General features: G+C 43.2%; 2 protein-coding genes across 3 annotated transcripts in view; both read left to right on the plus strand.

The window, feature by feature from the left end:
- The first annotated feature begins 1,864 nt into the window (after window positions 1–1,864).
- LOC129861159 (vinculin) lies at window positions 1,865–73,484 on the plus strand. The gene is made up of 22 exons (XM_055932330.1): window positions 1,865–2,248; window positions 32,788–32,858; window positions 35,893–36,043; window positions 37,461–37,569; window positions 37,937–38,059; window positions 45,823–45,983; window positions 54,444–54,534; window positions 56,583–56,730; window positions 60,249–60,402; window positions 60,562–60,737; window positions 61,095–61,285; window positions 61,712–61,911; window positions 62,720–62,848; window positions 63,705–63,854; window positions 66,683–66,791; window positions 66,894–67,072; window positions 67,286–67,409; window positions 67,704–67,828; window positions 68,075–68,260; window positions 68,491–68,694; window positions 69,126–69,230; window positions 69,694–73,484. The coding sequence occupies exons 1-22, from the start codon at window positions 2,081–2,083 to the stop codon at window positions 69,838–69,840; spliced, it is 3,201 nt and encodes a 1,066-aa protein (XP_055788305.1). The 5' UTR covers window positions 1,865–2,080; the 3' UTR covers window positions 69,841–73,484.
- Window positions 73,485–86,242: 12,758 nt separating this feature from the next.
- The window catches only part of LOC129861164 (adenosine kinase-like), a 256,964-nt gene continuing 231,873 nt past the window's right edge, over window positions 86,243–111,333 (plus strand). Inside the window, exons 1-3 of one of the 2 annotated variants that reach the window (XM_055932348.1) lie at window positions 86,243–86,481; window positions 88,396–88,470; window positions 88,559–88,612. In XM_055932348.1, coding sequence (XP_055788323.1) covers window positions 86,447–86,481; window positions 88,396–88,470; window positions 88,559–88,612 — 164 coding nt within the window. In that variant the 5' untranslated portion in view covers window positions 86,243–86,446. Of the gene's footprint in view, window positions 86,482–87,049; window positions 87,193–88,395; window positions 88,471–88,558; window positions 88,613–111,333 lie in introns of those variants that run through there. The other variant, XM_055932343.1, reaches the window with a different exon arrangement.

Here is a 111,333-nt window from a genome sequence, read left to right on the forward strand (position 1 = left end):
CATTTTGAATGCTAAGAAGGACAGGAAAATGATCAAATTCATGCACTTATCAAGAGAACATCCCTGGCCATCTTTACTGCCACTGATCTGATGGACTCACTAAACACAAATGCTTCGTTTGTAAATGATGCCTGAGTGTTGGAGTATGCCCCTGGCTATCCATAAATAAGAAGAAAAAAATGAGAAATGCTGCCTTTTGCTTTGCTTAATATCAGGAATTTGAAATGGTTTATACTTTTACATTTGATACTTAAGTATATTTTAGCAATTACATTTACTTTTGATACTTAAGTATATTTAAAACCAAATACTTGTAGATTTTTACTCAAGTAATATTTTACTGGGTGACTTTCACTTTTACTTGAGTCATTTTCTATTAAGGTATCTGTACTTTTACTCAAGTATGACAATTGGGTACTTTTTCCACCACTGATAGGCACCAAAACACTGCAAGATAGAAACAGAACCAGAGCATGAGAGCAGCAGCTGCAGGTTCATCAATCCCTTGAATGTTTACATGATGTCTCAAACAGAGCAACTTCCTTGATTCTTTATTTTTAAGACTCTTCCTTTTTAGGAAGTAGGCTGCTGCCTTGCAGTCTCCTCTTGGGAATCTGTGTGAATTCCTTTGCTGGTGTGGTTGGCAGTTGATTTTCAACCCTCCAATATTGTTATTTAAAGTTGTAAAGGGGAGATGGAATTTGAAAAATGTGTTATGCTACACTCAAGTTGCCAGAACGAGAATAAATCCTTTTGACCTGAGTTCGAAGCTTATACAAAAGTGCACATGGTTGACAGTATACTTCAGTAGGGAAATTGTTTTCCTACATTTACATAATTTAGCAGATGCTCTTATCCAGAGCAATTAGGATTAAGTGCCTTGGCCAACCAACAGATTGTTCACCTAGTTGGCTCGGGGATCCAAACTGGCAACCTTTCGGTTACTGGCCCAACGGTCATAACCGCTAGGCTACCTGCCACCTTTTTTCCTCTTAGTGGTTCAAGTGTGTTGTCTGCTAAAGTCTGAAAGTGAAAACAATGTGATAAACTTGTTAGAGGCTGATCCCAATTTCACAGGATACAGAACTTGAAAGACTCATAGGATCAACAGTGATTGTGTGGATGTAGGAAGAAAAGTTCTGAATACACTATGGTCAATGGTTGCTGGCAGTAGATAGGACCTATACTTGAATTTGGGCTCATAAAATCAAACCTTGGGATGGATTTAGCCTATTCAGTTTAGGTCTTATGACTGTTCTGTTAGACAAACATGTTACCCATTAGGATTCAAATTAGTTGTAGGTTACCGGTATGCTTAAATATGATTTCAATTACTTAATCACTGTAGACTTTGAGCTAATGTGTTATGATAACTATGCAGAAGGCTAATGGAATATTTATCGAATCAATATCAATATCAGGGAATTTTATTCACCTGATCAACCTCATTTTTATTTGGGATATTCTAACTTTCTATTCTATGCTAAAGTTATATTATATTTTACAATTGTTCATTCTACCTTTATATAGAAACTGCACAGAGCAGGTATAGCCTACATCCCAAAGCAACTAGACTATATTTCAGTCCCTTCTGCCAGCAATTTGTCACTAGAATTTACACTGTCTATGTCCTTACTGGTTGGAATTTGCTCCTCTCAACAGAAGACGCACATTTCCCTTTTTAGGGCATGATAATGTATTACGTAATTTTGGGAGAACTCGAGCAAACGCGAATGTGTGGAATAGGCGGAGCATATCGGGAAAGATTGGCATCTACTTGTGCCAATCGCGTTGGCGGTGACATTATGCTATTTATCTTATTGGTCGGAGGGTGGACATTACGTTCATTATGGTAAAGGTTGCAATTACTTTTCGCGAGGTGCGGTTGGGGATTCTCACGTTGATGGTTGCAAGGGGAGTAGTTCGTGTTCCTAGAGAGTGAAACTGTTCTAGGGAAGGAAAGTGTTGGAGTAACCAACCGTAGACTTCATAAAGGCGCAAACAAGAGAGGGTAGTTTTGAAACACAGAACGGGTCTGATTTTTTTCTCTTGGATAGGAGAGCGGACTTAAGTTTTCATCATGCCGGTTTTTCACACTAAAACGATAGAAAGTATCCTAGAGCCGGTGGCTCAGCAGATATCCCATCTGGTGATAATGCACGAAGAAGGTGAGGTGGACGGGAAAGCTATCCCGGATCTCACCGCACCCGTAGCTGCCGTGCAGGCGGCTGTCAGCAACCTGGTTCGGGTAAGTGAACAGTCCACACAATACGCTGGTGTAGGGTTGGTTACCTGTTGCTTGCTGTCTGTGTAGTGCTACATTGTGCCAGCCCGCCGTGATTCCAGTCAGTTGTCATTTTATGTGAGAAGTTACGGCGGTGGTTATTTTGTTTCATTTCATCGCTATATCGGTTGGCAACGTAATGCTTTTAGAACTCGAGAGTTGTAGCTACAATGTATATATTACATTTTGTTGAAGTTCTCTTTCACTTGGGCCGTAGGGCAGTGACGCCCTTTTCCCCTTGAGAATATGCTCTGGGCATGTCCCCCGGAGCCATGTATAAGTCCCCCTGTTGATGTATACGCTATTCTTATGCCACAGTATTTCAATCAAAGATCCTTTGTAACAAACAATTGAAAAACAATTGTTAATTGTCAGCAACTCAAGTGTTCTCTAAACAATTATTGATAACTTCAGCAGTATTTGTATTGAAGCCTTTTGTAAATGCCAACATTTAATTGCATGGATCCACATTGTTTCCTCCTCAACTTTGTGACAGTAGATGTTTTTTATGAGAATGAATGGAAGTGATGCCGTTATAGTGTAGGCTATTTGACTGTTAAGGGCAACCCCAGTGTATGACAGAGTAATAAGCATTTCTTCACCATATGATCTGCTAATGACAGACAAATATGTTAGTTAAATCTTCTTCACGTTTGGCTTTGAATATAGCCTATGTATACTGTACGTTTGCATTTTACTATCAGACACTGGGCATACTGTTGTAAAAATAGCCCACTTTTTTTCACACAGTCTAAATGTTCTTAACAGTTTTGAATGTAATTAACGACAGTCTGAGCTGTGACTTAGTTGGACAAGTGTAAATCGAATCAAAAGCAGTTAAAACCCCAGTGGGAGTGGAAGTTGTGCTCCACACAACAACTTCATACTGTGGATGACTGACTGAACTCCATGGCAGCCAGCAAGCAAGCTAGGCCCACAGTCTATGCCCTTATTTGTTAAATGGCAGTTTAGTACAGAATGCAATAGCAATCCAATGGTTTCCTCCCTAATACCGATATTATGAAGTAGTTGTCTTCTGCAGTCTAAACGTGACCATATTACACAGGACATGACCAATGGGCAAATTACCCATAATGGCATTTCCTCTTATTTACAAAGAGCATAGCTGAGATGATCACTTTCTAAGTGAGGAAGCAAAAAAAAAAAAGGTTATCCGTGTCAGTGTCCTCACAGAAATTGTGGTTTCCAAAAAAAGGGAATAAATTAATATTTCATCCAAGTACTGTAGCATCTTAGCAACTCAAAGGTGCTCGTATAAGTATGATAATCCAGGGACGCTGTATTCAATTTCAGTATTAGACTCAGTCTTTATTATCAGATTGCTAAACAACCAGAAGTTGTCAAACGTAAGAATGTTTCACAATACATTTCTCACACTAATACTAGGCTGTATGACATTTACTGTAAGTTAGGCCTATTTCTGCATCACTCTGCGAGGTGAAGCTAGGAGTCATTGGCAGTTGTCTGGAGGATACATTTGGACAATTAGACTGGCATCTCCTAGCCTCTCCTCCCAGCAAAGTGATACTCAGTGTAGGAGTATGGGGGGAGAGTGTTGTTTACTTGTAGGACTTACCCTAGACTGGCCAGGCCAGGCTGGCAGTTAAAGGGAAACTTCACCTCTTGACATTATTTGTGGTGTTTTTCCAGTCTCCCTACATAATTATGAGTGATGAGAGGGTATTTCAGACATAATTATTCACTATAGCTGTATTTTATTTTATTTTGTTGCACTGGGAGAGCTCAACCAATGATATCATTGTCATGTTTGCTCCCGCTCTTCCCTTCCCCTGGCGCTTGAGGGCGCCAGATTACCCTGCATCACACGCTCCTGCCATCCATCACCCACACCTGCCTTCCCTCGTCACTCGCATCAGCGTTAATGGACTCACCTGGACTCACTTATTACATGTTAATTTCCTCCCCTATATTTGTCTGTTCCCTTGCTCTGTTCCCTGCTGCTGCATTGATTGTTTTCTGTTTGCTAACGCTGTTTATGTCTCGTTCCATGTCCGTTATTTATTAAATGTTACTCCCCGTACCTGCTTCGTCTCTCCAGCGTCATCCTTGTGATAGATCGTGACAATCATTGCTTTATTTGAGCCTGCTGTCTGATCGAAAAAATAAATGGAGTCATGTTTTGTAGCAATTATTGTGTTCTTTGGGTTTGCGCAGTCACGCTAGCAGCAAGTAGATATGGTTGTCATTGTTCAATTAGAGCCATTGGACTTGTCTCTACGATGTTGCTATCTGCCAGGACATTGCAGGATATTTAGGTTGACAAATTTTCCCTGGCTTTGTAAAAATTACAGCCTGACGGGAGCCCTACTTCCTTGTTCAGACCCTCGAAGGCAGGCTTTTCAAAACAGGGGCGGTACTGGTTTACAGGTTCATGGAAGCCATGTTGCCATGCACTGTCCAGCTGAGATTGCTAAATAATTAGCTACAATGGCTGTTTCTGATTCCTCTTTCCAAGAAGAGCTGGACGACAATTTTTTTCCCATCAAATCAAATCAAATTTGATTGGTCACATACACATGGTTAGCAGATGTTAATGCGAGTGTAGCGAAATGCTTGTGCTTCTAGTTCTGATAGTGCTGTAATATCAAACAAGTAATCTAACAATTCCACAACAACTACCTAATACACACAAATCTAAAGGGATGGAATAAGAATATGTACAGACAAATATATGGATGAGCGATGGCCGAGCTGCATAGGCAAGATGCAATAGATGGTATAAGGTACAGTATTAGAGGTCGACCGATTAATTGGAATGGCCGATTAATTAGGGCCGATTTCAAGTTTTCATAACAATCGGTAATCGTCATTTTTGGACACCGATCTGGACCGATTACATTGCACTCCACGAGGAGACTGCGCGGCAGGCTGACTACCTGTTATGCGAGTGCAGCAAGGAGCCAAGGTAAGGTGCTAGCTAGCATTAAACGTATCTTATAAAAAACAATCAATTTTAACATAATCACTAGTTAACTACACATGGTGTGATGATATTACTAGTTTATCAAGCTTGTCCTGCATTGCATATAATCGATGCGGTGCCTGTTAAGTTATCATTGAATCATAGCCTACTTCGCCAAATAGGTGATTTAACAAGCGCATTCGCGAAAAAGCACTGTCATTGCACCAATGTGTACCTAACCATAAACATCAACTCCTTTCTTAAAATCAATACTCAAGTGTATATTTTTAAACCTGCATATTTAGTTAATATTGCCTGCTAACATGAATTTCTTTTAACTAGGGAAATTGTGTCACTTCTCTTGCGTTCTGTGCAACAGAGTCAGGGTATATGCAGCAGTTTGGGCCGCCTGGCTCGTTGCGAACTATGTGAAGACTATTTCTTCCTAACAAAGACAACCAACTTCGCCAAACGGGGGATGATTTAACAAAAGTGCATTTGCAAAAAAAAGCACAATCGTTGCATGAATGTACCTAACCATAAACATCAACGCCTTTCTTAAAATCAATACACAGTAGTATTTTTTTTTAAACCTGCATATTTATTTAAAAGAAATCCAGGTTAGCAGGCAATATTAAACTAGGGAAATTGTGTCACTTCATTGCACGCAGAGTCAGGGTATATGCAACAGTTTGGGCCACCTGGCTCGTTGCAAACTAATTTGCCAGAATCTTACGTAATTATAACATAACATTTACGTAATTATGACATACATTGTGCAATGTAACAAGAATATTTAGACTTATGGATGCCACCGTTAGATAAAATACCTAACGGTTCCGTATTTCACTGAAAGAATAAATATTTTGTTTTCGAAATGATAGTTTCCGGATTTTATCATATTAATGACATAAGGCTCGTATATTTCTGTGTGTTATTATATTATAATTAAGTCTATGATTTGATAGAGGAGTCTGACTGAGCGGTGGTAGGCAGCAGTATGCTCGTAAGCATTCATTCAAACAGCACTTTACTGCGCTTGCCAGCAGCTCTTCTGCACTGTTTTTGACTTCAAGCCTATCAACTTCCGAGATTAGGCTGTCAATACTAAAGTACCTATTAGAACATCCAATAGTCAAAGGTATATGAAATACAAATGGTATAGAGAGAAATAAAAATTGTCCGATTAATCGGTATTGGCTGTTTTTGGTCCTCCAATACAACCTAAAACTTCTTACCTGGGTGTCAGGCGTGTGAGTACTTGTGGTGAAGTCAGGTGCAGGAGAGCAGAGAATTGTGAACAGGTGCACACTTTATTTAGTCAGGAAAAAGATTACAGACGAACGCAGCTGCGTCAAAAACCTCCAGCCAACAAGGTAAAGTGTAAAGCGCGCAAAAACAGTCACAAAACATGACTGGGTAACAATTCAAACAAGCTTCGTGAAATAACACGGGAATAACGACCTCCAGCCTGGCACGTTACAAAAACACACAAACAATATCACACAAAGACATGAGGGGGAACAGAGGAATAAATACATGCAGTGTAATTGGGGAATGTAAACCAGGTATGCAAAACAAGACAATACAAATGGATAAATGAAAAATGGAGCGGCGATGGCTAGAAAGCCGATGACGTCGACCGCCGAACGCCGCCCGAACAAGGAGAGGAGCCGACTTCGGCGGAAGTCGTGGCACTGGGAATATTGAAGACTCATGTTAAAAGGAACCACCAGCTTTCATATGTTCTCATGTTCTGAGCAAGGAACTGAAACGTTAGCTTTTTTACATGGCACATATTGCACTTTTACTTTCTTCTCCAACACTTTATTTTTGCATTATTTAAACCAAATTGAACATGTTTCATTATTTATTTGAGACTAAATAGCTTTTATTGATTTATTATATTTAAGTTAACATAAAAGTGTTCATTGCTCATTCAGTATTGTTGTAATTGTCATTATTACAAATATATATAAAAATTGTCCGATTAATCGGTATTGGCTGTTTTTGGTCCTCCAATAATCGGTATCGGTATCGGCGTTGAAAAATCATAATCAGTCGACCTCTATACAGTATATACTCTACCGTTCAAAAGTTTTGGTGTCACTTAGAATGTCCTTGTTTTTTAAAGAAAAGCAACAAAAAAAGGGTCTATTAAAATAACAACAAATTGATCAGAAATACAGTGTAGACATTGTTAAAATTGTAAATGACTATTGTAGCTGGAAGCTGCAGATTTTCTTATTTTATGGAATATCTACAAAGGTGTACAGAGGCCCACTATCAGCAACCATCACTCCTGTGTTCCAATGGAACGTTGTGTTAGCTTACCCAAGTTTATCATTTTAAAAGGCTAATTGATCATTAGAAACCCCTTTTGCAATTATGTTAGCACAGCTGAAAACTGTTGTTCTGATTAAAGAAGCAATACATCTGGCCTTCTTTAGACGAGTTGAATATCTGGAGCATCAGCATTTGTGGGTTTGATTACAGGCTCAAAATGGCCAGAAACAAAGAACTTTCTTCTGAAACTCGTCAGTCTATTCTTGTTCTGAGAAATGAAGGCTATTCCATGCAGGAAATTGCCAAGAATCTGAAGGTCTTGTACAACGCTTTGTACTACTTCCTTCACAGAACAGAGTAAACTGTCTCTAACCAGAATAGAAAGAGGAGTTGGAGGCCCCGGTGCACAACTGAGCAAGAGGACAAGTATATTAGAGTGTCTAGTTTGAGAAACAGACGCCTCACAAGTCCTCAACTGGCAGTTTCATTAAATAGTACCCGCAAAACACCAGTCTCAATGTCAACAGTGAAGAGGAGACTCCGGGATGCTGGCCTTCTAGGCAGAGTTGCAAAGAAAAAGCCATATCTCAGACTGGCCAATAAAAATAAAATATTAAGATGGGCAAAAGAACACAGACACTGGACAGAGGAACCTTGCCGAGAAGGCCAGCATCCTGGAGTCACCTCTTCACTGATCACCTTGTTTTTTGAGTGCTCTATCTTCTTAGCTCTTTATTCCATGATCTTCTTTGTGTGTCAGAAACAGAAATGTTGAATTTTAAGCACAATTTTGGCCATATTCCTTGGGTGGTTGTGTAGAAGAAATCAGCCATGATGGCTTGAATGCATCCATAAAGAAAGACACGTCCCACTATAAATAAGAGTAAGTAGCCTGGCATTTGAGCCTTGGCTTGTGCATGCCGGGATGACTCATTTCCCACTATAGCAAGTGTTATTTAGGCAGGCATACTAGTCAGCAGGCATAGTTTTGAGATGACTAAAAGGGTGATTTTCAAACGAGGCCTGCTGTACTTAATCATTTCTGCAGTTCCTTTTTATGGTCTTTTGAGAAGTGCCATTGACGTTCTACTCAGTCACAGGGTCTTGGCACAGACTGGGAACTGAATGTTTGTCGGCCTGCTTCTACAGCCAAGTCTCTCCAAGGCAAGGTCTGGTCTGAAGACTGGAGACTTCATGCACAATTAAACAAACCTTCAGCACTGTAGTGTAGATGGTGCGTAACTGTACTTTGATTGGCCTTGCTAAGTCCTGGGCTAAGGGAAGGGAGCACTGCTGCTACTTTTCTCTTTTTGGATTTGCATTATGACACAGCTTTGATGCGTAGCTACACATCTTTACTCAACAAATAACTACATAATAAAGTATTTTAAGTTAAGATATGGATTTAGCCTCTTTTGCCATCTAACTAATTGATTCAGAGGAACCGCCGCATCCCAAATAGCACCCTATTCCTTATATAGTGCACTACTCTTGACCGGAGGCCTATTGGGGATAGGGAATAGAGTGCCATTTGGGCCTCTGTTTTTCTCATCGATCACATGAAGTTGGGCTTTTGAGGATAGGTGGAAGGAGAGGTGAGATGGGAGGCAGGGTGAGGTAGAGTGAGAATGGAAGTGCAGTTAGTCAAGTCAGGAAGCCTTGGATAAAGGCTGTGGATCTGAATCCACCAGCAGTAGTAGACCAGTGCTGCAACAACAGCTGTTTAGTACAACATAGGAAGGGAAATAAATCAACTACAACTCTGCTGAGCACTGATGAGCTATCCTCCCTCCCTTCCCTCCTCCCCAGCGATGATACATTGCTGGCCCTAAGGACCACAACAGCCATGGGGAAATAGTGTGTAGTCAGATGTGTCAGGAAACCACCAGATGATTTGTGTTCAATCGAGCCACCTCAGCTGCTGTGGTTGTGTGGTGTAAGCTGCATCTCAAATGGCACCAAATACAGTGTATTTGGAAAGTTCTGACCCCTTGACATTTTCCACATTTTGTTACGTTACAGTCTTATTCTAAAAGGTATTTAAAAAAAATCCTCATCAATATACACAATAGCCCATAATTCATTAAAAATAAACTGAAATATCACATTTACATAAGTATTCAGACCCTAAACTCAGTATTTTGTTGAAGCACAGTTGGCAGTGATTACAGCTGAGTCTTCTAGGGTATGACACTACAAGCTTGGCACACCTGTATTTGGGGAGTTTCTCCCATTCTTCTCTGCAGATCCTCTCAAGTTTTGTCAGGTTGGATGGGGAGCCTCGCTATTGTAAGGTCTCTCCAGAGATGTTTGATCGGGTTCAAGTCCGGGCTCTGGCTGGACCACTCAAGGACATTCAGAGACTGGTCCTGAAGCCACTCCTGCATTGTCTTGGCTTTGTGCTTAGGTTTGTTGTCCTGTTGGAAGGTGAACCTTCATCCCACTCTGAGGCCCTGGGCACTCTGGAGCAGGTTTTCATCAAGGACCTCTCTGTACTTTGCTCCGTTACTCGTTCCTGACTAGTCTCCAAGTCCCTACCTCTGAAAAACATCCCCACAGCATGATGCTGCCACCACCATGCTTCACCGTAGGGATGGTGTCAGGTTTCCTCCAGACGGGTCGCTTGTCATTCAGGCCAAAGAGTTCAATCTTGGTTTCATCAGACCAGAAAATCTTGTTTCTCATGGTCTGAGAGTCCTTTTGGTGCCTTTTGGCAAACTCCAAGCGGGCTGTCATGTACATTTTACTGAGGATTGGCTTCCGTCTTGTCACTCTACCATAAATGCCTGACTAGTGGAGTGCTGCAGAGATGTTTGTCCTTCTGAAAGGTTCTCCCATCTCCATAGAGGAACTCTGGAGCTCTGCCAGAGTGAGCATTGGGTTCTTGGTCACCTCCTTGACCAAGGCCCTTCTCCCCGATTGCTCAGTTTGGCCAGGCGGCCAGCTCTAGGAAGAGTCTTGGTGATTCCAACCTTCTTCCATTTAAGAATGATGGAGGCCACTGTGTTCGTGGGGGACCTTCAATGCTGCAGATATTTGTTGTTACTCTTCACCGGATCTGCTCTTCGAGCTTCTGTCTCGGAGCTCTACGGACAATTCCTTCGACCTCATGGCTTGGTTTTTGCTCTGACATGCACTGTCAACTGTGGGACCTTATATAGACAGGTGTGTGCCTTTCCAAATCATGTCCAATCAATTGAATTTACCACAGGTGGATTCTAATCAGGTTGTAGAAACATCTCAAGGATGATCAATGGAAACAGGATGCACCTTAGCATCATTTTGAGTCTCATAGCAAAGTGTCTGAATACTCATGTAAATACGTTTTATTTTTAATTTTGTATAAATTAGCAAACATTTCTAAACCTGTTTTCGCTTTGTCATTATGGGGTATTGTGTGTCGATTGTTGAGGATTTTAACGTAACCAAATGTGGAAAAAGAGAAGTGGTCTGAATACTTTCCGAATGCACTTTTGTGCACTACTTTTGACCAGGGCCCATAGGGCTCTGCTCAAAGGTAGTGCTCTATGTAGGGAATAGGGTGCCATTTGCGACGCAAACGTGGTGTACGGTGTGGCTGTCAGTGTCACCTCAGCTGTGTGAAAAGAAAAAGATTGAAAAGATTACTCTTAAGACTCGGATGGTAAATTCATGCTAGAAATAGTATGCTTATGTTGGCCGGAAGTTGTTCTCAATGAATTATGACCAAATATATCTGCTCATAGAATCTTGTGAAAGCTTATGAATAGGAATATTGTCATGAGAAAGTTGAATGATAGACTACTACTCTGTATCATGAGAGATGGCCAAGAAGTGTGTGTGATGCATGCTTCCTTGCTGTATGGTTTCTTTGGCGCACAGGCCTAGTGAGGCATTTGATTTGTGTCTGTCACCACCTTGGCTACACTCTGTGCACTTCCTGAACTATATTAATAACCCCTGCTTGACGTGACTAGACAGTTGCAGGATAAACCTACACTATATATAAAAAGGTGTGTGTACAACCCTTTCAAATGTGTGGATTCGGCTATTTCAGCCACACCCGTTGCTGACAGGTGTATAAAATCGAGCACACAGCCATGCAATCTTCATAGACAAACATTGGCAGTAGGATGGCCTTACGGAAGAGCTCAGTGACTTTCAACGTGACACTGTCATAGGATGCCACGTTTCCAACAAGTTAGTTGGTCAAATTTCCGCCCCGCTAGAGCTACCCCAGTCAACTGTAAATGCAGTTATTGAAAAGTGGAAATGTCTAGGAGCAACAACAACACAGCCGCGAAGTGGTAGGCCACGTTTTTACTGAAACGTTGATCAATGTGCACTGTCCCTGTAAAAATAAACTCAAACCTCACAGAACAGGAATGCTGAAGCGCGTTGCGCGTGAAAATTGTCTGTCCTCGGTTGCAACACTCACTACCATGTTTCAAACTGCCTCTGGAAGCAACGTCAACACAATAACTGTTCGTCTGTTGGAGTGGTGTAAGGCTCGCCCTCATTGGACTGGAGCAGTGGAAATGCGTTCTGTGGAGTGCTGAATCACACTTCACCATCTGGCAGTCCGACCGATGAATCTGCGCTTAGCGGATGCCAGGAGAACGCTACCTGCCCCAAAACATAGTGCCAACTGTAAAGTTTGGTGGGGCCAGGCCTCATTGCCCGACCTCAACAATGCTCTTGTGGCTGAATGGAAGCAATTCCCCGTAGCAATGTTCTAACATCTTTTTATTTATTTATTTTCATTTAACTAAGCAAGTCAGTTAAGTACAAATTCTTATTTATAATGACAGCCTACCAGAAGGCAAAAGGTCTCCTGTGGGGACGGGGGGCTGGGATTAAAAATAAAATACAAATATTGGACAAAACACACATCACGACAAGAAAGACAACACGACACTATATAGAGACCTAAGACCACAACATAGCATGGCAGCAACACATGAAAACACAGCATGGTAGCAGCACAACATGACAACAACATGGTACTGTAGCAACACATGGCAGCAGCACAACAGGGTAGCAGCACAAAACATGGTACAAACATTATTGGGCACAGACAACAGCACAACAGGCAAGAAGGCAGAGACAACAATACATCATGCGAAGCAGCCACAACAGATTGAGATAAAACTGTCCAGTTTGAGTGTTTGTTGCAGCTCGTTCCAGTCGCTAGCTGCAGCGAACTTAAAAGACGAGCGACCCAGGGATGTGTGTGTGCTTTGGGGACCTTTATCAGAATGTGACTGGCAGAACGGGTGCTGTATGTGGAGGATGAGGGCTGCAGTAGATATCTCAGATAAGGGGGAGTTAGGCCTTAGAGGGTTTTTATAAATAAGCATCAACCAGTGGAACTTGCGACGGGTATACAGAGATGACCAGTTTACAGAGGAGTATAGAGTGCAGTAATGTGTCCTATAAGGAGCATTGGTGGAAAATCTGATGTTCGAATGGTAAAGAACATCTAGCTGCTCGAGAGCACACTTACCTGCCGATCTATAGATTACGTATCCGTAATCTAGCATGGGTAGGATGGTCATCTGAATCAGGATTAGTTTGGCAGCTGTGGTGAAAGAGGAGCGATTATGACAGAGGAAACCAATTCTATTTAACCTTAGCCTGCAGCTTTGATATGTGCTGAGAGGACAGTGTACCGTCTAACCATACTCCCAAGTATTTGTATGAGGTGACTACATCAAGCTCTAAACCCTCAGAGGTAGTAATCACACCGGTGGGGAGAGGGGTATTCTTCTTACCAAACTACATGACCTTTGTTTTGGAGGTGTTGAAGACAAGGTTAAGGGCAGAGAAAGCTTGTTGGGACACTAAGAAAGATTTGTTGGGGCCTCCCGGGTGGCGCAGTTAGCACTGCGATGCAGTGCCCTAGACCACTGCGCCACCCGGGAGGCCCCAACAAATCTTTCTTAGTGTCCCAACAAGCTTTCTCTGCCCTTAACCTTGTCTTCAACACCTCCAAAACAAAGGTCATGTAGTTTGGTAAGAAGAATACCCCTCAGAGTCTCTGGGTTCGCGCCCAGGCTCTGTCGCAGCCGGCCGCGACCGGGAGGTCCGTGGGGCGACGCACAATTGGCATAGCGTCGTCCGGGGTAGGGAGGGTTTGGCCGGTAGGGATATCCTTGTCTCATCGCGCTCCAGCGACTCCTGTGGCGGGCCGGGCGCAGTGCGCGCCAGCCAAGGGGGCCAGGTACACGGTGTTTCCTCCGACACATTGGTGCGGCTGGCTTCCGGGTTGGAGGCGCGCTGTGTTAAGAAGCAGTACGGCTGGTTGGGTTGTGCTTCGGAGGACGCATGGCTTTCGACCTTCGTCTCTCCCGAGCCCGTACGGGAGTTGTAGCGATGAGACAAGGTAGTAATTACTAGCGATTGGATACCACGAAAATTGGGGAGAAAATGGGATAAAATAAAAAATAAAAAAAATAAAAAAAAAGATTTGTTGTAAAATCGCAGCAGAACATTGCTTAGAATCAAGGGCATTTTTTTGTGTGTTTTAATTGTGTTTTATTTTCTCCACAATTTCATGGTATCCAATTGGGAGTTAGTCTTGTCCCATCGCTGCAACTCCCGTACAAACTCGGGAGAGGCAAAGGTCAAGAGGAGTGCATCCTCCGAAACACGACCCAGCTAAACCACACTGCTTCTTACCACAATGCCTGCTTAACCAATGTGTCAGAGGTGCCCGGCCAGCCACATGAGTCACTAGAGCGCAATGGGACAAGGTCATTCCAGCCGGCCAAACCATCCCCTAACCCGAACGATGCTGGGCCAATTGTGCCTGGACTCAAACCAGGACTCAAACCAGGACTCAAACCAGGATCTCTAGTGGCACAACTAGCACTGCAATGCAGTGCAGTGCCTTAGACCACTGTGCCACTCAGGAGGCCATTGAGGACCTTTAAGGTTGTAGTGACACATCCATAACCTGAGTGGAAACCAGATTGCATACCAGAGAGAATACTATGGACATCAAGAAAGCCAGTCAGTTGATTATTGACAAGTTTTTCCAACACTTTTGATAAAGAGGGCAACATATAATTTGGCCTATAACAGTTAGGATCAGCTTGATCTCTCCCTTTTAAATAAAGGATGCACCGTGGCTGCCTTCCAAACAATGGGAACCTCCCCAGAGAGGAGAGACAGGCTTGGCGATGATAGGGGCAACAACCTAATAGAAGAAAGGGTCTAAACCATCTGACCCAGATGTTTTTTGGGGGTCAAGTTTAAAGAGCTCCTTTAGCACCTCGGACTCAGTGTCCGCCTGCAGAGAGAAACTTTATAGCAGGGCAGGGGAAAAAGAGGGAGGAGCATTGGGAATAGTCACATTAGAAGGGGTGGGAAATTAGGAAATGTTGGACGGGCAAGGATGCATGGCAGAGTCAAATAGGAATCCTGACTTAATGAAGTGATGATTAAAGAGCTCAGTCGTGCTTATTGTCAGAAACGACCACATCAACATTAAGGGACATGGGCAGGTCTTTAAATGTTTTACAGAACTTCTTGTGGTTAAACCCACAGAGAAAGAGCTGCTCCTTAACTTCTTTCGGATCATTGCCCACCTCGACAACATCCGGGGTTATTGCAGAGCTCGAAATTCAAAAAACAAATGTAGTAATAATAAACATTCATGTGTTATACACCATTCTTTAGCTTAGAATCTTGGTAATCGAACCACTTTGTCCGATTTACAATCGGCTTTACGGTAAAAGCATAGCATTTGATCGTCTGAGGACAATGCCTCACCCACTTCCTGCATTAACTTGAATTCATAACCTGCACAGGTGTCACAAAACTCAAAAATAGCGATAAAATAAATCACTTACCTATGAAGATCTTCATCTTTTTGCAATCCAAACGGTCCCAGTTACACAATGAATGGTTGTTTTGTTCGATAAAGTCCTTCTTTACATCCCCAAAAAGTCAGTTAAGTTGGCTCGCTTCATTCAATAATCCACCGGTTCCCCTCGTTCAAAATGCATACAAAATTAATCCCAAACGTTACCAATATACTTCGTCCAAACAAGTCAAACAACGTTCCTAATCAATCCTCAGGTACCCTAATATGTAAATAAATGATCAAATTTAAGATGGAAATAGTCTGTTCATTCCCGGAGATAAATAACCAAGCGCGCGCCCTCACCGGAGTGCGCCACAAACATTTTCCAGCAGAGGCATAACGAAAGTCAGAAATAGCGATAAAATAAATTACTTACCTTCGAAGATCTTCATCTTTTTTGCAATCCAAAGGGTTCCAGTTACACAATGAATGGTTGTTTTGTTCGATAAAGTCTTTATATCCCAAAAATGTCTGTTTATTTGGCGCGTTTGATTCAGAAATACACCTGTTCCAACATGCTTACAAAGGAATCTAAAACGTTACCTGTAAACTTGGTCCAAACAGTTCAAACAACGTTTCTAATCCGACCTCAGGTACCTTAATATGTAAATAATCAATAAAATTTAAGATGGTACTGTGTTCAATACCGGAGAAAAAGAACAAGGAGCGCATACTCATTCACGCACGCCAAAAGACTAGAGTCCTTCTGAGGGATACTTCAAAAGAATACGAATACTTCTTAATTTTTGAAAAAACAAGCGTGAAACAATTTCTAAAGATTGTTGACATCTAGTGGAAGACATAGGAACTGCAATCTGGGTCCTAATTATTCGATTTTCCCATAGAAAAGCATTGAAAAGTCCAATGACCTCAACAACAACAAAAAATCCTGGATGGATTGTCCTTGGTGTTTCGCCTGCCAAATCAGTTCTGTTATTCTCACAGACATTATTTTAACAGTTTCAGAAACTTTTGTGTTTTCTATCCAATTCTACCATGCATATGTTAATCCTAGCTTCTGGGCCTGAGTAACAGGCAGTTTACTTTGGACACCTCAGTCATCCAAACTTCCGAATACTGCCCCCTAGCCTTAAAAAGTTAAAGTAACTAACTTTGGTCTTCCGGATAGCCTGAGTGCACTTATTTCTAATTTGCCTGAACGAGAGCCAGTCAGCCTGAGTGTGCGTTTGCCAAGTGATTTGCCAAATGGAATTCTTCAGATGGAGTAACTTTGCTAGATCACGGTCGAACCATGGTCTGAACCTGTTTTTTAATTCTCATTTTCTTTATGGACGCGTATTTGTTAACGATGCCACTGAAAATATCAAAAAAGAAGGTCCAAGCGTCTTTAACAGATTGGGATCAAGATTCTGATTCTATACCAATTTACAGAGGCCAGATCATGAAGGGCTTGCTCATTAAAAGTTTTTTTGCAAGCGTCTATGACAAGTCAGGACAGGTTGTTTCACTGAGCAGCCGTTACGAACACAGGCTGTAAAACAGTGATCACTAAAGTCATTATAGAAAACACCATACTGATACCTATCAGGATTATTTGTAAGGATAACATCAAGGAGAGTAGCCTTTTCTGAGTGTTTGGAGTAGGGATGCACGATATATCGGTAAGCATATCAGAATCGGCCGACATTAGCTAAAAATGACAACATCGGCAACGGCCCGATGTCTAGTTTAACACCAATGTCAAAGCTTACGTGCGTATCTACAGTTGAAGTCGGAAATTTACATTGGAGTCATTAAAACTTGTTTTTCAACCACTCCACAAATTTCTTGTTAACAAACTATAGTTTTGGCAAGTCGGTTGGGACATCTACTTTGTGCATGACACAGCCGTACATAGTCCATCTGTAAATAGCCCACCCAATCTACCTATCTCATCCCCATACTGTTTTTATTTACTTTTCTGCTCTTTTGCACATCAGTATCTCTACTTGCACATCATCATCTGCTCATTTATCACTCCAGTGTTAATCTGCTAAATTGTAATTCTTCGCTACTATGGCCTATTTATTGCCTACCTCCTCATGCCTTTTGCACACACTGTATATAGAATTTCTTTTTTTCTACTGTGTCATTGACTTGTTTATTGTGTTATTGGCTTGTTTATTCCATGTGTAACTCTGTGGTGTTGTCTGTGTCACACTGCTTTGCTTTATCTTGGCCAGGTCGCAGTTGTCAATGAGAACTTGTTCTCAACTAGCCTACCTGGTTAAATAAAGGTGAAATAAAAAAATACAAAATAAAGAGGGGACCAGGTCCATATTAATGCCCATGATTTTGGAATGAGATTTTCGACGAGCAGGTGTCTGTCACGTTCCTGACCTGTTTTTCCTTTTTCTTGTATTTATTTGGTTGGTCAGGGCTTGAGTTGGGGTGGGTTGTCCATGTGTTATTTTTCTATGTCGGGTTGTTTGTGTTCGGCCGGGTATGATTCTCAATCAGAGGCAGCTGTAAATCGTTGTCCCTGATTTGAGAATCATACTTAGGCAGCCGGGGTTCACGTGTGTGTTTGTGGGTGGTTGTATCTCGTGTCTGTATTCGTGCCACACGGGACTGTTTGTCGGTTAGTTTCTCTTTTTGTCATTTTGTTTCGTTAGTGTTCCGTTTATTTTGTTAATAAATAATCATGGACACAAACCACTCTGCATATTGGTCTGATCCTTCTCGCCTCTCCTCCTCGTCCGAGGAGGAGGATTACGACGACCGTTACAGAACCACCCACCAATCTAGGACCAATCGGAGTGTAAACGGGCAGCGACAGCAGCAACAGAGGACACAGGACTCGTGGACTTGGGAAGAGATCCTGGACGGCAAAGGACCCTGGGTCCAGCCAGGAGAATATCGCCGTCCCAAGGCGGAGTTGGAGGCAGCGAAGGCAGAGAGGCGCTGGTATGAGGAGGCAGCGCGGCGACACGGTTGGGAGCCCGAGTGTCAGCCCCAAAAATTTCTTGGGGGGGAGCACACGCGGAGTGTGGCAAAGCCGGGTAGGAAACCTGAGCCAACTCCCCGTGCTTACCGTGGAGTGAGAGAGCGTCGTACTGGTCAGACACCGTGTTATGCGGTAAAGCGCACGGTGTCCCCAGTACGCGTGCTTAGACCAGTGCGGGCTATTCCACCTTGCCACACTGGCCGGGCTAGGTTGGGCATCGAGCCGGGTGTCATGAAGCCGGCCCAACGCATCTGGCCTCCAGTGCGTCTCCTCGGGCCGGCGTACATGGCACCAGCCTTACAGATGGTGTCCCCGGTTCGCCAGCATAGCCCAGTGCGGGCTATTCCACCTCGCCGCACTGGCAGGGCTACGGGGACCATTCAACCTGGTAGGGTTGGGGAGCCTCGGTGCTCAAGAGCGCGTGTCCTCCTTCACGGTCCAGTATACCCGGTGCCACCTCCACGTACCAGTCCTCCGGTGGCAGCCCCCCGCACCAGGCTGTCTCTCCGGGTTCTCTCTCCAGCTGCTCCCACCTGTCCAGCGCTGTCAGAGCCTTCCTCCTTTCCAGCGCAGCCAGTGTCTGAGCTGGCTTAACCCTGGAGAAAAACGCGCAAGACAATCTCCAGAAAACCGTGGCTGAACAAAAATACATAATTACAGGCTTAGTAAAGATTAAACGGGACGGAGGACTTCAGTCGTCGATCAAATCTTCATTTCGTAGGTTTCCCCGAATGCTGTGGAACAACTGGAATGGAAGAATTACTGGAAACGGTAGAACTTCACAAGGGCTCCCACAATCGAACGAGCACATCGAACAGGCAGCCCGTGAGGGGACACGAGCAGCAAACCAAGGGGCATCATCGCAAAGTTCCTTAGCTACAGGGACAAAGATAAAGTTCTATGACTGGCCATCAAAGCCCCCCAAAAAAGTCGGACCTTTGATGTATGAGGGCCATCGGATCTAGCTACATCAACACCGATATGAGCAGAAACCTCCACATGAAACAGAGAGAACCCCGCACAACTATGGGTCAAATGGAAGGAAAGAGACATCACACTGAAATCAGCAAAAGAAGCTACCCGATTCCTGGATAACCTGGACAAGGAGAACAGTGGAAATGGCATTGAATGAACTGTGTAGACTACAGGACAGCCTTCCAACCGACGATGTACAACAGATGGGGCACGGGCCTATTGAACTGTTTAGGCTACTGAATTTAGGTGAACGATGGACTATTACAGTAAACCCCACCACATCAAAATAAACAAAAGAGGAAGGTATGTGCTGTTAATGGCTTCTCCTGGGGCGGCAGGTCGCCCTGCAATTAAGAGCATTGAGCCATTAACCGACAGTTTCCCCGAGCCGACTAGGTGAAAAATCTGTCTGTGCCCTTGAGCAAGGCACCTAACCCTAATCACTCCTGTAAGTTTCTTTGGATAAGAGCATCTGCCAAATGACTAAAATGTTCAAATCACACGCCTATTGAAAAGACAATTACAGCACCACTCAGGTGATCTGTCCAAATGAATAACACTTTAATGACTATTGGACATGCAGCCTAAAACAACTCATTAATTGGCAGGCTATAGCCATGATCTGTTTGTTTAAGAAACGAACTGAGAAGGGAAGCTTGCTATGATCTGGACAATTATTTTTGAATGCTCCTCAGCCAACAGGCTATAAAGGCCTGAGTAAACGGGGAGAATTTAAATGTCCCACGTAAAAAAAAGACTGGGAGAGATCAAATGTTTTACAGCCTAAGACGCTGAAATTGTAAACACACTGTACTTTTATTTCCGTTGCTGGCTCTCTCTCACTTTATTCTTATTATATTTACTTTTGCCCAATTAAGGCATGATAAAGGAGAAATGGATATATGAATAAAAAAATGTGTGTTACCACCTTGGCCAACATGATAGAGGGGGCACATGACCAGGGCCGTCAGCCAGCCATGACCAGCCAGAGCCGCCAGCCAGCCATGACCAGCCAGGGCCGTCAGCCAGCCATGACCAGCCAGGGCCGTCAGCCACGGTTTTCTGGAGATTGTCTGGCGCGTTTTTCTCCAGGGTTAAGCCATTTTCGGCCTCCTCCAAGTGTTTGCCTAGTTCAGTCATATCAGCGATTCCCACCTTGATTTCTTTATTTTCTTTACATCATCGAATATTTTCTTAATCTGCTTAGACAGTTTCTCATTGCCAGTGCAAATTTCTGTTAGTAGTGTCTCTAAACTCACTTCAGTCGAATCGCCAGCTACAGTACTTGGTCCATGGTCGCATTGTTTGTCTCTATTTCTCGATTTAGTATTTGCCATAATGTGCAGTTGCCAACATAACGTTTCAGTTATTTCTTAACTTTAGAGTCGAGTGCTTTCCCATTTAAGAGGCATATTTTAGTAAAGAAAGGAAAAGCCAAACGGATCACCTTCACCTGACTACCTCATGCCTCGGACCTAATGAGGAGCTGTTAGTACTGAAGCCTCTGCAGATTGTTACAGAAAATGAATCTCTTCGCTTCATGTGTCACACATGCTTCCTGTGATTAGGAACATGTTTGGATACTACATCCTTTTGCTATTACACAGTTATTGGCAAATACTTTCCTTCTATAACATGTTCAGAGCGAGCGATTTGTTAGATGTCGATGAGGACACTTACTTAGGCCTAATAGAATGTTACCATATAAAGAACCAGCCTAGCATTTGGTGCTAGTGCCCCCTCTGAAAACCAGGCTGTATCTTTCTCTCTGTGTCACTGCCTCAGTCCTCTAGGCTTTGAGAGTGGCATTTATTCTCTCTGTCTTCTCTGTGAGTGCATGTCAACAAGGCCTTGTCTGTTCCCTCGGCCCGGCCACTTTATCTAGCTCATTCACAATGCAAGGGTTTAGTCCTCACATCACTGCACTGGTCTGTTCTGTTCTGTTCTGTTGGCAGCTGGAAATAGGGCCTTGGCTGGCTAGTAGGCCTGCTTGACATCAGGTTGTTTGGTGTGACATCATACTGCCACAATGACCGTCTGGGTCAGTCGAATGACTTAGTCTGAATATCATTTATTTTGCAGTGTACGAGCAGAACCCCTCTCTTGAAATGAAGAATTGACAACCATTACTTAACCACCACTGCTCTTTTTGCACTTTAGCAAAGTTCTATTCAAAGAGTAGCCTGCCTCGGACCTGAAGGCCTGTGTGTGTTGTGGTTCAGGAAACAGGTATGTAGCCTATTCCCTCCTTGGCTTGGTATTGAAGTCATTGTACCCAGAGGAGGATGGGGCTAGCTGTCCTCCGGCTACACTATGGTGCTACCTTAGAGTGCTGTTGAGGCTACTGTAAGACCTTTGCAAAATAGTATGTTTTAATCAATTTAATCAAGTGCAGTCAGGGTTTAGTTGACTCCTGCTGAATCAAGTGCAGTCAGTGTTTGTTTGAATCATGCTGAATAAGGTGTAGTTCAGGTTAGTCCCTCCCGTTTCGGCCTGTTTGCTTCCGTTTTGGATTCTAGTGAATACACCGCAGAACTTAGTTTGGAAAATGACTTGACAACAACCGTTATAAAGTTGGTGTCAGCAACAGACAGCGTTTTTATGGAGAGTAGTTTGGATCAGGGCCGGGGCCTGTTGTTGGTCTTCAGGCAACATAAAGAGAACGGGGGGAAGAAGTGACTTGCTTGGAGCTTTGGATGTTATTATTATTGCTACGAAGCCATTCTAGTGCAAAGTCTGTTTTGATAGTTTACTCAGTGTTTTTCCTCCTCTTGCGGCTGCTTCCCACACCAGTGAATGCTGGTGACATGAATAATTGAGGAGGATGGGAGACCCACAGTATAGGCGCGGAATGCACGGAGACGACAAAGTGTGTTTCAAAAATCGTCAAAGACTATTTTAACCTAAAACATTTAATAAAGACATTTATAGTACAATATTTTTGGGGAATGGGAATGAGAGGGCTACTTACAGTGTTGTAAAGGGATCACAGCAGTGATGGTATGAGGCATGAGTTGAGGTGTTCAGAGGCTTAACCAGTGCAGGACAGGATTTGACCGAGAAGACAAAAAACAAGAACACAACACCCTACACAGTTAGACAAAAGAGCTAAGAATGAGTTAGTCCAAGTAAGGAGTAAAATCATTGATGTGTAATAATGTGATTGTGTATGTGATTGACTCTACATTAGTGGCCAAAAGTTTAGAAATATTAATTTCCACAGAGTTTGCTGCTTCAGTGTCTTTAGATATTTTTGTCAGATGTTACTACGGAATACTGACGTATAATTACAATTACAAGGCTTTTAATGACAATTACATGAAGTTGATGCAATGAGTCAATATTTGCAGTGTTGACCCTTCTTTTTCAAGACCTCTGCAATCCGCCCTGGCATGCTGTCAATTAACTGCGCCACATCCTGGCTGATGGCAGTCCATTCTTGCATAATCAATGCTTGGAGTTTGTTAGAATTTGTGGGTTTTTGTTTGTCCACCCGCCTCTTGAGGATTGACCACACGTTCTCAATAGGATTAAGGTCTGGGGAGTTTCCTGGCCATGGACCCAAAATATCAATGTTTTGTTCCCCGAGCCAGTTAGTTATCACTTTTTCCTTATGGCAAGGTGCTCCATCATGCTGGAAAAGGCATTGTTCATCACCAAACTGTTCCTGGATGGTTGGGAGAAGTTGCTCTCGGAGGATGTGTTGGTACCGTTCTTTATTCATGGCTGTGTTCTTAGGCAAAATTGTGAGAGCCCACTCCCTTGGCTGAGAAGCAACCCCACACATGAATGGTCTCAGGATGCTTTACTGTTGGCATGACACAGGACTGATGGTTGCGCTCACCTTGTCTTCTCCGGACAAGCTTTGTTCCAGATGCACCAAACAATCGGAAAGGGGATTCATCAGAGAAAATGACTTTACCCCAGTCCTCAGCAGTCCAATCCCTGTACCTTTTGCAGAATATCAGTCTGTTCCTGATGTTTTTCCTGGAGAGAAGTGGCTTCTTTACTGCCCTTCTTGACACCAGGCAATCCTCCAAAAGTCTTCCCCTTCACTGTGCGTGCAGACCTGCCTGCCATTCCTGAGCAAGCTCTGTACTGGTGGTGCCCCGATCCCGCAGCTGAATCAACTTTAGGAGACGGTCCTGGCGCTTGCTGGACTTTCTTGGGCGCCCTGAAGCCTTCTTCACAACAATTGAACCGCTCTCCTTGAAGTTCTTGATGATCCGATAACTGGTTGATTTAGGTACAATCTTACTGGCAGCAATATCCTTGGCTGTGGAACCCTTTTTGTGCAAAGCAATGATGACGGCATGTGTTTCCTTGCAGGTAACCATGGTTGACAGAGGAAGAACAATGATTCCAAGCACCACCCTCCTTTTGAAGCTTCCAGTCTGTTATTCGAACTCAATCAGCATGACAGAGTGATCTCCAGCCTTGTCCTCGTCAACACTCACACCTGTGTTAACGAGAGAATAACTGACATGATGTCAGCTGGTCCTTTTGTGGCAGGGCTGAAATGCTGTGGAAATGTTTTTGGGGGTTTCAGGTCATTTGCATGGAAAAGAGGGATTTGCAATTAATTGCAATTCATCTGATCACTCTTCATAACATTCTGGAATATTTGCAAATTGCCATCATACAAACTGAGGCAGCAGACTTTGTGAAAATTAATATTTGTGTCATTCTCAAAATTTTGGCCACGACTGTACATACAGTAATGAGAGAAAATTAATAGGGGTACTGACAGTGCTTGGAGGGGAAACATTAGACGTGGCTTCAGTTAATTTCAGGAGAAAGTTGACAATGGTAGTGGAGTAGTCATCACCTCTTAATCAGGGAACAGGGAGGACTTAGCTGTAAATACAAATTGCAGCTACATTCCATTACAGCTAGAGATGCACGATTTACCGGTACGCATATCGGAATCGGACGATATTAGCTGAAAATACCATCATCGGCATTGGCCCGATGTCTAGTTTAACGCCGATGTGCAAAACCGATGTCAAAGCTGTCAAATATAACATAGGTAGATGACGTAACGACGCCACTTAAAATTTTGCGCTACACGTGCAACACAGCATTCCTAACCTAGCCCACAATGTCTGCTGTGTGAATCGAGCAGTCAACAAGTCGAGCAGTCATTTGAAAGAGTAAGAACATTTCAGCGAGACAACTCAAAGGCGAAATCCATTAAAACCTCTTTGGGCTAGGGGGCAGTATTTTGACGTCTGGATGAAAAGCGTGCCCAAAGTAAACTGCGTGTTACTCAGGCACAGAAGCTAGGATATGCATATAATTGGTAGATTTGGATGGAAAACACTCTAAAGTTTGTACAACTGTTAAAATAATGTCTGTGAGTATAACAGAACTGATATGGCAGGCGAAAACCCAAGGACAAACCACCCCAAAAAATTAATAATTCAGCCTACTACTGTTTCCATTGGCTGTCATGTTTAATATGAGGCAAAAACCTCCCAGATTGCAGTTCCTAGGGCTTCCACTTGATGTCAACAGTCTTTAGAAATAGTTTCAGGCTTGTTTTTGGAAAAATGAGCTAGAATTTGTAATTTGTAGTGGCTCCCATTTTGGCTGTAGTGTTTTCATGCGTGTGGATGACAGCGCGTTCTTTGTTGTTTATCTCTGGTAAAGACAATAACGATTCTCCGTCTTAAATGTTATCGTTGTTTACGTATAAGGGTACTTGAGGTTTGATTATAAATGTTGTTTGACTTGTTTGGAGGAATTTATTAGTAACATTTGGGATTCATTTTGTATGCATTTTGAAGGAGGGAAACCGTTGGATTATTGGATTATATTATATGGATTATATGGATTATTATTATGGATTATATTATTCTTATTCAACAAACAGATTACCGACCATTTCGAATCCCACCATACCTTCTCCGCTATGCAATCTGGTTTCAGAGCTGGTCATGGGTGCACCTCAGCCACGCTCAAGGTCATAAACGATATCTTAACCGCCATCGATAGGAAACAGTACTGTGCAGCCATATTCATTGACCTGGCCAAGGCTTTTGACTCTGTCAATCACCACATCCTCATCGGCAGACTCGACAGCCTTGGTTTCTCTAATGATTGCCTCGCCTGGTTCACCAACTACTTCTCTGATCGAGTTCAGTGTGTCAAATCGGAGGGTCTGTTGTCCGGACCTCTGGCAGTCTCTATGGGGGTGCCACAGGGTTCAATTCTTGGACCGACTCTCTTCTCTGTATACATCAATGATGTCGCTCTTGCTGCTGGTGAGTCTCTGATCCACCTCTACGCAGACGACACTATTCTGTATACTTCTGGCCCTTCTTTTGACACTGTGTTAACAACCCTCCAGGCGAGCTTCAATGCCATACAACTCTCCTTCCGTGGCCTCCAATTGCTCTTAAATACAAGTAAAACTAAATGCATGCTCTTCAACCGATCGCTGCCTGCACCTGCCCGCCTGTCCAACATCACTACTCTTGACGGCTCTGACTTAGAATATGTGGACAACTACAAATACCTAGGTGTCTGGTTAGACTGTAAACTCTCCTTCCAGACTCACATCAAACATCTCCAATCCAAAGTTAAATCTCGAATTGGCTTCCTATTCCGCAACAAAGCATCCTTCACTCATGCTGCCAAACATACCCTTGTAAAACTGACCATCCTACCAATCCTCGACTTTGGTGATGTAATTTACAAAATAGCCTCCAAAACCCTACTCAATAAATTGGATGCAGTCTATCACAGTGCCATCCGTTTTGTCACCAAAGCCCCATATACTACCCACCACTGCGACCTGTACACTCTCGTTGGCTGGCCCTCGCTTCATACTCGTCGCCAAACCCACTGGCTCCAGGTCATCTACAAAACCCTGCTAGGTAAAGTCCCCCTTATCTCAGCTCGCTGATCACCATAGCAGCACCTACCTGTAGCACGCGCTCCAGCAGGTATATCTCTCTGGTCACCCCCAAAACCAATTCTTCCTTTGGCCGCCTCTCCTTCCAGTTCTCTGCTGCCAATGACTGGAACGAACTACAAAAATCTCTGAAACTGGAAACACTTATCTCCCTCACTAGCTTTAAGCACCAGCTGTCAGAGCAGCTCATAGATTACTGCACCTGTACATAGCCCATCTATAATTTAGCCCAAACAACTACCTCTTTACCTACTGTATTTATTTATTTTGTTCCTTTGCACCCCATTATTTCTATCTCTACTTTGCACCTTCTTCCACTGCAAACCAACCATTCCAGTGTTTTTTTTTACTTGCTATATTGTATTTACTTCGCCACCATGGCCTTTTTTTATATTTTTATTTATATATATATTTTATTTGCCTTCACCTCCCTTATCTCACCTCACTTGCTCACATTGTATATAGACTTATTTTTCACTGTATTATTGACTGTATGTTTGTTTTACTCCATGTGTAACTATGTGTTGTTGTATGTGTCGAACTGCTTTGCTTTATCTTGGCCAGGTCGCAATTGTAAATGAGAACGTGTTCTCAATTTGCCTACCTGGTTAAATAAAGGTGAAATAAATAAATTGAATGAAGCGCGCCAGCTAAACTGGGTTTTTGGGGATATAAAGTCAGACTTTATCGAACAAACGGACCATTTGTGATGTAGCTGGGACCTTTTGGAGTGCCAACAGATGAAGATCTTCAAAGGTAAGGCATTTATTTTATCGCTATTTCTGACTTTCGTGGCGCACCTGCCTGGTTGAAAAATGTGTTTAATGCTTTTGTGTGTGGTGCGCTGTCCTCAGATAATCGCATGGTGTGCTTTTTGAAATCTGACACGGGGCTGGATTAACAAGAAGTTAAGCTTTATATTGACGTATGACACTTGTATTTTCATGAATGTTAAATATGACTACTTCAGTAATTAGAATTTCGTGCTCTGCAATTTCACCGGATGTTGTCGAGGTGGGTCGCTAGCGGAACGCCTGCGCCAGAAAGGTTAACGCCAAGATAATGGAATTCATTGCGCTTGCCAATCAACCGTTCTCTGTCATGGATGATGTTGGCTTTCACCGACTGGTTGAGCACCGGTACACACTACCAAGTAGGTGCTTTTTTTCAGATGTTGCCCTACCGGAGTTACACAGTATTGTTAATGCACATCTATGAGCTACTTGCTATGGGCATCACTGCTATTAGCTTCACGACTGACATTTGGACCATCAATGTCAGCCCCATGAGCCTGCCGAGTCTGACAGCACAGTGGGTCGACGAGGATTTTGTACTGAGGAAAGCCGTATTGCTCAAGAATGTGCTGGTTCTCATACCGCTGCTGCCGTTTCAATGGCATTTGAGAACATGTTTGAAACTTGGAAACATGAACACTCCTAGCTCCATTCAAACATCTGACTCGAGAAATAAGCTCAACTGCGTCTGCAGCATACGTGATACCCTGTCATGGCATTGAAACGCCTGCTCAACAAAAATGCAAACATACCGTAGGAGTAAATTGGAAAAGTACTCTACTAGAGGCTGGGAGAACAAGCGATTTGGTGGCATTCTCTCTGAGCCTCTACTGTGTCGCCACCATGCTCAATGCTAGGTACAAGGACCGCTACTTCGATGCAGATAAGATACAGGTTTTACGTGAAATGTTAGACACAGCTGGACAAGATGGAAACAGACACAGTCACAGTGCGCACCGTGGAAGAGAGGCCATGGACAGACAGAGCTAAAATTTCACTGCTTGACATGTATGATGAAATTCTGGTTGAGACTGAACAAATGAACACCGAAACAGCACAGCAAGTAAGTGAAAGAAATAGGTTTTGATTGTTTCACTGGTAATGGGGACATATTTTGGTGTGTGTGTGTTTCAACTATTTAACTGTACTAGAATGCTTAAAAGGCCGCAAAAATGTTAAATATCGGTATGTCATATCGGCGCATCCCTAATTACAGCTGCGTCATCATAGTGTTGGACAACAAGTTGCTCTATGAAGTTGAACTCAGACATCTCAAAATTCATGAAGTCAACCACAGACCTCGCATCTCGCCCACTTGACACATCAAAGTAGCCCAAGAAACGTTCCTGAATAAAGCCCTGATCATCCACATACCTGATGATAACAGACAATTGCAAGCAAACTGGTCACACCATAGGTCCCGGAGCGGGGGGGCAATTTTTACCCCCTAGGGTCCGGAATTTTTCCTTATATGTTATCCTAATTAGGAAAACTCTGGACCTTTTTATAAGGTATGACAGTGATTAATCAGTTGTTAAAAGGTTTTATATGGTCTATGATGGGACCAGTTTTTCCCTAATCAGGTCACATGGTTTAAAAAAAATCCTGGGAAAAAAACTTCTGGCCCTGGGTTGGATGAAAACCCTGTTAAACTGCAGATACATTATTTGTTCATATAAATGATATTTAGACTAGATTAGGAGGGGTATTTCCTCTACCCAGACACATAGACAACAACTGATAGAGAACAGCTGTAGCAACTGTAGGCCTTATAAAAAATGTACTCACATCTGTCATCACTATTATGTTGATGAATTGTTTCCAGTTAATCATTTTGGACCCAGCCAGCCCAATTTTGAATATATACAAAATTTGATCACATTCACATTTTCTCCTGACACACAAATTTACTATAAATACATAACGTTACCAATTAGTTTATCCTGACCAGATGGACAGTGTCACGACTTCCGCCGAAGTTGGCTCCCCTGCCTGTTCGGGCGGTGCTCGGAGGTCGTTGTCACCGTCCTACTAGCCGCCACCGATCCCTTTTTCGTTTGTCTGTTTGTTTTGTCTTATTAGTTTCACCTGTGTTTCTGTTGTTTTCGGTAAATGAGCTTCCCTATATTTAGTAGGTAGACCTGCCCTTGTTTTGTGCGGGATTGTCTTTATGTTACGTGTGTGTGTTTTTAGGTAGAGGTGTATTATTTTACTATTTACTTGGCACCCTGTGTTTTGGGTGATCAAGTTGTTCTCTGCACCCTGTATGTTTGGGCTTATCATTTTTTGTGTGCAAGAGTAAAAGGAGCACTTTTCCCAAGTGGAACTCTCTGCATCTGATTCCTTCACCCACCTAGTCCCGCGTGACAGACAGGGTGCATAGGCTGTATGCAGCTGCTCTTATTAGTAGCCTACAGTTGATCAGACTGAAAAATAGTCTTGTTTTCATCCCATACAGCATGTCAGATTTCTAATGTTTAGGTGTAGTCTAGGCTCCTGCAACATTTATGTCATGGGTTTTTGCTTGTCTGTCCGGACTAATTATGTGTTATCATCTTTGCTAAATTAACACCGGAGGAAAGTGGAAAGTATACTTGAACGCCCAAGAGAAAATGTGCTGTGTTAACCTCTATCTTTAATCAAACTTTTAATGGATGATGCGATGGAAGCTATAAAATCATTCTGAATTATTTTCATCATCCCAGAAAAGACAGTAGAAATGTTCATTTGTTCAGCAAGTAAAGCATTGTAACGTGCAATTACCTCTGCAAGCTCCTTGTAGTTACCCTTGTTAGCGGAACTTTCCCTCTCGTCGTGTCCTCTAAAAGCAAATTATTGCATGGCCAAAAACGCAGTGGTGTTGATAAGCAGCTTGATAACATCCCTGTTTCTTCTTACTTTCTCATTGTGTTGCGTAGTTTGAATACGCAGACCTTCGTCATAATCGATGTAGCTTTTTCCCAGAATCTTGAATCTGATGTGGGCATTTGTATGCTCCCTGCTTTTGTTTTGCCATTTAGCTAAACTATCGATGTTCTTCAGATCACTGTACCCACCTTTCGACCAAGGCTCAGACTTTCCAAAAATCAGGCAATGCCAGCAATACAGGCGGCTTGATGAATGGCTCCCTGTTAACCAGCTAATATTTTGATACCAGGTGGTATTGAACGCCCTCACCTTTTCATCCTTCTTCGTGAAACTGATCTCAGGCAGAGGTCGACCCTGAAGGTTGTGCAATGTAACAGGAATATTTAGACTGATTGATGCCACCCGTTAGATAAAATACGGAACGGTTCCGTATTTCACTGAAAGAATAAATGTTTTGTTTTTGAGATGATAGTTTCCGGATTCGACCATATTAATGACTTAAGGCTCGTATTTCTGTGTGTTATTATGTTATAATTAAGTCTATGATTTGATAGAGCAGTCTGACTGAGCGATGGTGGACACCAGCAGGCTCGTAAGCATTCATTCAAACAGCACTTTCGTGCGTTTTGCCAGGAGCTCTGCTGTTTATGAATTCAAGCCTATCAACTCCCGAGATTAGGCTGGTGTAACCGTTGTGAAATGGCTAGCTAGTTAGCGGGGTGCGCACTAATAGCGTTTCAAACGTCACTCGCTCTGAGACTTGGGAGTAGTTGTCCCCCCCCTTTTTTAAAGGGGTGGATCAGCTTAATATTGCGGAAAGAATGTTGCTTCCAATGTAATTGTCTGCATCATTTCCAATCCCCAATATTTTTGGGGTAAATATATCCACGCATGCATACATATACACATATATACATACACATACCTATATAGACATACATAATTTTTTAAAGAATATACCTTTATTATTATTCCCTGCAAACCCTACCACCGATCCCCCAATTGGAGTAAACTAATAAACACTTCTGCTTTTACCGTCAATCTATACATCTTATACACATTTTACAGACACAGTCTACTTTACAATAGTTCTCTCTTGTTTGTTCTTAGTCCTTCCTCTATTTCTGATGTCCATCCAGTTTGATTTCTATTTGTAACTGTGCTATTTCACAAAAGTTCCAAACCTATATACATTAAGCCAAAAACAACTATCCAGTGTTCCAGGGTAGTTAGAGGGCCGTTCAACTAAAGGTTAGGGGAACAGGGGAGAGTCCTTTTTAGATGTAGGACACACAAACCAACTGAGTGGATTTGAACTAAAGGGCATGAGAGAGTCCTGTACAGTAACTTACTTCCAATGGACCGATGAAACCAATGTGCTTTGGTCCAACTCGGACCACTCTATAGTATGTCAGCTTTCTGGAATGGCTGTGCTGCTCACGGTCTCGAGCTGAGCTGGTTACTGTTGAAGCATCCTTGAGCTTTCACCTCACATTCCTAATAACTACTAGGGTCAGGAGTGTTTTGTTTGTAACTTTATGACATGACCTGGAAGAGTCCTGCGGCCCATTCTCTCTCAGCCTCTCTTCACTTTTAGCCTGGCATCAACCTTTGTGTTTAATTGACAAACGGTGGTGGTGGACACTCTACTTCCACAGTCCCACTGGACCAATGAGAAGACAGTAATGGGGTTGAGGGATGTGCTTCTGGCTCTGCCCCATGCAGACTCAATGATGTCAGATTTCTGGAATGAATGGCTGTGCCACTGACTGTGATGAACTGGTGGAGCAGTTAAGAGTCTAGAGTCTCACCACCTCACAACTAATGTCCCATTCCTAATAACCAGGTTCAGGATTTTTTGGGAGGACTTTGTGACCTGACCTGAAACAACCCTACTAGTTGTAGCCCCATAGGCTATTGATGTGGTCAGGAAATACTCATTAACATACTACAAATTGTAGAACTTATCATTTTGTTAAGTTTATTATGCAACTTCATTATAATTTCCCTTTGTATCAAAGTTCCCCAAATTCCTATGTCGATATAAATCCTTGCTTTTAGATACACCAGTGTAGCTGATGAAGTTGTAGTCGTAGTATCAAGTTGAAGTCGTGGTGCTTGTTAACCGGAGTTGTAGTGGGCATGTTAACATTTTGTTGAATATGATCCTGTGTATAAAGAGGTGTGTGTGTGTGTGTGTGTGTGTGTGTGTGTGTGTGTGTGTGTGTGTGTGTGTGTGTGTGTGTGTGTGTGTGTGTGTGTGTGTGTGTGTGTGTGTGTGTGTGTGTGTGTGTGTGTGTGTGTGTGTGTGTGTGTGTGTGTGTGTGATGGGATCAGTCAGCCAACAAGCCCCATCTGAATCAGACATTAACAGCCTCGCTTGCAGAGCGAGCTCGAAGCTCAGGGCTCAATTGTCTGTCGGGTCGGGGAGAGACTACTAGACAATAACTGACACCGAGGGATTCCCTCCCTGTCCGTGGGTTTGAACATCTGCAATAAGAAACTACTCCTCTCTGTAATTGACAAATAGACTTTTCCTCTATCTTCTATGAATGGTTTTGATCATTCCTTGTGTGTGAGTGTGAGGTCATACTGGGAGAAATGAGTCATAGTAGCCGTGTGTGAGAGTGAAGAGGCATTCAGCTGTTTTACACATTACTTTGTGTGTGTGTGTTGCCCTGGCTCTCCTCGTGTGACCTGCTGGTTGAGACAATTGTTTATATCATTGTTGACTAACAAGATGTGACAATACATGATTAAAGACAACAAGAAAGATCAAAGGTTCTGGGTTCATCGGACCCAGATGCTCAATGAAGACTCTCCATTAACTAATATAAAAGTGATTACTTAGTCTATAGGAGTGTCCAGGAAACTGTCCCTACAGCATGTGGTAATGTGCTCTCCCTGTGTTTCTGTTCTAGGTGGGGAAAGACACTGTCCAGACTACGGAGGACCAGATAATGAAGAGAGATATGCCTCCAGCTTTCATCAAGTAAGTACACAAAGAACAACTCTCCTCGATTCTCAGCCCTCAAACTTTTTCACCTAATTTATTATTTACCATTCTATCCAATTTAATCATTAGTTAACGATGATGAGTTTGAACTTCTGTACTCTCTCTTTGTCCTGTTCTCTCCCTCTCTGCTATCTGCTGCAGACAGTAATGGCTGCTTGCACCCAGGCCAGCACGCAAAGGTCAGAGATGGCATGTTAAGTGCCTCAGAGTCACAGCCCTGCCCTCCCTGGTCTATTATAAATACTGCCCTAGATTGTGTCCCAAATGGCACCCTACTCCCTCTATAGTGCACTTTTGACCAGGGCCCTTAGGGTTAGGGGGCTGGTAGTGGCGCCTCAGTCAGTCAGTCCTGTGCTTCCATGGTGTATTATAAACACTGTGCTGGGGTGCTGCCTGCTACTGCTAGTAAGTTGCTGGCTGCCTCATAGGCTACTATTTGCCCATGGAGGAACTCTATGGAGGGGTTCTTCACTAACGGAGAAAGCAGGAAGGAACACTGTTAGGTTTCTATATGGTCTTCCTTCCTGGACAGCTGCTCTTGCACAACCTCGACCAAAGCTAAGCCCCTAGTGAAGACTTGCTTTTAAAATGTATTTTCAGACAATTTGTTTTCTTTGGACGTATTGATTCAATCTACACTCAGTGGTCAGTTTATTAGGTCCACCCCCCTGTTCACGAAAATGGTTCACTCCTATAGACGTGTCCGTGGCTTGCTATATAAAGCAGGCAGACGGGCATCAATGCGTTCGATTGAATGGTAGAATGGGCAAAACGAGTGACCTAAGCGACTTTGAGGGTGGTATGACCGTCGGTGCCAGGCGCACCAGTTCCAGTATCTCACAAATGGCCTGCCTCCTGGGCTTTACATGCACGACAGTGTCTAGAGTTTACTGAGAATAGTGCAACAAACAAAATACATCCAGTCAGTGGCAGTCCTATGTGTGAAAACAGCTCGTTAATGAGAGGTTGAAGGAGAATGGTAACAGGCGGGCCACAAACGGACAAATATCGACACAGTACAACAGTGGTGTTGTAACGATCGTATAAGGGAGGAGACCAAAACGCAGCATGGTAAGTGTTCATTTTAATTGAATAAATAAACTGAACACTGAAACAACAAAAACCAACAAAGAGAGTGAACGAAACGAAACAGTCCTGTCTGGTGCAGACACAAAACAGAAAACAACTACCCACAACACACAGGTGGAAAAAGGCTACCTAAGTATGATTCTCAATCAGAGACAACGATAGACAGCTGCCTCTGATTGAGAACCACACACGGTCAAACACAAAGAAATAGAAAGCATAGAAAAATGAACATAGAATGCAAGACATAGAATGCCCACCCCAACTCACGCCCTGACCAAACCAAAATAGAGACATAAAAAGGATCTCTAAGGTCAGGGCGTGACAGGTATGCAGAATGTTGGCTGGGTGTTTTGGGTGGTTCGACCTGGTACCTATAAAACTGGCCACTGAGTCTATATTACCCTACTATCATTTTGAACAGTGGTCTAACGATAAGTCACTCCCTGAATAAATTAATCTTTAGCGATATACATTTTTCCTCCTCCAGTATCTCCCTCCTGAGGTCTATTCCTACTCCACTCGATCTAGCAATAATCTGTAGCCCAGCTGCTTTGCTGTGACTCTGCGATCCCTTCTTAGCCTTTACACCCTTGTCCCGGTCACCTCCGTCTATAACTCAGTAATACAATAGGGGCTGACGGGGTCACGACGGGGTCACGGGACGCCCAACAAGTTCACGGATGAAAAGCAATTGGCAGGCGTAGGTCATAGAGGTCACGGAGGTGCGAACCCATTTGGCACCTTGATGTCACATCGTCACCCTGTCTTCATCCATCAGATACACATGCTGGAATGTGTCTCCTTAACGATATATATATATCCTTCACTATAATTAGCGTGTGCATAGATCCTGGTCTGGTCCAATAATGTAGCATAGCATGGGGCTGGCTGCTGAACGACAGTGCTGGCTGCACTAACATAACATACATAATATTATACTGAAAAAATATAAACGCAACATGTAAAGTGTTAGTCCCATCATTCATGAGCTGAAATAAAAGATCACAGAAATGTTCCATACACACAAAAAGCTTATTTCTCTCAAATTTTGTGCACAAATTTTGAGCAATTTTTCCTTTGCCAAGATAATCCATCCACCTGACAGGTGTGGAATATCAAGAAGCTGATTAAACAGCATGATCATTACACAGGTGCACCTTGTGCTGTGGACAATAAAAGGCTGCTCTTAAATGTGCTTTTATGTTACACAACACAATGCTAAGTTTTAAGGGAGCGTGCAATTGGCATGCTGACTGCAGGAATGTCCACGAGAGCTGTTGCCAGAGAACCGCCAGCATTCAAATGCACCGCCAGCATTCAAAAGTGACCAAAACATCAGCCAGGAAGCATAGGAACTGAGAAGTGGTCTGTGGTCACCACCTGCAGAATCACTCCTTTTTTAGGGGTGTCTTGCTAATTGCCTATAATTTCCACCTTTTGTCTATTCCATTTGCACAACGGCATGTGAAATTTATTGTTAATCAGTGTTGCTTCCTAAGTGGACAGTTTGATTTCACAGAAGTGTGATTGACTTGGAGTTACATTGTGTTGTTTAAGTGTTCCCTTTATTTTTTTGAGCAGTGTATATTATGAGACTAATAGAAGCTCTTCATATCGACAATGGGCTTCATCTGCTTGCCTTGCAGTATATGACTGGAGGCAGTATACTGATTTAGAACGTGAGAAAGTAGTTGTGTTTAAAACATGAAAGAGCGTTTTGTTTTTCTTTGTCGTCAGGTCAGCAATTCCACCTAGACACACTGCTGCTATTTATAGACACTTTTATCCATGATCACTTTTAACAACAGGAGATTGGCCCTACTGGCCTGGTGCCCTACTGGCTTTTGGAGACCCTACATTATCTATGTTACATTATTGTTTAGTGGTATTGTTTTCCACTGTTCCTCTTTCCCTCTCTCAGGGTGGAGACTGCATGCACCAAGCTGGTGCAGGCAGCATCTATGTTGAAAGCAGACCCTTACTCCGTCCCCGCTCGAGATTACCTCATCGACGGCTCCCGGGGCATCCTCTCTGGCACATCGGACCTGCTGCTGACCTTCGACGAGGCTGAGGTACAGTCAAGTACAGCACCATTGGTTCTTGGAGCAGTTTAATCTCACCCTCAAACTGAACGTCTTCTAAACCCCATTAATTACACACAGACATAACCTGCCGTCCATCCTTGGCCATGCTCAAAATGTATTCCGGGACGAATGTGTGTTATTACAACACAGCACAGCTCAGCTCAGAAGGCTAGAGCTAGTGTCTTAAACCAGGTAGCCGTACCATCCATCCAACCCCATCCATCCTCTCTCCCCGGGGGTGAAAATCACCAGCCATCAGCTCTTATCAGGCTGTAGCAGCAGCCAGGGAGACTCGGCAGTCAGCACAGACATGCTGTTTTATCTGTTCATGCAGCTGGACTCAGGGACAGTAGCACAGTACAGTGTAGAGACATAGAATAGGGTGCATTTTGAGACTGAGCCAGGTAAGGTGTTCATAAAGCAGCACTGGGACTAGGTGAGGAGAGGCGTACAGTAACCACACACACACACACATACACACACACACACACACACACACACACACACACACACACACACACACACACACACACACACACACACACACACACACACACACACACACACACACACACACACACACAGTACACAACACATGCAGCTGGTCTGGAGCTGAAAGAGCAGGACAAAGAGACAGGAATGACAGTAGCACAGCATTAATATCCAGTCTAAATAGCTAGACAAAATACTGTAACAACAATTAATTAGGATTTACTTTATTGGCCTGAGGGGAAATTTGTTTTGGACATTTAAGTCCAAGATAGCGTTTATGTAATATGACGTTAGCATAATCACTCTGAAAGAATCACCTTCAGCTGTGATTCACACATCATAATAATGTAACGACCCTGGGTTTATAAGCGCAGAAATCGACTCTGCGGCACGAGCATGCTTTTGCGGCACAGTCGATAGCGCGCCGGACCTCGGGCAAGATGCTCCCTGCCTGTTTCATTACACTGGTGTCGGAAGTGATCGGACCTCGCATCCAAGACAGTGCGTGTGCTTGGCCGGTGAGCGCGTTCCTGTAAGACGTAAAGTCGCAAGCTAGCGCGAGGACGCGCTCTTTGAAAGGAGGGAGTAGTGTAACGACCCTGGTTTTATAAGCGCGGAAATCGACTCTACCGCTTGAGCATGCTTTTGCGGCACAGTCGATAGCGCGCCGGACCTCGGGCTAGAAGGTCGAGGGTTCGAGACCTGCTCCCTGCTGTTTCATTACAATAAGAAGTCTTTAGCCAATGAAGATGGAGTTTAGAGTCCAAGAATGAAAGGTCTCGCATGAAACACTAGTCTAAAAAGTTGAATCTGACTTCAAATCGGATTTCCAAATCTAATTTCCACACCGAGCTGGGTGACAAAGACAATGTAGATTAATGATCCTGTTTCGTGTTGTTCTGATCAATTGCAGGTTCGTAAAATCATTCGCGTCTGCAAAGGTATCCTGGAGTACCTAACCGTGGCAGAGGTAGTGGAATCTATGGAGGACCTGATTACATACACAAAGAACCTGGGTCCAGGTCAGTCCCTTCATAGTTACATTTGCATAGGTGTTACAACCACATGTCAAAACCACATACTTTAGTTACCAATACCTGGCTACTGAGATGATATAATGCATAATAACAATAATATATGCTTTATCCATAAATGTTTGACATTACTTTTTAAATGTTATTTTGCATTTTAAAATGTATACAGACAAACAGGTAGAGGGCAAAACACAAGCTGATCCTGCATCAATCCCACCTCAACACCCTATGCTCCTGACATGATGACCTGATGTTGACTTGATGTTCTCTGCATGGATGGCATGTTGACAGGAGGTGGAAATTACGTGAGAGAAACACGTTATATAACCGATCCTTTGTTGTTGTTCCTGTCCAGGGATGACAAAGATGGCAAAGATGATTGACGAGCGACAGCAGGAGCTGACCCACCAGGAACACCGCGTGATGCTGGTCAACTCCATGAACACAGTCAAAGAGCTGCTCCCTGTACTCATCTCAGGTGAGCTTCTATTCTACTCTTCTATTGAACACAGTCAAATAGCTGCTCCCTGTACTCATCTAAGGTGAGCTTCTACTCTATTATATTGAACACAAAGAGCTGCTCCCTGTACTCCTCTCAGGTGAGCTTCTATTCTACTCTATTCTATTGAACATTTTCAAAGAGCTGCTGCTTGTACTCATCTTAGGTGAGTTTCTATTCTACTCTATTCCATTGAACACAAGGAGCTGCTGCCTGTGCTCCTCTCAGGTCAGCTTCTATTCTACTATTTTCTATTGAACAGTCAACGAGCTGCTCCGTGTACTCATCTCAGGTGAGCTTCTATTCTACTCTATTCTATTGAACACAGTCAAAGAGCTGCTCCCTGTACTTATCTCAGGTGAGCTTCTACTCTATTCTATTGAACACAAAGAGCTGCTGCCTGTACTCCTCTCAGGTGAGCTTCTATTCAACTATTTTCTATTGAAAACAGTCAAAGAGCTTCTATTCGATTGAACACAGATTTCTGCTCCCTGTACTCATCTCAGGTGAGCTTCTATTCTACTCTAATCTGTTGAACACATTCAAAGAGCTTCTCCCTGTACTCATCTCAGGTGAGCTTCTATTGTTCTCTATTTTAGTGAACACAAAGATCTGCTGCCTGAATTCCTCTCAGTTGAATTTCTATTCTACTCTATTCTATTGAACACATTCAAAGAGCTGATCCCTGTACTCCTTTCAGGTGAGCTTCTATTCTACTCTTTTTTATTTAACACATTCAAAGAGCTTCTACCTGTACTCATCTTAGGTGAGCTTCCATTCTACTCGATTCTATTGAACACAGTCAAAGAGCTGCTCTGTGTACTCATCTCAGGTGAGCTTCTATTATATTCTATTGAACACAGTCAAAGAGCTGCTCCCTGTACTGATCTCAGGTGAGCTTCTATTCTATTCTATTAAAGACAGTCAAAGAGCTGCTCCCTGTACTCATCTCAGGTGAGCTACTATTCTATTCTATTGAACACAGTCAACGAGCTGCTCTCTCTTTTCTCTCCTAACTGTCTTTTTTTTTTAAAGATCATTCATATTGGTATTCTTTATGACAGTACAGAGTGAATGTAGATTGGAAGATGAACATTAGAAGGGCATAGACAGTAAAGGTTGAGATGGGGCTGGAACCCTCGTCGCCAGTGGGTATGCAGAGTCCAGAGTCGACCTTTATTCCACTAGACCAGACTCTAACACACAACTGTTTCTCTAACAGAGTAATACTGGATGTTCACAGTGGAGGTCTTCACAGGTCCGTAAAGTTGGACCCGTTCCTAAATGGAACCGGGTCTTTCCCACCCGACCCAATATGCATAATTATTTAAAAAAATAAACAGCGAACCGCTTCAAATGGACCCGAGGGACAGTCAGTCCCGTTCAAAAAGGCGCGTGGAAAAACAGGCCCATGCCAGTTAGGATCCGAGAGTAGAAAAAGAAAGGGAGAGAAAGAAACGTCAAACCGGACGCTTGGCCAAATGAGCCACGGTTGCGTGTCCTTAAACAGCCTATAACAAATTACACCAAAAAAGCATTTGTTCCGTTTTGATGTGTAGCATATTCATAACTTTATAGCCTATTGTTTTATTGGTTTTTACTTTCCTAAAACAAAATTTGTCCACCTCAGGGTTCAGCTGTCAGATATTTGAGCGCTAAATGTATCAGGGCATTGCATGCATATAGGCCTATATCCCTAGGTGTCCACTGTATGATATTAATACACAAATCTATACTGTGTGTGTGTGTATATATACAGTTGAAGTCGGAAGTTTACATACACTTAGGTTGGAGTCATTAAAACTAGTTTTTCAACCACTCAACTTGTTTTGGCAAGTCGGTTAGGACATCTACTTTGTGCATGGCACAAGTAATATTTCCATCAATTGTTAGCAGACAGATAATTTCACTTATAATTCACTGTATCACATTTCAAGTGGGTCAGAAGTTTACATACACTGAGTTGACTGCTTTTAAACAGCTTAGAAAGTTCCCGAAAATAATGTGGGAATTAGAAGCTTTAGAAGCTTCTGATAGGCTAATTGACATAATTGGAGTTAATTGGAGATGTACCTGTGGATGTGTTTCAAGGCCTACCTTCAAACTCAGTGCCTCTTTGCTTGACATCATGGGAAAATGAAAAGACATCAGCCAATACCTTAGAATTTTTTTTGTAGACCTACACAAGTCTGGTTCATCCTTCGGAGCAATTTCCAAACGCCTGAAGGTACCATGTACAGGGATCAGCTGTCCTTTGGTCTGATGAAACAAAAATAGAACTGTTTTGTCACGTTCCTGACCTGTTTTCTGTTATTTTTGTATGTGTTTAGTTGGTCAGGGCGTGAGTTGGGGTGGGCATTCTATGTTTTGTGTTTCTATGTTTAGGTCATTGGAAATTAGCCTTATATGGTTCTCAATCAGGGACAGGTGTTTGACGTTTCCTCTGATTGAGAACCATATAAAGGTAGGCTGTTCACACTGTTTGTTTGTGGGTGGTTGTCTTCCGTGTCTGTGTATGTTGCACCACACGGGACTGTTTCGGTTTGTTCGTTCGTTTGTTGTAGTCTGTACCTGTTCGTGCGTTCTTCGTGTTTTATGTAAGTTCTCATAGTTCAGGTCTGTCTACGTTCGTTTGTTATTTTGTAGTTTGTTGAAGTGTTTTCGGTTTTCGTCTTTCCTTTAATAAACTTCATTATGTCAAACTATCACGCTGCGCTTTGGTCCAATCCCTACTCCTCCTCTTCCTAATTCGGACGAAGAGGAGGAGGACAACCGTTACAGAACCACCCACCAACCATGGATCAAGCAGCGTGAGAGGAACCAGAAACAGCGGCCAAAAAAACAGGACTCGTGGACTTGGGAGGAAACATTGGACGGAAAGGGACCCTGGGCTCAACCAGGAGAATATCGCCGCCCCAAAGCTGAGCTGGAGGCAGCGAAAGCAGAGAGGGGGCGATATGAGGAGGCAGCACGGAAACAAGGCTGGAAGCCCGTAAGTCAAACCCAAAAATTTCTTGGGTGGGGGGGGCTCTCGGGTAGTTTAGTTGGGTCAGTCAGGAGACGTGAGCCAACTCCTCCTGCTTACCGTAAGGAGCCGGTGAGGGCGGATTTGGAGGTGAGTGACGCAGAGACAGTAAAGGAGTTAATGAAGAAATTGGAGGAGAGAGTTATGAGGGATGTACTGGTTTGGTGCATGAGGCACGGCATCCGTCCGAATGAACGTGTTGGTGAGTTAATGTCACCGGGAACAGCTCTCCATACTCGTCCTGAGGTGCGTGCTAGCCGTCTGGTTAAGACAGTGCCTACACCACGCACAAAGCCTCATGTGCGTCTCCAGAGTCCTGTGCGTCCTGTTACTGCTCCTCGCACTAGCCCTGTGGTGCGTGTCCCCAGCCCAGTACCACCAGTGCTGACACCACGCACTAAGCCTCCTGTGCGTCTCCAGAGCCCTGTTCCTCCTCCACGCACTCTCCCTGTGGTGCGTGTATCCAGCCCAGTGCCTCCAGTTCCGGCACCACGCACCAAGCCTCATGTGCGTCTCCAGAGCCCTGTACGCACTGATCTTTCTCCCCGCACTAGTCCTGAGGTGCGTGCCCTCAGCCCGGTACCACCAGTCCCGGTACCACGCACCAGTCCTATAGTGCGCCTTGAGAACTCAGTGTGCCCTGTTCTTGCTCCCCGCACTAGCCCTGTGGTGCGTGTATCCAGCCCAGTGCCTCCAGTTCCGGCACCACGCACCAAGCCTCATGTGCGTCTCCAGAGCCCTGTACGCACTGATCTTTCTCCCCGCACTAGTCCTGAGGTGCGTGCCCTCAGCCTGGTACCACCAGTCCCGGTACCACGCACCAGGCCTATAGTACGCTTTGAGAGTCCAGTGTGCCCTGTTGTTGTTCCCCGCACTAGCCTGAAGGTGCGTATCTTTAGCCCGGTACCTCCAGTTCCGGCACCACGCACCAGGCCTACAGTGCGTCTCAGCCGGCCAGAGTCTGCCGTCTGCCCAGCGGCACCTGAACTGCCCGTCTGCCCAACGGCGCCTGAACTGCCCATCTGCCCAACGGCGCCTGAACTGCCCGTCTGCCCATCGGCGCCTGAACTGCTCGTCTGCCAAACGCCGTCTGAACTGTCCGTCTGCCAAGCGCCGCATGAACTGCCCGTCTGTACTGAGCCTTCAAAGCCGCCCGTCTGTACTGAGCCTGCAAAGCCGCCTGTCTGCCATGAGCCTTCAGAGCCGTCCGCCAGACAGGAGCCGCTAGAGCCTTCCGCCAGACAGGAGCCGCTAGAGCCTTCCTCCAGACAGGAGCAGCCAAAGCCGTCAGCGAGCCATGACCAGGCAGAGCCGTCAGCGAGCCATGACCAGCCAGAGCCGTCATCCAGCCATGACCAGCCAGAGCCGTCATCCAGCCATGACCAGCCAGAGCCGCCATCCAGCCATGACCAGCCAGAGCCGTCATCCAGCCAGGATCCACCAGAGCCAGCCAGCCAGGATCCGCCAGTCAATCCGGTGTTGCCCCTCATTCTGGTGTAGCCCCTCATTCTGGTGTTGCCCCTCATTCTGGTGTTGCCCCTCATTCTGGTGTTGCCCCTCATTCTGGTGTTGCCCCTCATTCCGGTGCTGCCCCTTAGTCCGGTGCTGCCCCTTAGTCCGGTGCTGCCCCTTAGTCCGGTGCTGCCCCTTAATCCAGTGAGGTTAATTTGGAGGGTGGTCATTGGGAGTTTTACTTTTTTTTACAAAAAAAACGGGGATTTATTATGGTTGGATGGGGACCACGCCCAGAGCCTGAGCCGCCACCGTGGACAGATGCCCACCCATACCCTCCCCTAGACTTTTGGTGGTGCGTCCGGAGTTCGCACCTTGAGGGGGGGGGGGAGGGGTTCTGTCACGTTCCTGACCTGTTTTCTGTTATTTTTGTATGTGTTTAGTTGGTCAGGGCGTGAGTTGGGGTGGGCATTCTATGTTTTGTGTTTCTATGTTTAGGTCATTGGTAATTAGCCTTATATTGTTCTCAATCAGGGACAGGTGTTTGACGTTTCCTCTGATTGAGAACCATATTAAGGTAGGCTGTTCACACTGTTCGTTTGTGGGTGGTTGTCTTCCGTGTCTGTGTATGTTGCACCACATGGGACTGTTTCGGTTTGTTCGTTCGTTTGTTGTAGTCTGTACCTGTTCGTGCGTTCTTCGTGTTTTATGTAAGTTCTCATAGTTCAGGTCTGTCTACGTTCGTTTGTTATTTTGTAGTTTGTTGAAGTGTTTTCGGTTTTCGTCTTTTCTTTAATAAACTTCATTATGTCAAACTATCACGCTGCGCTTTGGTCCAATCCCTACTCCTCCTCTTCTTCTTCCGAAGAGGAGGAGGACGACCGTTACATGTTTGGCCATGATTACCATCATTATGTTTGGAGGAAAAAGAGGGAGGCTTGCAAGCCGATGAACACCATCCCAACTGTGAAGCACGGGGGTGGCAGCATCATGTTGTGTGGGTGCTTTGCTGCAGGAGGGACTGGTGCACTTCACAAAATAGATGGCATCATGAGGGAGGGAAATTATATGGATATATTGAAGCAACATCTCGACATCAGTCAGGAAGTTAAAGCTTGGTCGCAAATGGGTCTTCCAAATGGAGAATGACCCCATGCATACTTCCAAAGTTGTGGCAAAATGGCTTAAGGACAACAAAGTCAAGTTATTGGAGTGGCCATCACAAAGCCCTGACCTCAATCCTATAGAACATTTGTGGGCGGAACTGAAAAAGCATGTGCGAGCAAGGAGGCCTACAAACCTGACTCAGTTACACCAGCTCTTTCAGGAGGAATGGGCCAAAATTCACCCAACTTATTGCGGGAAGCTTGCTGAAGGCTATCCAAAACGTTTCACCCAAGTTAAACAGTTTAATGGCAATGCTACCAAATACTAATTGAGTGTATGTAAACTTCTGACCCACTGGGAATGTGATGAAAGAAATTAAAGCTGAAATAAATCATTCTCTCTACTATTATTCTGACATTTCACATTCTTAAAATAAAGTGGTGATCCTAACTGACATTAGACATGGAATTTTTACTTGGATTAAATGTCAGGAATTGTGACAGACTGAGTTTAAATGTATTTGGCTAAGGTGTATGTAATCTTCCGACTTCAACTGTATATATAAGGACGAGAAGCTTAGGCCTATCCTATAGAGACAGAGAGAGATATCCTGGTGGCATGTTTCCAACACCGAGATGCATTTCTTTATCCTTGTCAGATAGGCTACTATTGCTATACAGAGTTAGGCTAATTTGTTAATTTCGAACATATAAAGAGGGTTATATTGTTAGATTAAAGGAATAATTCTGGTAGGCCTAAAACTTTCTTCCTCACCTCAAGTTCAATTGTCGGAGGCCGTTGGAGCGCCAATGCGCACTGCCTTCATAGGCCTGCAGTAGCTAAAGCGTATAATAGCCACAACACACCAAACCTTCACAACATTTTCTACACTTTATTAGGGTAATGTCAAAAGTAAAACAAGCCATTGCTTATAGGGAAAATACAAACAGGTTATTATATTGCGGCATTACAATAAGTTTATTTTTGCATCTCGGCCTGATTTTGTTTTTTAATAGTTTGAATGTAACATAGTAATTATATTATATTGCGGCAAACATGCAGTTTGTAACTTAATTTGGCCAATGAAAATGTCTCAACAGAATGAAACGAAATACTTTTTACAAACACTACATGACCAAAAGTATGTGGACACTCATCGAACAACTCGAACATCGTCTAACATCTTGTTCCAAAATCATGGAACGAATCCACTAATTTGAACGGTTGTCCACATACTTTTGGTGATGTAGTGTATTTAAAGAGCTTGTTTAAACCCACAAGTTTTGAACAGGCTATATTGAAGCAATTAGGCCTCTCAACAAATGTTAGTCCCTATACCATACGCTACTGAACAAATGACACCAATAAGCTAATGATCTTTATTTTACAACAGGCCTACTTATAACCTATCTTAAACGAAATACCGAGCAAAACATTTTAAAGACAGTTCGAACTTAATTTAGCCATTCGAAAAGGTCTCAACAGAATGAAACCAAAACACTTTTTGTATATGTAGAGAACTGGTTTGGATTCATATTAAAGCCTAAAATAATGATACATCTAATTATAATAAATATGAAAAATAAATAAAATATAAGTTAGAAAATTGCGTCAAACCTGAAGAGTTGGCCGCGCAATTGTTCTTATCATCTTTGCCTATTACAATATTAACACTTTCCCCATGGAAATTCCACTTCTCGACTTCTTTTCATTATACTCTTTCTCTAACTTTCATTTTACTTCAATGAAAAATGCCTCCATCTTCACAATCAACAGTAGACTAGGCCAAGGCTCCTCTCACTCACTCTCTCGCTCTCCTTAGCAGCAGGTGCATGTTAGATGAGAGGCCAGAACCAGTTTCAGCTGGCTGACACAGATAACAAGCTCGCAGAGTTCTCATCAACCACCTTTAAATTTACAGAGGAGGTCATGTGGGTACATCAATTTCAATTGCACATACCCAAGACCCATGGCAATTATATCAGCTCGAACCCGATCCGAGACAAAATTTAGGACCCGGACCCGCTCGGGTCGGATCTCGGAATTTCAAGGTCTGTTGGACCCGTGAAGACCTCAAGTTCAGTTACCTATACTTACGACTATACTGCAAGTAACTAAGTGCTTGTTACTGATGGTCATTGTTGTGGTGTTACTATAGGTATCAAGATCTTTGTGACGACCAAGACGTCCGGCAGCCAGGGAGTAGAGGAGTCTCTGAAGAACAGGAACTTCACCTTTGAAAAGATGAGCGCTGAGATCAACGAGATCATTAGGGTGCTGCAGCTCACTTCCTGGGACGAAGACTCCTGGGCCAATAAGGTACATAGCTAGCTAGAACCACACCCTCAGGTTTGTCTTGGCCACTAGTGGGTGAAGTTGCTCCTAGGCACTGATCTTGGGTCAGTTGTGCATTTTCCCCACTAACGGTTAATGTTAGAATTGGGGGAAAGATGCTGTACCTGGGAGAAACTTCACCCCAGAGCTTGTTTTTGGCCCGGTCTCTCCCACACGCACACACCTTGACCCTCGAGAGCTGCTTGTCTTAGGCAGTGAAATCGCTTTGCCCAGTCACTCGCTCATTGCACCAGCTAAACAAAGCTATGTTTTTTTGTCCAGTATGAGTTCGTATGAATCTGGACTCAAATTAAAGGCTAAAAGCAAAGCAGTGACTGTCTGGGCCAAAGCTTGGTCTGCTAAACACCCACGTGCGCTCACATGCACTATACACTGTGCGCTCGCGTACATGTACAGACTCCCAGAATGCTGTGGGAGTAGAGCGCACCGCAGCCTGGACAGGTTTAAGTGTGATGCCCATTTACTGTTCATTGTTAGTACAATTATTTTTGTTAATTTTAGATAAGCCTATTTTTACATTGCTATTTTAAGATTGCTTGAGGCCACAGGCACGGGGTCCTAATTTCCATTTAAGCAGGTATGCATAGGCTCTCTCTCTCTATCTATATCTCTTTCTATCTCTCTCTCTTTCTATTTATGTCTCTCTCTTATATATATATATATATATATATAGTCCACACAACTTTTGGGGGGGATTTCAAAGTTTTGAAAATCTTACCCCAAACAGCAAATCACTTTCTCATCCTCGTTGTGTAGTATGGGGGCCCCGAAAAAACATGAAAAAAGGCTCCAAAAACATATTTTTAGAAACGTCAAAGCTCTCTGTATAGTGATGCAGGTCTTTAGATATTGTACACATGAAATTGTGTGATTCTGAAGCAATGTCATATTCTGTTTTGCGCGACTCTTGCCGTTTCCCCTATCCAGCTGGTTCATTCTCTGTGTAGCCTGCTGCTACAGGTAACTGCCAAAATAAAGGAAACACCAGCATAAGATTAAGGCAGCCCCCCGCACCTCTCTGATTCAGAGGGGTTGGGTTAAATGCGGAAGACACGTTTCAGTTGAAGGCATTCAGTTATACAACTGACTAAGTATCCCCCAAAGTGTCTTACTAGGGCGTTTGTCCACCAGAACAGCTTCATTGCTCCTTGGCATAGATTCTACAAGTGTCTGGAACTTCCTGTGTGGAAGCACCCCATGCTTTCAATATACTTTGTATTCCTCATTTATTCAAGCGTTTCCTTTATTTTGGCAGTTACCATTAGAATGGACAGAGAGGTGCGAATACATTTCAGAATGACACGATTTCATCTAAAGACCTGCATCACTATCCTGAGAGCATTTCTGTTTCTGAAAGGAAGTATTTGGGTGTTTTTGGAGCCTTTGTTCTTGTTTTTTCAGGGCCCCAAAAACAAGTGAAATTACAAAAATGTGTCTAAACCCTTCAACAATAAAAAATAGAGATTTGGTTGTAAAAATATAACTTCTCCTTTAACTCTTTCTGACCACCACTCTGCCTGCTTAGCATGCCCAGTCAGTCTCAACCGGCTGTATTTCTTTCCCATGTCACCCCACTCTCCACTCTGAATGACTTCTTCTTTACTAAGCTTCTTACTATTTTTACGTTGCCTCTTTTTCCCCGTTGGTCTTGGTTGGTATGTCTGGTTAAACATTTGTATTTGTTTTGTTCTTCCTTTCTTTTTACCCCCCCCCCCCCCTGTAGAAGGTAAGCCTACCTTTTTCGCCCCCTACCTACCTTGTTGTGCATTCGGACGCAGCATGTTTGATAGCTAGAGTTGCAAGATTCCTGGAACTTTCACGAAATTCCCTGGTTTTCCCGAAATCGCAGTTGGAGGATTCCCGGAATCAGGAGGGAAACAGCGGGAAAGCCGAAATCTTCCAACCATGGTTTCCTAAAAACCAAGGAATTTATTGAACTGTCCAGGAATTTTGCAACCTTACTGATAGATCTCTGTCTGTGTGCTGACATGAGGATGATGACGATGACAGTTTGTGCCATGTGGTTGTCCATGTGTGCTTTTGTGTAGTAGATCAGTGCTAAGGCAAAACTATGAGTGCTACTGTAGTAGATACGCTATCTAGGTGAGTGTGAGAGATGTTGCCTTATGCTAGATGCAGCATAAGCAATGCTAATGGAATGGAATTACACATTTGGGGAAAATGTGCAGCAAGTTCTAAAAATGTTCGCAGTTGTTTTACTTTACTTTAAAGGGATACTTCAGGATTTTGGCAATGAGGCCCTTCGTCTACTTTCCCAGAGTCAGGTGAACTCGTGGATATCATTTTTATGTCTTTGAATGCGGTTTGAAGGAAGTGGCTAGCTAGCTCTAGCACAATTGCTGACTAGCATGCTAGCAGATACCTATAGACTTCCAGTCATTGTGCTAATGCTAGTTAGCATTGGCTCGCGAAACTACCTTGCATCTTCCTTCATACTGGACACAGAAACAAAATTGGTATCCACAAGTTCATCTGACTCTGGGGATAGATAAACTAGATAAAGGGCCTCATTGCAAAAATCCCTAAAATATCCCTTTAACAAGCAATGTTTTTCTTGATTTTCTTGGGGGGGGGGGGGGTGTTTTGTTTTTGCAAGTTTGACATAACACATAAACAGCTGACCTGAGTGCCCTTCTCCTATAGATGCCAGTAGTAGGATGTCCTTTAGGTGTCTTATTGATCCATAGCACTATGGAGTCATGTCAAATGGATCTTTTATTCAACGTTCCAGTAAGATTAGGGGCCAGTTTCTGGAACACAGGTTAAGCCTATTCCTGGACTTAAAAGTACTTTCAAATGAGATTCTTCATTGAACATGCTTTTTAGTCCAGGTTTATTCTGGGCTTAGTCAGGCTATGGGAAACTGTCCTTAGGCAGTGCAAATTAATGCTGATCTGTGTAGTAATAGTGTACATATCTTGCACTATATTTTTACCCATGGGAGAATGGCACTCAAATCATCAAGTGGTCAAAAGAATTGACTGATTCCAGGACTGCACTAGTGTCAGTGTGTAAAAACAGTGGTTCTTTGCTCACATATCTAGTTAGCTAGGTTCCTTAAATTATCTAATGTCCTCTCACCTTACATGATCCCCAATACTAATTATCCCCAACGCAAGGGCCTCTCACTGGATGGATGGAGTGTACTGTTAGAGAGTGTGTGTTTACTTGTGTTGTGAAAGGATTGGTTTGTCAAACCACCTGTCCACTTCTCAGGCTGGCTTCACCACTTGGTAAAGTAAACCTTGGATGCATTCCAAATTGCACACTATTCACTATATAGTGCACTACTTTTGACCTGGGCATATAGGGAAGCTAGGGTGCCATTTGCGACATAGTCGTAGTGACATCAATCCTCACCTTATTGTTTTACTTCATGTTTCTTTTATCTATTTATTTTTATTTCACCATTAAAGGTAGACTCAGCAAAATGACTTCGCCACTAGCAGCACCAGAGATATTGAGATGCAACACTTCGCTCTCACGTAGTCACACACAATCCCGGCGCATGTGCACGGGTTCACTTCAGACTGTATACAGCGTGGTAGCCAGGGCACCAAACCAGCAGAGAAGTTGAGCCTCGTGCACTCAGGGAGCAGTTGTTGTTCTTGTTCAATGGCAGAATGGACAATTTTTTTATTTTTTTTATTCAACTCACCAGCTCTTGCATTAGAACCATCGATCTTTCAGTTACTAGCCCAACTCTCTAAACCGCTAGGCTAATATTGGTTCAGTGATGCAGTAGAGACTAGACAGTAGACGTACAGTATTAATATAGCATAGATCTGTATTGTCCCTGAAGGACAAATGCCAAGGATTTAATCTCATGGGTGGTGGGACCAGAGAGAACATCCACTTGTGGATGTCCTTTATGGAGTAAAAAGTAATAAACTGCATAAGGCCATTCAAAGGACATACAAGAACACTAGCCTATCACTCAACCCTCAACCAAGGTCCTGTGTGGCTTAGTTGATAGAGCATGGTGCTTGTAATGCCAGGGTTGTGGGTTCGATTCTCATGGGAGAGCAGTACGAAAATATATGTACTCACCCCTGTAAGTCACTCTGGATAAGCACACACAAAGAAAAATGTAACCATCACTCTGCCACATGTTGTGTATAACTTAGCTTTGTTTCGACACCATTCAAGCCATCTCTTGACTTGGACAAATTGTTATATTTACTCCGATTGAGGTACAATGTCACAGTCGATTGGCTTTTTATGATGTGAAACAACACCCCACACCCATATTGACGGTTGTGTCCCATATGACACCCTAGTCACTATACACTGAATGTACTAAACATTAAGAACGCCTGCTCTTTCCATGAATCCAGCTGAAAGCTGTGATCCCTTATTGATGTCACCTGTTAAATCCACTTCAGTCAGTGTAGATGAAGGGGAGGAGACAGGTTAAAGAAGGATTTTCAAACCTTGAGACAATTGAGACATGGATTGTGTGTGTGTGTGTACCATTCAGAGGGTGATTGGGCAAGACAAAATGTTTAAGTGCCTTTGAACGTGTTATGGTAGTAGGTGCCAGGCATTTGTGTCAAGAACTGCAACGCTGATGGGTTTTTAATGTTCAACAGTTTCACGTGTGTATCAAGAATGGTCCACCACCCAAAGGACATCCTGCCAACTTGACACAACTGGGGGAAGTATTGGAGTCATGGGCCAGCATCCCTGTGGAACGCTTTCGACACCTTGTAGAGTCCATGTCCCGAGGAATTGAGGCTGTTCTGAGGGGAAAAGAGGGTGAAACTCAATATTAGAAAGGTATTCTTAATGTTTTGTACACACAGTATAACGTGTAGTACTTTTCACCATGGCCCATAGTGGTGAAGAGGAGAAGTCTACCGTGTCTGGACGTGATTTCACTATTAACTTTATGGATTCAGGTTCACTCAAGCACAGTGGCACAACTTTGGTTTTAGAAGTGGGGGGTCTTCACATTTTTATCCAGTCGGATAAACACTATAAACAGCCTACCTGACCACTCGGAGGTGTCTGCATGGTCCTAAAGCACACCGTTGCCTCGTTTTGTATCACATTTCAATGATAAAACTGGGTGGGACAAAATGCAATTTCAGACATGCCCCCCCATGTCCCCAGTGACAGTTGTGCCCCTGCTCAAACATATTTTTAAGCTTTGTTTTACTTTTGACAGTTACAGCTGATTTCGGGATTGTATACCGATTCGCTTCAGTCTCTGAATTGTTTAATCTAACTTTTTGCCACCAACTCCTGATATCAGGGCATAAAAACTAAAATTTGTGGGCCTCCCGGGTGGCGCAGTGATCTAGGGCACTGCATCGCAGCGCTAGCTGTGCCACCAGAGACTCTGGGTTCGCGCCCAGGCTCTGTTGCAGCCGGCCGCGACCGGGAGGTCCGTGGGGCGAAGCACAATTGGCCTAGAGTCGTCCGGGTTAGGGAGGGTTTGGCCGGTAGGGATAAACTTGTCTCATCGTGCTCCAGCGACTCCTGTGGCAGGCCGGGCGCAGTGCGCGCTAACCAAGGGGGCCAGGTGCACAGTGTTTCCTCCGACACATTGGTGCGGCTGGCTTCCAGGTTGGAGGTGCGCTGTGTTAAGAAGCAGTGCGGCTTGGTTGGGTTGTGTTTCGGAGGGCGCATGGCTTTCGACCTTCGTCTCTCCCGAGCCCGTACGGGAGTTGTAGCGATGAGACAAGATAGTAATTACTAACAATTGGATACCATGAAATTGGGGAGAAAAGGGGGTAAAAGAAAAATATATAAATAAAAATAATCATTTGTGAACTGCATTAGCCTAGTTAGTGCGCATGTGCGCCCAGCTATGTCCTGTCCCGAGCTTGTCCTGGCTAAACTATCTGGCTAGCTGAACAACTGCAAGGTTTTGTTGTCATTGCCAGGCTTCATAAATACTGCAACCTTATCTTCAAAACTCCTTTGCTAGTTATACAAGCATGTAACTAAGAAATTAGCTTGAAAGAAACTTGAAAATGATATATTGTTTTGTTGAATAGTCATGACTGGTTTGAGCTATCTGTCGTGTCGTAAGACAAAGGTGGCGATGGATATCATTGTTACTTAACGCAGATCCAAGTTCATTTTTGAGATCCACCGACGACATTGGCATAGGTGAACGTTTCTGACTGGTCTTGGAACTGTGATAACAGGCAGCCTTTCCCCGCTTGGCTCAATGAGATATGTAGTGATTTTGCCAACACAGCCAGATATGTAAACAGTCTTGTACCCTTAACCTTTTTTTAAACTGACTATAGTACTTGTTGACAGAATCTGACTTTGTTAGTTTAATGAGTAATCCAGGACTGTCACGAGTTAATTGACACAAGAAAACTATACAGAGTGCCAGTGGCTACAATGAATGGCTAAATGACTTCCGGGCAGGAAGGGTCCAAGGAGCTCCTCCTCAACACTGTATAGGGCTCTGGTCAAAAGTAGTGCACTATGTAGGGATAGGGTGCCATTTGGGACTCGACAAAAGAATGGAAAGTGATTTGATTTGAACAGCATGTGCACTTTTACAGTTGTGTCTTGCTGTCAGAGCTTAACCTTGCATTTGAGGTACAGATGTGTGACAGCTTTTTGCAGGTTTGTTGTGTGTACTGTAATGGTAGTAATCATGGAGATGACATGTCTTTTCCCTATGTAACTATGTAACGTCATGATCCGTGTGTTCATCTGTGTGAATGCCGAGCCCATCAGTCATCATCACATTAATGAATTCCCCAAGCAGTTACTGTATGCGATCACTATTCCAACCCTGTTCAAACTCCAAACACATGCTGGAATATCTGGCTCATTGACAGATAGACCATTAGCTGACTCCGAAGACATACAGTAAACTACAGAAGGGTTACGCTAAAAAGGAATGATCATTAGGGACATTACCTAATTTTAGACATTGCACAAATTATTTGAACAAATCTTTGTGTATGTCAAATTGTGACCTTGGAACTATAAGTTTCTGTCTGACATTTTGGTCAAAAATGTGTTATTCACAGAGTTGCTCTTTAGATGGTCCTTTTAAATGTATTTATTTTTGTAAATTTACTATAAGAAAAATTACATCTGAAAGTTCTATCTGCGCAAACACCTTTTAACTTGGTGCTGTAAGGTTCTATCTGCAATCCAATCACACAATGCTGAGCTGTCAATCACAAATAATTGTATGTAAGATTATATAGTTATTAAGTCATGAAAGAGGAAGACCTCAAAAAGCAGTTCTGAGATCTGGGACTTCAAAAATATTAATTATCTCAAAACTATACATTTTGCATATAGAACCTTATAGTCCAAAGTTCTTGATTATTCATATCATAAGTTCTGGTCTTCTTTTTCAATTACTTAGATTTTTTTCACCACTTTTTCAGAAGAATGGCCATAATGTAACCTCTTTATGGTAAAAATAATTAAATACAGGTGCCTTAAAACAGGGTTTCCCAAATGCAGTTCTGGGGCCACCCTGAGTGCACATAATGTTTTTTTCCCTAGCACTACACAACTGATTCAAATAATCAATGGTTGATGATGAGTTGGTTATTTGAATCAGCTGTGTAGGGCTAGGACAAAAAACAAAACATAGACCTGGGGGGGACTGAGTTTAGGAAACCCGGTCTTAGAGCATGTTTAAGGCCCTTAGTGTAGACATTGCTGTTTTTGTCTTTTCATCTTGTTCTATATAAATATGAAAACCTCCATGGAAAGGGTATTTCACAAAAAGTACAAACTTACCACATTTTATCGATTAATACAAAGTAGTTTACGGACTTTGGGTGTCAGATACCAGAAAATTATATCAGTTTACTCATTGAGTGCTAAGCTTTAGCAATGTTGCTAGTTCTCCATAGAATATGGCGCATTTGCCATTTGACAGAACTATCGCTTTAACAAATGTGTGATGACCATAAGAAAGAAGGAAGGGTACTTTTATTTATTTAATCATTAAATGTTTATACTTTTCTATTGAAATTGAAATAATTTTAACATTCTCTGCCAGATAGAATCTTATGGCTGATCCCATATTGACATTTCAGAGCCATAAGGTTCTACCTGCGATTGCACTCTCCTAAAATAACTGATTTATAAATGTCTTAGGATTTTGATACTCTGTACTTTATGTACCTTTAAGCTGAGTGTCTTAATGGTTTATGGAAGAATAATTCACTACAAGACAGTTCTGAGATCTGGGATATGAAAACTTTGATGTTCAATATCTCAGAACTATGCTTTGCACAGATAGAACCTTTTAGTCCCAAGGTCTCAAAATGCTGTAATACAAAGTCTTAATTGTAGTCAATCAATCTTTTTCAAATGTGTATTTTTGGGGAGGTTCTAGACTGGGAGGTTCTTTGTTATTCATCCGTGTTATCTCTTTTAACCCTGTTGTTGACACTAAAGGATACAGAGGCCATGAAGAGAGCTCTGGCACTCATCAACTCTAAGATGACCCAGGCCAAGAGCTGGCTGGGGGATCCCAAAGCCCAACAAGGTAACAGAGACTGGTCTTCCCAGTGGCTTAATATACCAGGGCCGTGTTCATTAGGGAAGTGGTTTTCAAACCTCTTCTTGAGGAACCCCAGACATTAAACTATTTTGTTGTAGTCTGAACTAGCTCACCATATTCATGTAATCAAGAGCTTGATTATTAATTAACAAGTAGAATTAGGTGTGCTAGTTCTGGAATAGTTCATATATACAGTTGAAGTCAGAAGTTTACATACACTTAGGTTGGCGTCATTAAAACTCGTTTTTCAACCACTCCACAAATTTCTTGTTAACAAACTATAGTTTTGGCAAGTTCGGTTAGGACATCTACTTTGTGCATGACCCAAGTCATTTTTCCAACAATTGTTTACAGACAGATTATTTCACTTATAATTCACTGTATCATAATTCCAGTGGGTCAGAAGTTTACATACACTAAGTTGACTGTGGCTTTTAAACAGCTTGGAAAATTCCAGAAAATGATGTCATGGCTTTAGAAGCTTCTGATAGGCTAATTGACATCATTTGAGTCAATTGGAGGTGTATCTGTGGATGTATTTCAAGGCCTACCTTCAAACTCAGTGCCTCTTTGCTTGACATCATGGGAAAATCAAAAGACATCAGCCAAGACCTTAGAAAAAAATCTGGTTCATCCTTGAGAGCAATTTCCAAACGCCTGAAGGTACCACGTTCATCTGTACAAACAATAGTACGCAAGTATAAACACAATGGGACCACGCAGCCATCATACCTCTCAGGAAGGAGACGCGTTCTGTCTCCTAGAGATGAACGTACTTTGGTGCGAAAAGTGCAAATCAATCCCAGAACAACAGCAAAGGACCTTGTGAAGATGCTGGAGGAAACAGGTACAAAAGTATCTATATCCACAGTAAAACGAGTGCTATATTGACATAACCTGAAAGGCCGCTCAGCAAGGAAGAAGCCACTGCTCCAAAACCGCCATAAAAAGCCAGACTATGGTTTGCAACTGCACATGGGGACAAAGATCGTACATTTTGGAGAAATTTCCCCTGGTCTGATGAAACAAAAATATAATTGTTTGGCCATAAGGACCATTGTTATGTTTGGAGGGAAAAGGGGGAGGCTTGCAAGCCGTGGAACACCATCCCAACCGTGAAGCACGGGGGTGGCAGCATCATGTTGTGTGGGTGCTTTGCTGCAGGAGGGACTGGTGCACTTCAAAATAGATGGCGTCATGAGGAAAGAAAATTGTGGATATATCGAAGCTACATCTCACGACATCAGTCAGGAAGTTAAAGCTTGGTCCCAAATGGGTCTTCCAAATGGAGAATGACCCCAAGCATACTTCCAAAGTTGTGGCAAAATGGCTTAAGGACAACAAAGTCAAGGTATTGGAATGACCATCACAAAGCCCTGACCTCAATCCTATAGAACATTTGTGGGCGTGTGCGAGCAAGGAGGCCTACAAACCTGACTCAGTTACACCAGCTCTGTCAGGAGGAATGGGCCAAAATTCACCCAACTTATTGTGGGAAGCTTGTGGAAGGCTACCAGAAACATTTGACCCAAGTTAAACAATTTAAAGGCAATGCTTCCAAATACTAATTGAGTGAATGTAAACCTCTGACCCACAAGGAATGTGGTGAAAGAAATAAAAGCTGAAATAAATCACATTCTCTCTACATTCTCTCTATTTCACATTCTTAAAAAAAGTGGTGATCCCAACTGACCTAAGAAAGGGCATTTTTACTGGGATTAAATGTCATGAATTGCGAAAAACTGAGTTTAAATGTATTTGGTATGGTGTATGTAAACTTCCGACTTTAACTGTATATGGAATGGCTGGGGGTACCTGAGGAGAGGTTAGAAAACCTCTGCATTTGGGCAATCTGTAGCGCATTGTTTTTCAATTAAAAACGAAAACAATCTGTTTTATTGGAGTGTAAGTAGTTTCTCCCTGTATCAATCTGTTTCCTTCTGATTGGCGCCAATTGAACAATGCAGTTGTCCTTTTTCTCTAGGTTGTAAGTAACATTTGTCTTGCCGTGGTCTCTGTCTCCTGGTGATCAGGGGATGCAGGAGAACAGGCCATCCGTCAGATCCTGGATGAGGCTGGGAAGGTGGGAGAGCTGTGTGCTGGGAAGGAGCGGAGGGATATCCTGGGCACTGCCAAAACCCTGGGCCAGATCACTGACCAGGTGTCTGAGATGAGGGCCAGGTACAGTACATGTACAGTAATAATATATGCCGTTTATCAGATGCTTTTATCCAAAGCGGCTTACAGTCATACGTGCATACATTTTATGTATGGGTGGCCCCGGGAATCAAACCCACAATCCTAGCATTGCAAGTGCCAATTAATTAATTACCAATTAACCATACATACAGTCGCTAGTGAAAGTCTACACATCCCTTGCACATTCTTCACATTTTGCTGCCTGAAAGTTCATTCAAAAAAATAATTAATTTTGATATTTTCCTATCCACAAGTTACTCCACATTTCCAAAATGAAAGAAAAACTATAGGGAAAAAATGACGAAAAAATACAAAATGAGGATGCATCGATTGTGTATGACTTCACACCCAAGAGTTAATACTTGGTGGAAGCACTTTTAGCAGCCATTACAGTTATGAATAATTTTTAATACGATTTCACCAACCTTGCACAACTCTTAGGGCAACTTATCCATTGTTTTTGTAAACATTTCTCAAGCTCATGTAACTGGTGTGAAATGGCTAGCTATTTAGCAGTGCATGCTAGTTACGTTTCAATCGGTAATGTCACTGGCTCTGAGACCTTGATGTAGTTGTTTCCCTTGCTCTGCAAGGGCTGTGGCTTGGTTGCTGAAGAGAATGAGGTCAAAGGGGGTGAGTGTAACTGGTGTGAAATGGCTAGCTAGTTAGTGGTGTGTGCTAATCCACCCAGTGACAACAAAGCTACAGGCGTCCTTCCTGACTCAGTTGCCGGAGAGGAAGGAAACCGCTCAGGGATTTCACCGTGAAGCCAATGATGACTTTAAAACAGTTAGAGTTTAATGGCTGTGATAGGAGAAACTGAGGATGGATCAACAACATTTGTAGTCACTCCACAATCCTAACCTAAATGACAGAGCGAAAAGAAGGAAGCCTGTACAGAATAAAAAATATTCCAAAACATGCATCCTGTTTCCAATAAGGCACTAAAGTAAATCTGCAAAAGTATATATATAGGGAATGGGATACCATTTGAAACACAGCCTGTGATCAATCAGTGGGAGAAAGTAACCTACAAAGTGGTAAGCTTATTACAGGGGATTATAGTGTGTTAGACTGTAACTGATTCCCCTCCGATCAGATCTCACAGTGGCTGGGGACACGCACTGAGTCATGCTGCCAGATTAAAAGAAGCTTTCCTCACTTAATGCATAATCTAGTTAAACCCCCGACCTGAATGAGTTACTGTCTGCTGTTACCTGGAAAGGCCTCTGGAAGTGGAGACACTAAGATCAGGAAAAAATGATATTATTGTTCAAGTATTTCATCCCATATGAGACAGTGAACAGGAAGTTAAACAGCAGGAGGGCAAGAGGTACAGAACATGTTAGTCAATGAAATATATCCTCAGTCAGTTTTGAGTTTTCTGTCTTTCCATCAGAATGACTAACACTATGAACAAGATTTCCTTTTCCACACGCAGGTATTGTTCCCTAAGTTGATGTTTATTGTCATCAATCATGCCCTGAGCGATTTCCACTGGATGGGCCAGCTGCAAAGTCAAAATGTGCTTTATTGTAAAAAATTCCTGAAAAAACTAAAATTAGCTTTTTGGTCTTAATTTAAGGTTAGGCATTAGGGTTAGCAGTATGGTTAAGGCTAGGATTAAGAATAGTAAAACAACACATTTCACTGCACTTATTTGGATTGTATGACTTTGTGGCTGTGCTAGCTAGTGACCACTGCAGAGCTGACTCCAGTTCCAGATTCATGACGATGAATGCCAACCTGCTTTCCACACATTAACCCAGTTATTCCAGGAATAAGCAGGGATTCCAACCATGCTGGGATTCCTGAAAAACCCGTGTCGTGTCTTTACTATCATTAAATGTGAAGACTGTTATTTTATCAAATCAATTCTCTCTAATTATTATCGTTAAGTGATTAAACTAATCATGTAAACTTAATTAACTAGGAAGTCGGGGCACCACAGAAAATGTCAATTTATAGAGCTGTAATTTTCCGAACAGAACCCCTCAGACATTTTCATATCTGATCGATTAGTCATTCTCATTAATAAATTATTATTACCTTGTTAGTCTCATTCCAAATGTCGTAAAATTCTTGGTTATCTGCACAAACCCTAGCATAAATTATGAATCAGCAAAATACAAATTGGCTTAATTATTTTTTTATTAACTAAATACTCACAGAAATACATAACAAACAAACAGTAGATATTGGTTACTAACAATGATAGAAAGGTCCCTAGTGGGCTAAGCCGATATGACAGCTTGGTAAACAAGAGGAAAGGTGTGTGACTGAGAAAGTGTGGGAAAGACTAAATGGATTCATTACACACAGTCTATAATTATATTAATTGAAATGCTAATCCTTTGCAGATGAACGGCCGCTCATTCAAGAATAATTGCAATGTATATATATTTACTCCCGTATGTCGTTGTTGTTTTCTCTGTTGGAATCCTCAATCATCCTGTAGGGTTCATCATCGTCTCTGGTTAACTTTCATTGAAGTCACAAAGTCTTTCGTGGTTGTAGGTGGTTAGAATGGATACTTCAGAGGAGTACCATTCAGAAATGTTCTCATAGACTAGATGCTTCGGCGGTTGTCGGTATGCTCGTTCTAGGCTTATGTAATTTCTTGCTGCAGACTAGTAATTATACGTCTAAGATTTGCTCTTATTCTGTAGGGATCGATAGTCTCAGAGTTGAACCATTTCCAGCCGTCTAGCCAATGCTCCACGTGGTATGGTCTTGTCCTTTGGGAGAGTTGTAGTTTAAACCACTTCACACACCAGCATCACCCGGAAATGTTTTGGTCTCAGAAATTCAACCATTTGCAACCTTAGCTTACACCGGGGTTTGCGTGGTCTGGTGTGAATTTCATCAGGAGTGGGTTTTATACGTTTCAGTAGAAAAGGGCAGTCCATGACGCCTAATGTGATGTCTGGGCTCACGGGGGTGTGGCCACTGACTAGTTAATCTTTATATGAAAATCCATACTCTCATTTAGAAGGTTAATATCACATGACATCTTTTCACAAATAGTTTCATGTTTAATCACATACTTTTAACAATATTTAGATGTAAACCTGACAGCTGGGAAATGTACACTTTAAGAGATATCTTTGTTTATGTTTCCTGTCATCATGAGCTCACCAAATGAAACACACCCGCCATAACTGTCCCTTAAGTGTCCACGGACCATTCCCACGTTCTCAAAAATATAAATATAGTTTAGTTCTCCCATTTTGGGGATTAGGAGTTTGGCCAAGTGAAGGCCTTTGTTCTCTCTCTGTGCTCTCTTTCTCTCTTTCTGCATGACCAGGGGGAGAGAGTCTCTTCCAGGAATTTATGACCTGAGATAACAAAACCTGGGTTTAGGAGAGAGAGTGAGGGGGGGGGGGGGGGGGGGGGAATGATCTACCCCCAGAAAGGGCCACGTCATGACACCTGTGAACTTTGTGAACGTTTCTAGAATTTCACAACCAACTGATGTTCTGTGTTGTCATTCTCTCCAGGGGTCAGGGGGCATCTCCTGCAGCCATGCAGAAGGCCCAACAGGTCTCCCAGGGCCTGGACATTCTCACGGGAAAGGTGGAAAATGCAGCCCGGAAATTGGAGGCCATGACCAACTCCAAACAGGTCATCGCCAAGAAGATCGACGCTGCTCAGGTAGGATATCTGATTGATTCGATAATTGATTGATGATAGGATACAAGTAAAACACAAATCCCAGAGGATAGCACACAAAAGCATTAAACAACAGTAATTTGTGTTCCATGGTGTTGTGCCGATTGTCTTATGTTGACCACTAACCCTGTTCTCCCGCAGAACTGGCTCGCAGACCCCAACGGTGGTCCTGAGGGAGAAGAGAACATCCGAGCCCTCCTGACTGAGGCCAAGAAGATCGCTGACATGTGTGAAGACCCCAAGGAGAGAGATGACATCCTGAGGTCCATCGGAGAGATGGCTGCTCTCACCGCCAAGCTCTCTGAGCTCCGGAGACAGTAAGTCGCACATTGGATATGCTATGGAAATAGTTGTTGGTTGCATTCCTTAAAAAATTAACAATGCAGAATAAAGAAGACTTCAAAGAAGAATGTTCAAAACACTCCCAAGGTAAAATATTGAGTTCCGCAGGGTTCGGTTCTTGGGCCATTATTGTTCTCACTATACATGTATGCCTTGGGGATGTAATTCTTTAGAGGTTGAATCACATTTTGTTTTTTTGCTAGATAGAAGTCCACAAATCGTAATCAACGTCCTTTCATTTTTATTTAACCTTCCCTAAAATAACTATCATGCTTTAGAGAGACTATGAGAAAGGCCCTTTCCAGTATGTCATTATTCTCTCCCTTTCACAGGGGTAGAGGAGATACTCCGGAGGCCAGGGCATTGGCCAAACAGATAGCCACGGCTCTGCAGAACCTGCAGTCGAAGACCAACAAGGCTGTAGCCAACAGCAGGCCCGCTAAGGCAGCAGTCCACCTGGAAGGGAAGATAGAACAGGCCCAGAGCTGGATGGAGAACCCTACCATTGATGACGGTGGAGTGGGTGAGTCTCAATAGCCTGGTCTCTCTCATAGCTCCCAGTCTCTCTCTCGCTCGCTCTCTCTCTTTCTATCTCTGGTTCACTCTCTCTCTCTCTCTCTCTCTCTTGCTCTCTCCATCCCTGCTTCTTGATTTGTTCTCTCTTTCTTCCAATCTATCTCTCTCTGGCTCCCTCCCTCGCTTGCTGTGTTGTTTTTCCTCTGTGCACTACATTCCACTACTCACCCAACCTCATAATGCTCTCTTTGGCTTGTCGGCTCAGAAGCCTGGATACACTCTCACATGTCATGCATTGTTTACACTGGCTCTGGACTGTATGACACCGTCTACTAGAGAATGTTCAGAGTAAGCATAACCACAACAATATATGGAATAATAAGCCGCCTAGACTGCTGCTTCTGTGTCTGACTCCATCTATGTCTCTCCACAGGCCAGGCAGCTATCCGGGGTCTGGTGGCAGAGGGTCGTCGTCTGGCTAACGCCCTGCCAGGTCCCTATAGACAGGAGCTGCTGGGGAAGTGTGAGCAGGTGGAACAGTTGATGGCCCAGCTAGCCAACCTGGCTGCCAGGGGCGAGGGAGAGTCGCCACAAGCACGTGCCGTGGCTCAGCAGCTCCAGGAGACCCTGAAGGTGAGACGGCTCACATTCACTCTCACAAGTCATTAGCCACACAAGCTGGAGTTCACTCTGACACAGGCATGGTGAAGGGCTCCCCCTCCTGGCAGGATACACCAGCTGCAGTCAATGACAGATCCACTATTTTATTTATTTAACCTTTATTTAACTAGGCAAGTCAGTTAAGAACAAATTCTTATTTACAATGACGGCCAAACCCTAACACGGACGATTCTGGGCCAATTGTGCGCCACCCTATGGGACTTCCAATCACGGCTGGTTGTGATACAGCCTGGAATCGAACCAGGGTCTGAAGTGACACCTCTAGCACTGAGATGCAGTGCCTTAGACCGCTGCGCTACTCAGGAGCCCTATGACTATGTTAGTAAAAATAAATGTGGGTAACACTTTATTTGGATAGTCTATCTGTATTTGCTAACCATAAACTAACACTAGCTTTATCTCTTATCCTTAACCCTTACCCAAACCCTTATCGTAAACCTAACCGTAACCTGAGCAAGCAGTTGCCTATCAACAGATAGTTTGTTGATAGTATGACCATCGTTAGAGTGTCTACAGATAGAAAATCCCGACTATCCAAAGAAAGTGTGACCTAAATGTGTTTTAGTTTATTAAGTAAGAATTCCCCTTTGAAATCAACTGTTGAACGATGTCACACACATGTAGTAGTATTTCCATAGATCAGAGCTGCAATGTAAAGCACTTGACAAAAGAGTTCTAAGAGCCTATTGTTAACATGTAATACTTCTAAAAGCTGGTCTAATTCTCACTAACTCATGTGTGTGTGGACTTGTCTTCTCAGGACCTCAAAGAAAAAATGCAGGAAGCTATGACTCACGAAGTGTCGGACATCTTCAGCGACACGACCACTCCCATCAAACTACTCGCTGTGGCCTCCACCGCCCCGTCCGATGCCCCTAACAGGGACGAGGTGGGAGGCTTATCTTTCTCTCTCCCCCTTCCTCTCTTACTCCCTCTCCCTCTGTTCGTCTCTCTGTCTCCCTACAGTAACTCCATCATGGCTCATTCATTCACTCAACCTATGAACAGAGCAGTATAAAGAGCTCTAAAGTGTGTATGGCGGCAGGTAGCCTAGTTGGGCCAGTAACTGAAAGGTCGCTGGTTCTAATCCCGAGCCGACTAGGTGAAAAATCTGTCTGTGCCCTTGAGCCAGGCACTTAACCCTAATTGCTCCTGTAAGACACTCTGGATAAGAGCATCTACTAAAATGTGAAATGTAAGTGTACCGTGTATGCATATAATATGGCTCTGCAATATGGTGACTTATTTGGCAGATTCATATCATGATACACATATGGATGACTTATTGATTCGTTTCCAATCATTTATGTACTTGCCACTCAATAATACTTAGACTACATTTCCAGAGGGAAGTCTTACCATAAGTAATCATGCAAGATTAATATTTAATAATATGTTTTATCGTTCTAATGTTTTGTCGCTGTAAGCATTTGCTAAGTGGCATATAGTATACTATATTTAAGCAATAAGTCCCGAGGGGGTGTGGTATATGGCCAATATATGCACTACACAATGCGAAGTACCTGTGTACAGCCCTTAGCCATGGTATATTGGCCATTTACCACAAATCCCTGAGTTGCCTTATTGCTATTATAAACTGGTTACAAACCTAATAAATGTTTTCATACCCGTAGTATACGGTTTCATTTGCAACGGCTTTCAGCCAATTAGCAGTCAGTGCTCGAACCACCCAGTGTATATTGTGTTATGTTTCATGATTCTATGATTTGTCACTGTTATGTTAGGTGTTTGACGAAAGGGCGGCCAACTTTGAGAACCATGCCAACAAGCTGGGTGCCACGGCAGAAAAGGCTGCCGCTGTAGGAACAGCTAACAAGAGCACTGTGGAGGGGATCCAAGCTGCCGTCAAGTCTACAAGGGACCTGACACCACAGGTATGGGACAGTGTGTTTGTGTGAGTGTGTGTAAGTGTGCGAGTGTGTCACTGGTGTAGCGTAAATCCCTGTAGCCCGCGAAAGGCGAAAGGCACCACATGCTCTGGGGGCCCATGCGTCTGTCATCTCACGGCTATGTCTAAATTGTATTCATTTTTGTAATAAATAATTTGGACAGTAACCCTCCTTTTTAATTTACAAATGTAGCAAGCAAAGTGTTTGTTGTTCAATCAACATGGGTAGTAGGTGTAACAGACAGTCAATGTAGTTTTCATGCAGCTAATTAGCCTATTTCGGCCTCCTCACCTAATTGGCTATCTAGTTTTTTTTAAAGTTAAGTGAATCAGGTGGGACTCGGATGGAGAGTGAGTCGGTGATTCAGGTGGGACTCGGATGGAGAGTGAGTGGGTGAATCAGGTGGGACTCGGATGGAGAGTGAGTGGGTGAATCAGGTGGGACTCGGATGGAGAGTGAGTGGGTTGTTCAAGATGGATAAACATAAAGGAAGACCAATCAGTGCACAAAAACAAGTTTTATCTGATCAAGCTCGTGCCAAATTACCGAAGATAACTACATCAGCCAAGCTACCACCTTGTGAGTCTCTCCTCCTCCTCCTCTCCAGAATAGTGTCAGTTCCTCTAGTGATAGTCTCTCCGCCTCCTCTCCGGAATAGTGTCAGTTCCTCTAGTGAGAGTCTCTCCTCCTCCTCTCCAGAATAGTGTCAGTTCCTTTAGTGAGAGTCTCTCCGCCTCCTCTCCGGAATAGTGTCAGTTCCTCTAGTGAGAGTCTCTCCTCCTCCTTCTCTCCAGAATAGTGTCAGTTCCTTTAGTGAGAGTCTCTCCGCCTCCTCTCCGGAATAGTGTCAGTTGCTCTAGTGAGAGTCCCTCCTTCTCTCCAGAATAGTATCAGTTCCTTTAGGGAGAGTCTCTCCTCCTCCTCTCCAGAATAGTGTCAGTTCCTCTAGTGAGAGTCTCTCCTCCTCCTCTCCAGAATAGTGTCAGTTCCTTTAGTGAGAGTCTCTCCTCCTCCTTCTCTCCAGAATAGTGTCAGTTCCTCTAGTGAGAGTCTCTCCCTCCTTCTCTCCAGAATAGTGTCAGTTCCTCTCGTGAGAGTCTCTCCTCCTCCTTCTCTCCAGAATAGTGTCAGTTCCTCTAGTGAGAGTCCCTCCTCCTCCTTCTCTCCAGAATAGTGGCAGTTCCTTTAGTGAGAGTCCCTCCTCCTCCTCTCCAGAATAGTGTCAGTTCCTCTAGTGAGAGTCTCTCCTCCTCCTCTCCAGAATAGTGTCAGTTCCTCTAGTGAGAGTCTCTCCTCCTCCTTCTCTCCAGAATAGTGTCAGTTCCTTTAGTGAGAGTCTCTCCTCCTCCTTCTCTCCAGAATAGTGTCAGTTCCTCTGGTGAGAGTCTCTCCTCCTCCTTCTCTCCAGAATAGTGTCAGTTCCTCTAGTGAGAGTCTCTCCTCCTTCTCTCCAGAATAGTGTCAGTTCCTTTAGTGAGAGTCTCTCCTCCTCCTTCTCTCCAGAATAGTGTCAGTTCCTTTAGTGAGAGTCTCTCCTCCTCCTTCTCTCCAGAATAGTGGCAGTTCCTTTAGTGAGAGTCCCTCCTCCTCCTCTCCAGAATAGTGTCAGTTCCTCTAGTGAGAGTCTCTCCTCCTCCTCTCCAGAATAGTGTCAGTTCCTCTAGTGAGAGTCTCTCCTCCTCCTTCTCTCCAGAATAGTGTCAGTTCCTTTAGTGAGAGTCTCTCCTCCTCCTTCTCTCCAGAATAGTGTCAGTTCCTCTGGTGAGAGTCTCTCCTCCTCCTTCTCTCCAGAATAGTGTCAGTTCCTCTAGTGAGAGTCTCTCCTCCTTCTCTCCAGAATAGTGTCAGTTCCTTTAGTGAGAGTCTCTCCTCCTCCTTCTCTCCAGAATAGTGTCAGTTCCTTTAGTGAGAGTCTCTCCTCCTCCTTCTCTCCAGAATAGTGTCAGTTCCTTTAGTGAGAGTCTCTCCTCCTCCTTCTCTCCAGAATAGTGTCAGTTCCTTTAGTGAGAGTCTCTCCTCCTCCTTCTCTCCAGAATAGTGTCAGTTCCTTTAGTGAGAGTCTCTCCTCCTCCTTCTCTTCAGAATAGTGGCAGTTCCTCTGGTGAGAGTCTCTCATCCTCCTTCTCTCCAGAATAGTGGCAGTTCCTCTGGTGAGAGTCTCTCCTCCTCCTTCTCTCCAGAATAGTGGCAGTTCCTCTCTAGTGAGACTGTCGGCCATCCTTCTCCTCTTCCAGAAAGGCCTACTGGACAATTGTATATTCAAAAAAATATATTTTGGTTACTGATTAGTATGCTGTTGCATCGTAAATTCATTTTACAATCTGCAATGTTTGAAATTCCCACTTTAATTACATTATTGCCTCCAGCCAGCATTCTAAATAGCAGCATTGTGACACTGTAGGCCTATAGCTTCATGAAACATAAACGTTAGGCTTAACGTGAGAAAATTACGAGCAAATACAAATGAACATGTATCCATAAAAGCAAAGCTATAGCCAAGCATTAGCGCCACATCATCTGATAGCCTATCGATAGGCAGCAGCGTAAACGTTGCAATTTCAGAACCACAGATAGCGATTGGTAGTCTATACATTGTTTGTTTTTTAGGAATGGCTGGGGCCAAAACTCTGACTTTGCAGGGGTCCAGAGAAACTGTGCTACACCAGTGGAGTAGGTGTGTTTGTGTTTTGTGCAACATGATCAACATTTGTGTGGTGCTTATGCTGTCGTGACATAGGGACGATTAATTTGGCCTTGGTCAGTTGACCCCTATTTCCTATATTTTTTTTCCTGATGGGAACGTTCTTTTCTAGGTAGTCTCTGCAGCCCGTATCCTTCTGAGAAACCCAGGCAACCAGGCTGCATACGAGCACTTTGAGACCATGAAGAACCAGTGGATTGACAATGTGGAGAAAATGACAGGTAGTGCCAGACCATCTTGTGTCATTTGTCATTGATTACAAAAAGTGGGCGTTGTGGTCACTTCGTTATAAGCACTAAGAATGATGTCTTCTCGGTCTCTAGGTTTGGTGGACGAGGCCATAGACACCAAGTCTCTGTTGAATGCCTCTGAGGAGGCCATTAAGAAAGACCTGGATAAGTGTCGTGTGGCCATGGCTAACCACCAGCCCCAGATGTTAGTGGCAGGGGCAACTAGCATCGCCCGGCGGGCCAACCGGATCCTCCTGGTGGCGAAACGGGAGGTATAGATCATTTTTATTTACAATCTAATTTATTTTAAAGCCCTTTTTACATCAGCAGTTGTCACAAAGTGATTTACAGATACCCAGCCTAAAACTCCAAAGAGCAAGCAATGCAGATGCGCAAGCATAGAATACAGACAACTGAATTGCAGTTCAGCTTAAAAGAGATACTATGAAAAGAATAGAAATTTATGAATAGACTTTCTTTCCTAGGTGGAGAACTCTGAGGATCCTAAGTTCAGAGAGATAGTGAAGGCTGCATCTGATGAGCTCAGCCGGACTATCTCTCCCATGGTGATGGACGCCAAGGCTGTGGCTGGGAACATCACAGATCCAAGTATGTTCCAAGGCAGTTACCAGACATTTAGGATGTGTTTGATCATTATACTGTATAATCTGCTGTTATAGCTACCCGTGTACAGCTTTCCAACATGACCTAATACTAAATATAAAGATTCATTCTATCAATCTCTGAATCTGTGATTGTCAAAAGTTAAGGTTCAGTCGATGGTGTTATGGTTTTGGGGTCTGTCAATGTGTTACTGCTGCCACACAGCAGCTTTTGCGGGCTTTGTCTAATATCCTGTTTCTAAGGCCTATATGTATCTCCTTCTTCCTCCGTGGTGTCCAGGTCTGCAGAAGGGCTTCCTGGACTCAGGCTATCGAATCCTGGGTGCCGTTGCCATTGTGAGAGATGCGTTCCAGCCACAGGAACCAGACTTCCCACCACCACCTCCTGATCTGCATCAGCTGCACGTAAAGTCGATCAATCAAATTCATTTATAAAGCTCCTTTCACATCAGCATCTGTCACAAAATACTTTACAGTCCTGTACTGTCAACACCAGGGTTTTGTTCAGTGGCGTACAAATGGGGTTTCAGAACGTTCATATCAAAAAATATATATTTGATAGAACGGATATGATTATCTGCCATGTAGAGTAGAGGGATTCATTTCTATCTGCAACATTCTGAACGTTTCACCTATCTGAATACACGCCAGGTCAGCGACGAGCCCGCCCCACCCAAACCCCCTCTCCCCGAGGGTGAGGTTCCTCCCCCCAGACCCCCTCCCCCAGAGGAGAAGGACGAGGACTTCCCAGAGCAGGTGTTGGGAGAGATGGTGAGCGAGCCCATGATGATGGCCGCCAGGCAGCTCCACGAGGAGGCCCGCAAGTGGTCTAGCAAGGTGAGCTAACAGCACATACAGTTAGTTACATGTTGATGTTCAAAGTTAAGTTTATTGCGACCAGAAAACCATAGCAGAGCAGATTCAGACTAGCCATAATTCGGTGCCATTTAGGAAGTGTGACATGTACATATACATGTACACTGCACAATTACACTGGACACGGAATCCACCCCAGCTGTGTTGTCATATGTCCAATTTAATGCCTTGGTTTTTGTCATCTTTTTCAGGGTAACGATATCATCGGTGCAGCCAAGAGAATGGCCCTGCTCATGGCTGAGATGTCCCGTCTGGTGCGCGGTGGCAGCGGGAACAAGCGTGCCCTCATCCAGTGTGCCAAAGACATCGCCAAGGCCTCAGACGAGGTCACGAGGCTGGCCAAGGAGGTGGCCAAGCAGTGCACAGACAAACGCATCCGGACCAACCTGCTCCAGGTCAGCTGACCGACTGGTTCCTGGTCCAGTCTTCTTAGGAAACAAAATGCTAACTCTCATGGTTACGATGCAATAAATACCTAAGTTTCGATAGCTATGCTGCCTTAATCAGGGTTTCATCTGGTCCAATATTCTGCTAATGTGTCTTTGGATGAATTGAGCAAACGAGGACGGAAGAAGCAAGACTTTCAAACTGCTCTCTTCAGGTTTTTCTTGAGGAGCAGCAGCTGCTCTGGAAAGACCATAGAAAGGACAACATTATATTCATGTTGGAGTTGTAGGACTAAAGATAATTGAATTTCCACCCTGTCCTCGTGATTTGATTTAGGGTAGATCATTGAAATAAATTACACTGTTTTCTGTTTTTTTATCTTCATGTCTCTGACTGGTTTCTCGGAACTTGAACTTAAATAAACTTCTCTGTGTTCCAGGTGTGTGAGCGGATCCCCACCATTAGCACACAGCTCAAGATCCTCTCCACAGTCAAGGCCACCATGTTGGGTCGTACCAACATCAGCGAGGAGGAGTCAGAGCAGGTCAGTACACTGGAGATCATTGGATAACACACATCAACCAAAGTTACCTTTTTGCTTTTGGAATAACATTGTAATGGAGTTAAGTGGTTCCTGTTATTATACAAGTGGAATAAGGAACACTATTCCACTTGTGTAATTACAGAAAAACACTTGAACATTTCAACTTGAAATTTACTACGAAATGTACTAAAGTGCAATGTAACAGTAATGTTACAATGTACAGTGCTTCCCCTAGGATTTCTTAAAAGTGTATATCAGCAGAAATATATGTATTTTTTTTTAAATTACATTTTTTGCAGTGTTGGCAACAATTTATCATCGGTGGGCCGTTGCTGCTAAATGAATATAGGGGAAACACTGATATAAATAGCATGTTGTTACTAGTGTAATTACAGTGTTACTACACAAGAGCAACTTCATGTAAAATGTGACCAACATTTTTCTTTCCTTCCCCCTCTCCCAGGCCACAGAGATGTTGGTTCACAATGCCCAGAACCTGATGCAGTCTGTGAAGGAGACGGTAAGAGAGGCTGAGGCTGCCTCCATCAAGATCCGGACAGATGCAGGCTTGACTCTCCACTGGATCCGTAAGACACCCTGGTACCAATAAGAAGAGACGGGCCAACTGTCTGTTCAACTACGTCCCAAATGGCACTCTATTCCCTATGTAGGGCACTACTTTTGACTTTGGCTTATGTCTGGTTAAAAGTAGTGTACTAAATAGGGAATACAGTAGGTTGCCATTTGGGACACGGATTATTCTGTTCCTCTGCTCAAGGCCCAGCTTGTTAAGAAGAAAAAAACATCCAGACCCTTTGAGCAATAGATTTGATGGACACATACATACTAATTCCAAGCTACAATGAATGAAAACCCTGCCTGGTTGGGGTAAAAAGAGTGAGTTAATACTGAATACACTATTTATCAGTCAATGTCAATCCCATACCTGCCTGTAAATGGTGTTTTTAGACTTCCTAGGTTTGTGTGTGTGTGTGTTAGAGGTTTGCTTTTCTTATCCAGTAAGATTAAAGGAGTACTATTACCAGTCTCATTTAAACATACAGTAGCCCCAAATCTAAGTAAAAATTTGAACATTATTAAGATTTGTCTTGGAAAACGTTTGTATGTCTTTATACTGGTTCTTTATTTCACTATCTGCATTGTGCAGTCGTTCACTGTTGCTAGGACAAAGCACATCCAACTCAATGGGAGTTGGTTCGAGCATATCGTTATGCTGAGCTCTACACGCAAATATATATGATTCTGTGGTTATTATGTCTGTTTACACTATGTTCTAGAAACTGAAAAATAAACACTATTCCCTGTTCCATATTTGTATTACAGTTGAAGTCGGAAGTTTACATACGCCTAGGTTTGAGTCATTAAAACTTGTTTTTTAACCACTCCTCAAATTTCTTGTTAACAAACTATAGTTTTGGCAAGTCGGTTAGGACATCTACTTTGTGCATGACACAAGTCATTTTTCCAACAATTGTTTACAGACAGATAAATTCACTTAAGTCACTTTATCACAATTCCAGTGGGTCAGAAGTTTACATACAGTGAGTTGACTGCGCCTTTTAAACAGCTTGGAAAATTCCAGAAAATTATGTCATGGCTTCTGATAGGCTAATTGACACCCATTTGTGTCAAATGCATGTATACCTGTGGATGTATTTCAAGGCCTCCCTTCAAATTCAGTGCCTCTTTGCTTGACATCATGGGAAAATCGGCCAAGACCTCAGCAAATAAATTGTACACCTCCACAAGTCTGGTTCATCCTTGGGAGCAATTTCCAAATGCCTGAAGGTACCACGTCTGTACAAACTATAGTACGCAAGTATAAACACCATGGGACCATGCAGCCGTCATATCGCTCAGGAAGGAGACGCATTCTGTCTCCTAGAGATGAACGTACTTTGGTGCGAAAAGTGCAAATCAATCCCAGAACAACAGCAAAGGACCTTGTGAAGATGCTTGAGGAAACCGGTACAAAAGTATCTATATCCACAGTAAAACGAGTGCTATAATGACATAACCTGAAAGGCCGCTCAGCAAGGAAGAAGCCACTGCTCCAAAACCGCCATAAAAAGTCAGACTATGGTTTGCAACTGCACATGGGGACACATGATACTTTTTGCCTATTCCCTTTGGATTTATTAAACATCTTAAACTCCAACCATCTGCCTCCTGTGTCTGCATTTGGGTCTTGCCTAGTGTCATGATAGTACAAACTGGCCATGACAGACCCAGCAGACTTGGGCCATGTCTGCAGCAGACGTGGGCCATGTCTGCCACACTGTCTCCCTACAGGGAGCCACCATTGGGACACATCAGGAGTTACTTTTTGGAGAAATGTCCTCTGGTCTGATGAAACAAAAATAGAAGTGCTTGGCCATAATGACCATTGTTATGTTTGGAGGAAAAGCGGGGAGGCTTGCAAGCCGAAGAACATCATCCCAACCGTGAAGCACAGGGGTGGCAGCATCATGTTGTGGAGGTGCTTTGCTGCAGGAGGGACTGGTGCACTTCACAAAATAGATGGCTGAATGAGGGAGGATGTTATGTGGATATACAAATTATGTGGATATATTGAAGCAAATTCTCAAGACATCAGTCAGGAAGTTAAAGCTTGGTTGCAAATGGGTCTTCCAAATGGACAATGACCCCAAGCATACTTCCAAAGTTGTGGCAAAATGGCTTAAGGACAACAAAGTCAAGGTATTGGAGTGTCCATCACAAAGCCCTGACCTCAATCAAATAGAAGATTTGTGGGCAGAACTGAAAAAGCATGTGCGAGCAAGGAGGCTTACAAACCTGACTCAGTTACACCAACTCTGTCAGGAGAAATGGGCCAAAATTCACCCAACTTATTGTGGGAAGCTTGTGGAAGGCTACCCAAGTTAAACAATTGAAAGGCAATGCTACCAAATACTAATTGAGTGTATATAAACTTCTAACCCACTGGGAATGTGATGAATGAAACAAAAGCTGAAATAAATCATTCTCTCTACCATTATTCTGACATTTCACATTCTTAAAATAAAGTGGTGTTCCTAACTGACCTAAGACAGGGATTTTTTACTCTGATAAAATGTCAGGAATTGTGAAAGACTGAGTTTAAATGTATTTGGCTAAGGTGTATGTAAACGTCCGACTTCAACTGTAGATAGTGAGTTGGGTTTTGTAGCAATGTTTTATTTTTTTTTGTATTGTCAAGACTGTCAGAGTTTATGCTAGCCTGGTCCCAAATCTGTTTGTGCTCTTTGCACCGGAGTTGGCGTGATAACACTAAACAGACTAGCACTCAGGCTAAGTTTGTTCCACCATTAACTTTTTAAATATATTTTTTTTATGTTTTGAGGTTTATTATATCTGCGCTGTTGGAAAACATAAGGGCTAGATCTTCAGACACATTGCATAGAGAATGTCTTATTAACTTATAATGTTTACAACCATTTAGCGTACAAAAGAGTTGACGATTGAAATTAAATATCCATTAAGATGACATGCATTCAACTCTGTCAGTTTCTGGACTAGCTTGATTTTTCACCACGTTGCATTGAGATTACATGTAGACCTTAGGTCTCCCTCTGGTCTGGCCCTCTATACTTTGCACTTCTCAGAGAAACTATAGCAAGCCAGTCTCCATGTTTTAGCTTGACTAGAGGCCAACTGTACTGTAATGTTTAAACTGTGTCTTGACATAACGTGGTGTGTAGTTTGTGGGCTAGCTTCTGATTACTGTATTAAGCCGAGTACTTGACTAAGCTGACACTATGTCCAAGTAGTCTCTCGTCCGTGAGACTACCAGTGTGTTTAAGTTCAATGCATCACATGAAACTGGTGTTGAAATATCAGCCTTCTCTTCCTCTTATATCTTCGAACTACACTAAACTAACCCTTACAGTTGCTAACACAGCTGGTACAAACGGTTGGACGTTTTTTTTTTTGTGTGTGTGTGTCTGAATAAGACCAGCGCAGTTTGAATGTGTAGATGAAGATACTGAGACCCTACAAAACCATCTGATGTGCCTTGTAATAAAAAGACTGATTGCAATAAAAAAAACAATTAATTTACAGGAAATTATGTTTTGTATCTACTTTGTAGTAAGCGCTACTCAAGGCATTATAATTCTGTTCAGACACATTTTTGTGATATTTATAAGATGGGTACAAAGTGAAATATGATATTAGAGTCAAGTACTGCTTTTTGGTATTGTTCACATTATTTTGTAATAAAGCATTTAAGACTCCCAACAGCAATTCCTCTCTTATTTATAACACAGTAATCCTTGTTATAACAGTAGTGATACATTTACATTTGTAGGCTCGGCACTAATTGATGTCTTCTCTGCCACCTGGAGCTGCATGGCAAATGGTCCAGGAACACAAGGAAAGGACAATACCCAAGGACTAGTCAGCCCTTTCCCCTCTGACGGGACTAAAGGTATCTCTCTGTTACGGTATTCTTAACTTGTAGAACATTTAACCGACAACCTCAGCTCATTGACTGAGGGAAGAACCCACATTCCATCTCTCCATATCTCTCCCTATTCCAGTCTGCTGTCCCCACGTGCTTCAAGACGTCCACCATTGTTCCTGTACCCAAGAAAGCAAAGGTAACTGAACTAAATGACAATTGCCCCGTAGCACTCACTTTTGTCATCATGACGTGCTTTGATAGACTCGTCAAGGATCATATCACCTCTACCTTACCTGACACCCTAGAACCACTTCAATTTGCTTACCGCCCCAATAGATCCACAGAAGATATCATCACACTGCACACTACCCTATCCCATATGGAAAAGAGGAATACCTATGTAAGAATGCTGTTCGTTGACTATAGCTCAGCATTCAACACCATAGTACCCTCCAAGCTCATCATTAAGCCTGGGGCCCTAGGTCTGAACCCCGCCCTGTGCAACTGGGTCCTGGACTTCCTGACAGACTGCCCCCAGATGATGAACGTAGGAAACAACACCTCCATATCCCTGATCCGCAACACAGGGGCCCACAAGTGTGTGTGCTCAGCCCCCTCCTGTACTCCCTGTTGACCCATGACTGGGTGGCCATGCACGATTCCAACTCGATCATCAAGTTTGCAGACGACACAACAGTAGTAGGCCTGATTACCAACAATGACGAAACAGCCTACAGGGAGGAGGTGAGGGCCATGGGAGTGTGGTGCCAGGAAAATAACCTTTCACCCAACGTCAACAAAACAAAAGAGCTGATCGTGGACTTCAGTAAACAGCACAGGGAGCACCCCCCTATCCACATCGATGGGACAGCAGGGGAGAAGGTGGAAAGCTTCATGTTCCTTGGCGTACACGTTGCTGACAAACTGAAATGGTCCACCCACACAGACAGTGTGGTGAAGAAAGCGCAACAGCTTGGCACCTAAAACCCTCACAAACTTTTACAGATGCACAATTGAGAGCATCCTGTCATTCCTTACGAATCACCTAATAAAATGACCAGGAAACCACCGTTACCACCGTTACCTAAATGTACGTTTCATGTATTCTTGTTTGTTTATTTTTTATTTTATTCATTACGCAATTCAGAGTTTGATTGAATTCTGCCATGTAAATTAATTAAATACACTTGAACATGTAACCTACAACTGTCACACCCTGATCTGTTTCACCTGTCCTCATTACTGTCTCTACCCCCTCCAGGTGTTGCTTGTTTTCCCCAGTGTATTTATCCCTGTGTTTCCTGTCTCTCTGTGCCAGTTCGTCTTGTATGTCCAAGCCTAACAGCGTTTTTTCCCATTTTTCTGCTTTGCCTTTTCTCCTTTTTCTAGTCCTCACGGTTTTGACCCTTGCCTGTTTTGGACACTGTACCCGCCTGCCTGACCATTCTGCCTGCCCTGACCTCGAGCCTGCCTGCCACGCTGTACCTCCTGGACTCTGATCTGGTTATGACCTTTTGCCTGTCCATGACCATTCTCTTGCCTATTCCCTTTGGATTTATTAAACATCTTAAACTCCAAACATCTGCCTCCTGTGTCTGCATTTGGGTCTCGCCTAGTGTCATGATAGTACAAACTGGCCATGACAGACCCAGCAGACTTGGGCCATGTCTGTCTCCCTACAGGGAGCCACCATTGGGAGACATCAGGAGTTGCTACAGGGCCTTTTGGAAGGGCTTAGTTCCTTGACGGAATGCCACGACCATGGGTTAAAGGCTATTATGGAGCAAATCAGGGAGTTAGCTCAGAGGCTACCTGCCACCTCTGGAAAAAAAACAATCACCCAGTATTTTTTTCCCCTATCTGTGGTGAGTTTGTACAGCCTATCCCGACTCCCAGTGAACCCCGCTTACCTCCTCCAGAGCGATATTCGGGGTGACCTGGTACCTGCTGGGGTTTTCTTTCTCAGTGCTCGCTTATTTTTGAGTTACAGCCATCTTCGTTTTCTTCAGACTGATCAAAGATAGTGTATATAATTAAGCTAATGTCGGAAAGGGTGCTTTCCTGGGCTATGGCAGTTTGGGAACAACAATCTGCCATTTGCGGTCGTTTGGAGGAATTCCTGGCAGAGGTGAGACGTTTTTGAGTCTCCGGTATCCGGGAGAAAGGCGGCCAGCAAACTGCTTGACTTACGTCAAAACTCCCGTAGTGTGGCAGACTACGCGGTGGACTTTCGCATGTTGGCTGCCGAGAGTGCTTGGAATCCGGAGTCTCTTTTCGATACTTTTCTGCACGGATTATCTGAGGAGGTAAAGAATGAGCTAGCTGCTCGGGAACTGCCGGTGGACCTCGACTCCCTTATCGCTTTAACCATTCAAATTTATGGACGCCAAAGGGAACGCAAGAGTGAGAGGAGGTCTGGTCCAGTGTTGCCAACTCCTCAGTAAGGAAAGTCGTAAAAGTCGCTAGAAGTTGCTAAATGACGCAATCACCTAATTTGCATAATTGGCCATGTGCATGTAATTGTGATGGACGCTGTAGGAGAGAGGAATAACATCGTGGGAGAGACAAAAAGTGAGTTAAAAAAAACACCCTAAATATGTTAAGAACTACAAATGAACATTATTCTGTCGATTCTTGTGTTTTTAATGCCACCGGCCTCGAGGGCGACCCGGAGGGCGAGGTGCCGGGCGATCCGGGTGGAGGTGGTGGAAGTCTCTCAGGAAAGAAGGATCCAAAATGTCCCCCACCGGCACCCAGCACCTCTCCTCCGGACCGTACCCCTCCCAGTCCATGAGGTACTGTAGGCCCCTCACACGGCGTCTCGAGTCCAGAATGCCACGTACTGTGTACGCCGGGGACCCCTCGATGTCCAGAGGGAGCGGAGGGACCTCAGGCACCTCACCTTCCTGAAGGGGCCCAGCCACCACCGGCCTGAGGAGAGACACATGAAACGAGGAGTTAATACGGTAATATCTAGGAAGTTGTAACCTGTAACACACCTCGTTTATTCTCCTCAGGACTTTAAATGGCCCCACACACTGCGGCCCCAGCTTCCGGCAGGGCAGGCGGAGGGGCAGGTTTCGGGTCGAGAGCCAGACCCGGTCCCCCGGTGCGAACACGGGGGCCTCACTGCGGTGCTGGTCAGCGCTCCTCTTCTGCCATTCCCCCGCCAGTCTCAGCAACTCCTGGGCGGCTTTCCAGGTGTCCTTGGAGCGCTGTACCCATTCCTCTACCGCAGGAGCCTCGGTCTGGCTCTGATGCCATGGGGCCAGGACCGGCTGGTAACCCAACACACACTCAAAAGAGGACATGTTTGTTGAGGACTGGCGAAGGGAGTTCTGAGCGAGCTCAGCCCAAGGAACATACCTCGCCCACTCACCAGGCCGGTCCCGGCAATATGACCGCAGAAACCTGCCCTCATCCTGGTTTACGCGCTCCACCTGCCCATTACTGTCGGGGTGAAAACCCGAGGTCAAGCTGACCGAGACCACCAGTCTCTCCATAAACGCCCTCCAAACTCTGGACGTGAATTGGGGGCCCCGATCAGAAACGATGTCCTCAGGCACCCCATAGTGCCGGAAGACATGGGTAAACAAGGCCTCCGCAGTCTGCAGGGCCGTAGGGAGACCGGGCAATGGGATGAGACGGCAGGACTTAGAAAACCGATCCACAACGACCAGGGTCATAGTCCTTCCCTGGGACGGGGGAAGGTCGGTAAGAAAGTCCACCGATAAGTGTGTCCACGGCCGTTGTGGAACGGGGAGGGGCTGTAACTTCCCTCTAGGCAAGTGTCGAGGAGCCTTGCTCTGAGCGCACACCGAGCAGGAGGAGACATAAAATCTCACGTCCTTAGCCAACGTGGGCAACCAGTATCTCCCTCTAAGACTCCGCACTGTCCTCTCGATGCCAGGATGACCCGAGGAGGGTAGAGTATGAGCCCAACAGATTAGTTTATCCCGGAACACCCTCAGCACGTACTGAGACCCTGCTGGACACTGAGGGGGGGCTGGCTCTAACCGTGAGGCCCTCTCTATTTCCGCGTCCACCTCCCGTACTACCGGTGCCACGAGACATGAAGGTGGAATGATGGGAGTCGGCTCAACGGACCGCTCCTCGGTATCATAGAGGCGGGACAGCGCGTCGGCTTTGGTGTTTTGGGAGCCTGGCCGGTACGAGATGGTGAAACGAAACCGGGTAAAAAACATGGCCCATCTAGCTTGACGCGGATTTAGTCTCCTTGCTGCCAGGATATACTCGAGATTACGATGATCAGTCCAGATGAGAAAAGGGTGCTTCGCCCCCTCAAGCCAATGTCTCCACACCTTCAGAGCCTTGATTACAGCTAACAACTCCCGGTCCCCCACGTCATAGTTTCGCTCCGCCGGACCGAGGTTCCTCGAAAAGAAGGCACAAGGGCGGAGCTTTGGTGGCACGCCTGAGCGCTGGGACAGCATGGCCCCGACCCCCGCCTCGGACGCGTCCACCTCCACTATGAACGCTAAAGAGGGGTCCGGATGCGCCAACACGCGCGCATTGGTGAACAGCTCCTTTAGACGACTGAAAGCTCTGCCCGCCTCTGCTGACCAACGCAAGCGCACCGGTCCTCCCTTCAGCAGTGAGGTAATGGGAGCAGCCACCTGACCAAAACCCCGGATAAACCTCCGGTAGTAATTGGCAAACCCTAAAAACCGCTGCACCTCTTTCACCGTGGTCGGAGTCGGCCAATTACGCACGGCTGTACCGCGGTCACACTCCATCACCACCCCGGAGGTGGAAATACGATAACCCAGGAAGGAAACGGCCTGTTTGAAGAACACACATTTCTCGGCCTTGCAATACAGGTCATGCTCCAGCAGTCGCCCAAGTACCTTACGCACCAGAGACACGTGTGCCAGAATAGATCAAGATGTCATCGATGTACACTACCACTCCCTGCCCGAGCAGGTCTCAGAGAATCTCATCTACGAAGGATTGGAAGACGGCTGGAGCATTTTTCAACCCATATGGCATGACGCGGTACTCATAATGGCCAGATGTAGTACTAAATGCGGTTTTCCACTCATCTCCTCCCCGGATACGCACCAGATTATACGCACTCCTCAGGTCCAGTTATGTGAAGAAGCGCGCCCCGTGAAATGATTCCACCGCCGTAGCAATGAGAGGTAGTGGGTAACTAAACCTCACTGTGATAGAATTTAGACCTCGATAATCAATGCACGGACGCAGACCTCCCTCCTTCTTCTTCACAAAAAAGAAGCTCGAGGAGACGGGTGATGCGGAGGGCCGAATGTTCCCCTGTCCCAGCGATTCAGCAACATATGTCTCCATAGCTACTGTCTCCTCCTGGGACAATGGGTACACGTGACTCCTAGGAAGTGCAGCGTTCTCCAGGACCTTGGTTATCTCTAAAGGTTTCTCCCCACAGTTGATGGTCTCATATATGTCCTTGTTGGCCTCCCTGAGCTTTGGAGACACTGAAAACCATTAATAAGTCTCTCCTACCAAGTACTCCACACTACGGGGGATGATGTCATTGGAAGCATGACTTACAGAAAGCTGCAGAGAGTGGCACACACAGCGAATAAGAACCAGATATCTGAGGCCATACTCCTCCTTGAGCACTTTATGGACCCCATTGTTAATCCCTGGTCATAACAGAGGCATTGTCAGTCCCTATCCCCAGGAGTTTCCCTTTTTTAAGACAACACTTCTGGAGGAAAGCCACAACAGCACTGGCTATAGATTTGGCATCTCCTCCCTCCAACTCAACAAGCCCCAGAAATGTTGATACAATTGTCTGCTTGGTGTCACTAAAGTACCTTATCACAATCCCCAGGTACTTAGCCTGTCTAGCCCCTGGGTTCCCCCCCACATTCCACTGAAAAGGCAGCGTGCGAAATTCAAAAAATATTTTTTTGAAATATTTAACTTTCACACATTAACAAGTCCAATACAGCAAATGAAAGATAAACATCTTGTGAATCCAGCCAACATGTCTGATTTTTTAAATGTTTTACAGCGAAAACACCACGTATATTTATGTTAGCTCACCACTAAATACAAAAAAGCACAGACATTTCTTTCACAGCACAGGTAGCTTGCACAAAACCGACCAAATAGAGATAGAATTAGTCACTAACCAAGAAACAACTTCATCAGATGACAGTCTTATAACATGTTATACAATAAATCTATGTTTTGTTCGAAAAATGTGCATATTTCAGGTATAAATCATAGTTTTACATTGCAGCTACAATCACAAATAGCACCGAAGCAGCTAGAACAATTACAGAGACCAACGTGAAATGCCTAAATACTCATCATAAAACATTTATGAAAAATACATGGTGTACAGCAAATGAAAGACAAAGATCTTGTGAATCCAGCCAATGTTTCAGATTCTTTAAGTGTTTTACCACAAAAAAACAATATAGCATTATATTAGCTAACTACAATAGCCAAACACACAACCGCATTCATTCAACGCAAAGGTAGCGATAGCGAAAAAAACAGCAAAAGATATAAATTTATTCACTAACCACAATCTTCATCAGATGACAGTCCTATAACATCATATTACACAATACATATATGGTTTGTTCGAAAATGTGCATATTTAGAGCTGAAATCTGTGGTTATACATTGTGAAAATGTAGCAACTTTTTCCCAGAATGTCCGGATATATTTCTGACACTCACCTAATCTGACCAAATAACTTATCATAAACTTTACTAGAAAATACATGTTGGACAGCAAATGAAAGATGCACTAGTTCTTAATGCAACCGCTGTGTTAGATTTTAAAAATAACTTTAGTACGACATACAGCTTACGTTATAGCGAGACAGCGCCCAAAATCAGGGCGGAAAATATTACTAAACATTTTCAACAGAAATACGAAATAACATCATAAATGGTTCCTACTTTTGCTGAGCTTCCATCAGAATGTTGTACAAGGGGTCCTTTGTCCAGAACAATCGTTGTTTGGTTTTAGAATGTCCTTTTCTCCTGTCGAATTAGCAACCAAAGCTAGCCAAGTGGCACGAAGCTGTCCATCATCACCAAACGCAGAGAACGGAAAAAGCCAAAACTCCCGATAAACTTTCAATAATCTGATAAAACTATGTTGAAAAAACATACTTTACGATGATATTATCACATTTATCAAATAAAATCAAAGCCGGAGATATTAGCCGTCTATAACGAAAGCTTTTCAGATCGCAATCCAGGGTTCCTTCCCGCGCCTTGCTGAACAAAGGAAAAAGTGGTCACGTCATTCCAAGAGCTCTTGTTCGGCCTCACATCAAGCTAGACACCCCATTCCACCTCTCACTGCCTCTTGACATCTAGTGGAAGGCGTATGAAGTGCATGTATATCCATAGATTTCAAGCAAATGAATAGGAAGGCCCTGGAACAGAGCCTCGATTTCAGATTTTTCACTTCCTGGCAGGAAGTTTGCTGCAAAATGAGTTATGTTTTACTCACAGATATAACTCAAACGGTTTTAGAAACTTGAGAGTGTTCTCTATCCAATAGTAATAATAATATGCATATTGTACGAGCAAGAATTGAGTATGAGGCAGTTTAATTTGGTAACGATTTTTTACAAAGTGAAAACAGCGCCCCCCTATCCCAAAGAAGTTAGAAACACTTACATCCGTGGACTCATCGAGGAGGAGGCTGAAACGCTGGTCACCCACATCTGCGACCAACTTTTTCAGAAATTATGGTGCTAGAACACCATTATTCATTTCTGTGCACTTTGTCCTGTGTATTTTTAAGTGGGTAGCAGCAGTGGAGTCTGAGAAAGCAGCTCTACATGCTTCTCCAATGTGATCACATGCCAGCATGGAACAGTGTTCAGCGATAGCTAATGCCATGGTGGCCTCAGCCTTTTTTGCAGAGTCAATTTTTTAAACCATAAATGGCAGCTTGTTTTGGGTGGAACTGTTATAAGGCTTTGCCTTTTGAGTATGTTCTTGAGTTGTCATGTGTTTTTTTACATCACTAAGTTTGGCGTAGAAATCAGCCGTTACAATACAGGCAGTATGCCCGTGTATCATCTCCAATAAACGGCTTCAACCAGCCTTTGAATTCAGGGTTTGATTCCCACTCCTTTCTGTATTTTTGAGTGTACAGTTTAGACTGAGACATGATGAGCTAGCCAGCTAGATGTTTAGCTCATGTCACAGAGAGGCACACAGAGGCTGTGTGAGTCAAATGCAGTGATTTATTTTTGTGCAGTGATTTATTTTAGACAAAGAACATTTTACAAAGACAAAGAACAAATTTGTCGCTAGTCGATTTTTTGAAAATGTGTTGCTAGATGGGTCTGAATACTCGCTAAATATAGCGACAAAGTCACTAAGTTGGCAACACTGGACTCTCGGGCACACTCGTGCCACCGATATGGCACGTTCACCTCCTATGGAATCCGTAAGTTTCCGAAGGCAGCTCTTCTGAGAGGAGTCGAAGCCACCCGAGCTCTCTCATGAATCTATGTCGGGTGAGTTGGATACTCCTGAGCCTATGCAGTTGGGAAGAACTAGGCTATCAGTTTGGGAGCGCTCAAGGAGGATTAACAGTAACTGTTGTCTGTACTGTGGAGGGGCAGGACATTTTATAGCTACCTGCCCTATTAGGAAACCCTTGTCTATAGTGGGTACCAGTACCATGGTGTGTTAGACTGGGAGTTCCCTAATTCCCATCACTCGCACACCCCTTTTTGCTCTTGTGCTGTGGGGAGACCAAACTAAGTCTCGCCGAGTGCTCATTGACTCTGGGGCTGATGAAAATGTTATGTATGCCACTATTGCTTCAGAGCTTGGTATTCCCACCCAGCCTCTCTCTGTGCCCATGGATGCTAGGGCACTGGATGGCCGCTCTATAGGGGAAGTCACCAATAGTACTGTGCCCGTTCAATTATGGGTTTCTGGTAACCACAGTGAGACAATAGTTTCTCCTCATTACATCTCCCCATGTTCCGGTTGTGTTGGGTTTTTCCTGGCTCCAAAAACACAATCCTTTGATTTTTTACCTTTATTTAACTAGGCAGGTCAGTTAAGAACAAATTCTTATTTTCAATGACGGCCTAGGAACACTGGGTTAACTGCCTTGTTCAGGGGCAGAACGACAGATTTTTACCTTGTCAGCTCAGGGATTTGATCTTGCAACCTTTCCATTACTAGTCCAACGCTCTAACCACTAGGCTACCTGCCGCCCTGACTGGACCACAAGCTCCATCCTGGGTTGGAGCCCAGTTTGCCAGTCCCACTGCCTTCAAGCAGGACAGCCTTCCTCAAGGTACCTTCCTCAGGATGTTAGCAAGACTGTGGATGTCTCTGCTATCCCCACAGAATACCATGACCTCCTGGAAGTGTTCAGTAAGGCACGTGCTACTTCCCTACCCGGTCCTTATGATTGTTCCATTGATCTTCTCCCAGGCACCACACCACCTCGTTTGTCGATTGTATTCTCTGTCTGGACCAAAGACCAAAGCTATGGAGGAGTACATAGAGGAGTCTCTGGCCACTGTCCGTCTGCATCTCCTGCCGGCGCAGGGTTTTCCTTTGTGGAGAAGGACAAGACCCTACATCTGTGCATTGACTACTGGGGACTTAATGACATTACTGTCAAGAATCGTTACCTCTACCTCTCCTCTGCGTTTGAACCTCTCCAGGCGGCCACCATATTTTCCAAGTTGGACCTTCGAAATGCCTACCACCTGGTTCGGATACGCGGGGGGGATGAGTGGAAGACAGCCTTCAACACAGCCAGTGGACATTATGAGTACCAGGTCATGCCATTTGGACTCACCAATGCCCCTGCTGTTTTCCAGGCTTTGTTCAATGATGACCTCGGGACATGCTAAACCGGTTTGTGTTCGTGCACATTGATCCGGAGCATCCCAAACCTGCTCAATGGGTGACATGTCTGGTGAGTATGCAGGCTATGGAAGAACTGGGACATTTTCAGCTTCCAAGAATTGTGTACAGATCCTTGCGACATGGGACAGTGCATTATCACGGTGAAACATGAGGTGATGGTGACGGATGAGTTGCACAACAATGGGCCTCAGGATCTCATCACGGTGTCTCTGTGCATTCAAATTGTCATCGATAAAATGCAATTGTGTTCATTGTAAGTAAGTTTATGCCTGCCCGTACCATAACCCCACCGCCACCATGGGGCACTCTATTCTCAACATTGACATCAGCAAACTGCTTGCCCACAAAATGCCATACATTGTTGTGAGGCCGGTTGGTCAAATTCTTTGAAACAACTTTGGAGGTGGCTTATGGTAGAGAAATTAACATTCCTGCATTCAGCAAGCCAATTACATGCTTCCTCAAAACTGTGACATCTGTGACAAAACTGCACATTTTAGAGTAGCCTTTTATTGTCCCAAGCAAAAGTTGCAACTGTGTACTGCTGCTGCTCATTTCATAGCAAAGTTTGCAAATAATAGATACAAATGATATATTTACTCATGACATACTTCTGCGATGTAAGACTACTTTGCAGTTAACATTTAATTGAGAAGGTATTGGGGAAAATATTTCTGTCAACCCACAAGATGGTTATCATGATTATAGACAAACATGCGCACCACACAGACAGGCAGGGAATATTTCTGGAAATGAATTGACAGGTATAGTGTTAAGTTTGGCTTTTTAAGCCAATAGTGGCTAGACAGGGCTGGGATAATGTCAATTCTGAATGGATTAGATAGTAGATGGGAGCTTGCGGTGTCTGATACTTGTGAGATATGTTTATGACAGTTTGCGGTGGAAATTGAAAATTTACTTTCGAGCTACTTTCTCATAGGTGGCCTGAGATCTACTGGTAGCATGCGATCGACCTGTTGGGGACGCCTGATCTACACTGATTGAAGTGGATTTAACAAGTGGCATGAATAAGGAATCATAGCTTTCACCTGGATTCGGTGCATGTTCATGTGTTCCACCGCAAACTGTCATAAACAAATCTCACAAATCCCACATCAGTCACTGGCTTCATCAATAAGTGCATCAACGACGTCGTCCCCACAGTGACCGTACATACCCCAACCAGATGCCATGGATTACAGGCAACATCCGCACTGAGCTAAAGGGTAGAGCTGCCGCATTCAAGGAGTGGGACTCTAACCCGGACACTTATAAGAAATCCTGCTATGCCCTCTGACAAACCATCAAACAGGCAAAGCATCAATACAGGACTAAGATTGAATTGTACTACACAGGCTCCGCTTGCACTACACAGGCAGGGCTTGTAAACTATTGTACTACACAGGCAGGGCTTAAAAACTATTACGGACTTCAAAGGGAAGCACAGCCGCAAGCTGACCAGTGACACAAGCCTACCAGACGAGCTAAATAACTTCTATGCAAGCAACACAAGCATGCATGAGAGCATCAGCTGTTCCCGGACGACTGTGTGATCACCCACTCCGTAGCCGATGTGAGTAAAAACTTTAAACAAGTCAACATTCACAAGGCCGCAGGGCCAGATGGATTACTTGGACGTGTACTCCGAGCATGCATTGACCAACTGGCAAGTGTCTTCACTGATATTTTCAACTTGACTACAGCTCAGCGTTCAACACCATAGTGCCATCAAAGCTCATCAATAAGCTAAGGACCCTGGGACTAAACACCCCACTCTGCAACTGGATCCTGGACTTCCTAACGGGCCATCCCCAGGGGTAAGGGTAGGCAACACGCTGATCTTCAACACGGGGGCCCCTCAGGGGTGCATGCTCAGACCCTTCCTGTACTCCCTGTTCACTCATGATGGCATGGCCAAGCAGGACTCCAACACCATCCTTAAGTTTGCAGATGACACAAGTGGTAGGCCAGGATAACAACCTCTCCCTCAACGTGATTAAGACAAAGGAGATGATTGTGGACTACAGGAAAAGGAGGACCGAGCATGCCCCCATTCTCATCGACGGGGCTGTAGTGGAGCAGGTTGAGATCTTCAAGTTCCTTGGTGTCCACATCACCAACAAACTATCATGGTCCACACACACCAAGACAGTCGTGAAGAGGACACGACAACACCTATTCCCCCACAGGAGACTGAAAAGATTTGGCATGGGTCCCCAGATCCTCAAAGTTCCTACATGTACATACACTACCGGTCAAACGTTTTTGGAACACCTACTCATTCAAAGGTTTTTCTTTATTTTGACTATTTTCTACATTGTAGGATAATAGGGAAGACATCAAAACTATGAAATAACACACAGAATCATGTAGTAACCAAAAAAGTGTGAAATAAATCAAAATATATTTAATATTTGAGATTGTTCAAAGTAGCCACCCTTTGCCTTGACAGCTTTGCACACTCTTGGCATTATTGCAACCAGCTGAGGTAGTCACCTGGAATACATTTAAATTAACAGGTGTGCCTAATATGTCTGGATTAATATGGCTGGATTACCTTGGCAAAGGAGAAATGCTCACTAACAGGGATGTACACAAATTTGAGAGAAATAAGCTTTACAGGTTGAGGTTATATTTTTATGTATTAATAGGGCGCCTAGGATATACGTACAAAATAATACGAAATGCTCTGAGACCAGGTTGGTACAGGTGATCTCGGTATTAGCAAAAGTTACCTACATTTTTCTATTGATTATAAATCGAAATCAAAGCTGTCTCACTCTGGAATAGCGAGTCACACATGTTTTAATTCAGGCAATATCGCAAGCCAGCATGTGATAGATTTTTTGTCCAATAAAACGGTCGTTGTGTCTGCAGAGATTAGTGCGGTTGTAGAAGCCAACATGGAGAAAGGCAGAGTGACAGATCAAGTACTTGGGTAAGTGTATCTAACCGTATTTAGAAACTCAATGCTCAGGTGTGTATAAGATGCTGATCAATTTTGGCTTTGTAGTGATGCTTCGTAAACAAGCACAGAGCTGGGTAGGTAGCTAGTGAAAGTAGTATCGATCTGTGCGATACTGGTTCAGGTAGCTAGCAAGAATGCAATGAATTTCCACGTGCAACAATATTGGCGCATAATATCTTGTTCTGACACGCGCTCTTATGAAACGAGATTACACAAGTTGTCATTCTGCTGCTGTGCTTAAATTATTGCATCAGAGAGCACCATAATGCTTATATGGTGGCCATGACGGTCCAAGCTTTGTATCCCTAACCACAGCTGCATTTTCCATGCATGATGCAAAATGGATACGTTGTACATCGGCTATTAATCAGTATGTGCAACAAAGTATCACGTTAGGGAACGCTAATGTTTATTTAAGTAACTAGCTATGCAAACGTGCTAAGGACTGAAAATAGGTGACGTGTGCAGCCAACCACATACCTAGAAAAAAATTATATCGCGCCGCCCAGTGCAGTTCAAGCCAATCCGTTTTGGAAACGGTTTTCGAGGAGGTTCCAGTTTTAGTCAAAATTGCTGCGAAATTAGCACACTGCTATTGCTGGTTGGAATTGAGTAGTAGCTTCACCAGTTTGTTAGGCTAAAGCTATAATCAACCTAAACTGACACAATGACTACTGCAAGGTAAGATTGTTATATTGCTGGGAAGGAAATAATAATTTTCGTATATTGTGTCATGTTTCTCCTGTTATTCCAGTGATAATGGTTAGCTCAAAAGGGAATAACTGAAACATCATAGTGATCGGCTATATCCTATGGACTTCTTGTTAGGGAATGACTTGGAAGAAACTGCAGGATTTGAGGGTCAATTATCTTGTCTTAAGAGTAGAACGTGACCAGAACCTGTCAAAGCTATGAAACCTTGTCAAATATAACAATTTCTTTCAAAGTGTGTGATTAAAATAAATGTACCCTCAGTTACTGCCTATATTGTCCCATTACCATATGGAGTTTAAATGCATTATGGAATGTGCACTGGCCTGCATTTTTCAGGTTTGCTCTGTGTGTGTGCATGCATGCATAGGGTGAAGTTGCTATACAGGCCTTCAGCTGTTAGGTGACACACGAGCTCCACATGTGCCTATGTGATAGCTGCATGTGCCTAAAATATGATGTTGTCAGTGGAATAAACAGTTTAGGCTCCCCATAGTGTGCTGAAACACCCATAGGGGTTTAGTACGATTCTTCATAACCAACACAGTTGCATCATGCATTCATATTCTGTCTGAGTAGGAAGTGCTGATCTAGGATTAGGTCCTCCGTGTCCGTGTAATCTTATTCATTATTATCTAAAAGGCAAAACTGATCCTAGATCAGCACTCTTCCATTGGTCTCCTCTATTAAGACTGACAGTTAAGAGGATATGGTTTAGTTTGATAGAATGATTTGAGTGAGACATGCATATGTTCGCCTCTGCTTAGATCCTGTGTTCTCTCTTCAGTACAGGATTCCTCATGTGTCCCACGTGTTGCTCACAGGGAACAGCTCAGATGACAGACTTGACTTGTCTTAACCCCTTTCACTCTGAGGCGCACAGGACTTCCTCAAATGTGCTCCACTGGTAACAGAGCCACCACAGAAACACAGGGACAGGTGTCACACTGCCTCACTTGGCAGGCCCTAGATCTTTGTCTGGTCACAACCTGTGGGGAACTGAACTTGTTCATGGTTTCGATTTAAGCGATTTGCCGTTCCACCATTTTAGGCAACATTGTCTGAAGACTCTGGGATTTCAGCACTTTCACTATTATTTACTTTGTCACACCAGATGTGGGGATGAGGCCGACTGGAGTGTCTGAGTCATGCTTCTCTATCTTTTCTCTCCAGTGAAAATGCTCTATTTGGGATGGGCAACCCCCTGCTGGACATCTCGGCTGTTGTGGACAAGGACTTCCTCGACAAGTGAGTTTTGAACATAACCATTTTAGACTAAGCTAACCATGCATCTTATCAAATTCTGTTTATTTTAATATTGCTTCTGTCTCAATAGGTATGGACTGAAGCCCAACGACCAGATACTGGCGGAGGACAAGCACAAAGCCATGTGAGTAACGGACTGCTAAAACAGCGACTATTTAACACACACACACTTCAATATTGACTTTTTACTCTCAAATTTAGTCAACTAGAGTTTATTCATACTTCTCCAGAAGCATCTTGGCATAATAAGCAGTACTCAAAATAGCTGACTGGGTGTGTGTCCCAAATGTCACTCTGTTCCCTATTTAGTATGCGACTTTATAGGTCCTGGTCAAAAGTAGTGCACTATATACGGAATATGGTGCAATTCGGGACATGTCCTGGGTGTCTATAAATCTGCCTTTCGTAACGGGGCAACTGCACTTGATCTGGAGATCCCCAAGCATGGCCATGTCACACCCATGCAACTTTCACCATGATCCAACCGTTAGGCACAAGAATGCACCCCAACACTGACTCCGTTATTCTACTACAGTTCACCGTCCAAGCTGCCAAATGGTAGACTATTGGAAATGTATGGCTCATGGATTTTGACAAGGAATTAGAGGACTTGAATAATGTAATATTGTTGAAATGTAGGCTGTGCGCTATTGATTTGCATGCACTTTGCAGCAGTTGTAACTTTGACACTGACTGTAGAGGGATGATTCTCTCTGAACATCTGTGTAGTCTAAATATAGATTCTGATGGAGGAGCTGATGGTTACACAGCCTCAAAAATAACCCTTCTCCACCCTACATTATACAAGGTGCTAATTCACCAACAATATAACCTCAGCCTTGGGGTTAGGCAGCACTTAAAATACCATAGTGTTAGGAGGATATATTAGCCTCCGATGTCTTCTGTTGACACCCAAAGTAGAGCTGGATTTTAGGGATGGTCTGAAATGAGTAGTCTTTCCATTCTGAAGTCAGCACTCCATAGGAATCTAAATGGGGTGTGGTGAGTGGGAGGGTCTTCAGAGGCTGCATTGCCTGGGTCGTATTCATTGGTGCACACCATAGCACAATGTTTTGCAGTGAAAATTAGCATTTGTCCCTCCCTGTTTCATCTGTTTGGTTCATAGTGAATACACCCCTCTTGCAGCAGTTCAGATGACAAGCCTGTGGTCTGTTTTTGATACAGCTATGCTACCTACACTAGGTCGTATGGACAAAAGTATGTGGACACCTGCTCGTCGAACATCTCCTTCCAAAATCATGGGCTTTAATATGGAGGGGGGGGGGCATTTACTGCTATAACAGCCTCCATTCCTCTGGGAAGGTGTTCCACTAGATGTTGGGACATTGCTGCAGGTGCTTGTTTCCATTCAGCTACAAGAGCATTAGCGGGGTTGAATGATTAGGCCTGGCTTGCAGTCGTCATTTCCAATTCATCCCAAAGGTGTTCGATGGGTTTGAGGTAAGGGCTCTGTGCAGGCCAGTCAAGTTCTTCTACACCGATTTCGGGAAATCATTTGCTTTGTGCACAAGGGCATTGTCATGCTGGAAAAGGCCTTCCCAAAACTGTTGCCACAAAGTTGGAAGCACAGAATCGTCTAGATTGTCATTGTATGCTGCAGCGTTAAGATTTGTCGCTCTGGATAAGAGCGTCTGCTAAATGACTTAAATGTAATGTACATTTTCACTGGAACTAAGGGGCCTAGCACGAACCATGAAAACAGCCCCAGACCATTATTCCTCCTCCACAAATCTTTACAGTTGTCACTATTCATTGGGGCAGGTAGCATTCTCCTGGCATCTGCCAAACACAGATTCGGCCGTCGGACTGCCAGATGGTGAAGGCGTGATGCCAGATGGTGAAGGCGTTTCCGCTGCTCCAGAGTACAATGGCGGCAAGCTTTATACCATTCCAGCCAACGGCTGGTATAGCGCATGGGAATCTGAGGCTTGTGTGCGGCTGCTCAGCCATGGAAACTAATTTTATGAAGCTCCCGACTAACTGTTCTTGTGGTGACGTTGCTTCCAGAGGCACTTGGTAGTGAGTTGCAACCAAGGACAGACGATTTTTACGCATTTCAGCCCTCGGTGGTCCCGTTTTGTGCGCTTGTGTGGCCTACCACTTCGCGGCTGAACCGTTGTTGCTCCAAGACGTTTCCACTTCACAATAAGTTGCCAAGGGCGGCTCTAGCAGGGCAGATATTTGACGTACTGACTTGTTGGAAAGGTGGCATCCTATGACGGCGCTACTGTATGTTGAAAGTCACTGAGCTCTTCAGTAAGGCCATTCTACTGTCACTGTTTGTCTATGGAGATTGCATACCCCTGTGCTCGATTTTATACACCGGTCAGCAACGAGTGTGGCAGAAATAGCCGAATCCACTAATTTGAAGTGATGTCCACATACTTTTGTATAGATGCATAGTGTACCTCTAGCCAAAAAGCTTGTGTAAGAAATTTGGTCACTGAATTCCTTTAATTTCCTGTTTTTCCATGTACCATGTGATGTGCTTGCTGCAGAAGGCAGAGTACTCCCCGGAGATCTCTAAAGGGGGAAACCAATAATCCACAGTAGTACTGTAATAAGATTATTAAATATATTTTTTTGCTTGCTTCATGCTAAAACTTTGCATTGTGGAACGTTTTAGGCTATTGCTTTGGATGGGGACTTTTTTTCTCTGTGTCATAAGAAAACAAGGCGATTTGGCTGAACGTGTGCCGTGGAATAATGAAGTGAATTTTTACCAAGTGAAACTGGTTTGATGCTTGTATTTTAGATGGACCCTTTAGCACGAGCAGTAGATCATCTCTATTGCATGCCAGATCACTGACCAGTAGTTCAGGTGTGGTGTTTCTACTGTAAAGCAGCCTTATCAGCAGTGTAATTCAGTCTCCCCAGCAGGCAGAACATCGGACACAAAGAGAATAGTGTTATCTTTGGCATCACAGATACTATGCAGTTCTGTTCTGTCCTCATCAACAATGGCTGCATTCTTTGTCGCCGTTTCCACATCACCAGGACTGGCTCTGTTGGAGTAGTTCAGTATAGAGGAAACCTATTTAGTAAACCTTATTTTTGTAGACTATAGAGTGTATAACCCCTCGTCACCTGGTTCCTCTCTTTCTTCCTAAGTTCCTACCTTCTAAGGAGTTTATCCTAGCCACTGTGCTTCTGCCTCTTCATTGCTTGCTCTTTTTCGATTTTAGGCTGGTTATCTGGAATGCACTTTGACAACTGCTGATGTAAAATGCTTCATAATATACATTTACTTGATATAAGTAAGCTAAGTAGTATGAAGTATCCCTCAGTTTCAGTGCCTGTTTGGTTATAGCCTACACTACAGCTTACTCCACTGCCATACAGTCTACTCATTTACTTGTGGAAATTAGAGCTGGGCGACTTGGACCAAAGTCCATATTGATGTGATAAATAGAAATAAGTTTAAAACATTTCATGTGCAACAGTTTAAAATGATCCTTTAAAAAAAAAACTACTAGTTTTGATTTTATTTACCCAGGTAGGCCAGTTGAGAACTTGTTCTCATTTACAACTGCGAACTGGTCAAGATAAAGCAAAGCAGTGCGACAAGTGTTACACATGGGATGGGATAAACAAACGTACAGTCAATAACACAATAGAAAAATCCACGTACAGTGTGTGCAAATGTAGGGAATAGAGGTGTAATAATTACAATTTAGCATTGATACTGGAGTGATAGATGTGCAAGTACAGCTATTGTGGTGCAAGAGGGTTAGTAATAATATGGGGAAGAGGTAGTTGGGTGTGCTATTTACAGAATGGCAGTGTACAGTGATCGGTAAGCTGCTCTGACAGCAGATGCTTAAAGTTAGAGAGGGAGATTTGACTTAAAAAAAAAATAATAATTCTTTATTCGTTCCAGTCATTGGCAGCAGAGAACTGGAAGGAAAGGCGGCCGAAGTAAGTGTTGGCTTTGGGGATGACCAGTGCAATATACCTGCTGGAGCGTGTGCTATGGGTGGGTGTTGCTATGGTGACCAGTGAGCTGTGATAAGGCGGGGCTTTACCTAGCAACGACTTATAGATGACCTGGAGCCAGTGGGTTTGGCGACGGTTATGTAGTGAGGACCAGTCAACGAGAGCATACAGGCCACAGTAGATAGTATATGGGGCTTTGGTGATAAAACAGACAGCACTGTGACATCCAGTTTGCTGAGTGGAGTGTTGGGGGCTATTTTGTAAATGACATCGCCAAAGTCGAGGATCGGTAGAAAAGTCAGTTTTACGAGGGTATGTTTGGCAGCATGATTGAAGGAGGCTTTGTTGCGAAATAGGAAGCCGACTCTAGATCTAATTTGATGGTTGTAGCCATCAATTGTCCTATTAACAATCACCCATATTAGCAAACAAATGTAATTTCAAACTTCATATTTCTTTAATATAGGCTTATTGTAATGATCGATATCAGCAAAATGCCTAGGGTAAAGTCAGGGTTTCCCTAACTCTGTCCTGGCCCACCACAGATGGAACAATGAAACAGATATTTCACCGGATGTATAAATGTGAAGCATCCAGTGGCCGACAGTGGGAGAAGATGGAACGAGATGGATTTGGCCAACATTTAGCAAATTCTCGTTTTTTATTATTTTATTTTTTACATTTGATCTAAATACAGTTTTCTGTTCCCAAAACTAAAATCTGTTACAAACCTAAGCTTTTATGTTTTTATTGACTTTACCCTTTGCCGAAGTTTTAAAAAGTTGCGTTGTTTAGGAGTGCAAAGGTGAATTGAGTTATTGCACGCGTGCACTTCAGCGTAGGCGTTCCCTTACGGAAATATGCAAATGAATGATAGAACGTGCCAATAGGATCTCGCTACCTCGTACTTGGCTCTACCCAACTCCTTGCTTGTTCCATTTGAAGCCTTTTCCAGAAATGAGAATTACACCAAAATAAAGCAGTTGTCTGAGGATGGTGCTGGACCATCTGGCATACAGTAAAAAGGGGACAGTTTGATTCATCTTTTAAATAAAGGTTAAAATCCAGGTCATGCTTTTGAGGTCGTTGGACAGTATTAGTATTATGAATCAATGAAGTTCATGTTTGGTTATAGAGTTTACTGTACTGCCACACTTAGCTTGTGGTGACTAGCCTAGTTTTAGGTCGACTTTTGGTAGCCCTTTGTCTGCACTGATTGTAGCAACCCAAACAAGTCTGGCATGATGCCAAGTTGTCTAACTGGACCTTAACCTTGGACCTTGGTGATTAGCATTATATGGCAAACAAGCCCCTTTATCAAAGCTTACCCTTGTGTGCCACTTCCAAATTCACAAACCCAAACTGGTTAGTGCTCTTAGTCTTTTTTCCATTTCTTTAGTGGTACAAATATCACTTGGGGCGCTCTCAACTCCAGTCCTGTCTGAATTCAATTATCTAGATAATCCTGTTAACATTATAGATGAACCATCTCTGGTACAGTGTACGCCGTCCTCACTCCCCTTCCAGTCATATCTGGCCATAGAAATAAAATTACTAGAACAGGTATATCCCTTCAGACTTCCGCAATAGTACAGTGCAATATCCATTCTAGTAATTGTGTTTCTCTGCCATCAACTCTCCTCTCTGTTATTTCTGGCCAATGGTTCACCACTACCAGTCTGATAACTGTATTCAAATAGGTCCTGTCCTCCCTGTCCATGTAATCTTTAGTAATTCAAATCTACAAGTCAAAACTGATTCCATATTTGAGGTTCTACTCTGAGATGCTTTACGAATACAAGCTCTGATACTGTTCAGTCAGGACAGCAGGTGAAGATGCTCATTAATCCAAACATGATCCAGCTACATTGACCTCTTTCAACGCTATAGCTGTTTTAATCATCAAAGGTATATCAATGTTGCAACAAAAGATCCCTGACTGCCTTGTCCTCCAGTCTAGTACGATCACAATGGCCTACTTCGTTATTACATTGGACTGTGCAAACTAATACAGGATTTACAGTTGAAGAAAGGGGGTGGGATCTCCCTCAGTGTAAATGTAGTGTATGAATATGGTACAGATAATCCATCAGATTCACTGACTAACCACCAGACTCGGGATATGCATCCCAATGGCTACATAGTCCCTGATCTAGGGCCCACTATATAGGGTGCCATTTCGGACGCATCCATGGCCTGTTCACATTAGTCTGTCTTCCATATATGGAAGTCTTCTCTTCTAATGGTTCCCACTGCTCCTCAGGCTCATTGCCTGTTCATTTGACTGCATGTAGTTTCAAATGATGCTGCAAGAATGCTCCTCACTCATGGTACTAAGCATACCTCCAGTCTGTTTCAGAAGTGATTCTGAGAGGGCATGGTGATGGTTGGTGAGAGACTTGCACAGGATGTGCTTTGGTTTCAGTAGTTATCTTGTCATCTTAACATTGTTCTATTTTAAGGTGGTGATCATGAAGTCAGATTTTGCTTTCAAAATGGGGCAGTGTGTACTTAAGTTTCATCTTGACTTTATGTTTTACTTGATATAATTAATTGTACAGCGTTGGTTACATTTAGTAGCCTATTCATGCACTTGTTTTAATACCGTCTGAGTAAATACATTTTTAAATGTAACTACATGCATAAGGAAATGTATCAATAGTTTTTTGGGGTTATCTGGATGACACTGCCACCATGTGGTTGGAAATGGATCCTCATGGTCACATTACAGTACCATGCAGGATAAACAGAATATCTAGACTATCCTCTTTCTCCTGCAGGTGGCAAGTTTATTTAAAAAATAATAGATATTTTTCTTTTTTGATTTAACATTACAACATTATAAAACACCTCAAATCTGCAAAATATTACAATAAGAGAACCATAAAGTATATGCTATTTTATGTTAAATGGGCTTTGTAGAGTCACATTCACTATTATGACTAAAATGTATAGGCACTATGTTAATTAGGCTAGAACATTCAATTAGTCTGTTAGATGACTGAATGAAACCTTGTAATCATCGTCAGTAAGGGCCCACAGGGAAACATTCAACAGCGTGCTGTCTAAACTGGACCTGTTCACATTCATTTTATGTCGCCTCCGTCTGTCCATTAATGGATTACTTTCTCGTCTTAGCGCTGACGGCATGACTACTTTCAGAGGTTGTTTGCTCACAGCAATTAAGTTCATAAGCGCTCCGCTCATCCCTCGTTCTGTTTTATTTTCTCTTCTGTGCTAAATGCAGATTAGCGGTGTCACAATGGCATCCAGAACCAGAGTAAACTGCTCATTATGCAGAGTGACCCGCTGCTGCTGTATGAATTATGCAAAGGACTGTGTGTCGGTGTGTTTTAGTAGCTGGCTCTTATTAGCATTCTAGATGGATGAATGGTTGGGAGGAGAGACATTGTGTCCCAAATGGCACCCTATTCTCGACAGTGCACTACTTCTGACGAGAGCCCTATAGTGACCGGGCTGACTCTGCAGTGGGGCATCAGGCAGGGTTGAGGATCATCGCACACGACACAGGAGATCAGTGGAGGTACCGCTCCTTTCGTCTGTCACACACACCGCCCCCTGTGTACACACAAACACGTAAACACACACACACTCACCTGCTGGTGTTGTGCAGTTCCATCTGCTTACTGTGAAGAAAAGAACAAAGGTTCTTCCTGCCTCCTCTCGTCTCTGAGTACAAGCTAAACATCATGGCTCCTGGCTCTGTGTATGTGTAATACATTTGGCTCTGTAAACACACTTGAATCCCCTATTTGTATTCATTCCTCCCTCTGTCCCTCCCTCTTCATGTCTATTGCTCTTTCTATTCACCCTCCTTCTATCTGTTTCTATCCCTCCCTCTCTCGTCTCTCTTTCTAACGAGAGGGAATCGTGAGTGTTGGAAACCCCCAAAGGATCTATCCTGGTGTGTCAGGCAGGGAAGGAGTGAACGGCTGTGTGTGTCTGGCGGCGCGTTGCATGTCTGTGTGCATGCAAGCGTGCGTGTCAGGCTGCATGTGCTATCCATCGTGCCACTTCACTGGATGCACTCATGCTTGGCTGAGTGTGTAGATGGACCACTAAAACTCCCCCACACACACACTACAGCCCCAACCCCAGTCTGTTTTACACAGTGCTGTATCTATATGTATTGTAGTACAGTACTCAAGGCATCTACGGAAACACATTAGGGTCATACTGTACGTCCTGCTCCCTGACTCAGTGTAGAGGTCAAAGGTCATAGACCCACATCCATCATTGACACCAGTCAAGGCAGCACACCTCAACTGCCATGTTTCTCAGCCTTGCAATGATTAATTTATGTATATTAAATCAAACCATTACCCCCCCCCCCCCGAAAGGCAAAGCTCTCAACTGAGATATTCAATTGCGTTTAGGGGGCTATCAGAACTGATCTAAACACCTACATGAATTCTATGTATTTTCTTTTAACTACGCAAGTCAGTTAACAACATTCTTATTTACAATGACGGCCTAGGAACCGATTTTTACCTTGTCAGCTCGGGGATTCAATCTAGCAATCTTTCGGTTACTTTTAGTGGTATAAAACCTGGGTATAAAAAGTCTAGATTGTGGCATTCAGTCAAATTGGTTAACATAGGTCAGTAATCACATTGGTTATTATTCCTTATGTCACCTCTGTATTTTAAGCATGCTGCGGTCTCATGATGGCTGATGCAATCTCAATTAAATGTCCTTCTCCTTTAATAGTAATATCCCCCTGGTATTGGCAGTCTCTGCCAGCAGCTGGCGCTAGAACCACCAATGAAACACCACTGAACTGATTATGGGTGGAACAAATATACCCACATTTCTATGCATGTGGGCGTTCTGGTGTTTTAGAATTATGATGTGGGTGTCTCAATCGCGCATGTTCAGAGAGCAGTTGAGATCATGCTCTCCCTCACAGCTATTTCTTTCACAGCTGTTTTCTTTGAATCTCCCTCCCTCTGATGCGCTATAACTGTGTCCCAAATGGAACCCTAGTCCCTTTATAGGTCATTACTTTGGACTAGGATTCTGGTCCACGGTAGTGCACTATGTAGTGAATAGGGTGGCATTTGGGATGCAGGCGATGCATCCTCACACGCGTATAGCAGTGCTGTTAGGAGACCTGAGTGGTGCAAAGCATTCCCTGTGTGTTTTAAAGTTCACACTGGTTGCCCCAGCAGGAGAGCTGCGATTGATTATTTTTTTATATATATATGACACGTGCTCAGCGCATGAATCCTCATCAGCAGGATGCTGGTAGCAACCTCGGAGATGAGCGAACGAGACGTCTCAAAGGCTTTGTATTCAGACTTCTTCAAATTTCAATCCTCCCAGGGGACTACAGACGGAGAAGAAGCCTGTCTCTCTCGCTCTCATAGAAACATGCATATACACACTCACTTTTTTAAAATGTTTTATATATATATAATATACACAGTTGAAGTTTAAATGCATTTGGCTAAGGTGTATGTAAACTCAGTTTTTCACAATTCCTGACATTCTATCCTAGTAAAGATTCCCTGTCTTAGGTCAGTTAGGATCACCACTTTATTTTAAGAATATGAAATGTCAGAATAATAGTACAGTGATTTATTTCAGCGTTTTCTTTCATCACATTGCCAGTGGGTCAGAAGTTTACATACTACACAATACTAATTGAGTGTATTGCCTTTTAAATTTAACTTGGATCAAATGTTTCGGGAAGCCTTCCATAAGCTTCCCACAATAAGTTGGGTGGATTTTGGCCCATTCCTCCTGACAGAGCTGGTGTAACGGAGTCAGGTTTGTAGGTCTCCTTGAGGTCAGGGCTTTGTGATGGCTACTCAACTTTGGAAGTATGCTTGGGGTCATTGTCCATTTGGAAGACCCATTTGCGACCAAGCTTTATCTTCCTGACTGATGTCTTGAGATATTGCTGCAATATATCCACAATTTTCTTTCCTCATGACGCCATCTATTTTGAAGTGCCCCAGTCCCTCCTGCAGCAAAGCACACCCACAACATGATGCCGCCACCCCCGTGCTTCACAATTGGGATGGCGTTCTTCTGCTTGCAAGCATCCCCCTTTTTCCTCCAAACACAACAATGGTCATTATGGCCAAACAGTTCTATTTTTGTTTCAGACCAGTGGACATTTCTCCAAAAAGTACGATCTTTGTCCTCTTGTGCAGTTGCAAAACGTAGTCTGGCTTTTTTATGGTGGTTTTGGAGCAGTGGCTTCTTCCTTGCTGAGCGGCCTTTCAGGTTATGTCGATATAGGACTCGTTTTACTGTGAATATAGATACTTTTGTACCGGTTTCCTCCAGCATCTTCACAAGGTCCTTTCCTGCTGTTCTGGGATTGATTTGCACTTTTCGCACTAAAGTACGTTCATCTCTAGGAGACAGAATGCATCGCCTTCCTGAGCGGTATGACAGAAGTCTCCCCATGGTGTTTATACTTGCGTACTATTGTTTGTACAGATGAACGGGTTACCTTCAGGCATTTGGAAATTGCTTCTAATTTTGAACCAGACTTGTGGAGGTCTACAATTTCTTTTGAGGTCTTGGCTGATTTCTTTTAATTTTCCCATGATGTCAAGCAAGGAGGCACTGAGTTTGAAGGTAGGCCTTGAAATACATCCACAGATACACCTCAATTGACTCAAATGATATCAATTAGCTTATCAGAAGCTTTTAAAGCCATGACATTTTCTGTAATTTTCCAAGCTGTTTAAAGGCACAGTCAACTTAGTGTATGTTGACTTCAACTGTGTGTATTATATTTAATCCCTGAACAAAAGTATACAAAACAAATATAAATGCAACAATTTTAAAAGATTTTATATAATGAAATCAGTGGATTGAAATAAATAAATGAGGTCCTAATCTCTGGATTTCATATAACTGGAAATACAGATGGCCCCCTCCAAAAAAAGGGGGCTCAGGATATCGTCACGGTTTCTCTGTGCATTAAAATTGCCATTGATGTTAAAATGCAATTGTGTTCATTGTCTGTCGTTTATGCCTGCTTATAACCCCACCGTGGGGCACTCTGTTCACAACGTTGACATCAGCAAACTGCTTGCCCACATGACGCCATACACGTGGTTGTCAGCCGGCTGGACGTAAGGCCATATTCTCTGAAACGACATTGGAGGTGGCTTATGGTAGAGAAAATATTTAAGTTCTCTGGCAACAGCTCTGATGAACATTCCTGCAGTCAGCATGCCAATTGCACACTCCCTCAACTTGAGACATCTGCGGTGTTGTGACAACTGCACATTTTAGTTGCCTTTTATTGTCCCCAGCACAAAATGCACCTGTAATGTTCCACCACACCTGTCAGGTGGATGGATTATCTTGGGAAAGGAGAAATGCTCACTAACAGGGATGTAAACAAATGTGTGTGCACATTGAGAGAAATAAGCTATAAGGTTGTATGGAATATTCCTGGGATCTTTTATTTCAGCTCATTAAACATGGGAACAACACTTGTTGCATTTGTTCAGTGTAAATACATGCACAAACGTGTGTGTGTTCCCACGACCCCTCCATAAGGCAGATAACCAGTGGTGGGGCAGCGGCGGTGACCTGTTTCAGAGAAAATATAAACTGATCCTCATGACCAAATATACTCAAGTGTTGGTTTATTTCAAGGACAACACCAGTCCTTTTAATGCTAGCTGAAGGCCCATGGCCTGGAGGGGCTGACTTTTGTTAGAACCCTGGGGATGAGAACTGGCCCGCGTCCACAGAGATGGAAAGAGGTCTCATCTTTGTATCTGTGCCATTATGGCATGTGTGACAGCATGTGCAGCGCCATTGAGGTTATCGACATTATTAAAGTAGTCCAATTTCTTTTCTGTTTGAAAGAAGTTAATATTGGTGATTTGCTGGAGTTTTGACCCAAATCTAGTCATTTATTTTGGCCTCTACGTGTCTAATGTATATCTAAAAGACATTTACAAAGCATAGCACCCAATTTGAAGAGCATGCTCTGATCATTGGCTGATCTATTCCAACCAGTAGGAAACTCCACCCAGTTGACTACTTTATAAAATGGTGTAGGCAGTCAATGGCGCAAAGTCCATGGTTAAACATGTTGAGTCCTTTGTCTCTATGGCTGCGTCCCAAAGGGCACCCTAAGTCCTCTGGTCAAAAGTAGCGCACTATTAAAAAATGACATTTGCAACACAGCTCTTGTTGAAAGTAATATGAGAATAAACATTCACCCCTCTTTGTAGTTTGTTTCAATGTTAAGTGCACAAGTACAGTGAAATGCCTTTCTTGCAATCTCAAAAACATCAATGCAATAATCATCAATCATTTTAATACTAGAAGAAATATGAAGAACACAAGTAAGCATACAATATACAGGTTCAGTACCATATTTACAATGTGCAGGGATACTGGAGTGGTGCAGTCAAAGTATTCAGACCCCTTGACTTTTCCCACATTTTATGTTACAGCTTTATTCTAAAATGGATTAAATACATTTTTCCCCTCAATCTACACCCCATAATGAAGCAAAACTTATTTTTGTATATGTATATTAAAAATGCATACTTTATTTGCATACGTAATCAGGCCCTTTGCTATGAGACTGGAAATGGGTGCATCCTGTTTCCATTGATTATCATTGATGTTTCTACAACTTAATTGGAATTCACCTGTGGTAAATTCAATTGATGGGACATGATTTGGAAAGGCAGAAACCTGTCTATATAAGGTCCCACGGTTGACAGTGCATGTCAACAAAAACCAAGCCATGAGGTCGAAGGAATTGTCCATAGAGCTCCGAGACAGGATTGTGTCGGCACAGATCTAGGGAAGGGTATCAAAAAGGGTACCATTCTGCAGCATTGAAGGTCCCCAAAAACCCCAGTGGACTCCATTCTTAAATGGAAGAGGTTTGGCACCACCAAGACTACCTAGACCTGGCTGCCTGGCCAAACTGAGCAATCAGAGAAGGGCCTTGGTCAGGGAGGTGACTCAGACAAAGTTCCTCTGTGGAGATGGGAGAACCTTCCAGAAGGACAACCATCTCTACAGCACTCGACCAATCAGGCCTTTATGGTAGTGGCCAGACGGAAGCCACTCCTCAGTACAAGGCACATGACAGCCGCTTGGAGTTTAACAAAAGGCAACTAAAGGACTCTGACCATGAGAAACACGATTCTCTGGTCTGATGAAACCAAGTGTCACGTCTGGAGGAAACCTGGCACCATCCCTACGGTGAAGCATGGTGGTGGCAGCATGCTGTGGGGATGTTTTTCAGCGATTTGGGAGGCAAGTCAGGATCAAGGGAAAGTTTAACGGAGCAAAGTACAGAGATCTTGATAAATGTGTTCCATACCTCTACGTTGTAGAATAATAGTGAAGACAACTATGAAATAACACATTTTGGAATCATGTAGTAAAAGTTTGAAACAAATCAAAATGTGAGATTCTTCAAAGTAGCCACCCTTTGTCTTGATGACAGCTTTGCACACTTGGCATTCTCTCAACCAGCTTCATGAGATTTGTCACCTAGAATGCATTTCAATTAACAGGTGTGCCTTTTGTTAAGTTAATTTGAAATGTCTTTCCTTAATGCGTTTGAGCCAATCAGTTGTGTTGTGACAAGGTAAGGGTGGTATACAGAAGATGGCCCTATTTGGTAAAAGACCAAATCCATATTATGGTAAGAACATATCAAATCAGTAAAGAGAAACGACATTCAATCATTACTCTAAGAGATGAAGGTCAGTAAATGCGGAACATTTTAAAGAACTTTGAAAGTTTCTTCAAGTGCAGTTGCAAAAACCCTTAGCGCTATGATGAAACTGGCTCTCATGAGGACCACCACAGGAAAGGAAGACCCAGAGTTACCTCTGCTGCAGAGGATACGTTCATTAGTTAGTCTTGCTTGTGCCAAGAAAAAGGAGCAATGGACATTAGATCTGAGTCCAAATTTGAGATTTTTGGTTCCAACCGCCGTGTCTCTGTGACGCAGAGTAGGTGAACGGAGGATCTCTGCATGTGTGGTTCCCACCGTGAAGCATGGAGGTGCTTTGCTGGTGACACTGTCAGTGATTTTATTTAGAATTCAGAGCACACTTTACCAGCATGGCTACTACACCATTCTGCAGTGATATGCTATCCCATCTGGTTTGTGCTTAGTTCCACTATCATTTGTTTTTCAACAGGACAATGACCCAAAACACACCTCCAGGCTGTGTAAGGGCTATTTGACCAAGGAGAGATATGGAGTGCTGCATTAGATGACCTGGCCTCCACAATCCTTCAACCCAATTGGGATGAGTTGGGCCGCCGAGTGAAGGAAAAGCATTCAACAAGTGCTCAGCATATGTGGGAACTCCTTCAAATGTCACCCTGGAAAAGCATTCTTCATGAAGCTGTTTGAGAATGCAAAGCTGTCATCAAGGCAAAGGGTGACTACTTTGAAGAATCATTTTTTTGTTTTTTTGTTTAACACGGTTTTGGTTACTACATTATTCCATGTTATTTCCGGGGTTTTTTTCAATTTAAAGTTCTTGTTTTTCAACCAAAACACATTCCATGCTCACAGATGTGACACCCCCCCCCCCCCCCAAAAAAATATATATATTAAAAACAAACTTGCAGCAGCACTATCAAGGTTCTTGTTAGCCATTTCCAGCCTTAGCTGAGACGACGAGATAATAATTAGTTTTTACAGCACCTTACACTATTACATAGTTTTGATATCTTCACTGTTATTCTATGATGTAGAAAATAGTAAAAGTAACTAGAATGAGTAGGTTTCCAAACCTTTGCTTGGAACTATGTAAATATGATTTCAGTTTTATTTTTATTACATTTGCTAATGTCTAAACCTGTTCGCTTTGCTTTTATCGTATATTGTGTGTAGATTGAAGGGGGAAATAATTTTTAAAATACATTTTAGAATAAGACTAACGTAACAACAAAATGTGGAGAAACTGAAGGTCTGAATACTTTCCTGAATGCGATATGTAAGGTGACTAATCAACAGGATGTAAAATAAACAGCAGCAGCTTGCGAGTGTGTGTGTGTAGACAGTATAAATGTATGTGTAAGTTAGCAGATGGTGTGAGTGTGCATTGACAGTGTAAAAATTAAAAGGTCAATAAAGATGGGTTAACTCAGTATGTGTAGCTATTTAGCAGTCTTATTGCTTGGGGATAGAAGTTGTTCAGGAGCCTGTTGGTGCCAGACTTGATGCACCGGTACCGATTTGCTGTGCGGAAGCAGTGAAAATAGTCTGTCTTGGGTGGTTGGTGTCTTTTTAATGATTTTTCTGGGCCTTCCTTCCACACTGCCTGATATAGATGTCCTGGTTGGCAAGGAACTCTGCCCCAGTGATGTAATGGGCTATCTGCACAGCCCTCTGTAGCGCCACGCGATTGAGGGCGGTACTCTTGCCATACCAAGCAGTGATGCAGGCTATTTGCAGTGTGTGCACGTGTCAGAGGACAGTCAAACAAACCATACATTGTAGTTTAAACATTGTCTCGTTCTTTAATACCTAGTACTCCATCCTAATGCCCGAATGTTATATCCTGATTAGAAGATTCAATTCATTGCGACGCTTTCTCACAGGTTACAACAGACAGAAGAGAGGCACTCACTACATTTCAGGCATTGAAGGGAAAAGTACATCTATTTCCGAGCGGGGGAGAGATAATTAATGATGCGTTCTGGTGTCGGGATGAGCCTTCCCACTGACTATTGATTTGAAACAAACTGACTAACCCTTTGAAGGCTTTGACAAACAATTTAATTGGGGGGGAAACAACTTTCACCTCACCCTCTCCTCCTTTCATCACCCTCTCCACTTATGAGTACCAAATGGTATCCAATTCCCTATATAGTGCACTACTTTTGAAAATATAGCACTATATAGAGAGTAGATTGCCATTTGGGACGTACTACTCCTTTCATCACATCCCCAAGCTGTTTTCTCCTCTGTGTGACCTATGACCTATAGAAACCATTACTGTGCATCTGGCCTGCTGCCTCTGTACTATATTGGTCCCATGTGACTCTTTTGTTAGAGCATGGGGCATGAAACTCCGGGGTTGTGGGTTAGATTCCCACTGGGGACTAGAGCGTCTGCTAATGTCAAATGTAGTTACACACACAGTTGAAGTTTACATACAGTTAGTTTGGTGTCATTAAAACTAGATTTTCAACCACTCCACAAATTTCTTGTTAACTATCTACTTTGCATGACAAGTCATTTTTCTAACAATTGTTTTAGACAGATTATTTCACTTATCACAATTCTAGTGGGTCAGAAGTTTACATACACTAAGTTGACTGTGCCTTTTTTTTAAACGGCTTGGAAAATTCCAGAAAGTTGTCATGGCTTTAGAAGCTTCTGATAGGCTCATTGACGTCAATTGGAGGTGTACCTGTGGATGTATTTCAAGGCCTACCTTCAAACTCAGTGCCTCTTTGCTTGACATCATAGGAAAATCAAAAGAAATCAGCCAAATCCTCAAAAGAAATTGTAGACCTCCGTCTGGTTCATCCTTGGGAGCAATTTCCAAATGCCTGAAGGTACCATGTTCATCTGCACAAACGATATTACGCATAAACACCATGGGACACCAAGTATAAACACCATGGGACCACGCAGCCATCATACCGCTCAGGAAGGAGACACGTTCTGTCTCCTAGAGATGAACGTACTTTGGTGCAAATCATTCACAGATCAGCAGCAAAGGACCTTGTGAAGATGCTGGAGGAAACGGGTACAAAAGTATCTATCCTCAGTAAAACGAGTCCTATATTGACACAACCTTATGACCAGCGTTATGTTTGGAGGAAAAAGGGGGAGGCTTGCAAGCCGAAGACCGCCATCCCAACCGTGAAGCACTGGGGTGGCAGCATCATATTTTGGGGGTGCTTTGCTGCAGGAGGGATTGGTGCACTTCACAAAATAGATGGCGTCATGAGGGAGGAACATTATGGGGATGTATTGAAGCAAAATGTCAAGACATCAGTCGGGAAGTTAAAGCTTGGTCGCAAATGGGTCTTCCAAATGGACAATGACCCCAAGCATACTTCCACAGTTGTGGCAAAATGGCTTAAGGACAACATAGTCCAGGTATTGGAGTGGTCATCACAAAGCCCTGACCTCAATCTTATAGAAAATTGGTGGGCAGAACTGAAAAAGCGTGTGCGAGCAAGGAGGCCTACAAACCTGACTCAGTTAGACCTGCTCTGTCAGGAGGAATGGGCCAAAATTCACCCAACTTATTGTGGGAAGCTTGTGGAAGGCTATCAGAAACGTTTGACCCAAATACTAATTGAGTGTATGTAAACTTCTGACCCACTGGGAATGTGATGAAAGGAATTAAAGCTGAAATAAATCACTCTACTATTTCACATTCTTAAAATAGTGGTGTTCCTAACTGTTCTAAAACAGGGAATTTTTACTAAGATTAAATGTCAGGTGTATGTAAACTTCCGACTTCAACTGTATTTAAATACTTTTTCATTGTAGAGTGCTTTTCAGTTAGACAGTAATCATTGAACTCTAACATTGAGCAACCATTCCAAAAATAGGATTTAATAAAAAAGGGCAAAAAACATTAAATGAGAATTAAAAAGATAAATAGTAGCTTAGTACTATATATAAGGTGATAACTAAGACTAAAACAATACTGTCTGCTACCAATACAAGGAAGGCTGTCTCAGTTCTGAGAGGATGCACACAGATGGGGAAGATTGGTTCTAGAACTAGTCTCTGCTCTACTTCAGATGCCTAGCTGTTTAAAACTAAGATTGTCCAAATATTTTAAAACAATTTGTCGTTTTGTAGAGCAAAACTGTTTGGTCCTACGCAGCGCATGGATCCCTTTTGTGCACTCAACGTTGTTGATCCGTTGAGTTTCCATTTAGGCCTATTTGTCAGAACTGTGAAACCAGCTGTATAGCCCACTGGCTTTAAAAATTATTATTTTTTTAATTAAAGAATGTTGGTCAATGTTGTCTGCTTTTCATTAAATCTTGCATAGCTGTTCTTATGGCCTAAAATACATTGTTCATATGGGCAGAATATTAGCTGTAGATGGTTGAGGTACAGTATGATGATGGAAGATGGATGCGTCAATTATTTTGACAACAGCGGAGTGGCTTCCCCAAGCTGCATAATAACAGTGCCTAAAACTACTTGATTCATCAGTGGTGCATTATTTTTGCTGCTCTAACAAGGCAGTAAAGACAATGGGATAAAAAATATTTTTTTCAAATTACCACAATCATGAGACTCAGATGTCGGAAAAGCGAAGAAACCTTTTTGCCCGTCACGACCTGAACCAAGACAGGAGCAGTCCCTGTACTGGCAGCATTTCATCACTGGTAAGTCTAATCGATTTTAGAGTTTAGTTTGTTTGTTCAGGGCTACAACACAAGTGTGCTGTTGGGAGGACTGGAATTGGAAACCACTGCTGTAGGCCTATTGCTGCATTGGCATTGCATGCCATTATGAGCTGCAAAATGGGTTCACATGGCTGATTATCCTGAGGGGGGAAAAAAGAGACAAACTAATTGGAGAGCTTACGACTGAACAAAATGGTAATGTTCATTGAGAATACATCTCAGCAACCCAGACAAATTAGATGGATTCCCTTCCACTCTTTATTGCAGGATTGTGATCTGTGATGACTCAACATTGATACTAGCTAATCTTGAATAGTAAGTTAACAATTTAAAACAAGTTAATACCTTCACTTCAAAGAATCACTCATACTGAACAAAAATATAAACATGTTTTTTTTTAAATGTATTATTTAACCAGGTAGGGCAGTTGAGAACAAGTTCTCATTTACAACTGACCTGGCCAAGAGAAAGCAAAGCATTGCGACAGTTACACATTGGATTAACAAATGTACAGTCAGTAACAATAGAAAAAAATCTACGTACAGTGGGTGCAAATGTAGTAAGATTAGGGAGGTAAGGCCATAGTGGCGAAATAATTACAATTTAGCAATTAACACGAGTGATAATGTGCAGAAGATGAATGTGCAAGTAAATAGATATTTATGTAAAGAGTTGGTCATTTTTCATGAGCTGAAATAAAAGAACCCTCAAATGTTCCATATGTACAAAGCTTATTTCGCTAATTTTGTGCACAACTTTGTTTACATCCCTGTTAGTGAGCATTTCGACTTTGCCAAGATAATCTACCTGACGTGTGGCATATCATTAACAGCATGATCAGTACACAGGTGCACCTTGTGCTGGGGACAATAAAAGGCAGTTCTTAAATGTGCTGTTTTGTGTCACAACACAATGCCACAGATGTCTCAAGTTTTGAAGGAGTGTGCAATTGGCATGCTGACTGCAGGAATGTCCAGCAGAGCTGTTGTCACAATTTTAACGTTTTAATGGGTTTTAGAGAATTTGGCAGTATGTCCAACCGGCTTCACAACCGCAGAACATGTGTAACCACCCCAGCCCAGGCCTGGCTCCCAAGTTCATGGGCCTATGCCCACCCATGTCTGCGCCCCTGCCCAGTAATGTGAAATCCATAGATTAGGGCCACATTTATTTCAATTTACTGATTTAACTTATTTGAACTAGAACTCGACAAAAATAAAACAATTTAAGATTTTGCTAAGTATAATTTCAAAGTGTACAAATAAGCTAACTCAAATGTAAAGTTTGGACATCTTAGTGACAAGTAGGTTGTTGTTATTATTACTAAAGCGTAATGTCAGGGGAACAATAGCAGAGGTGGCCAACCTCAGTCTACTGATCCCTGATCTATTGGGTGAGCAGACTTCTGTTCCAGCCCAACAAGGGCTGTTCCAGCCCAACCAGTTTTAATAGGTTTATACATTGTTACATTTTAAACTTTCTATTTTCAAAATTAGCGAACATAGGTACACCTATAATCCATGGTATTCGTTGGGACCTCATCTGCAGACAGAGTTTCACGGCCCCCAAGGACAGAAAACACACAGGCTGCATTATACTCATTCGACAGTACTGAATATTATTTTGTTCTCTCTGTCCTCAGTTCTTCTTGCTAGGGACTGGAACTAGATAATCTTTTCATAATGTCCTCCTATAAAGGTACCTACCCTATCCAGAGTAGTCTACACTCCCTTCTCTGACAGCTGGAACCGCTTGCTAGTCCTTTCATCTTCTTCCATAGCTGTCAGTTGGCTAGCTACAAATGCATTTAAAGTTACAATGATAAATACATCAAAATAACTAGCTAATATGAAGTTAGCAGGTTGATATTTAATTCACTTGGCTAGCTATACAGTATGTAAAGTTAGCTAGCTATCAAACATTGTTAGCCGCTGATTTGAGTTAGCCTGCACGCAAAGTTTCTGTAGCAAGCTAGCCATAGCCAATGGCTAGATCGTTTTCTTTTTCTTAAAAAAAAACAACTTACTTGAATAGATTATCCTGCTGCCTTTTGTTTTTTGGGTCCGTAATTTTTCTAAATGGGCAGTTTTCCCGAAATTTCCGGTGGTACTGTAGCAAAACACAGCCAGCCATGTGGACAATGGAGGACTTCCACCAGACTGGGTCTTCCAACATGGTGCCTGGTTCTTTGCTTGGTGATTTGACACAACTGCAAGCCCTCTATAGGCTACCAAACTTTGATCAGTTAACATTTCATGCTGCAAAAGACCACCATTTGTACGTTTTCAATGAAAAAAATACTGTCACAACTATTTAAAAAAAAAAAAAACTTTCTGTTTTGACACACAATGTAATAATAGCCTATGATTTAAAGGCTTCGGCTATACTGGGCTCTCGCCATCATTATTCACATTCCAATTCAATCAAGTCGCAATTATCAGCTTTGGTATTGACATCCGTGAGCAAGCTTTCTGAATAAGGAGCGATACATGGGTAGGTCTACCAGGGGAAAACATCTGAAAATGAAATCCAATGTTTATATAAAATGTCTGGCTTTTCCCTTATGTTTGAACAGTTGAGTAAGTCCATTTGTCCTATTGTTTCATTTAGTCTTGATACATTTGTTTTGCTATTTCAAAAGAACAGAATACCATATTTTGAGTTGGCTGTATAGGCTAATATACTAAAGATCTGCGGTTCAATTTTAAGGCAAGGGCATCTTTTTAAATTATATTCATTTTTCTTGATAGGATGTAGTCAATTTTTAGGGTTTTGAAATCAGTGTTTTTGTCCCTCCCATTGTTCCCATTTTGTCAATAAAAACAACACTAACATTGGACTGTTGTAAAATCCTGCCCTGGTACGACACTTGCATTCAAATTATTTGAATAAACATTTGAACCTGTTTAATAATAATTCCTACATTTTTAGCCTGTATAGTTTGGACTGTCCTTTTCGCAATGAATGAAACATCAAAACATAGAAAAACCATGTGTGAATCAGCTGATTGTTGTAACAGTGTTTGAGTTCAATGTCAAATTTCACAGCTAAATGCTTATTGTATTGATAGGCAAACAACACTGCCATTAATGCAAAGAACGATTTTGGACAAAATGTTTATTAGAATGTATAAAAATTAACAATCCCGTGATGCCCAAATGAAGGTTTTAGTTTTAGGTCATACTTAAATGTAAAATACTAATAGGCCACAAACTAAAGAAGACTATCTTATTAACTTAAGATTCTCATCAAGACAGGCAGACGGTACAGACAAAGTACAGTAAGCTATACCTTGCACAAGAAGAGTATAGGCTATTTTAAGAGAATTAATGCAAATGTATGCTGCTCATGAACAATAACTATGCCCAATTGATTACCTTTTTCAAACTATCCTCTTTGAACTGCCGGATCTGGATAAATGGCTTTGAAAGTCCAATGGTCTAATTGCAAGTCATTCATACGCTAATAATCCAAATTTTCTGCTATCGGCTCTTAACCAACCATGCTTTTTTTGTTTTTTTGCGTTGTTCGTAACGTGTTTTGTACATAATGTTGCTGCTACTGTCTCCTTTATGACCGAAAAGAGCTTCTGAACTGGGATTACTCACCTCATGACGCCTAGCAAAATCTGAAAAGCGGTTCCTTCATTTATTCCATAGGATATTTTTAGATTCACTTAAAATAAGGTCTGTTTCGTGTAGGCTTACATCACCGTGCCAATTTTATAACTGTAGATATCCATAGGACAAGGTAACTCTGATCAATCTTGGCTAATTATAAGCGAAGATTAAAAAAAATTGTAGGGTGGATTTATGAAAATATGTTGACAAACGTTACCCTATCCTAGTGAGATTTACACGGGTATCAAAACGTCGAGGCGGTTTAAGCCTGCACGTAACACAGACCTTATTTGAAGTAGATCAAGACATTCTCTATGGAAGACATGAACGGTAAAATAACGAAGGAACCCCTTTCAAATTCAGCCGCAAGTTATTACAGGAATTATAACGCGTTGCCTATTTCTCTCTAAACCATATACCTTTGACTAATCCAGAAAATATCACCTCAAACAAAACGTTTATTCCGTTCCGTATTTTATCTAACGGGTGGCATCCATGAGTCTAAATATTCCTGTTACATTGCACAACCTTCAATGTTGTCATAATTACGTAAAGTTCTGGCAAATTAGTTTGCAAAGAGCCGAGCGGCCCAAACTTGCATACACCCTGACTCTGCGTGCAATGAACGCAAGAGAAATTACACAATTTCACCTGGTTAATATTGCCTGCTAACCTGGATTTCTTTTAGCTAAATATGCAGGTTTAAAAATATATACTTGTGTATTGATTTTAAGAAAGGCATTGATGTTTATGGTTAAGTACACATTGGAGCAATGACAGTCATTGATTGATTGTTTTTTATAATATAAGTTTAATGCTAGCTAGCAACTTACCTTAACTTACTGCATTCGCTAACAGGCAGGCTCCTCGTGGAGTGCAATGC

This window comes from Salvelinus fontinalis, chromosome 1 (assembly GCF_029448725.1).
Source record: "Salvelinus fontinalis isolate EN_2023a chromosome 1, ASM2944872v1, whole genome shotgun sequence".
In the NCBI taxonomy this organism is placed as follows: Eukaryota; Metazoa; Chordata; class Actinopteri; order Salmoniformes; family Salmonidae; genus Salvelinus; species Salvelinus fontinalis.

Bases quoted from the DNA above. Each gene is read 5' to 3' on its own strand.
- LOC129861159 (XM_055932330.1), top strand. From the start codon at position 2,081: ATGCCGGTTTTTCACACTAAAACGATAGAAAGTATCCTAGAGCCGGTG. The intron at 54,535-56,582 runs GTAACAGAGACT...CCTGGTGATCAG, and splicing joins GGATCCCAAAGCCCAACAAG to GGGATGCAGGAGAACAGGCC. The intron at 56,731-60,248 runs GTACAGTACATG...CATTCTCTCCAG, and splicing joins GTGTCTGAGATGAGGGCCAG to GGGTCAGGGGGCATCTCCTG.